This window comes from Equus przewalskii, chromosome 23 (genome assembly GCF_037783145.1).
Source record: "Equus przewalskii isolate Varuska chromosome 23, EquPr2, whole genome shotgun sequence".
In the NCBI taxonomy this organism is placed as follows: Eukaryota; Metazoa; Chordata; class Mammalia; order Perissodactyla; family Equidae; genus Equus; species Equus przewalskii.
In genome coordinates this window covers 26,329,039-26,473,217 of record NC_091853.1, presented here as the reverse complement: position 1 = coordinate 26,473,217, position 144,179 = coordinate 26,329,039, and the positions used below count along the sequence as shown (strand labels likewise).

General features: G+C 45.9%; 1 protein-coding gene and 4 long non-coding RNA genes across 9 annotated transcripts; 2 read left to right on the top strand and 3 right to left on the bottom strand.

Moving 5' to 3' along the window:
* The first annotated feature begins 24,774 nt into the window (after positions 1-24,774).
* Positions 24,775-28,940, top strand: LOC139078919 (uncharacterized). The gene is made up of 4 exons (XR_011532112.1): positions 24,775-24,946; positions 25,171-25,373; positions 27,302-27,614; positions 27,882-28,940. It is a non-coding gene; the product is annotated as an uncharacterized lncRNA (long non-coding RNA).
* Positions 28,941-57,450: 28,510 nt separating this feature from the next.
* Positions 57,451-63,930, bottom strand: LOC139078913 (uncharacterized). Of its 2 annotated transcripts, XR_011532102.1 has the most exons (3): positions 63,739-63,930; positions 62,486-62,735; positions 57,451-57,744 (listed from the first exon to the last, which is right to left on the bottom strand). It is a non-coding gene; the product is annotated as an uncharacterized lncRNA (long non-coding RNA). The 2 variants fall into 2 exon arrangements; XR_011532101.1 differs by lacking the exon at positions 63,739-63,930 and having other exon boundaries at positions 62,486-62,799.
* A 5,573-nt stretch (positions 63,931-69,503) lies between these two features.
* On the bottom strand, positions 69,504-93,824 carry CD34 (CD34 molecule). Of its 3 annotated transcripts, none has more exons than XM_008540705.2 (8): positions 92,140-93,824; positions 82,153-82,323; positions 81,255-81,508; positions 80,135-80,215; positions 72,560-72,710; positions 72,258-72,310; positions 71,754-71,918; positions 69,504-71,195 (listed from the first exon to the last, which is right to left on the bottom strand). In XM_008540705.2, the coding sequence occupies exons 1-8, from the start codon at positions 92,216-92,218 to the stop codon at positions 71,181-71,183; spliced, it is 969 nt and encodes a 322-aa protein (XP_008538927.1). In that variant the 5' UTR covers positions 92,219-93,824; the 3' UTR covers positions 69,504-71,180. The 3 variants fall into 3 exon arrangements, with proteins under 3 accessions (XP_008538927.1, XP_008538926.1, XP_070447270.1); XM_008540704.2 differs by having other exon boundaries at positions 69,504-71,050; XM_070591169.1 differs by lacking the exon at positions 71,754-71,918 and having other exon boundaries at positions 69,504-71,050.
* LOC139078914 (uncharacterized) lies at positions 90,688-94,873 on the top strand. The gene is made up of 2 exons (XR_011532103.1): positions 90,688-91,938; positions 93,097-94,873. It is a non-coding gene; the product is annotated as an uncharacterized lncRNA (long non-coding RNA).
* A 40,162-nt stretch (positions 94,874-135,035) lies between these two features.
* On the bottom strand, positions 135,036-139,284 carry LOC139078869 (uncharacterized). Of its 2 annotated transcripts, none has more exons than XR_011532023.1 (3): positions 139,138-139,284; positions 137,269-137,426; positions 135,036-136,245 (listed from the first exon to the last, which is right to left on the bottom strand). It is a non-coding gene; the product is annotated as an uncharacterized lncRNA (long non-coding RNA). The 2 variants fall into 2 exon arrangements; XR_011532022.1 differs by having other exon boundaries at positions 138,021-139,267.
* Between the last annotated feature and the right edge of the window lie 4,895 nt (positions 139,285-144,179).

The window sequence follows — 144,179 nt, the reverse complement described above, 5'->3', positions numbered from 1 at the left end:
TCAGCAAAGACTTAACCCGAGTGTTCCCCTGTGCTTCGTGGACAGGAGAGGGGCACGGTGACCAGGCTGAGGTAGAGACGCCAGCTGGCACCTGGTGAGGGTAGGAGACGGAAGGCCAAGAGCAGCCACGGCTAATGGAAAAAACCCTAGTCTGCTGGTGACCCAAGACTTGACGTCTACCGCCACCTTGATCGCTGACTCACCGCACGTTCCTGTAAGCTTTGGGGACCTTGGATGATTCTCCTAGCTGTTAGGAAAAGAGAGGGGTTAGCATCCATACCAATTCTAACTCTTTGGAGGCTCGATCAATATGGCTTCCCCAGATGGCTGAGGTCCTTCAGTCTCTTAAATTCCCTCGTTGACTAACACTGGATTCCCTCTTCTTACGTATGGGTATCCTGCTTTTCCATATATGTCTACTTGATATATTCTTTTTCCTTTTTTTAAAACTTTATTGAGGTCATGATAGTTTATAACATTGTGAAATTTCAGTTGGATATTATTATTTTTCAGTCACCATATAAATGTGCCCCTTCACCCCTTGTGCCCCCGCATCCAATCCCCTTTCCCTCTGGTAACCACTAAACTGTTCCTTTGTGAGTTTATCTTCCACACATGAGTGAAATCACATGGTATTTGCCTTTCTCTGTCTGGCTTATTTCGCTTAACGTAATACCCTCAAGGTCCATCCATGTTGTTGCTAATGGGACCATTTTGTCTTTTATTATGGCTGAGTTCTACCTGATATATTTTTTAATTCTTTTTTTAAAAAAATTACTAATGGCCTCTCCCCACACTAGAAGGTATATCCCATGAGGAAGGAAACTTGGTTTTGTTGAGTTCTGCATCCCCAGCATCTAGTACAGTCCCTGGCATATAGCAGAGGCTGAATACATATTTGCAGAAGGAATGCACTGGCCATGCTCAGCCCTGCCTGTCCACGGATAACCAAAGGGTATCTGCCGCTGCCCTGCCTCCCCAAAAAGGCATGTAGCATAGCCATCCCTGGCGACTGCAAAGTTCCCCTGGGTATCCGGCCTTTCATTCTGGTTCACATCAGTTCTCCTGGCTGCCTATCCTCTGAGGGTCTTAGCTCCCAAAAGTGTCTGACTTCAGCCCAAGAGGATGAAGAAAAAGTACAGGCTTTGGAATCAGAAGTGCCTGGGTTTACATCTCAACAATGGCACTTCCCAAGTGTGTGACCTTGGTGACATCACTTAATAACCACAGTTTCTTTAACTGTAAAAGGGGAGTTATACCTACTTCATATGGTTGTTCTGAGGATGAAATCAGCCAAGGAGGACCCTTAACAAAGGTCAGTTTCTGACTCCATGCTGAGACCAAGAACTCTGATGCCCGTCTCATACCTTCATGCCTCATTACATTCCCTGATCTGGGCTCCATGCATACACATATCCATTCAGGGCTGCAGCAGGCAGCCCTGGTTGAACACTGGACACATCCTCCCACCCCCTCCTGGCCTTGAGCCTGTGGTCAGACGATGCACAACCATCTCTCCACGTGGTTCTTTCCATCCTCGTCCCCCCATTCCTCCCCTGCCCAGGGTCGACACTATTGCATCAGGCTCTGCATAGGCCTTGGGGCCTGCAGGTGTTCACTGGCTTTATCAGCCCTTGAACAGCTCCTGTAGAAGGAGCCAGCAAGAAACCAAACCCAGTCTATGCTTTCTTCACAGTCACTCCAAGTCCCAGTAAAGGAAAGCAAAATGAAGGCCTCCCACAGACAGCTGGCTAGTGGAAAAGGACAGTATCTCTCACATATCTCAGAGGGAGGCAACATGCCCAAAAAAGTGACCAGCACGAGGTACAGATCCTCTCTAAAGCTGCGGCTGCAGCCTTGGGGGCACTTGTGCCAGGGGACAGAGCCAAGATATGCATTAAACAATTCACAGCCCTGACCAGACCAGGATTCACTGGAACAGAGAAGGTGCTGACCAATCAGGTCGCCTGGCAGGGCCCCTCCCCCTCACCTCCTGGCCAAGCCACACCACCACCACAGCTCCAGCGCCACCAGCTCTGTTAACCTCTGCTGGACCCCAGATGGAAAGGCCCCAACGTGGCCTCCTGGTTCCCAGACCGTAGGGACTCAAAGGTCAAGAAAGAAGTGCCAGATATGCCTGGTCCCCCTCTCAGGGGATGCCAATGGTTCTGCTAGTCTGACTTGTGACACACAGTGCCCCACGTCACAGCAGCAGAAGCCAGGTTGCTGAGCAGGGAGGAAAGAACTAGATGAGGGACAAAAATAGGAAAATCATCAGGGAAGTACCAACCCCAATTCTGGAAACACCAGAGGACACAGGGACAATTGGGTCCCAGGGAGCAAAACCAACTTCCCCTTTGCTGCCCACTCTAATTATCCCAATCTAGCCAAGGACAGGGTAGTCACCCACTGCCAGGCCCAGGGACGTACCACACATGGGAGCAGAGGCTCCCGAGCATGGCCAGCAGCTCCATCTGGCCCCAGCCCTACAGCCAGGGCTGGACAGACTCTAGCCAACACATCTTGAGGGACTTGGCCCGCTCCTCTTCATCTCTCCAGCTGCACCAAAGCTGATCTCTTCACTTTATTCGTGTTCCAGGTCCAACACCCGCAGCCATCCCCCACTGATCGCTGCTAGAGGGGCTGAGAATTGTCAAATTCCTTGAAGGAAGAGACACGGGACTCTTCCAGACAGCCCTGGACTCCTCACTCAGCGAGGATCCCTGGTCGCTCGCAGCCAACTCAGAGACTCGTCTCCAATGGGAAGAAGAGAAGATGAAACACCGAGAGGCAGAATTTGCCAGTCTTCCCTGGACAGCGGTGGGAGAAGGCTGGGGCCGAGGACACAACACCCACATCCCTGAGACACGAGCAGAGAAGTGGGACCCCACAGGAGCCCCTGATAGGAGCCAAGGTACCCAGCACCATTCCTTTTATCTTTAGACTCCAGACAAATCTGCTGTCAGCTAATTCCAACCAGCCCTCCTTGTCCAGAACATGGCAGAAATCTACTTGATAGGAGAGAGATTTCCTGGTGACGAGGTGAGCGCCCACAGTCCACTTTCTGAACTGACTCTATAATGCGAGAGACCTGCCCAATTCTGCAGGTCACTATTACTGTGACCAGCACCAGGTGCGGCAGAGAAAAAAAACACCTCTGTGTCAACTGCCTAGAGATACTTTGTAATGGCTTACTGGTCCAGCGATTTTTTTTTTTTTTTTAAGGCAAAGGCAATCAGGGCCTAGAAGAAGTGATTCACTCAAAAAAAAAAAAAAAACCCAAAGTGGGGAAAGAACCCCAAAGTCCACTGCCCAGCCTACAGTCTAAACTCCAGACCAGAGCCCTAGACTAAGGCCCAGCAAGGCTAAAAGTATCTAGAGTCAGAGAGAATATCCACTGGGACAACATGGGGCAGAGAATGCCTGAGCCCAAGGCAGGTGCCTGGCACCTCTGAGGGGTTAAACTCAGAATCTCGCACCAAATGCTGGGGGCCAAGGAGAGTTCCCAGTCAGTCACTGTGGGAGGCCCAAGTGCTCTCCAACTGCCACGCCCAGCAATGCTCCCCAGCTTTCTCCCAGACATCCTAGCAGCCCGATCACTTCGGCTCGCTGCCCTTCCCCCAGGCATTTGCTGGTTACTAACCCCATTCACAGAAAAGCCAGGAGTAGGAGAATGGAAAGAAGAGAGCAATTGTTTGGAAGATTCTGAATGGAGAAGTTTCAGGATTGCCCACTGAGTAAGGAAAATGGTCTCTGTGGGAAGGGAAGGGGGTTGGGGTAAGGTCAGAAGGAGGTAGCCCACATCTGACTTACCTGGGAGGCAGAGAAGGGGTTAAATCCTATTTTCCTTGCTGCATCTGGTTTCCAATAACCAGCCTGGTGATGATTCATGACAAGACCAGGATCATGTCCTATCAAGCAGCATTTGCAGTCACAAAACCACATAAACTGGTGGCTCAACGGCACCTATGAGAGGGAGGAGGCAAATATCCAGCCCCCTCTACCCTATACCACCAGCGTAACACGCTCATTCACCACCCAACTCCTCCTGAGGACGGCTGACCCTTTTCTGCCTGATCTAAGCCAGATTTCCAGAAACTCCCAACGGGAGTGAGGGCGGAGAACAGATAGCTCCCGGATGCCTGTAGCTGAGTTTGCCCTCATATATCCTTAAAAAATCAAAGGAAGGAGAAGGAAGAGGTGGAGGAAGGCAGGGAAGACAACAGGTCCAGAAGAAGGAAGAGAGAGGTCAATAGACATCCTTGGGCGAAGCAAGGCAGACAGGAAACCAAGAAGACATACGGGGCTGGTCTTCACCGTAGGCCACACCGTGACTTCAGCCACACTGTGTGCCCCAGCCTCTCCTCCTCCAAACCCAAAATCCATCGAGAACCCTCAGCCCCTCCTGGCCCTCATCCCACATCAGTACCCTCATCCACATGACTTTTGAATCTATTGCCATCTGAAATAAGAGAAAGGAAAGCAAGCTTGGCAAGGCTGAACCAGACACAGACGCACACACACGCACCCCTTCCCAGAATGAAAGGCCCCTCAGAGACGGCTCACACTCTCGAGGTTCCGGCTCTCTGATAGAAGTGCTCCTCTCCCACTGGGGAGGGCGGACACGGCCGATAAGAATTGCTTAGCACAATGCTATATATAGTCTAGGTTCCTACCGGCCTAGAGATTTGGAGCTAGAACTTGGCAGAGAACCATGCTAGATGCTGGCAAGAACCAGCCTCCCCCAGGCAGCCAACTGTGAGCCTCACCTCCCTGCTGGGGCAGTGAGGGCAAGCAGGGTCCTCCCCCTCGGCCCATTAACACCCTGCTCTGAGGGACACTGGCTTTTGGCTCCGTTTTAGGAAAAATCAACTGCTCCTGAATGTGAGGGGGACGTGTGGGGACTGAACGCTGAGTTCTAGCCTCTCTGCAGCCCTCCAGCAGCACTAGAAAATCGATCTTGTCCTCTCTTATGGAGGACCAAGGGCGGGGGTGGCAGGAAAAAAAATGGAGAAGACACAGCAGCTGTCTGGGTTCGATAAACATCTATCCACTTCCAGTGTTTGAAGGAATAAAAGAACGCAAACGAATACTTACTGCAGAGAACCAGGCTGCCAGGCGTCCCCTTTTTTTTGCTCCAAATAAATGCAAACGGGCCCTTCTATCCGACAGTATGACGCTGTCTTCTGCATACCACCATCCTCAGCTGAGCCTGAGTCTCCAGGAGGCTGTCACCTACTCATGGAGCTGAAGTCCTCTGAGTTCTCTGTAGGGAAGAAGTGAAGGGAAGACAGGTGGGCTCAGCTCACAGGGCCAACCAAGCAATGAATTGTGTAGGCCCCAATCAAGGTCGCATCTGGGGTTAATATGTAGCCCTGGGACCATGGCCCTCAGCTGCTGCTCACCATCCAATGACACAAGCAAGACAACACTGGGCCCATCGTCCTGGAGAAAGGCCAGTACCAGTGGGCACAGGGGTCTCATCAAGGAGGGCCTGTCCATCACCTCTTTCAGAAAACAAACCTGAAGGACAACAGAGCTCTCTGCAGTACAGAACCTGGGCTCTCTCTATGCACAGCTTCTGGACAAAGAAATATGAGATGCAAAGGCTTCAACACCCACATATATATAATTTTTTTAGGTCAAGTTGCTCTCTACTCAGGCTCAAAAAGACATGATGCAAAGGGCTGGGGGTGCCTTTGCACTCTGGGTGGGGACAGCTGGCTTCCATCCCTTGCCCTGTCTAACTCTCTGCTGTGACCTGGGCCAGGTCTCCCTGCTCCCTTAGGCTCCCAAGACCCCAAAGCCAATCCTTCCAGTGATCCCAAATGAGTCACCGCGGGAGGTCCTTGGGGAGAGGATAGGGTGCTCAGTGACAAACGTCAGTGCTAGCATCATCTATGGGAAAGCATGAGACTGAAAAATGGTACATGGAGAAAGGAGGCCAGGAGCTTCCAGGCCAGGCTGTCCCTCATTTCCCACGACAAGTTGTTTGCTTCTCTGCCCCCAAACACTGGCCAAGGGAGAGAGAGGAGAGAAAGAGAAGCCGTACACTAGGGATGAGGGTTTGGCCATGATGCAGTGGCAATGGAGGCCCATCTTCTCTCTTGCTCCCAAGAAGGCATGGCGGGCTGGGCGGGGCCAGACGGGCGGGGCAGAGGGGGATGTCACGCGCACGTAGCGCAATGCTGCAGATTCAAGAAAAGTCTAGAACCCTGAGCCGCCATGATGACACACACACGCAAAACGGTCAAGAACTCAAGGCCCACTATTTCACCTAAGAGGGAAGGAAAGAAGAGCAGGATAGACAATAAGCTTTGATTTGGGACAATGAGGAAAGGCTGTCCAAGAGCTGGCCTTCAGTTTAAGGCCAGTGACGTGAATCTACCATCTTCACATGATGCCAGCAGAGGAAACCTAAAACGCCGTATCCCCATGACGGGCACTTGCTCCTGGGGTCCTGGAGGACCCGTGTTCACTAAGAACCACCAGGTCCACCCCTATCCCAAGAAGGGACTCACCCTCTATGCAAGGCAACAAGCCACAGCGAGAAATCCCAAAGGGCTTTCTGGCCCTGGGAAGATGTCTCTCCTTTGGGACCAGTGATAGGAGCTCAAGAAGTGACCCTATTTGCCAAGCTCATCTAACAACACAAACAGCTGCATTTTCCCTTCAGATTCTAAAATTCAAGAGTCCACCGAGCCATGTTGAGTTACCTGGTGTCGCCCCCACCCTGATGTCCAGCAGTGGCCTTCTTCTCTGCCAAGCTCTTCCTGAAAACGACCCCAGCCTAAGGGTCAGCTCCGAGCCCCGACAAGCTGTTTTTGCTGCTTTCATGTTGACAGAACGTCCTGGCCACTCGGCTGAGCGCTCCATCTCCCGGCTCCCGACACACTGAGTCATCATCCAAAGAGGAAAAAAACAACAAAGCAGCCGTCACCAGGGTCCCCACTGCCGTCGGCTGACGACTCACGGGCTGTCGTCACTCTCTGCTCTGCAGCCCCGGAATTGGTGATGAGGGGCTTCAGGGTGCCTGACTTCCCTCCCACGGGATGCAATAGCGTCAGGAAGCAGACAGCCACTGCTGAGGTTCGGAAGGAAGGGAAACTAACCTGGCATCGAAAGGCTCCCAGGAAGGCTCACCGGTTAACCCTCACTCTGCCACCACCAGTTCTCACGGCTCTGTTCCCACGGCGTTTTCCTGATGCAGAAGTTAAAGTGGTGTTTACTCCAGGTGGGGAAAGGCATCACCTAGCAGGCTTCAGGTACGTACTGCCCCGTTACCTCCTGCCCTGCCCCTGCATGTGGGATCACTGAAAGCAAGCAAGCTCCCTTCTCCCTCATTTCTTCTCGAGCCACCTGCTGTGTTTCTTTCTTAAGTTCTTGATAAACAACTGGGCAGGGGGAAGGGAGCTGCATCACTTTCTAATGGGGATCTATTTGCTTGGCAACATATTAGGCATTTCTGCGTAGTACATTACAATGGCTCCATCTCACTGACTAAGGACACTAACACTTAGAAAAATCAAATGACCTGTCAAATAAGACCACCCAGCTAAGATGAGACAGGATCAAGATGCAAACCTAGGTCTGTCCAAAAGCAGTGTCTCTGCTCCCTGCCTTCCACAGTCTCCACTGACTTGGGGATAGAGAGCTTATTCTTCTCTGAAGAAGCTACAACCCACCCCACCCTCCGACTCCTCTTCTACGAGGAAGGTGACCAGGATAACTAAAGTCTGTTAACCCATCAATTTCAGCCACCAAAAAAACCCATCATCTTGAGTGAACCTGGCTGTAAAGGAAGCGGAGAAAGGTCCCGAGGTAGCAGTGAGGGTGGCATGGAACAGCTCAATGACCCAGACCTTGAGCTCAAGAAGATCGGCCACTCAAACTCCCACACGGCATCAGGCACTTACAAAATTCCTTAAATAGACACGTTTTGGGGATCTACCTCGTAAGAGGCATTTTGCAGACACTGAGGACTGAGAATGGAAAAATGCAAAGGCTTTGAGAGCCCAGGGTTCTAATCACGATTGGAACACTCACCAGCCACGGGACTCTCCTCGCAGGGCGTGGTAAGGAATAAGTGAAATAACCGTCATGAGAGAGCCTGCGTGGTACCTGCAAACAGGAGGCAGCAACTAGGTATGTGTTTCCCTTCTTCCTGCCCTAGCCTCTCAAAGCTCACAATCTAATAGGCGACATGAGACTCACACACAAAGAACCGTAACACAACTCAAGTAGCATTAAAAGAGGGAGGAAGCGTATGGGAGTCTGGCCGAAGGTGGCAGGGGTGGTTACGAGGACTGCTTCTTGTGAAGGTAATCAGGAGAGGTGCCCGGAGGACGGTGGGACTGCCGCAGGTGGGTGCGGAGGAGAGGAGGCAAAGAAAAATATCTCCAGTTAAAACAGAGAGAAAGGAAAAGGAAGAAAAAGTGAGTCTCCTGGTTTTGTTTCCACCTAGGGAAACTTAAGAGAGGTAAGACTGTAGAGGAGAGCTAAGGCTAGTTACAGACAGCCTTCGGCATCATGCTAAAGGGAAGGGATTTTCTTCTGGAAACGACAAGAAACCATTTTAAATCCCTGAGCCAGAAAGACAAGATGGCCGCTGCACGCAGAAGGGCCTGGAGAGGAGAGGGATGGGCAGCAGGGAGCGTCACTGGAGGACTACAGCTGGAACCATGGCACTGGCAGGGGGCATGAGGAGAAAGACAAGAAAAACGGTAAAAAGGCAGGGCCATCCAGACAAATCCTCGAAGCTGCCGTCGACCCCACCCCCGTCCCCGTGGGGAGACTGCCGGAGACACAGCCTACTTGGGGAACACAAACCACAGGTCTGACACATCTGAGAGGAGCTGCCATGTCTCTGCCTCCACTCTCCCCTCAAAACTCAGCTTTCCCCCAAACTGCTCTAAGCCTCAGGCTGATGAGGGCATGGGAGACCCAGGCCTTCGGGCAGCAACGTCCACGCTCTGGCAAAGCTGGGGCCCCAGGCAGTGGAACCCCCACCCAGGGCTGTGTCCGAGGGTGGGACTGGGCGGTCCTGCCCCTGGGGCCACCTCTACTGCGGCAGCCACCAGTGCGCCCGCCTCTGCTGCGCTTTTTGCCCCCCCTCCCCTCCTCCGTCATAGCCCCCACCCCCCGCCCACTCTGCGGAACTGGCACAGCAGGACCAGAAAAACCAACGCCACCATGTCGGAGACCAGCAGAAATGCCTCCAAAATGGCAGCCTTATGAGGAAAGGTGTCCAACAATACTATCAACCCACCCAGGGAAAGGGAAGCTAGTGAGACAAGGGGAGTGAACTGTCAATCACCTCCCAACTGGGTTCCCCCCACCCTTCCTTACTCTCACAACTGTCATATCTTTCCCTTCGTTAACTTCCTCTCAAATCAAAAAGCAAAAGAGGAAAAGAAGGGCATGACCTCATCCCCCCCACCGAGAGGTCCTGGGGGCCATGGGTGACACAGGGCATTCGGAAGGACATTCTACGTTCTGTACCCCAAAATGGGGGACAGCAGTCCACTTCTGTCTTCAAACCCAACTGGACAAGAGCTAGCCGTCCAAGGGAGTGAGGTCTTTCATTGCTCCCCCATCAGACCCTCCTCAGCTTTGTGGGCCCTGGGGAGCCAGGAGGTAGGGTTATGAGGAAGGGCCGAGAAAGCACAGACGTGCCCTCCGTTATGTAATAAGAAGGGCGGTGCTGTCCTAGGCCGAAGACCCAGGGCGCACTGCGCTCCCAGATGCGCAGTCATGGGTGGGGGCCACTGCGCAATGGTGCAGGGCTAGGAAACCCCCTCCCCACAGACGTGAGAACGGCAACAGGACCAGATGGAGAGCCAGGACCCTGATTTTTCCAAGTCCCCCTCCCCCTACCAGAGGCGAACAGCCTGCTGCCCTAGTTCTGCTCTCACTATGCTCACTCCACAGAATGACAAACCTTGCCTCCTAACCTGGGACCTCCAAATCTCTCATGGCCCTGTGGCCTCCCAGAAATCCCACCAAATACGCAGTTTCTGAGCAACATCCTGGGGTCAGTCCCCATCCTCACCTTTCCAAGCACCAGGGAGCAGCAGCTTCCAGAAGGCAGGTCCTTTCCATACTGGGCTCAGCTTTGGACAGCCCCGGACGTCAATGCAAATCTCTTGTCCCCGGGGAGTAGCCCAGAGTCAGCAGGAAGCCCAGGGTGGTGGCAATATCAGCAGCAGCAGCTCTGCCCTACCTTGCCCATGCGTTTCCAGGGGAGCCAAGAATTATTTTGCCGCAACACTGAGGTGTGGCTGATTGGAAAATTCCCTTTTCCGACACAAACTAAAGAACAAATATTCTCTTCCAGTTTGGTCAACCCTCTGCGCACCCATCTCCCCAACCCTTGCCCCTCCAAACAAAAGTTTGGGAAACCCTCAGCTCCTCTTCCTTATAGTGCATGAGATAAAAAAGGCTTCGACTGGTCAGTCAAAAGCAGGTACAGACACAGGAACATACGCACACCCCTAAACAGATTTTAGAAAGCTGCTGGGCTTCTCCCCCCCTCCCCTTTAAGCAAGTGAAATGCAAATTCAGATTTGATACCCTGCCCTCAGCCAATCAAAAAAAGGTTTTCACCTGCCATTGGCCCACCCACCAATCAGAGGAGGTGTCTGGAGTGAGAGCCCTCCCCTGGCCAATGGAAGGCCAGCTCAGTCACTTAGTTAATGATGCAGCAGTACAAGGAAGGCCATCACATGTGAACTGGAAGGGTGCCAACATGGAGACACAGAGAGCGCAAGGTAAACAACTTTCCAACGCCAAAAGGATGACATTTAATCTCTAAATGCTAGCTTCCCTTCTCAGCTCATCCTTAACCCCTCTCAGCTGGCCCTATAGACCCCGGGAGCCTCACTACCTGTCCCCCAAGAGCTCCTAACAAGATCCAACAGTGACTGCGTCACCATTCCCCACTTTTCCCAACTACGCAGTGACAAACCTACCAGCTTTACCCCACTTCTCCCAGCCCACGCCCCATCCTGCCCACCTGCTCCCCACCAGCCCCAGATTCCCAGGGCCCAACACTTCAATAAGGCACCCCTTGGAAAACTGTCCTCCTTGCCTTCCTCTCAGCACTTCTCCTTCTCACTCTCTTCCACCTAAGAACTGCATGGACAGACAGACAGACGCTGACACCCAAACAACCTGGAAAAGCAGTCTGCCTGTCTGTCCAACAGAAGAAAATGGGGGTAAAGGCTGGGAGGTCAGGTGGGACGACGGGGACAGCTTGCTCCTCTCTCCTCTACCCTGGTCAGGCTTGAGCAGCTGACACTAAGGAAAAAGAAATTAAAGTGGAAAAAAACCCTCCCTCAGAGAAAAAATAGCAAAAAGCGAGAAAGAAGGTGAGAAAGACAGAGCACCCACATACGCAGAGACATCACCCCCGATCCCAGCAAATACGTACGTGGGTGAAGAAGGGGGTTACGCCATCAAGTCCCGAAGCCCGTCGGACCACCCATCGTAGCCTGCGCAGACCCAAATCTCGGTCCGGCTGTAAGGTGCCGCAGTCCCGAATGTTCCAGAAATTGGTCCCGTTAAACCTTCCACCATCGCCCCGCAACCTCTTGCTCCAACCCCTGCCCCCCACCACCACCCCACCTCCTCCCCGCGGGAACCGCCCGTGCCACCTTGCGTGTCATCTCCTTAGACTAGGCTACCCAGAGGCCTCCGGCCCCCCGACAGATTCTGAACGCTTGGCAAGTGAGCTGGCAGAACCTGGTGCCCGGTGTTGCTATGACTTGTTTCTTGATTTCTCTCTCTCTCTCTGCTGCAGCACGGCTGTTGCTAGCAGACCTATCCACGGAGCGCTCTCTCTCTCTCTCCTCTCTCTCTCTCTCTGAGCTCTGTGACGCAGATCTAAATTCTCCAGTCTGCTCCTTGTGTTGCAAGAGCAGAACTGCAGCTTTTCCCCTGGAGAGCCGGAGGGCAGTGCCAAGGCTGGTCAAACAAGGCAAAAAAAAGTTGGGCCTACACTCCGCTTCTCTGGCCACACTTTTCAGCCCATTTTTTACCCTCCACCTCACTGCTCTGGGGCATAGAGGGCCTGGTCCCTGCAGGCTCATGCCTGCCCTGAGGGCTTCCCAGCCACAAGACTAGCTTAACTCTTTGAGTGACAGCGCCCAGAACCCAGACAGGACTGTCCCACGCTCAGTGTTGCGTCATCTTTTCTTGAGCCACATGAGCTTCTCCCAGACATGAGAAAAAAAATGGTCCTCACCCTGAGACCACCGTCCTATTAACTCTTTCTGCCACAGTTACGTCCAGAATTACAGCCGTGGCTGATTTTTGTTGCTTTTTGCTTTTTGGGCCACAAACCAGGACTTTTCTCCCCGGAATTTCCTAAGGACTAAAAGCATAATTAAAACATTGTCTGCTTACCCCATGAGTGAGAGCCTTCTATCGGGGAGGAATTGGAGAAACCAAACTGAACCGCAGCATGAAGAATCTAGAGTAAACCAGGCTGGATCTCCATCCTTTCCGGACTCAGAATTTTAGGGTCTAGGTGGATACGTCCAATCACTTCTCAAAAGGCGCTTAGGCCACTCAGTCCCAGAGATTCAGGTTGCTGAGTCATTTGTTCCCAAGAAGATCCTCTGACAACATGAAAAGCAGCAAAACAGAGCGGCAGCCAAGCCTGGACCTGCAGTGGCCAACAACTGGGTTCTTTTCTCTGGGGTGGGCAGCCAAGTGAGATGAGCACCCACCGGGCCACCCCCACTGCCCCTGCAAGGGTGATGCACGGGCATTCACACACCTGGAAACTCTCACAGGGAGGGGGGTTTCCCACCAATGCTCTGGAGACTGACTTGGGGTGTTTTTGGATACTGACAGGTCTCCAGTGCAGTAATGCACACAACTCCCAACCTTTCCCTGCACCCAGACCCAGAAATGTTTCCAGAACAGCTCAGATGCTAACTCACTGGACCCTGTATACCTAGATAGATCCAAGGAGTCTTAGAGGCCCACTCCGCTCCATCCAAAGAATGCAGACTCACAAAGGTTTCTCACAACCAGTTGCACCATATGAGCCTAGACCTGACCGGAAGTGAGAGATATACTCAGGTCCTGGAGCGGCTGACTCATAAAGCCTATCACACTAACAACCTTGCAACTTCCAGGGAGATGGCTTGAGAATGAGAGGCCAGGCAGCCACCTTATCCCATACCCCGCTTCCCAAGCAGCCTTCTTCAAGGAACTACTCTGGGCCAAGGTTCTACCCAGGAGAAAGAAGACCACTTGGAAGACAACCATGGCACTCCATGGTTTTAAAAGAAGCCCAGATCATCTGTGCCAGCCTCCCAGCAGGGGGGAAAGTGCTTCAAATTCACACCTTCTGGGCTCCAGGGCAGAGCATGCCAATAAAGAAGTCACCTACTGGTCTGATGACCAAAGGAATGTGGCCTTGATGGCACTAAAGCAAGTCCCCGGAATGGTCCTCTGCCTACTTAAATACCATTTGCCGTAGTTTCCTTTTCCATGGAAGAAAAACATGACTAAGTTCATGTCAGGACATTCCTGATTTATCCAAGAGCCCAGGATCAAATAAACAAAGGGCTTTGAGCTCTGCCAGGGAGCCTCCTGCTTCAGGAGGGAGAATTAGAGGGAAGTAGGGCTCAGCACAGAGCTGGCCCATCACCCTGTGAACCTGGTAAATGACGTGGCTGCTCACTGCCATGGCGATGGAGATGTCACGGGTGGGTGGAAGTGAGAGAGAAGAGGCAAATAAGTCATGAGAGACGGAGCAAGAAGTTAGGGTCAGAGGCGGGCCATCCACAGCCACAGGATTTACAGAGAGAGGCTGACTCCGGTTTACCACAGCACAACTTAAGCTTGAGTCCGTGCAAAGAAAGGTCCCCATCGCAGGGGGTCAGTGGCGACCAACTCTGACTTGCAGAGCATTACAACAGCACTATGTTTGGAAAGGTTTTGTTTCGTTTCACTTTATCTACGTCTTTTCTTTTTCTTCCCACGACCCCATTCCTCTTCTTACAATTTTACTAGGATTGCAACAGTCATTTTAGGTGCCTCTGCCCAATTCTAGGTCTTCCTTCTATTAACCTGATTCTGCGTAGTGCCAAGAACAGAAAAACCCGAATGGGATGACCAGGAAGCAGAAATGAATTCAGTTCCAAAAACATGGGAGGATGTTTACTCAGCAAGGACGCTGGAGCCTACAAGGAAGCAGTTTTACAGGGTGCAGCATGCGGTGCTTGATTTCAGAGGGTAAAGATAACTTCTGAGTGAGGAGAAGGTGCTGGCTCCTTCTGTCCGCCCCGTGAGGCCTGCGGACCCTGAGCCAGGGCAACAGTGAAAAGGCAGGGCTTCAACTCAAACCCAGCACTATCACCAGCTCTCTTCGGCTTCTCTTCAGCGACAGGCCTCGGAAACTATACACACTCTCCACACATCGAGAGCTCTCCGCGGCCTCTGACTGATCTGGGTCAAAACTCCGAAATGCCAAAGACGAAGGATTTTTTTTTTTTCTTTAAAGGGAATGAGCTGAACTTTCACCCTGCCTTGTCCAGGGTCTGGAATGCAAGCACTGTGTAATTGCCACCAACTCCTGTTTGGCGGGCCTCAGCCAGGAGGGCAGGCTTATTTACTGCAGGCCCCTCTGTCCTCCCTTATTAGGGCCCGCTGGATCTTTACTCAGGAAAGACACCGTTTCTCTCAGGCCAGGGGAGCTGTGCAGGGGAATGGTCCCAAACTCCACACAAGTACCTAAGGCTACAGCAGCTGTTCTAGATAAATCCGGCAGTGATCCGGTCTCAGGCGGAACTGACAGACCCAGGTCCACAGCGAGATGGTGTTTCAGTTTACTGCCTGGGAGCGGGCAGACGACGGGCACTCCGTGACCCCATGAGGGAAATCATTCATTAAGTCCCACTAGGTGCTAAGCCAACATCCAGCACAGGACAAGTAGAAGACACAGGCCATCACCTCCAGACATACACACTCTACTTGAGGACCCTACAAGCATTCCCAGATTTGCATTTTTGATATTTCAAAACTCTGCTCTTTAAAAGCTGAAATTTACTTCCCCATTGAAATAATATTAAACATACTACTGGTTGGGTTCCCAGGCTAGCCCACAATGCCTATTTTACCCACTTCGGGAAGTCACAAACTCAAATGCCTCGGAGGGCCAGGCGGGCAGGTAATGAAGTGAAGCGGGCTGGGGAGGGACCGTGCCAAGTGGAAGGAACGTGCCACTCCTCGTGGACAGCCCCTCCCCAGACCTGCCTGCTTGGGGCCATCTAGGAACGGAGACCCCAGGAGCCCAGATCGTCCAGATTTTCAGAAGAAGGCGAAAATCCTGATTAATTATGTTAAACCCTTGATTTTTAAACATTGCCACAAACTTTAAAAAGTCAAAACATACCTGCAGAGCTTCCAGTTTGTTTCCTCAGTAGTAATGTGTCCAAAATACAATACGTTTACATTAAAAAATGGGAGGAAGCTCTGCCAGAGTGAGGATTTAAATAAAATAAATCAAGACTGTAACTGAAGAGAAAAGCTTTACCCTGATAGATGTTGCTATTGGAGGAAAACATGGGCACAGAGGAAAATAAGGGAAACCTAAACTTTCGGACCAATGGTTGTCAACCAGCTCTCTATTGAGGGCTGTGGGTGGAAGGGTGCATGAGAATTATTTTTAAATATACATGATATTCGTGACCCATCCTGACCCACAAGGACAAAAGAATCATTCCAATATACTGGCCCTCTCTCCCAGTTGAGAGTTGCTGCTTCTAGACATCCTCAAGGGGTCTGATCAAGGCTTTGTTGATAAGATTGGAAGAGATTATAATAATCCAGCTGCCCATCCAAGGCATAGGGCCCTCCATAAACAACACTATGACCAATACACTGTCCAGTCTCTACATGACTCAGTAACTCCCATCCCACCTTTGGAAGACTCAGACAAGTGGAACATAACTGAGATGAAATCTCTCTTTGTAACTAACTACTAGTCTTCGGATGTGGGCTCTGCCTCTGGAGCCCACAGAATAAGCTACACCCCCAAAGGCTTTCAGGTATTTTAGGATAACTTTTACCACCACCAGCTTTTAGGCTAAACGAGAAGGTACAAAAAGGGAAACGAAAAAGGAGGCGGGGGGGGAGGGGTGGGGAGAAAAGAAGCCGGAGAGAAATATTCTTAAAATAGCTGATCAAAAGTTAACAAGCCAAAGGAAAAGAGGAAGAGACATATGTATTATGTATTCATGAGGAAGGAGGCACTTGTGGCAGAATAAACAGCTGATGTGAAGTAGGACATACGAAAGGAAGGGCCCACAGTCCACACACAAAAGAAAATGCCAAGAGCCACAGGCTAGACAGTTCCCAAGGCTAGCCACCAGGTTGTGCCAATGATCCAGGACAAACTGGGTAAAACCTGGAACTGGGAGAAGAAAACTGTATACAACTCACAATTCTAAGTACGAGACATTCTTTTGCCCATGATGGGGGAAGCGGTTCTTTTTCTTATGGATTTGTCAGATTCTTTAAATATCCTGGTTACAAATCCATTTGCCAGGTATAGGTCCTGCATATATCTTCTCCACCCTGTTTGCCTTTTCTCTCTTTTATTGCTGTCTTTTGATGATCAAAAGTTCCTCATTTTAATGTCATCCAACTTATCAATCTTTTCCTTTATAGTCAGTGCTTTCAATGTCTCCTTTAAAAAATGTATGGCTACCTCAAGGTTATGAAAATATTCTACATTATCTTGTAGATGAAGTTTTATTTTGTATTAACTTTCACATTTAGATTGATGATCTCTCCGGAATTTATTTTTTGCGTATGACAAGAGGTAGTGGTCAAGATTCGTTACTCTTCTTGTGGATATCCAACTGACCCAGCACTGCTCACTAAAAGGACCATCCGTTCCCAACCGCTCAGCAGTGCCCCCTCTGTCATAAATCAGGTGTCTGGATACACATGGGTCTGGTACTGGGCTCTCTGCTCCATTCCTTTGGTCAGAAATAAGATAGACAAATAGGTCTACTCTTGTAGTATGGAGCACTAATCTTAAATCACGTGATTTTAACGTGAGGATATGTCTACAAGTAAAGTTTAAGAAAATATAAATAAAAGAACCAATTTTGCAAAGTTCTCAGGCATAGTCTGAGAAGAGGGCCCCAGCCTGGGCCTCTCAGAAAGAATAGGATGAGAAGGAAGAGACAAAGGAGAAGCACCCCAAGGTAAGTATGGGGGTAGCAAGAAGAAAGGGACAGAGGTAAAAATGAGTCATGCTCTTTGTAGACAATGGCACAGCGATCAAGAGAAAAGACTTACACTGATTAGAGATAATAAGCATCCAAATACTGACTATATGCTATTTAGCTGTGTGACCTTGGGCAAATTAACTCAGCCTTTGTGAGCCTCAGTTTCCTAACCTGCAAAATGGGGAAATCTTCCTCATCGAGCTGTGCAGATTAAATGGATTATTGATGTGTATCACTTAGTACGGAGTCTAGCAATGTCAGTCTTCGATGTTGGGTGCTGTCCTCATTGTTAGTGATACTGCTGGAGCAATCTTGCCATTCAACAGACATTTAGTGAGGACATACCCCTAAACAAAGATAGTACATACGGTCGTTAAAAACTCAGACTAAAATGAGACAGGTTTGACTCTAAACTCTACTACAGCCTCTTTACTAGTTATATAGACGAACAACTTATTTGACTTCTCCAAGTTTCTAGTTTCAGCTTCACTATATTTCCTAGGGATTTTCTTGGTGAGCCTGTTAGGAGATACAGAAGCAGTGAGCACAATGCCCAAAACAAAGAAAATGCTCAACTGATGCCAGCTATCACTATGATGATGACGATGTTGACGGATAATGATAATTTTGTGCTTGGTACCATAGCAGGCACTAGAAGAAAAGGCCTACTAAGACCCCAAAAGACCTACAGTAGCTGGCATTCTTGGTCCTCCATCCAAGTACTTAACAGGCACTACCACACCTAGCTTCAATTGACAAGACTAAGTAGACAGGATCAAGTATGCTCAGGTGGTAAGTCGAAGACAGGAGGGGCTTGGAGAAAAATGGTTATAGATGCCAAGTAAAAGCCAAATTGCTGGGATAGTTAAATACTTGCTAAGGAAATTTCTAATCTCAGGTCAGGGAACTTTAACAAGAATCTATACATTTTTTAATAATCAGAACAAGTCTGAAAATGTGCTGGGTTGGGGGGCGCTGTTAGAAATGGTACTCGTAGATTAGAAGTCTGATGATATTCATGGTTAGAAGGTTCCTGAAGAAACAGTGCTGTTAATAGCTTCGTTCAACAATAATGATCATGATGTGGTCAGTCTTACAGCCTTAAAGACTGCATCTTGTCAGTTGCCTGGAGCAACCACCCCAGAACCACTGAGGAGTTTTTCCCATCAAATTCCCGCCCCAAGGTACCAGAGCACTTCTGCCTAGGCTGCTGAGCTGAAGCAAAACAAGGCCCAGCAGTGACAACAAACACTCCAAGGACACAATGCAGTGCCACGTGCCAAGTGAAAAATCCAAGAGACGAGGGCTGGGGACAGCCTGTGCTGGAGGGTAGGTCCTGGCAGAGGTGAGATGCAGATGCAGACACGGAATGCCGCCACAGACGGAGAGCTGGAGCCAAGCAGCAGACAGTAAGTGGCCTGGCAGACGCTGGCCCTGAGAACACGGGACTCCCGTGACTGCAGGGTGAAGGAAGACGAGCGAAGGCCAAGTCAAGTCCTGAATTCACTGCACAAACGGACGTGAGCCCCAGCACCAACAGAGACTCCCAAGTGGAATACACCCAAGGGCAGCACAGTGACGAGGCATGTTTGTCTAGGGGGAAGGTCAGGCCTAGGATGGCCGATACTGTGACCAGCATGCCCTGTTTCTAAGTAGATGCTTTCTTCTGGGCAGACTGAGTCAGTCTGCCTCTTAGGCCAAAAATCCAGGCTCTGAAGTATCCTGCCCAAGCTGGCTCCCATCATTTCCTGAGAAAATGAAAATGTCTATCTTGTCCTAGGACACTGATCGCTATATCTAAGCTCCTGCCCCAGAGGGCTCATGGCTCAGCCTAGAGCAAATGGGACTGGCAATGGGACCAGCACCTGCTATCTGACGAGGGGCTGGGGCTGAGTGAACATGGTCACCCTACGAGCCAAAGCCCATGGACCAGGGGCTTCTAGTGCTGCCCAAAATGCAGGGGGACAAAGTCTTTCTGGGACTGAGGGAGTAACCCAACGCGCCTCTTGGCTGGCTGCTCTTGAAATCCTGGCCCTGTCACCGGATGGAAATAATTTCCAGAGAGATGTAGTGTGGCTGGGCCACGTGAGTCAGACTGAAGAGAGCTCTACCCCATCCCTGCATGGTGGACCTGTGGTCTGTGCTATAGGCCAGACATGCCAGCAGGGAAGGAGGGGTCTTGGCTAGATACCCTCAGGCACAGGCTGGGACCTTTAGATGTTACTGCTGCTCTTGGGGTTCTTTGTCTTCATCAAGGAGGGAAGTTCTGGGCAAGAGGAGATGTCTCTAGGGTACACAGAACCTGGGCAACTGATGACTCATGGGGCTGTACTGACCTCTGTGTGACCACACAGTCTTAGTACCATGTGACTCAAAAATGGAGTTTCTTTCCTGCCCCAGAACAAACTAGTGCTTCGCTTGGCTGAGTCAGATCTAGACAGCAGAAGTCACAAACACAAGTAGGACGGGGGTTCCCCAAACAACCCTGACTTGAGCTTTAATTTCCATACTGCCTTCTCCCCCATGAAGGGGCATGCCCATGCCTATACCCACAGTCTAAGACGGAAGAGGAAAGACACCAGGGCTGCTATGCATGCCAGGGCTCAAGTCTGGGCTTTCAGCAAAGTGCCAGCCTTGTCAGGAGCTGGAGCAGGCACATGGCCTCCGGGCCCAGGCTCTCATCTGCCAAGTGGGAGAGAGGCTGAGGCAGTCTAAAACAAAATATTTAACGTCATATATTTCAGAGATATTTGGGATGCATCTTATGCTGTTTTCATAATATGAAACCTTAACAAAAGTAAGGATCCACAAAATCTTTGACCATGTGAATACATCCTGTGCATACAGAGAGCTGGGGAGTGGGCAGGGGTTGTTGACTAGAATCCTGGGGGTGAGAGGCAGCTCTGTGATTGTTTCATTTACAGAGGGAGGGTGTTGGAACAACACTCTTCTAGAGGGTTCAGCTCTCCGAAGCCCTCTGGACTGGCAGGCAGCCATTATTTTCAGGTTAGGATCTGGCACATGCTGCTGAGGTCAATGTTCTTTCCCCAAAAGAGGAACAGCAATAACAGCTCTGCCTTAAAAAACAAAAGATTACACTGAGAAGTTTCCCCCAATGCTGTGTAACGTGGGGTGAGAGAACCCCCACCCCGACCCTCCAACACCGTCCCTCTGAAAACTTCAAAACCTTCAGGGGCCAGGGTGAGCACTGAGAAAGCAGGAAAGTCCTCCAACAGGAATGGGCCATTTATTTATTACAAAATAATGTGCTTGGGGCCTACCGTGTGTCAGGCACAGTTCCTGGCAGAACTCAACCCTCGGCCAGCAGAGGCTGGTAAACTGGGGAAGTACAACACCAGGAGGACAGCTAGCTCCTTAATCCCACCCTGGCCCCCCAAAATAAGGTAGATCGAGACCTTCCACCCCTCCAAGTCATGGCACCTAGACCATGGCACCTGTGCCCTTCTAGAGTGGCAGAGCTAGGAAGGCGTGGGAGAAGGGGGATATCTTCAGGACACTTGTGTGCTAACGGCACAGTCAAGAAGCTTCTGGGAAGGCTGATGTGAAAAAAGCACCACTGGTGCTTCTGAGAGCCCCAAGTCACCAGAGGGTTGGAGGACGCAGGACAGGAGGAGCTCAGATAAGCCTGGGACTCCCCAGGCACTTCCCCCGAGAGGCCAGCTCCCAACAGCCAACGGAACACCAGTGCACGCAGAGCCTCTCCCACTGACCTCGCGGTCTGGCAAACGCACCTACAGTGAAGTCACCGTAAGAGCAGTAAGTACCATTCCTGCCCCAAACTGAGTGGAGCTGCCCAACCCCATCCAACTGGCCTGGGATGACCCATCAGATGGAGCCTTTAGAATCCTTGTGTTGTAAGAAACCCAAGAGGTCATCCGGCCTCATCTTTGGTCAATACAAGATCAGCCTTGGGTTTGAGGCCAAGGCGTGAGACCTTTGGGTGGGTTCTATAAAGTAGGGCCAATAAGCTATTCATACCCCCTCCCAGTGGTGTTGTGAGGACTAAGTGAGGCCATACAAGGAAAGCACTTGGTAACACTGCCTGGTACACAGGTGTTCACTAAGTGGTACCCATCACTACTGTTTTCATTATTAGCATCCCTGCGTGGTGGCCATTCAGCTTACCTCTAAACACTATGGGCCCCACTGAAGGAGCTCACTACCTCCCAGAGTCACCCATCTTCCTTCCCTCACGTCCTTCCCAGTTCAAATAGTGGAAAAATAATTCAGTTCCATGCATCAACATCTGCCTCCTTGTCCCTGTTACCCGCTGGCCCCAGGGCTGGCCTCTGGAGCAACACGGAGTAAGCCTGACACCCACCCTACATGACAGTCCTTTAAATACACAAAACCGTGCCCAGCAAACCCCCTTTGCTGAAATCTTTCCCTCTCTGGGGTAAATATTCCTGTGTTCTTAACCATTCTCCACACCAGCCAGCAGTCTTCCTCTGCACTTGCTCTCGTCTGACATTTTCCTTCCGAATTGGGATCAGGAACCGGAACAACCCTCTGAAAGTGGCCCGAGCAGGCCAGGGGTCAGCAGACTCTGACCGCCAGCAGAACCTATTGGAATTCTCACTCCCTCTCTTGCTTAGTCCACCCACAGGGCTGCCTCTTCATTCTCACCCTCACCCTCCACACACCGTGTTTCTACCTTGCCAGGGTGTCTTCTTCAAGACTCTCTCTGTGGGGATCTTAAGAATATATCAATAAACCTGTGCTGAATTATTCCTATCTGAAAAACATTAAGCCAGACGCTTTCTTATCTTCATTAATCTGCTCCACGTCCCTTAGCTGGGAATCAAACCCTGTTCGCTGATCCCAGCACGCACCTGCTCCTTTCCTGAGTGCTCACTGGATGGGTCCTTTCCACCCGGCCACGCTCCTGCAAGGAGAAGATGCTCTAACACTGCTGATGCTGGACTAGAACCTGAGACCCATGGTCTCTACTAGACAAAGCAACATATTCTACCTTTATTCTCCATTCTTTCCTAGGCAGATAGGTGGCAATCCTGCAGGCCACACGTTCGCCACAATGATTGTTTCCCTTCTCCGAATGCCAACAACACATGTAACCCCACGTTACAATTTAGAGCCTGATAATATGCTGTCATGTCTCGTCTCATGTGCTCATCTCGTGCCTCCAACTAGAGTCTGAACTTTTCAAATAGAGGGCCCAGGAAAGCTTAGGATTCTCTTTCATTCTTCCCAAAGCTAAACTCCCAGCAGCACTCAATCAATACTTGTTGACTGGCTGATCAGGCTAGATTAGGCCTGTGAACATGACCACCCCCAAGGCCCCGACCAATACACCAGAAAAGGGCTCACTTGATCCCAGTGCTTTCCCTGCATACACTGGTCCTCTGGGTTTCGGCTACTCTCTCCTTCCTTTGATCCACACTTGTAAACATGAATTTACTCATCTTACTCCAGCTTCTGGAAAGGGTCCCCAAGCATCAAAGGGACATCCAACCTCACAAACACCAGCAATGACCTCACCCTCGGAATGGAGGACACTAAGTGGGGCTTGTTAGGGGCTGAAAACAGTGCAAGGTCATCTCTGAACTTTGGGGATCAGTTATGAGGTTTCCATTTCTATGTGGCCCCGTGTGAGGCTGAGAATGGAGACAGAAATCAGCTGTCTTCATCTCATAGGTAGGAAGGCACTGTCAAACCCACCCTCTCCCAGGGAATCAAAGACCAGAGACTTTAATAGCTCCCCACGGTGACTAACTGTGGATTTTGGCTAAGGAAAAAGCAGAATGCCATCCTCACCAGATACGGCAGCAGATGAAGAGAAAGGAGCAAAGGAGCGCCATCACGGGCCTCAGGAGGTAGGCGGGAAGATGGAGCTTCGCCCACCTTCAGGCGTCCCCTGGGGTGGGCTGAAATACTTGCTGTTATTATGAACAGGCAGCAACGGAGGAAAAGTGGGGGCAAAGCTCTCTACCTTGTTGCCTCGCTCCAGGCATTTCACAGATACCGATACGCTCCAGATAGAAGCTCAGGGTCCTCTGAGACATGAAAAGTGTTGACTACACAGAGGAGGCCGAAAGACCTTGGGAGGCTGTTCTTGGTACCAGCTCTAGTTAATTAACGAGCTCTTACCAAGAATCTCTGATTCTTCTAAATACTTCCAACACCTAAGACAATGCCAGGCACACGATGTTTGTTGATGCTGCTACTGAATCCAGGACAAGAGGAGAAGGAGAATCAAAATTAAATATAAGATATGGTTCATAACCAAAGGAGTTCCTAAAATAGCTTCCAGAGCTAACATGATTTGGGAACAGTTATAAAACAGCCTAACTGCAAGGAAGCTTCTCGTGGACCTGGACTGCGTCTCACAGCCCTTTATGCCATCACAGATGGCACATCCATTTCCAGTACTCGTCTGCTGGCTGAATGGACAATGAACCCAGAAAGGGAAACACAGTACAACTTCTTTGGGGCCTACTTCTAAACATTCTAAATATCCATGTTTACCTCTCATCTTCAGAATCGTGAAACGCCCAGACACTACTGATTGACCACTTCTTACCATCGGGCTATACTCAGAATTATTATAGATCACCTTTCTGCAAGAAATTGATAAATGCATCCCAGCAAGCCACTCCCAACATTTGATTAAATATTCCCACCCACCTCCCACAACTCTTGGCTCCCCAGTCTCCTTTTTTCCTCTCACATACAGAACCAAGTAACAAGTTAAGAAATTGCAGGAACTCTTTTGTGTGTGTATGAGGAAGACTGGACCTGAGCTAACATATGTTGCCAATCTTCTTTTACTTTTTTTGCTTGAGCAATATTGTCCCTGAGCTAACATCTGTGCCAATCTTCCTCCATTTTGTATGTAGAACGCTGCCACAGCATGGCTTGATGAGCAGTGTGTAGGCCCACACCCAGGATCCAAACTTACGAACCCCAGGCTGCCAAAGCAGAGCGTGAGAACTTAACCACTATGCCACCAGGCCAGCCTCTAAAAAATCACAGGAAGTCTTTGTGAGTAAACTTTGCTCCTTGGCCAGGATGACGAAGCCAAGTTACCCCATGGAATGCATTCCTCTTCCTGCTTTGTAACCTGCTCAGAACCAAGCAGGCAAAGGCTACTTCCCCCTCTTCTGCAGCCCTGACCCCCACTAATCCCCAGATGAGAAACAGCAGCAGAGCCTCCATTTAGCTTAGAGCCCTTAACATGGGTCTGGCTTCGGACCAAGGCTGCCCTGTGGCCTCAGCCCTCAGTCCCACCAGATGAGGATGTTCCCCCCATCCCCCTTTTCTGAGACAGCCTTCAAATAAGGCCAAGCCCCCAAACTAGGATGCCCTTGCCTTTTAACTGCCCAAACAGCGTCCCCCTCATCACCAACATGGACCTCAACATCCATCAACACTTGCCACACATCAGGCCTGGTCCTCAGCCCTCTGCATGCCTCGCAGCTCACAATGGCACTATGAAGCCAGAACTACTATTACCTCCACTTCACAGGTTAGGAACTGAGGAGCTTGTTCAAGGACACACAGCCAGTAAGCAGACTCCCAAGCCCAGTCTCTTAACCACTATGCCAGCCATGCTAGCAACATCCCTCTCTCTTAGGAGACTTCCTCCCAACTCCGGTCCTTCACTAATGAACTACTTCCTATTTTCACACTTGACCACCTCTGGTATAAAGGTGAGACTAACCATATTTCCTTTTAAACAAAAGAAAGCCAAACACGCACGTGCCTTTTTTGTAAATAAGTATTTTTAAAATAAGCTTTTACTACTGACTCATTTAAATGAGGTGTAATGTATGTATAACTCCCTCTAGTTTACAAAGTAGTTTTATGACAAATTATCTTATTTCATCCTCCCTCGAAGCCTTGTGAAGGATACACAATTATTTCCCTTTTACAGACAAGCAAATGAGAAAAGTAAGGGTGAGTTGGCCAAGATCGCCCAGCCAGCAAGCGGCAGAGGAATAAACTGACCCCAGGACTTCCAAATGCTACGGCCTGTGCTCTGGGGTGTCTGCAGCAGGAGTGGCAGCTGAGCATCGGGACTGACAGTGGGGACCTGGGAGTCACCAACACTCACCTTTACTGGCTGTGTGACCCAGGGTGAGTTAATTATCCTCATCTCGTCTCAGTTTCTTCATCCATAAAACAGTGCTAATAACAACTGTGACACACGGTTACCGTGAGGATTAAAGGAGAGAAGGTATATGCAAAGCACTCAGCTCACTGGCCAACACACAGTCAACACTCACGAAATGGCAGTTGTTTTTATTACACTCCACTGCCCAGGCAGGGACATCTGTGTCTTCTGAACTCTCTACTTGCCTGTATAGTGGCCACGAGATACAAAACTCTGTATGCAGCAGGTGCTTAACACAGGTTGGGGAAGAGCAACTTCCTTCTATCCAGCTACCCCACCTCCCAAACAGCCGTGGCCGAGATTCACAGCCACAGGCGACGAGAATAAGCCCAGTGCCAGAGGCAGGGTGGGACTGCTACACCGGGTCACAATGGCCAGGGGGGCTGGGACCAGGTGGCATCTGTGAACCTGCCCTTGATGAACACGTTCCGGGCCCAAGGAGGCCACGGCCACAGGCCACCCACAAGATGGCCGCCAGCGGGGCGTGGGCAGCCCGGCACACTCGGGCCTCCCCGGTGGCGGCCGCGTTTCCTCCACTTTCTGCCTCACACCTCCCTCCCCTGGGGCTCCAGATCTTTGCTCCCAGGGCTGGGGAACATGTCTGTCCTTGGTGAGAAGAGCAAATAAAAGCGCATGGCCTACTTCCAGCAACCTCGCTGTTTCTCACTTGAAGATTAAAATAATAAACACACAGACATAGAGGCTGGAGAGTGAGGGGGAAACGAAGCAGCATCGGAGCCGCGGCACGAGGCCTCACGCAGCCCAGGGCTGCGGTAACCTGGCAACCTGCGAAAGGTGTGTCGGAGTGAGCAGGACGCAAATAGACAAGGACCAGGGCTGGGAACAGTCAGGGCTGGACGCAGGAAGGTCACGCCGGGCTGGCCTGGTTCCTCCGGGTGCTGGGAAGGCAGGGGGAAGGGCAGATAGCACGCCGCCTGCCCACACAGCTCGTGACTCCCAGCCGTGTGTCCCCAACACCTCCTAACTGGTCACCCTGCTGGCTCCAGGCTCTCTCTTCTCCAGTCCAGTCTAGATTCCTCTACCAGTGTCTTCCCTGAAATCTTGGACCATCATGTCCCTCTCCTGCTCTGAAAACTTCCATGGTTCCCAAATGCCTCACCTAGGCATTTCCCTGGCATTCAAGGCCCCCTGGCATCTGGTCCCCGTCTACCCTTCCAAGCTCAGTTTTCACATTCTCCCACACTGCACCCTCTGATCCTGACTTACTGCCCCTTCTCAATGCCTCCCACCTATATGTCTCCACATATGATGACTCGTCCCCTCAGTGGCCCAAACCTGGTTACTGCTCCATGGACACATATTTGGTGAATGTCTACCATGTGCCAGACACTGGGCTAGGCATGGAGACTACAGGAATATGCTAAGACACAGCCTACCCACAGTGAGCCTGTAGCCATTGGGCCAACCAAACAAGCCCACCAACGCTATACAAATACGGCAAGTAAACTAGGATTAATAGACACAGAGCACTTACCATGAGCCAGACACTATTTTAAGCACTTTACAGGCTCATTTAACCTTTTCAATAATGCTGGGAGGTAAGTGCAATTGCGACCAGTCCCAATCTATAGAAGAGAGAAGGGAAGCATAGCAAAGGTCAAGTAAAACTTACTCAAAATCACGTTAAGTGAGAGACAGACTTCCATGGACACTGGGCATCCCAGGCAGAGAGGCTGGTGTGGACTCTGAGGCCCAGGAGGGCTGTCGGGGCTGACCACAGTCATGGACAGAGCCAAATGCGAGGATGGTCACAGCACCATCTCTCCACTTCCCAAAGAGACACCCTGGAAGTGAGTACTTTGCACAAGGAAAAGAGATGGGTAGAGAGGGCAGATAAAACATCACCCAAGGCTGCCCTCCCTCATTCTAGGAAGAAGGCAGGAAGGGGACCTGTGTACAAGCAACAGCCAACTGTCACAGCCTGAGACGATGGGAAATGCAAGTCCACAGCAAATCCACTCAGCACCTACATTTACTCGAGGCCACCTGGTGGGGGAACTTAACCCCAGATCTCTTGGGAGCTCAGTGACTCCAGCATCCTGCCTCTGCCACGAGCTGGGAGGAAGATCTCTGCGGTGTGTTGAATGCTCTTTTCTTTCTGTTCCTGTGTGGCTGTGAGCCTCTGCATGGCCAGGAGACTCCACCTGCCCCTGCCAGCCAGGCTGCCTCTGCACCTGTGCCAGGTAAGACTTCACCACCATACGGCAGGGCTGGAGGGGGTAAGTTGATGCAAGTCTGAGGCACAGGGGGGCAAAGGGCCCTCACACTGGAGCATCTCCACCTGGTGCAGTTCCTCCTGCCCACCGGGTCTGTGTGTGTGGGGAGGAGGGTGTGTGGCCTCAGGGTCAGGCACAGCAATATGGCTGAGGAGGGAGGTGAGAGACTTGCTGCCCCTTCCATCCAGCCCAGGTGGCCTTTCCCCGTCGTCCTCTTCTCTTCTCTCACAGCAGAAATCCTACCCAGGGAGTCCCTGTGCCCCATGCAGGCCACAGGGGAGCCTCCATCGTGCGGCAGCCCCACTCAGGTTGCAGCTCAGCCTCTGACCAAGCATAAGGGACTTTCCTCCTCCTCTTCTCCTGGCCATTCTGGGGGGCTCTTCCTGAAACTGGCTGGAATGTAAGCTCCATAAGGACAGAGATTTCTGTCTGCTTTGTAAACTGCTGAATCCTCTGGGCCCAGAATGGTGCTTGGAATATAGTAGGTACTCAATAAATATTTGTGGAAGGCTTGCATTGTCATGCCCACCTGACAGATAAGAAAAGTTATCCAAGGTTATATAGCTAGTATACGGTAGAACCAAGATTCACATCCAGGACTTTCCAGGTACAATCTCATATCATGCAATCATTTGAGTAGTATTTTCTGAGTACCTGACATGGGCACGACGCTCGGGAGGACAAAGATGATCCTCACAATTAAAACTTTATTTGGGGCCTATAAAGTGCTGGGGAGTACAAAGACATGGCCTTTCTTTAAAAGCTGTTTGTGTATACACATACATATATATACATATATACGTAGATGCAAGTATACATACATATATGTAAATACATATACAAATATGTTGTTTCTATACAAACGTAAATATTGTGTGCATGCAAATATCTCATACACACAAATTCTTTCAAGCTACCACTAGGCAGTATGGGGGAGCCCAATGATTAAAATAGTTAATAAATGCAATAGGAACCTGGAAGGGTCAGGACTCACTGGAGGCAAAGGGGCTCCAGGAAGGAGGCAGAAGTTGAAGGGGGCTCTGAGGAATCCAAAACTTGCGATAAAAACAGCAGGAGCAAAGGCAACTGAAGGGGCAGGAATGACGTGTGGAAGAGCACGGAAGCAGAGCCCTGCAGGCTCAGAGAACAATTTGTAGAGAAGTCTGACTGGCCGAAGGTTTCTTCCCTTGTTCATTTTTTGAAAATTTACACCTCTGCTTTTAATTGTTTCATATTTTACACACCTGTCGGTAATGTTTCATTTGAATAAAATGTTCCACTGCAATAAAAAAATCTATTTTTGAAAACCACTGCTCAAATTCATTCTCGTTATCCTAAAGATGGGAAACTGAATTGCCTGTGGTCCCAGAGCTCGTGGCAAAACTGAGGACAACCCCAGGGCTCTGGGCTGCCTACCAGTTGTGTCTCATGTGATACAATCGGGGCAGCAGAGAAGGTGGGCTGCTGCAGAGACTGAGCGCCAGTGGGCTGGGCCTCAGTGTCCTGACCTGTACAACACGGATCTCAGTGTCCCTCTCGGCAGTATCTACCTACGACTGGTACATAACCTGGGAAATTCGGGCCTCCGCAGCAGAGATCCTGCTGGAGAAGCTGCAGAGCTTTTTCTGCTGGAAGTCATAAGTTGTTTATTGGGTTTTTTCCTGCTTGGCTTATTTTGACATGAGGAAGAGGCTAATCCTTCTGGCAAACTTGGGTAATACAACAGGGCAGCAGTTTCTTCCCTGGAGCGGCGGGGGCAGCTGGCTCCAACAGGGAGAAACTGGATCTAGGAGTCTGACTGCTCAGCAGCTGGCCTCTCTGCTCTGGCCTCTGGAGGCTCCTACACATCCCACTGGGGCCCCCGTCCCTGAAGAGCACAGGCTCTGCAGGCAGACTGGTTCAATTTCTGCCTCCACCTGTTATTAGCAGAGTGATCTCAGGAAAGATACTATACTTCTCTGTGACTCAGTTTCCTTATCTGTCAAACATAACCATGATTTCAGAGTTATTCTAAGGTTTTAAGGAGTTAATACATAAGAAACACATAGATCAACACCTAGAACACAGTAAATCCTCAATAAATGTAGCTATCATAATTATTTTACTGTTTGGACATAAGCCTCCCTGAAACCCAGTCTCTTAGGTGCTGGGCCAGACCAGGCTGGATGCTAAGGAAACCTGCTGTGGAGCTGGAGTAAACAGCGGTGCCAGAGACAATACAGGCAGAGCCCACAGAGATGCAAAGCCTCCTTTAGGGTCCTGGCTTCCCTTTCAGCATTTCACAGCTGGAGGCAGGCCTGTGATGCTTCATGCTCCCCAGCTCTGCCAGGAAAATCTTGGTACTCAGAAGCAGGTAAGGACTCTGCCCTCACCCACCTCATGCTCTCTGCCTTGGTTCCTGCACTGGGGGCGGCACCTGACTAGTTCCTCATACAGAGGACTCCTGTTCCACACGCTTGGATCCTTCATTTACATCCTATGGGAATGCTCTAGGCATTTTCCTTAAGATAAATAGCTTTCAGGCATCCTGGATTTGGGAGAATTAGCTGGGTATTATCTTTAAAAGCCGTTTCTGAATATTTCCTTGAGATCTGGGGCCAACCTTGTAGGTTTACCTAAGATTTACGAAACTGCTTTCTCAGAAGGGGGTATGTCCGAGAGTGTAAACTTATGCCTGGGTGGAGCATCAGCAGCTCAGTGTTTGTGTGCAAGCTGCCGAGAGTGAGACAGGGGCAGACGTGGCATCCACTTTCTCAGTCTTCAGCCCAACATCTCCCTGGCTTCTGTGGAAAGGAAGGTCTTTAAGACTCAGAGAAGTCTAGGAACAGTCCAGGCTCAAGTCTTACTTTTTAGATCTCTATCTTTTTGTCTCTATACCCCAGCATTTGGCGATAGGCATGGCTCTCAGCGGAGCTCAGGGAATACCAGTTACACTGAATGGAGGCTCTGATTCTCTACCACACAACTCAGAAACAGCCACACTCATTCAAGCCAGGTGTGTCCAGCACATGCAACCAAGTCTTCCAACTACCAGCATCCATGATAGATTTACTGATAGGGCAACAGGGTTGTCCTGAGGATTCTTCGGTGTCCGGTAATTATGACTCCTGAGTTACGTTAGATATGTTGTTTAGATGTAGATTACTCAAGCTTCCCAATCGCCATCTCTTAATCAACTTTTTGTTGTTAGTGCCATCAAGTCAATTCCAACTCCTAGCAACCCTGTGTACAGCAGAGCGAAACCCTGCCCAGTCTTTTTGTGCCATCTTCTCACCTTCCAGCGCTATATTAGACAATGCTACGCTGCTATTCAAAGGGTCTTCCTGGCCAATTGTTTTGGAAGCGGGTGGCCAGGTCCTTCTTACCAGTCTGTCTTACTCTAGAAGTTCCACTGACCTGTCCACGATGGGCGACCCTGCTGGTATGTGAAATGTTGGTGGCATAGCTTTCATCATCACAACAACACGAGGCCATCACAGTATGACAACTAACAGATGGTGATGTGGTTCCCTGACAGGGAAACAAACCCGGGCCGTGGGAGTGAGAGTGCCAAATCTTAACCACTAGAGCACCAGGGCTGGCTAACCAACTTTAAAAAAGAGGAAATAAGAGAAGTGTCAACCATATTTCCTACTTTCTCCCACATATCCTTTGCCCCACCAATCTGGTCTCTTTATTGTCCCCATGCACATCCCCGTTCTTTCTACCAAACTCTTTTTCTCACTACTTCCTCTACTTAAAGGGCCCTTCTCTCTCCTCTATACAGAATAGAGCCCAACTCTATTTCAAGGCCACACTCAAGTTCAAGACTTCCATGAAGCCTTAGAATGATCTGTGCTTCACGAATTTTTCTCTGCTGCTACTTTACCTCTTGCTAGTCCTGGGGCCTCACCTAGTGGCTAGCATTTAACAGCTCTGGCTGTTTCAGCTGTGTTTCCCCTGATCTCATGCTCTGGCCTGTATCTCCACCACCATGCTGTAGACATTTCTTTGTGAGGTCAACAATGACGTCAGACAGAGTCGAGTTCTGGCTCCACCACTGTTGCCAATTCCAGTGTTCCTTCCTTAGACCTCATCTTTCTTGACTTGGATGTTGCTCAGTACTCCCTTCTTAAATCTCTTGTCCTGTTTTTAAAGTACACGGCACTACCCTGAGACCACCTTTCCTGCATCTTTCATGACTGCTCCCACCTGTACTGAGCCCAAGTCCCTATGCCCTGGGAGTTCCTTCACACCACTGGCTTCCTCCCTCACCTCATCTTTAGTCCTGAGTCATCTTGGAACACCTGCTACACAGCCCAGTTGGGTATCCTACTGTCACCTCATGTTCAACAACACTAAAATTCGTTCAACAATTACTTATTGAGCACCTACTAAGGCCAGGATCTGTTCCAGTCATTGGTAAGGAAATCATATAAAAGTTCTTGCCCTAAGTGTCCATCAACGGATTAATGGATAAATAAAATGTGATATATCAATATAATGGAATATTATTCAGCCTTTAAAAAGAAGGAAATTCTGACAAATGCTACAACACGGATAAACCTGAAGACACTATGTTAAGTGAAATAAACCAGTCACAAGAAGGCAAATACTGTATGATTCCACTTTCACGAGGTGACTAGTGATATTCATAAACACAAAAAGAAGAATGGCAGGTTCCAGGGGCTGGGGGGAGGGGAATGGGGAGTTATTGTTTAATGAGTACAGAGTTTCAGTTTTGCAAGATGAAAAGAGTTCTGGAGGTGGATAGTGATGACGGTTGCACAATATGAATATAGTTAATACCACTGAACTGTACACTTAAAAATGGTTAAGAAGGTAAATTTTATGTTACATGTATTGCCATAATAAAAAAAGGTCCTTGCTCTCTTTACACTAATAAATAAGACTCTGTCCTCACGGAACTTTTAGAGTCAAGACTATGACTGTCATCCAAGCAGCTTCCCTCCTGAATTCCTATCACTGGCACTGCCATCCTCTAGGCTTGTGCTGTAGTCACTTGACTCCTCCTTCTCCCCATATCCAAGTGCTCTCCATCATTCCTCTTTAAGGCTTTCACCTTAGTTCTCCCTCCTTCCCAGATTCACAATTCCCACCACCTCTTAATTTTTGATAGAAAACATGAAGAAGTGGGAAAAAAAACTTTGCAGCGCCTGGTTCCAATGCTGGCTCTACCACTGCCTCTGAATAACCTCACACTTAAGCTTTAATTTCCTCACCCGTTAAATGAAGAGTCTGACAGGGCATTCATGAAGGCTCCTCCTGGCTCCAGCACAGGGTTAGTCTCTGGTTCACCCTACCCAGCCCAGCCTGAGGTCTGGTGTATTCCTCACAGGCACTCAGCAGCCTGAGAAGAAAGGCCTCATTCAAAAGGGGAACCCGGCCCAAGGGACGGCTCCCTCCAAGCGCTTCTTGGCTCTCGTTCCTACCAGCCTGAACTTTTACTGCTTGCAACCTTGTGACTTTGGATTACCTGACCTTGGATCCTGCCAGCCCTGTACTGCTGCTGGGACCTCTCCTGACCTGACTGCCTGTAACTGGGACAGCCTCGCCTGTTGATACTGGACCCTGTTCTGCTACCACAAACTGGGCTGCCCTGTGGCTGTACAACTGGGATGCTGTTAGCCGGACTCTGGATTCTCCCTGGGCCATCACTATGGCCCCTACTGATGTATCTGCCTTGGCCCTGGTCCCTGCAGCATCCTCTGAGTTCACTCCTTCTGCTAAGCAGGGTTTACAATCTGTCTGTGATTGAGTCCTTCACTCCACAAATATCCACTACGATGTCTCCATGACAGGCACTGCTCTAGGCAAGAGATACATCAGGATAGAAAGTAATTGCTTCTCCTGTCAACATATCCCATTGCCAGGACAAACTTCCCTCAACTCAATGAAGACTTTAGCCAACTCACCAGTGTCAAAGTCTTTCACTCAGCAGGCATTTACTCAACACTTACTATGTGCTAGGCAGTATTCCAGGTCTAATGAACTAGTCTAATGAAACTTCAATTTCAGGAACGCAACTCTCTATATAGCACAACGGTTATAGAGCATAAACTCTGCAGCCAGAATTCGGTTGTGTGATCTTCAGTAATTCCAAAACCTCTCTGAGCCTCAGTTTCCTCACTTGAAAATGGGGGTAATGATAGTAACTGATGAGTATGTCTGAGGAATAAATGAGATAGTCCATGTAACATGCTTAGAACGGTATATGGCACACGGGAGGCACTTGGATATTAACAATTTTTATTTTTATGTGACCCCAAAGGTGCCAGCACCTATATATGCCAAAAACTTTCAAAGTCCCTGTCCCACCCTACACAACCAATACCACAATGGTGTCTTTGTAGGTGAGTATGGACAAAAGGGAGCCCCAATTTCAACATGACTAACAAAGAATAAAAAATCCCAGTACCAAGTACTATATATAATCCTAATGCTTCCACATGGGTCAACCTTGGGGATATCAATAAAGATATGAATACCAAAAGCCATTGGACAGAGTAAATATTTGCAATACACGTATTCAACAACATATGAAGAGCTTCCTAGAAACCAATAAGAAAAAGACAGGTAACTCAAGAGAAATATGAGCAAAAGACCTGAACAGACACTTCCGAAAAGAGCATACCCAAATGATCAATCTCAGGAAAAGGCAAATTCAGACCACAGTACTATACTACTTCCTATCCACCAGAATGAATACAATGACAAAGGAAGATAATACCAAACACTCATCATGTGGACATGGAGCAACCAGAACTTTCCTACTGTGCCAGTGGGAGTATAATTGGTACAACTGCTTTGGTGCTATCTCCTAAAACTATGATCCACCAGTTCTGCATCTAGGTATCTACCCAACAGAAAAAAAACTTATATATATAACAAATTATATATAATATATATAAAAATGTGCAAATAAATACATATACATATATATGCATGTTTATGTATATGTATGTATATTCATTCACCAAAAGACATATTCAAACATATTCATAGTAGCACTGTTTGTAATAGCCAAAGTCTGTACACAGTTCAAATGTCCACCAATCATATAATGGATAAAAATTGTGGTCTATTAATAAAATGGAATACTACACAGCCATGAGAATGGGACATTACGACGGCACACAACATGAAGAATGTCACAAACAAGATGATGAGTGAAAGAAGCCAGACACAAAAGAGAACATAGTATGTCATTCCATTTATATAAAGGTGACAAGCAGGCAAAACCAATCTGTAATTTTAGCAGTCAAAATAGCGGTTAGCCTGGAAGGGTGGTTAGTAGCTGGAAAGAACACAAGGTGTTTTCCGGGGGGGTTGGTAACATTCTGTTTGTTTGCTTGACGTGGGTGCTCGTTACAGGCTGTGTACACTTTGTGCTAAACACTTAGGATTTGTTCACTTTTCAGTATGCGTGTCATGCGTCAATTAAAAATTTACTTAAAAATACAGCTAATGAAAAAGATTTTTAAAAAACACTAGGAAAAATGGAGTTTTATCCAAATGGATTGCTGCCTCAACACCAAGAGATTTCGGTGCCATCTATCTTCGATTACAAAATTTAAAAGATACATATACATTTCTGATTTCCTATTGCCTTTTAATAAATGGCAGAGACATTACTCTACAAAACTTCAAAACCATATAAAATAAACATGTTCTTAAAACTCCCAATTAATTTTTCAAGCTTTACGTTCTAGGAGACTGAGTTTGAAAATGTATTTGGGTTTTATAGATGGATGTTGAAATATGGAGTAATTTTTATGAGAAACAAGATTTTTTTAATGAGACAGAAGTGGTGGGGGTCAGGGGTGAAGGGAGTGAAAACCAAAAAAGACTGGGGAGACGACACAGCTCCAAATCAGTAAACCGGGGCTTAAATTTCCAGTGGCTGCCAGAGCCACTCTGGGCCTGGAAGCAAAGACTCAAAGACAAGCTCAGGATTTGGAAGCAAGATGGTAGCTAAATTCTAAGGAGGCTCAGGGACAGAGGCAAAAGAACACAGAAGGCTGGTAGATGACCATGAGCTACCAAAAGGTTACGAGAGGGGTGATCTGCACTTCCTGACCTAGTGCAGGAAATAGTGGCTGGGTGTGGGCAGCCTTGGGTACATAAGGAAGTGACTTCAGCCCATCGTGGAATAAGAGGATGTGACCCTGGGTGTGCTCAGTCCTGCGGCTGGGATGAGCAAGCCAGGCTTGCCCGGAGGTTCTTTCTCTGTTGGGCGTGACTTTCTAAATATACACACACTCATCTATTCATTCCATTCAAATGTTTACCATCACTGAACAGGACTTCGAAGGCTTTTGGTTGACTGCCCTAGTTGCCAGCTAAGGTAGCAGTAATCTAGAACCTGGTTCCTGAGCCCACCATCATCATCTTAGACCTTTACATGAGAATAAGGAAAGCAGTCAACCTGAGCTCCAAAACATCAGGAGCTGCCATATAATCCATTCCCTGGTGATTTCAATCAACAAAGGGAGACCGAAAACTCAAAATAAAAAAATGTTTAAAAAGGTAACCCCAACATCATTTATATTTACTCCCCTAAGAAGAATTACCTTCCTAACAGTTTGGCTTGGGCCCATCCCATCCCAAAATATTTGGTCTCACTTCAACTCATGGAAATTGAGTGACTGTGTTGGGGGCAGGAGAACAACACTGACAAGTGACCCGGGGAAGAGGACATCAAACCTAGGAGAGCATCTGCACATCTCCCAGGTGGCCTGGACTTACCTTGGCTTCTGCCCTGCCAGTCTCCTCTGCCACCTCTCCCACCACACCTCTTCTTTTCCCACATCATAAAGTTCTGCTCACATCTTCACTCTCTGACATCATGACTAAGGAATCCAGGTAGTGAGGTCACATGGGAAGATCCTTGAAGCTTGTCCTGAAATATAAAAAGCCAGCGTGTTCTAGAATCCACAAACAGCTACCCTCCCTCCACCATGTGGAGTAACCTAAGGTCCTCATTTTGGGAGACTTCTCATTTCCCTGTTCTGGCCTCAAAGCAGCCTTGCCAACCGGAGGAGAGAGGTTGGGAGATGAGAGATGCACTGGGCTGCTGCAGTATCTGACAAAAGGTTGGATGTTTTACCCGGGAAGCAACAACATGTTCTCCAGGACAATGAGTGTTTCTTGCATTTAAGAGAACTTAGCATGTGGAACTCAGTTCTGCAGGGCAGAGCAAACACCTGAGCAACAGGCAGAGGGAAGGAAAACAGCTCCAGGCTAGACTCCTGTCATTCCCACATGGTGTTTGCTTGGAATGGCTTCCCTATTGCCCTTACAGTTCATCTCGAAGGCATCAGCCTCTAAAGATGCCAACATCACGGCTTATTTAGGTGTGCCAGCGACATAGCTGCACCAAGTCACCTATACGACCGACCTGGAATACATGTGTTCTTACATGGTGGCATTCTTGGGAAACTGTACCATACGAGGTTTAGGCAGCTCCCTGGAAACCCTGAACACAATTATTCTAAGACACTCTAAACGCTGAGGAGAGGGGGAAACAGGGACAAAGGAGAAGGCCATGGCTAGACAGCTCCTGGTCTCAAGTCATTTCCAACAAAAGCAGGGATCTGGACAAAAGGACCTCTCAGGGCCATCTCTACAAGACCATCCCCCTTTACCCGGGTTTCTCAACCTCAGCACTACTGGTATTTGGACTGGATAACTCTGCCGTGGAGAGGGCTGCCCCGTGCACTGTACGATGTTTAGCACTATCCCTGGCCTCTATCCACTAGATGCCAATTACGCCCCGCCTGCTCCTCCACTGTGACAACCAAAAGTGTCTCCAGACATTGCCAAATGCCCCCTGGGGGCAAAAGCGCCCCCGGTTGAGAACCACTGCCTTAAACTAACAAGTCATGTCACATAGACAAGCCCCCAGCCCTGACTAAAATGTAATCGTGCACTTTGGAAAGGGCTGAGAAGACGTAGCCTGGTCATTATCTCCTAGGGCATTACAGCAACAGAGACCCTCCCCGGGCAAGCCGCCCCCTCAGATCAGAGAAGTGGGAGAAGGAGGCCCAGGAAGGAAAGATGTTCTGTCACCAGCAGACCTCCACTCTCCAATCCCACAAAACCAACCTCCTCCCAGACATCATCCACATGAGGGCAGAAGACTGAGCCGACCAAAGAAATCTCTTACTATCTATGAGTCTCACAGTCCACCCACAGCCGCCCTACATCATAATTCACTTCCGGTGTTGCGGATCCAAACACCATGCACTTGACTAAGTTTCTGGGAGGAGGGAACATACATGATAGTCCCTGAAAACCTTGTTCAACTCACCACCCAGCTTTTCCCTTTCCTCCATTCAACAACCTTGACCAAAAGGTGTCCTAGGGTGCCAGACGCCCTAGGAAAAATCTACCAAAGCTTATATTTTGCTCTCCAAGGCTTTGGGAATCAAGGCTGCCAACCCCGGCCAAGAGGCAAGGAAGAATTTGCAGGCCAAGGTGAAGGTGAAGCGAGACTGCAGACACGTGAGGGAGGGATGGATGGAAGGAAGACCAAATCCCGAGGGGTGTTGTGGGTGGAGTCAAGTGTCGCAGGGGCAGAGCCCGGGAGATCCTGCGGGACAGGCTGACGAGCTTCCGGGCTTTAGAAACGGAAAGATCCTGTGTAATCACAGACTTGCCCAAGCAGAGAGGACGCTGGCCGCGTTGCTGACTGTAAATCTAGTCCACTTGGGGCTGGGTTTGGCTCACTACAGGCCGGCCCCCTACCAGCTAAGTTTTGCTAAATTTAGTGCTGTTCCCAGCCACCCAAACGACTCTGCTCTTCGTGTCCATTTCAGGTTCACCCGGGGACAGGCAGAGCGGAGCGGGACTTGTCGAGAAGAGATCTGCCCTCGTGTGACCCTCTACTTTCCCCGCTGAAGTCAGGGGCCCAGGGGAGCAGAAGACGTGAGAAACCAGTCAGAGGTCTCCGGGGCTCTGAAAGCAGTCTCTGCCCCAAGGTGGCACACGGCAGAAAAAGGGGGCATGATTCCAGAACACCCCTCTCTCTGCCAACTTCAGCCCATCCACGTTTCACTCTTGGGGTCCTGCTCCCAGACAAGAGGCTGGAGTTCCACCCTGTGGAATGGTGGGTAATACGAAGACAAACCCTCAGGACAGGCCCAGGGGAAGGCCCCTCTGCCTTGGAGATAAAAATGTATTCAATCAAATACTCACGGGTCATAAAACTCAGAGGTTAAGACAGTGGTTTCTAAACCTGGCTGCACACTGAAATCACCTGGGAAGCTTCAAAAACTACTGATGCCTGAGTCCCACCCCCAGGAGCTGTGATGTAACTGGTCAGGGGTGTAATGTAACTGGCCTGGGCTTTGGAAATTCCAAAAGAACCCCTGGTGATTGCAATGTTCAGACAAGTTCCGGGAATCAGTGGGTTAAGCCTCCCGCGTTCAGGCTGCCCCAGGTGGACTCCTGACCCCACCACTTTCTTGCTCTGTGACCGTGGGCCAGTTATTTAACCTTTCTATGCCTCAGTTCCATCAACTGTAAAATGCACAGAATAAGACATTAACACCTCTGTCAGAGCTTGGCTGTGAAGACTACACGAGATAATCCACGCAAACCAGAGAAGAGTGGTTTGCAGGAAGTGCTCAATAAAATTTAGGACTCTATCACTGTTGTTATAATGATAAAGAGGAAGAGAAAAGAGAGGGAACACAAGAGCTGCCTATGTCGTCCAAGAAGTAAGAGTCTGTAGGATTGAAACTGGGACTATCTCAAGAAGTGGGAGGGAGAAGAGGCTTCACAGTGACCCGCACTGAGGAGGAGGACCACCCACTGTCCCTGCCTCCCCATCCTTCTAAATCCCACCACCCAGGGCTCTCTCCCTTCTCAGGTCCAACAGTACTTCCTCCGTGCCTATTACTTTGAAACTTTATAATGTATTACCCTGAAGAGTATCCGCCTGTGGGATGAATGAACACTTTCATAGGTACTAGTCTGGTCTCCTTAAAAAGACAATGAGCAATTTGGGGGAGGCCCCAATTCTCAAGCTTCTGTGTATCCCCTATATCACCCAGCACCATACTGGACACAGCTCTTGGTTAATAAATATTTGAGGAATGAAAACACATGTTGAGCCAGCAGAGCTAACCACACATCAGCAAGGAGCCAGGCTCAGTGCCCAGGAGAAGTAGGGCCAGCACCCAAGACCCATGGAATTCTGGGCTCCCCACTCCCATCACGGCAAGGACAGACCACCACCACCCCATTCCATCCTAAGAGACTTCAGCCACCCACTCCTGGCACCTGTGTATGTAAGTGCCAACAGCACAAGGAATGTTGGGCAAACAACTCTGCTTCCCCAGGACCTCTCTATTCCCTTGCCTCGATGAGTGAGTCCACATGTCTGGTCGCTCCTGCCACCAAGCCACCAATCTTCACGCTCCCCCTAAACCCAACAACAGCCAGGCAAAGCCCAGCTCTGCCCACATGGGAGTCCAGAGCAGCTGGCCACCCAACAGGCTATAAGCCTCTTACAGATTAAAGGTCCTAATTTAAACCTCTATTTGAGGTACTACAAGTGGGTCAACGCTCTGCAGGCCGGTCAGCGCAGTTGGTGGAAGGAGAAGCAACCAGAATCCGAAAAAGACTCCTCTCCTTTGGGGGAAAGATGGAGCCAGAGAATCATGGATCTAAGTGGAATCAACGAGGGGGAAGCTGGCTCGTTCCAAAGTACCAGGAACTTCCCCCAGATCATGTGAACTCCAACATCCCTATCCAGTGAACCCGAGAAACAGAGAATGACAGGGCAAAATAATAAGAAGGAATGGCCTTCCTCTCCCTGCCCTGACCTTGGTATGGAAATAGCTAATGAAGTCAGGAAATGAGAGGCGGCAAGAGGCTAGACGGCTGGATACGCTGCACTCCAGGGCATCTCACCTGGTGACACGGGGGAGGAGGGCGACCTCTGCTCCCAGCCCCTGGTGAGGTTTCCCCGGCCTCTACCGCAGCTCTCTGCAGCAGGAAACTCTGGGCACAGGAGTGGGTGAGCAGCTGCAGACAAACTCAGATCACGCTGTGAGAGCCTGATTCTGCTGCTCTTTAAAAAAACACACCCTCCCACTACATCTGTCTCCATAGAGATGGCCTCTGGGGAAGTGGCTAGAACCCACTGTCTACTCAAAGAGGAAAGAAATCTTTCCAGGACCATGTTCCTCAAACTTTTTGGACCCTGACCCCCAGTAAGAAGGCAAGTTTACAAGGTGACCAGGCACAGACATACGCATGCACTATCATCTTTACTGCGTACAAATCATCTCTACTACGTACTATGCAATCTAACATTTTCTATTACATTCCTTTTCTTTTTCAATGTTGGTCTCAACCCACTAAATTGATTCCACCACCCATTAAGGTGTCTGGACTTGCAGTCTGAAAACCACTCTGGGGAGAATAGGAGGGTCTCTCCTCCTCGAAAGAACTCTTAAAACTCCCTCCCACACGAACCACCCCACAAAGCAAAATCCCACTAAGTTCATGAGTGGGGAACTTCAGCACAGGGAGGAGCCTGCACCTCAAGCACCAAGTCCTTTCTCTGCAACACGCGTCAACAGTGACTGCTCCCTAGAGTCCCCGGTCGGTCCCCTGCTTTGCGTGCAGTGCAGGAGCTCCGAGCTCTCCCCTTCCACCTCCAACGGTGCCTGCTTAGTGCAGGGCTGAATTTCAATCAGGGCTGGTCCCCGGGGTAAAGCTCTGCCTCGCCACCCCTCAACCTCATCTCTCCACTGAACCAACGTACCTAGGACACACAAAGGCAGAAACAGCAACACTGTGCTGCCCACATTGTTTTTCTTTAAATCTCCAAACAGCCTATTGATATATCAGATACACTACAAACTGCCAGAGAGCAGGAAGTTTGTTTTTGGTTTTTGGTTTTTAAGCTGAAGGTACTCAGATACTCTTTAGAGGAATTTTCATGACAACAGGAACAAAAACAATCCAATTTTAAACTAGCCTCAGCCAGTCTTTCTGCTTTTCCAAGCAGCCTGTGAAATCTCACTGCCTCCTCCTCCAGGCAGCCCTCCCTAATGGATCAGGACAGCTAAGGAGATCTCTGAACTCTACACCATGGTGACACAAAACTCTAATGACTCCTTTCCACAATCACTGTTCCCAGAAGGGCAACACACTGCCTCTCTATATCTGTAATTACTGCTTGGTTGGGTATCTGAGTTGGAAACCACGTCACAGAAAAAAAGTTAGCATAAGCATTCCCTATTCTGAATTAGTAAGTTTAAAAGGTTCGGGGGTTTTTTTTTTTTCTATTTTTTCCCAGGTAAAATTTTTTGTCCCCTGCTAAATGAGACAAGCACTGGACCTCTCCACTCATGTCAGCTCACAGAGACCAACCTCCCTCCACCCCCTACCATTCTCCAATGCTTCCCCACGCTCATCAGGGACACTATGGTGCCTGCCACTTATCGATGCCCGTAAAACTCAGAATGCCTGCATAGAACACACTTGTCTAAGTCAATTCCCCAAGACTCTAGGGAAAAAAGTGTCTTATCCCTGTTTTAAGAGCTCAGTAAGCACTGATGGCTCCCCCGGCCTACAGCAGGGGATAATTTGGGATCTGTGAGTCCTCTGATGGTATATGTCAAATCACGTGCTCGTGATTTTTTTTTTCGCCTAGAGAGAGAGACTATACTTTCCATGCAATTCCTAATGAGAACTGGCATGAAAAGAAGAACCACCAAAATCAAATTCTTAGAAAGTTGGTCAAGGCCCTCCCAGGACTACCCCTGACAGTGCCATCCACAGCCCCTCTTCTATGGCATACACCCCCACTCAGGGTACGCCACCACCTTCTCCCAGCAAGTCATTTCCTCCTTCATCCCCGGGTCTTTGCGCTGCACTTTTGGGTGAAGCCCCACTCACCCTTCAACATCCAACTATCAAAAAATACTTGAGTATTGAGCACTGATAGGGATGAAGCACTGTGCTAGACTCTGAGGACTCAACCATGAATAAGATGGATGGAATCTTCTTCCTCGTGGTTCAAGAGACATCCTCAAATTCCCGACTGCCCCTTCTGGCTAATATAACACTCTCTTACACTCCATGGGCATCTCTTTTATGCTTTGCCTTGTGTCTTAGCGTGGGTATTTGACGCTAACCATTAGCTCCCTGAGGACAGAGACCATGTCTCATTCATGTGGTCATATTCCTTCCTCCCCATCCCCACCCCACTCCATCCAGAAAGAGAAAGGGACACAGAGCCTTTCGCATAGGGCTGTACAATGTGCATCAATGAGCAGATGCTGATGGGTTAGCTAGTGCTCTAAGCAGTGAAGACAGGCCCAGCGGGGACCAGCCTTGCTCATGGATGCCGGGTCCAAGGGATGTGGGAGATGGTCTCCACTGCAGCACAAAGCAAACAAGACCTCTGTTCCCCGGCCACAGCCTGCAGTCTCACCCCAAGTGCTCATCTTTTAAATTGCGCTTCTGGTCACAGCAGTTGGAAAAACAACTCCGAGTACATGTATCTAGCTGACAAAGCCCCACCAGACTATCAAGGCGGAGGAGAAGCAGCCTTGCACATGAGCGCTTTCAGCATGTAGGTGAGCTGATGGAAGACATGCAGCAATGCTTCACAGACATACTACCTCTCTCTTTAAGAAGACAGCTGGCTACTCTAGCTACCTCAGCCATCTCTTCCAGAAACCTCCGCCCACTCACTTGAGAGCAGCATCTGAGCACAACCATCTACCTCCTAAATCACAACATGTCGGTGCCTCAAGTAGCTGCCATCTTTGCTACCTGTCAGATCCAGAATGAGACATCAAGACTCATCAAGCATCAAGAATGCAATGCTGTTCTCCCTAAGGTCACGGATGCTTTCAATACTGTCCAAGAAACGGCTCGAGCAGCCACCAGAGAAATCTGGCCGCCAGACTTTGTTGTCCAGGAAACATAATTTTATGGTACTGGGGTCAGAGAATGGATCTATTCCCCAACACTATTCAGTCAACAAATACTGGTGAACCTCGGCACTGGTGGGTACTATGAGCAACAGAAAAGAAAATACCCAATCCTCAAGTGGGTTAAAGGTTAGTTAGGGAGGCAAAGTTAACAGGGAACCAATGAGAGCAATCAACTCTGATGTGGTATGGACAAGATCCATTAGGATAAAGAAGAAAATATTAGAATGTCTATTTACATTTAATACCTATTTAAAAATAAGAAGCTAAACTTTACTATTATTTAATATATGAACTGACACTGGTGTACTCCTTACGTTTAGGTGTTGGGTGGTCACCATCATTTAAGGTACAAGAAGTATCCCAAATACTTGTGAGTAGGAGATCCCAAATAAAGAAGGATGGACAGTGGCACCTCCAGCTGTCTGTGTACTTTCGTACAGTTTACATATGCCCAGTTAACCAAATTTAAGGATACTATCCTTAATATGATAAACAGTCCTTTGTAATGAGAGGGTGAGACCTGCCAATCATTTGACCTCCGTGTCACTGACTATCTTGTGGCAGAGTACCTGAGCTGCTCAACTTACAGAGAATTACACTTGGTTTTTAAACCAGAAAACAAGGTTCTGAAATTTGTTGATCTCTTCTGTAATGAGTGCCTGTCAGTAGGATGTGACTTAATGAACATTTTTTAAACAAATAAATATTTAATCTGTCCCTTTAAGGTAAAGATGACATATTAAAAAAAGGGGAAGAAAGCCTTTAGTTTTTGAAAGAGACTTATGTCACAGAAAGAGCATTTTAAAACCAGGCATTTGGAAATCATTTCCACCATTATGTGATGATGTTACCAAATTCGATGTAAGGACATCATCTCTAAAATCTTCTATTTATGCACACATTTAAAACAGAATACTGAACTTGTTTTAAAATCTCTCAATGAAATGAATGAAATGCAGTGTTTCAAGGGCCTTGAATCCATTTTTATTATAAATTGAACCCATAATAACACCTTTATAAAAACGTCTTTTTCAAAATACTGTGACTTGACCAGACCTTCAAACTGCTATATTGCAAAACAGGACACTAAGATATTCTGAAATAAAGTATATTCAACTGTACATTTCATACCAAAAAGGAATTCTTCTTAATAATTCATTCCATTTAATTCTTCAGAGACATTGACCTATCTCTTATATGTGCCAAGCACTGTTCCATGCTCAGGAAACAAAAGTGACAAAAATCCCTGCTCTCAAGGAGTTCACACTTCACTAGAGAGAAGGACAATACAGACTACATCACAGAAATACATGTTATGTTAAATGCTAATGGTGCCATGGAGAAAAAACACTGTGGGGAAGGGATGCAGGAAACGCTAGCAAAGGTGTGGGATGGGGTGGGACACTGAGAAGGTAATATCCGAGCACAGACCCAAAGGAAGTAAGAGTCCAATATGGGGCTATTTGGGGGAAAGCATTCCAAATGGAGGGAACAGGCGGTGCAAAGCCCTAAAACAGGAAATGCCTAGTTTATTTGAGGAACAGCAAGGAGGCCAGAGCGGCTGGAGCAAAATGAAAGACGGGAAGAGGAGTAGGAGATAAGAACACAGAAGTAAAGTTGAGACAGATCACATAGACCTAAATTTCCAATATGGTAGCCACCAGCCACATGAGGCTACTGAACACACGAAACGTAGCCAGTCCAAACTGAGACGTGCTATGAGTGTGACTCAGCAAAAAAAAAAAAAAAAAGAAAAGAAAAGAAAAAAATGTACTATATATCAGAAATGAAAATATGTTTTACATACTGGGTTAAATAAAATATATTATTAAAATTAACTTCACCTGTTTCATTTTCCTTTTTTAATTCAGCTACCAGAAAATGTTAAACTACAGATGTGGCCCCCATGTGTAACTCCCACTATGTTTCTACTGGATAGTGTTTATATGCCAAGGGTCTTATGGACCATCCTAAGGACCAGGGCTTTCAGTGAGAAAAGTAGCCACTGCCGGGTTTTGAGTATGGCAGGGCATGATGTGACTTATGGCTCACAGGATCCTTCTGGTAACTGTGAGGTCTACAGCTTGTAAGGGGCAAAGGAGAAGCAGGTGAGAGAGGACAGTGTCTTGGACTAGGATGTTGGCAGTGGAAGTAGTTCTGACTGGTCACATTCTAGATATATTTTGCAGGTAGAGTCAACAAGATTTGCTGACAGACTGGATTAAAACACATAAGAGAAAGAGAGAAGTCAAGCATGACCACAGTTACTTTGAAGGAGCAACTGGAAGGATGGCATTCCCAAAACAGAGATGGGAGACTGCAGGAAGAACATATTTGCCTGGGAAAATCAGGAGTTCAGTAGGCAGATGGATACACAGGTCTGTAGTTCAAGAGAGAGGCTGGGCTTGAGACAAATAATTGAGGGTCATCAGCATATAAAGTTTTTCAAGGTCTCATTATTGAAAATTTCAAACAAAAATAAAACTAGAGAGAATAGTAATAATAACCCCCTAGGTACTCAATACCCAGTTTCAACCATTATCAACTCATGGCCAATCTTGTTTATCTCCCAGGATTACTTCGAAGCAAATTCTAGACATTCATATAGATGGTATTTAAAGCCATAAGTCAGGAAAGGATCACAAAGAAAAAGAGAGAAAATGGAGAGAAGGTACCCTGGGGCTTTCTAATGTTTAGAAGTTCAGGAAATAAGATGCTGAGAAGGAAAAGCCAAAGAGACAGCTAGACAACCAGAAATACATGTCCTAGAAGCCAAGTGAAGAAAGAGATTCAAGGAAAAGGGTTTGAGCAGCTATGCCAAATACCGCTGAAGCTACTAGGATGAACACTAAGAAGTGACCACTAGATTAAGTAACATGGAGGTCACGACCGGCCTTGCCAAGAGCACTTTCACCTGGAGTGCTGGGGACAAGCCTCACTGGAAGAATTCAAGAGAAAAAGTGACGAGAGCAAGGACTGAAAACTCTCTGAGGGGCAGAGAGACGGGGCAGCAGCTGGGAGAGGTGGGGCCAAAGGTTTTTTTTTTTTTTAAGATAAGAACAGTAGCAGCATATGGAAACAATCCATAGAGGGGGAAACCAGTGATGTGAGGAGAAGGCAGTGCTGGGGCAATGTCCTGGATATGTAAGAGGGGTTGAAACTTAGTGCAAAGAGAGGGGGTGCCCTCAGACAGGACCACAAACAGTTCATGCTGGAAGAAGGCAGAGCATACACGGTATCAAAAATGCTTTTCATTTTTTCATTTTGTGTTTTATAATGTAGATAATGCATCAGTACAGCAGAGCTGGATATAAATTATAAATACACACACAAGGGGATTTGCTGAGAAGTTTTAACCAATATGGGTACATCATCAAAACACTTAAAGGCCACTTAATTAGACGAAAACAAAACGTATCAAATTCTAAACTACGTGACAGGAGATGTATATCATGGCATATTTAATGTATTCTGTATTAAGTATACAATAACAGATCTATGAAAAAAGAAAGAATACTAGTCTTTGTACCTAAGAATGTATTTATTTTTATTAACTAAGAGTTTTTAAAAGGCTCAGACGCTATAATCCAGGAACTGCAATATAGTTGCATTTGAACTGCAAAGGGAAAAAACACAGAAATCATGGACCATTCTCAAAATCAGTGTGTCACAGGGTCCAAACAAAAGTCTAATTTTATTTACACAGAGAAATGCAAATCACCTAAAAGTCTTATTAGCAAGAGGTCTGAATAGTACCATCGGATTCTGCTACCGAGGCATGTCTACGCAATCCCACACTTCTCAGCAAAGAAGAGCAAATGGAGAAAGTGGGCCTAATTAGGTAGGCAGCCTAATCAGAATAGGCAAAAGCCCCAAGCCAACCTGAAGTCCACAGTTACAGAAACATCCAACCTGCTCAAAGAAGATATCAGCACCACTGGGCATTCACTGAGCCCTGTATCAGTTCAGAGCACTTCTGGACATTCTCATTCAGCCCCTCTACCATCCGCCAGGTAAGCTCGCTCTCCATCTTAACTTGCTTAGCTATAAAGACCCAAGCCCAAGGCTGGCTTGACTAAATGGGCACAGGGTAAGTCAGTCGGTACCACTGCTAGAATCCCAGTTGCATGGCTATGAAACAGAGGATAACCACAGAAGCTACCCCAGGCTTCTTTAAGAGTTGTAGGGGTAGCTCTTATCAACCGCACAAAATGTCAGCATGACAACATGGATACCAAGCCCTAGAACATGCAGATCTGTCAGCACAGAGTTCTAGGGGCACCTCTTATCAACCACATAAAATGACAGCCTGACAACATGGATACCAAGTCCTAGAACATGCAGATCTGTCAGCACAGAGGGGATGGTCATGGCACCCAACTCCGCTGGGGTGACCACTGGGGGAAAGAGATAACAAGCAAACTCAGAACAGCTCTCGTGGTCAGACTGTAAGCTCCAGGAGACCAGGGTCCTGCCTGCCTTTTCACAGCTCTATGCCTGGAGCCCAGTACAGCGCCTGGCACAGAGTGAGTTGTCAAGAGAGATTTGTTGAAAGAAGGAATAAAGGACTAGTTGCATTAAACCACAAAGACAAGAGGAAAATGAAGAATGCTCACAGAATGGGTCAACAAAACTCAGGAAAGCTGTTGATGGCAGCCTATTGGAGGGAGCAGGAGAGCTAAGTAAATCTAAAAGGCAGACTTGCAAAACATAACTTCTTTTAAGAATGAGCATAACCTTTACGAACAGAGCCTTTAAGACTAATCATCTACTAAATGAAACATGTGAATCTTGTTTGGAGGCTGATTCAAACAAAACCAACTATTAAAAAAACTGAGACAAGCAGGGAAATTTAAATCCTAATTGGATGACTGATGATATTTAGGAATGACTGTGCTTTTGCAAGGGGTGACAGTACTGCTGGGGCTGTGTTTTGAAAAGGCAGTATCTTTGAGAGATTACGGATGGAGTATTTATGGATGAAATATGATGTCTGGTATTTGCTGTAAAATAATTCAAGAAGAGAGTAAAGAATAGGGTGTGTGGGGGTATAAATGAAATGAGAGGGGCCATGCGTTGATTACATGTTGAAACTGGGTGACAGGAATCCTGAAGTTTCTTATACTAATTCTCTCTCCCTTCACATATGTATATGTGAAAACTTCCATAGTGAGAATTTTTAGAAGAGTAACCATAATCTCAAGCCACAGTTAATTTCCTTGCATATGGCCCACTGCAAGGCATTCTGAGTCCTACCTGGACACGGTCGTTTCTGAGGAGACCTGCAGAACGGAGCCGAGAGTCCTGTCTTTTCCTCGTCACTGCCATCATCTTCATCTGGGCCTCACCTGCTTCAGCTCTGCTTTCACACTGGGCTTGGAGATGCCCCTACGTTTCCTCCACACTGGTTTCTGCTCTCCCCCCCATCTTACCTTCCCCAGCCCTCTGCTTTATCCAACCATGTGGGCTGCTGCTAAACCACCTCTTTGTACCAGGTCATTGTCCTCCCTTCTCATGGTCCTAATGCCAGTCTTCTCTCATTCCCACAGGGCATGAACCCTTCTAGATCCTTTTATTCTTAACAGCAATCACATCACCAGTAGGTCCAGGTACGTCCATCTTTCCCCAAATTTGCCGCACTTGCTGCCACGAGCTCCTCTCTTCCTCCAGCTACTTATTCAGATCCCTCCTGTACATTTCCAGAACAGATCACATAAGGATGGGTCAGCCAGTTAAAGATCTGTGTGCCTACCACAATACCCAAGCATAATACCCCACATAGGGGTGACAGCAATGAACAAGACAGATGCAGATATGCTCTCTTGAAGCTTATGATCTAGTGCAGATCATATTAAAATTGGTTCAGGGGCCGAACCAGTGGTATAGTGGTTAAGTTCACCCACTCTGCTTTGGCGACTCAGGGTTCATGGGTTTGGATCCCGGGCACAGACCTACACAGCACTCATCAAGCCATGCTGTGGGAGCAACCCACATACAAAAAATAGAGGAAAACTGGCACAGATGTTAGTTCAGGGGAAATCTTCCTCAAGCAAAAAAAGGAAGATTGGCAACAGATGTTAGCTCAGGGCCAATCTCCCTCACAAAAAATAAAAAATAAATAAATAAGTAAATAAAAGTGGTTCAACTGCCCACATACCTCCTTGATCAGACTGTGAACCCTTTATTTTCCTCTGTATCCCCTGAACTTCACACAGTGCCCCACACATAACAGATCCTTAATAAATATCTGGTAAATGAATGTTTCTCCACATCATGACACTAGTCTCAACATTAGTTTAAGCCCATGTGGTATGGGGTCACCCTAAGCTCTACAAATGAAAGGTATCTAGAGAGGATTTTTAATGAGGACCTTTTTTTCTTTTTTTGATAAGAACAGAGACTAACCTCTGGGGGAAGTGTGTGTGTGTAGGGGGGGTGAAGTAAGACTCCTAGAGCCAGGCTTACCATTACCAGCTAAAAGCAGCTCTGGGTGTGCTTAGCTTCTGTCTTCTTTGCTATTCTGGGTTGTCTGCTCCCTCCTCCCACTGCCAGCCTCCTCCCTTCCAGCTGCAATGGGAATAAACCTCAGCCACTCTCCCCTCCCCCCCGCCCCGGTTCCCCCACTGCTCCGAGGGACGCGGTTTCCTCTTGCCACCCAAGTGTCTCACTTCCTATCTCAGCCCTGAGCAGAAGTGACCCAACTGAGGTGCTGTGGCTGTTTTGCAAAAGCAAGAACTTTAAATGAGTTCTGTTCTTAGGCAGGAGTTTCCCCAAGGCTCTGGTTTGAAGATCAAGTCAAAAAAGGTGGAAACTAGGACACTAGGGGACTCTGCAAGGGTTGGGTACAAGAATACTGAGTACTGATTCTGGTCCCAAGCCAACATAGACACACCCCCCAAAAAACACCAAGCCACAGGGCCTTGTTCTGACAGAGTGGATGAGTGCCAGGTTCAGGCAGACAAACCAGGCTGGGCTGCAGGCTCTCCCTGCAGATGCATCTCCAGGGCCTTGGCACTAAAGGGGATAGTGAGGCTGGAAGTGACAAAGCACAGATATCAAGGGAAATATGCTGCAAGATTTGGTAGAGCCAATGAGCCTATCCTTCTCCTTACGAGACGCTGGGTTTGGGTTGATCCATTCTCCTCTGCATGGGCCTGGGAAATCAGAATGGAAGGGAGGGTAGCTTGTCAAACCAAGGCCACAATCCACCCGTGCTGAGAAATTCAAGCCTCCAGACTCAAAGAAGGCCGGGGAGTGACAGGGACAATGACAACACACTCCAGGGAAAGAACTGGAAATGAAAGGGGTTTCCCAGATACAGGACTACCATCTTTGGGTTAATTTCAATAATCTACTATCTCAATTGCTACATCATCCTCTCATGGGATCACAAAGGAAGGCCTAATGCAGAATCTTCAAGAACCCTAGAAATCTGAAGCGGCCATAGTAAGCACCCCAAGCGGAGACCCAAGCACTTTTCCGGTGGTCTAGGACACGGCTTGGCAAGCTTTTTCTTAAAAGGCAAGATTTCAGGCTTGTGAGTCATACGGTCTCTGTTGCAACTAGCACTCAACTACACCAACATACCATGAAAGCAGCCATAGACGATACATAAACAACGGGCATGTCTATGTTCCAATAAAACTTTATTTACAAAAGCAGGCATCCGGCCCACAGGCTGTAGCTTGTCAACTCCTGGTCACTGGGAAAACCTACTCTTCCAGCATTTGCACGCTGCCAAGAGAATCAGGGGCTACCCTCCACACAGAGGGCTCCCACCCACTCTGGAGACAGGGGCCTCCTTGGGGAGCAGGCTTCCACCCTGTTACTCCCTCAGATGAGGCACCAAAGAAATTGAATAAACTGCTTATTTGAAAAGCATGGCCTGTACCAGAAACCTGGGTAAATATAGGAAAAGCTTTGGACATCAATTCTGATGGCTTCTAGAGCTGGAAGAGACTAGACCCCTTAGACTAGGCACTAAGGCCTGGAAAAGGAGTGACTTGCCCAAGATCATGCAGCTGGCAAAGGCCTCCAGACTCTCCATCCAGTGCTCTTATTCCTCTAGAGTGATGAGTGGAAAGGAACTGGAACAAACAGCCTTGCTGGTGGAGGCTAAGTATCTACGGCATATCTCTATAGCACACCCGGGGCCTCTCAGTAACTTATAAGCGAATGGTACAGCAAGTCAAGAAGAGAGCTTAGAGAGGTAAGTGTATATACCTATCTTTCCAGGACATATCCTCCTGGACATAGTTACCAGGGAGAAGAAAACTTAAACAGAAACCTGAACTTCAAAAAGGGGTGTGGTTTGGTAGAAGATGTGGGTGTTCATTAGGAGAAACTGGTCCAGCAGTCTGGGCGGGCCCTGGGATAATAAACAAGCAGAAGACACACAGCCTCACCCAATTCTAGGCTGATGCCCCAGGCCCTGGGATCTCTCTCTACACACCTTCAAGACTTCATAATACAATTTCCTTCAAATCTCTTCCCAGAATTGACTTCCTTTGCAAACATTATTTGCCTGACCACAAACACTCCTATCTGGACACCCTGCCATCGTCTTGAAAGCAATGTCTACAAGAAAATCAAACATGACACCCCAAAACAACTTTGAATCCTGATTTTTCTATTTCTGTCCATCACTAAGGCTCGAAATTTCAGCACCTTCTCTTCCCCTTGTCCTGTCCCCAAGCCAAAGTGGCTCTCGGAACTACCTCTTCCTCTGTGTTCCCACAGGCTCCACCCTAATCTATCACCTCCAGCCTGGAATACTGCCAATCTTCTGCCTGGGGCCCCAGATTCCAGGCTTGTAACAAAGCCAGGCAGGTCTTCCCCCATATACGCATCCTCCTCCTATCCACCACAATCTCTCTAAGGTCAAGGCCCAGTCTTACTTATCTCTGTCTTCCCAGCTCCCAGAACCTTACCTAACATGGGAGGCAGCCAATAAATGCTGAATGAATGAATCAGGAACCGTGACCACACAAGAAACCTCAGGGCCATCCTATTTCCCACTACCGCCAGCCCAGACTGCCAGGCTCTGCAGGCCCTCCATCATCTCACCCACCCCTTCCACCCCCAGCTCCTACCATCCCAGAAACAAGCTCCATCCAGCTGACCAACGCCTGACCCTCTTCGTGTGCCAGTCATTCCTGCATCCACATCTCTGCCCACGCTCTGCTCACCCTGCCTTGCAATGACGTCCGTGCCCTTCCCCCTCCAACCACTCCAACTCCTACGCAACTACCAATTGCCTAGCTCTGGGGGACATATGGGATGCAGGAAGCTGGGAGATGATAAAAAAAAATTGGGGAAGAGGGGGGCCTGACGGGGATATGCTGGGGTCCCTGATCCCTGGAGCCATCACCCTCCCAATGGATCGCAGGCGATCAGAGAAGGAAGAGGTGGGAGGAGGAGCCAGATTTTTCCACCGAACGAAAGGCATGATTTTCATCACTGCTTCTGTTGCCCTGGTAACCAGGGACAGCCCAGTGGAGAGTACAGTAAAAGAACACCATGTTTATCTTTGCTGTCTGATCCACTTCCCTGTACACCCTTCCCTGACCAGCCCCTAGCCCCTTAGGCCTGCTCCAAATTTCTTACAAAGGCACCATCATCCTTCTAGTCATTCTTGCTCAAAACCTCAAAGGCAGAGCTCATTTCTCCCTCTCTTTATCCAACCCTACGTACATGTAGTCTCCCAGTGCAAAATTCTGGGGGTCATCTCACCCATCTGCCACACCAGGGGGCCTCAAGAACAAAGAGCTGGCTTCAAAGCAAAGAATGGCATCCACTCCACCAGGCAGTCCATGGCTAAGGGGGACTAGAGGAACAAGAAGGTGAGGAAGGCTGCCCAGCCAACCCCTTTCCTAGCCCTAGACAGCTGACAGGAGTGGGCCCCTGTTCTCCCATTCTCCCTCCTATGCCCAAGAGCAGGAGCCAGGGTGAGCACAGGGGAGTAGGTCCACCCACAACCTTCCACAGATCCTGCCTCCCACACGGACACAGTGTCTGCGTGCCCTGAGAGCGGAGACACAGGGCTCGCCCTAGGAGATTATATAAGTGTTATATAACATGGTGGCACCAATAAGCACATAGACACAGTTGTCAAGTGGCAGGGACAGGCCAGGGGTGGAACCAAACCCATGCGGCTGGAGGTACAGCCCTCTCACGACTAAAGCCAAAGCAACCCGAGGCCCTGGCTGCCCCAGCCCTGTCTATACCTGCTCTTTCCACCCCAGAGGACGCAGAGAGAGACTTGCCTGGCTCTGCATTCTTCTTCCCACGCTGGGCAGCAGGGAGGGGCCGCAGCACCATCACCACCCTGGCCCATGGCAGCCTCTGTCCATGCAGCCTAAGGTGGCCAGGCTGCCCTTCCCACAGGGGAACAGCAAGGGAGCCATGTGTGGGGGAAGGAGTGTGAGCCAGTAGCCCCCTCCTCTCTGTCCTTGCACCAGAATGTGTGTGTTTGGTGAACAAGTGCTGCAGCAGCTCCAGGATTGGCTGGGCCAGCCATCCCTCTGCTCTGTCATTTGCCGTTCCTCTAAAAAACAAAACAAACCGAAAGGGAAAGGAAAAAAAAAAATTAAGCACATTTGGCAAATGTCGAATCCCAAATTTTGGTCTATGGCTGCAAACAAAGCTGGAAGGAGAGCATCCTAAGGACATCACCTTATTTCCCTACAGCCCCCACCTCCCACCATATTCTGGCCAACCCAACACCTATGAACTTGGGCTGTAGGCCTGGAGCCTCCCCCTTACCTCCCGACGCCCGCTCCGACCCCCACCCCCGACCCCTGCCACCATCTCTGGAGCAGCCTCTGTTGCTGGAGCTTCTTCAATCGCGGGCATTCCCACCCCCACCGCCCCCAGCCTCTGCAGAGTGCTCAGAGTATGCGGCTCCCGGATATGCACGCGGGAGCCAAGCGGCCAGCGTGGGGCAGCTCAGGGCAGTTCTGGGCCATGTCTTCATCAAACTCCTCCACCCTCCCCACCTCATCCACTTTATTAATTTGGGGAGGACGGGGGGCTGGGGGTACCAAACAGAGACAGAGCCCAGTGGCATCTCGGGCAGCGCCCGCGCTCCCCCGAGCAATGCCTCTGGCCTTCCCGCCTCCTCCTCCACACGCACCTCCGCGCCCCTTGAATTAGGGGGGAGAAAGAAATACGCGTTAACATCACGAGCCTTCGCGCACCATTCCTCGCCCCCTCAACCACCTGTCTCTGCGCTCTCCCTCCCCCACAGCCTTCCTCAACTCCGGGCGCCCCCTCTGCAGCAAAGGGGCACCACGCCCACTGCGGAGCGCAGAAATGGAAGGTGGGGAGTGGGCAGGGACTTCCGGGCCGGGCCGAGGGGGCTACTCAGCCACCTCCACCGCCCAGCCGGCCCCGGCCCCCGAGCCCGGGGACCGCCCGGTCCGCTCCCGGCCCTGATCCGCTCCCACCCACGCGGCCAGGGCAGCTGCCCCGGGAGGCCGCGCCGCAGCGGGGGTTGGGGCGCGACCGGGCCCCGGGCATCGCCCCCAGGGGGCCCACCCCTGCCCCGGGCTCTCGGAGCCCGCCTGCAGGCCTGGCCCGCGCTGCCCCCTCCCCCCCGGCCAGAGCCCTAGTCTTACCTCCCGCGGCCGCCTCCCTCCCGGGGGACTGCGCAACCTGCCTCGCCGCCCCCCGAGCGCCCCGCGGGAGGCGCGAGATGCGCAGCCGCTGCGGACGCCGGCTCCGCCGCGGCCGCTTCCCGGGCGTGTGAGCTCAGCCCGCCCGCGCGCCCGCGCTTCCCACGCTCGGCGCCCGGCGCCGCGCCACCCAGCGGCCGCGCCTGGCACTGCACGCTGGCGTCCGGGAAAATTGCCGCAGCCCTGACGATTGACTTGAAAATTCTCAGAATTTGACTGTCGGTTTGCAGCGGGGGACCAGACTGGTCTTTCTGATCGTCTTCAGCCTTAGGGCAGAATGGCTCCCACTCACCTATCTCTGAAAGAGATTCCAGAGTCTTTGCATGATTCCCTGATTCTCCCCCCTTCCCCCCGTTCCTCTGACCTTGCCTCTCGTATTTGTCTCAGGGCAATGGAGACTGTGGTGAGGTTGGTGACTACTCTTATAAAATGAGGGTGGGGGATCAGGGGTGGGTAAAAGGCAGGAAGCTCCTGAGGCTAGCATTCCAAGTCCTCCTTGGGCCTGTCTAGAGATACGGTGTGCTCCCGGTCACTTCCCGACTGAGATTGTTTAAAAAAGAAAAACACAGATGCCCCAGCCCACCTGTAAATTCTAATTCGGGAGATTTAGAGCACTGATTTCTAAGCTTTTCCCCGATGTAGACCCTTTTGAGAATTGGAGAAGAGCTATGGGCCCTCTCTCCAGAAAACTGCACCTGCATACATAAACACAATTTTGCATAGTTAGGGAAGTCTCAAACTTCTCACAGCTCCATGGACCCCAGCTTAAGAACTCACTCTTTGCAGATACCCTAAGACAGCAGGAGACTGAGCAGATGATTACCTGAATTCGCCGCCATCTTTGTTCACGCTGTTTCATTCTTCAGGAACATCTCCATACCCCAACCCACATTTCTGCCTGTAGAAATTCCACCTCTCCTTTAAGAGCAGCTCGAATGCCTCTTCCTCCCTGATTTTCCTATTTAGACGTGCCATCTATGACCTTGGTTTCCTGGGAGCATGTTCTTTATGCCATTTATGGCTATTAAAACTCTACTTGTGGACCTGTAGTTATATTTTGTGGTTGGTTGTCTTATCACTCCTTCTAGATTATGAACTCTTTTAAGATAAATTTCCCCCTCTGCAACTACTAAGGTGCCTTACATGGTATGCCCTCGACAAATAGCTCTTAAATCATCAAAGGGAAGTTGAGTTGAGGGAACAGAAGGCCCACAGGAGGCCCAGGGAGATGAATGCCTTTGCTCCAGGTGCTCCACTACCAACATATATCCACCACATGCACAGCTCAGCACCTGGAAAACAGAACTCTCAAGCTGACAGGGTCTTTCCATTCATTTCTCCTCCTCTGGGCAAGACTGTCATAATTTAGAAGCCCGTGGACTAAAGTAGGATACAAGTTCATGCAGGATACACCTGCCAGAAGGCAGATATTCCATCCCCAGTGTCCCCTTGTTCCATAAGGGACACTACCACCCACCAGTTGCATGTGCCAGAAACAAGCTGCCTTCCTCGATTCGTCCCTCTCATTCCCCCAACCCATGCACATTCCCCATCAATCACCACGTCCTGATTTTACTTCCTAAATCTATTTCTAAGATTGCCCTTCTCTGCATCCCCATGGTCCCATCCCGAACTCAGACTACCATTATCTCATGCCTGACTTCCTGCATCTGTCTCCATTCTAACTGGCCTACCTGCCTCTAGCCTCACCAAGCTCAGATCCTGTCTCTGCATCCAAGCCAGAAGCATCTCCCAACAATATCGATCACTTCCCTGCTTAAAATCTTTAGGTAGCTCCACATTTACTAAGGATGAGGTCCAAACGCCTTCAGCTGGCTCACTTGGCCTCCAAGTTCTAGCTCTCAGCTAACCCTCCAGCCTCCTGCCTTGCCATATTCCTTCTTACCCTTTATGCTTCATTCATACTAAACACCAAGCTCTTTCCCACCTTAGGTGAGAACACCCTTCCCCGATTTTTATGAGGCTGTGCCCTACTCACTCTTCAGGCTTCCCTACTGTCTTCTCCTACGCGACCCTGTCCTTCCCCTCTGTAACATCCATCACACAGTGTTGTTCCTCAATGATATGATGTTGGCTTGCCCTACCACACCAGGAGCTCTGCGGTAGTATCCTCAATGCCTAGCACAATAACCTGGTGCCTTGTAGGAATGCAACAAATATTTATTGAGAGAATGAGAGCTTTGAACATGACACATGCCCCAGATGAGCGAATTTGGGGCAGATGTGGTGGGCCTGCATAATCTGGAAGTCAGATATGGTGGGGCCAGTCCTTCTGCTTTTGAATAATAGCACCATTCGCTGTTTTCAGGTGAATTTCAATCTTTCTGAGTCTTCAATTTCTTCGACTGAAAAATGGCGACAATACTACTCAAGGTTGCTCTGAAGGTTGCCAGAGATGTATGTGGAAGCAGTCTGTGATTTTGAAGTTCTCTCTCTCTATAATAATAGTATTGTATTACTTCACTAGAACCTCACAATAGCATTTTGAGGTAGGCAGCTGACATTTCCCATTTTGCATATGAGGCAACTGAAGGTGGACAATGAAAAACAATTTGCCTAAGGTCACCTAGCTAGTTGCCAGGGAACAGAGGCCTGTCACTGGGTCCCAAGCCCAGGCTCTCTCCACGCAACGCCAATGCCCCTCCCTCCCATCCCCAACATAGGAAGCAATGTTGGGATACATACATGTTAACATCCTGAGGATCATACAGCTCAAAAATGTCACCACTTACCATTTCTGAAGGAGGTTTTTTTTTGGGGGGTGGGGTGATGTGTTGTTGGTAGAAAGGGAACTATATAGCAACAGGTATCAGGGCAGGAAGGAGTGGGGTCAGGAGGAATTGACCTTGAGGCTGACCCTATACTCCCCATCTCTCCCTCTTCTCCCACCCTACAGGGGTTACCTCGATCGACAGCCCCTCTTTCTGATATAGTTGGACCCCTGCAGGCTCGGAGGTTCCCAGAAGCTGGAGATTTTCCATTGCCTCCATATTTCCAAGTCTGTCTTTCAGCAAATATTTCCTGAGCTCTTGCTAAGTGCTTTGTTACTGCCTCTGGAAGCCTGGCCAAATGACTTAACCTCTCTGAGCCACAGTTTCCCCATTCTGCAAAATGGGATTGATGATAGTCACATGGCTATTGTGAGGATTAAACGAGATAACCTAACAGCTGCTGGTGGGCTGTTGCTAGTGGCGACACCTGCCTCCAACACCCCACCCTGTCTGCTATTTTTCATTTAAATGCATGGGAACGTCTGTTTGGTAACTGGGGGAGGATGGAGGGGAGCAGAGGGGCTGGAAAACAGGAAAAGAATATGAAGGCAACAGTCCTCCCTCTTGTGCCCCTCCCAGGGACGTGGAGAGAGCTGTGGAGCTCCGAGCCTGTCTGAACTGTTCAGGAAGGACTTGTGAGTTTCTGGGCCCTTTGAGTTGGCATGACACACAGCCACAGTGATGAGAGGCTTTTCCAAGATCTTGGTGGGCGGGAGGCATGGACCACTGAGAGCCAGAACAGGAGGAGAAGAACAGAGCAACCATCTTTTGGTGATCACAGCTACAAGGGCTCATATGAGGTTTCTTTTTGAGAATTCCCAGAATAAAAGGGCACTCTAAGAATGTTGATGAAATCATCAATAGGATGTTACGAGCATAAAGAATGGAGTTGGTGCCTGGTACGTAGTAGGAACTCAATATGCGTTAGTTCCCTAAGATGTACACACTTCAGCATCAGCTCGTAGAGTCCCCATGCTCCTGAGCCTTCTGACAATGCTGCCTTTGCACTAAGCATGTTTGTTTCTCACTGTGTCCAGTGCCCCAGGGAACACCCAGTGGAACTGCCCTTCACAGATCCCTGTGTGTGGTTATGGTGGTTTTTCTCTTTAAAGATTAAATCGTTCTTTCCCTTTCTGCTCAACAAAGACAACAGCACTTTGGTTTTTGATAAACGTTCCTTTCCTACTAGCAGGTGGATTTGCCCGGGGCACTAAGAACTGTGCTTTTAAAACACACACATGCCCAGCTGTTTGAATCTGCTACTTCGGTCTTTCTTCTCTTATCTCCTGCCCCGCGGCTGCGTTTTCTCTGCCTTGGCAGGTTGATAACATGTGGAAGGAGAGAACAGTCCTTCTAATTAATAGACTAATTAGTGGTACAAGCCTTTAATTGCTGATTATAGGAAAGTCATTCCCCACCCCACCCCAAGTGATTGATTTAAATTTATTGCTGTTGTGCTGCATTATGGCAAAATAGTCAGCTTCTAATGATCTATTGGTTGGTTCCATGGGCCTTTTCCTTCCCTTCCTTCTCCTCCTTCCTCTTGCTAATGGTAGGCACTGACAGAATGGGAGAACTCAAACCAGCTGATGAGCAGCTCAGACCAGATCTAAGTGTTGGGATCCTGGTGCCACCCCCATCTTGACAGCTCAGAGCTACAAAGAGAGTAAGAGGTCGGGAAAAAATAAGGCAAGAAACTCCTACCCATATGTGTAGGTTTACCTCCCTGTGACCCTTCCCTCGTGATCCCTCCCCCTTTGAGGCCATATCTCACACGCATGTCAGCTGTGTTCAAAAACAGCGTAGTATGGAGCTTAAAAGCGTGCACTGAAATCTGACTGCCTGGATTCAAACCTTGGCTCTCCCACTGGCTAGGTATGTGGTCTGGGCAGATTACTTAACCTCACTGTGCCTTCAGTCTCCTCATTGGTAAAATGGGAATATAATTGTTCCGGCCTAGGATTGTTGTGAAGATTAAAGGAAACAAGCCAGGGAAAGCACTTAGCTCGGTACCGAGCACAGTACACAGACTATGCTCTCAGTAACGTCAGCTGTGATAGTGATTGCTGTCTGAAGTTATGTAACGTACCTGATACATGGAAGGAATTTGACAAATGTTTGTAGAATGAACGAATGACTGTATCATAACTTTCAAGTAGATTATGAGCCCTTGAAATTCAAAAGGGTGAAGAAGAGAGGAAATTGCACACTAAATCATAACAAGAAGCTGCCTTTAGTTGAGTGCTTATCACAGGCTGGGCTCTGAGCTAATTGCTTTATGTACCTTCTCTCATTTAAGCCTTATGCAACCTGATTTTTACCCACCTTCTTGGATCATATTTTCCTTAAATAGCCCAAGTCCCCATACCAAATTTTGTGGGATGTCTGTATTCTCTCCAAGACTTCCAAGGACTCTTGAGAGAGAGGCTGACATTTTCATGATCATTTTTTCCTATGAATTCCTGCTCCAGCTGAATTCAAGCTCTTTCACCTACTTTCTGACAACATCATCCTTTTGTCCCATCACTGTCAGTCATTGCATGCTGAGCCCCTTCCATCCTTCCTTCTATGCCTAAAGCCCCCAGAACGTAGGGCCATTTTGTGTGGAAGACTTTTCCTGAAGGTCTGAGGCAATATAGGGTAGTTATAGCCCCAAGTAGAGCAAGCAATCACTGGAAATCACCGTACTAAAGCTCCCCACCCTCCCTCACCCCAGTGCCCTTGCCCCTGGCTGTTCTGCTGCTCAGAGCCCTGCCTGCGGCCATTTTCCCCTCTCAAGATCCTTCTCCATCTCTCTACCATTCCCCACCTCTCCCTGAAAACATCAGAGCCCTATTACTTTATTACACAAAGAAATTCAGCTCTTTTGGACAAATGTCTGCACTCTGGGCTGTTCTCAATCTGGAGTCAGAGAAGGAGCTAAGGAAGTGGATGACTGTGAGGGTGCTCAGCTGCTTTTCTTAGCCACAAAAGTTTACCAAAGTGTTTTCCTCAACAAACGAGCCAAGTACCTCTGAGATGAATCCTGCCCTACCCTCAAATGAGGAAAAATGGCAGTTGTATTTTTACATAAATTTTTTCTTCCTGTTACACTTGTGCTGATGCCATGAGGCAGATATTACTATGCCCATTTTTTCCAGATGAGGAGCCTGAGTATTGAAAAAGGTTAAAAGAAATAGCCTGCTCAAAGTCACACAGCTCATGTCAGAGCTGGACTCCAAGTGCAAGCCTGTCTGATTCCAAACCCACGGAGATTGACCATGACACCATGTGGTCACTTAATGCAGCTCAAGCAGGTCTGAGGTAGCTTCCACTCACAGGGCAAACCTTGATGATGAAATCTTCCTGTGGGGGAGGCGGTGTGGGTCATAGGAAGGTGAATTGATTGACTGAAGGCCAAAGACATTAAAACAGAGATAGAGCTAGAAATAGCTACATATCTATAGCTTCATGTATGAGACCCAAAGGAGTTGTTGCTATTAATCACCGCTGAGTGATTGCTCTGATTGCTTCATCTGTTGATGCTGCAGTTGCTGAATTTTGCTGTGCTTTATTCAACCTTGGGTAGGAGCCCCTTCTCTAGAAAGGTAAGGCCGATTTTCTTTTGCTAGTAGAGTGTAAAACATCACGTTGGTAGCCCATCCATGTCTAAGAAGGCTGGCCAGGTAGCTGGGGCTCTTACAAAGAGCTCAGTAAATAGCTATGGAAGGAATGAAAGGGTGGCTCTTCACTCCCTTTAATTTTTTATTTCTCTCCCCAAAGACTCACATAAAGCACGGGGTGGGTGACTTAGGCAGAACCAGACAAAGGAGCTGCCCATCCCAGCTGGGCAGCTGCCTAGGGCACCAAAATTATAAGGGATGCAGGAACGTCTGGAAATGGAATGAAATTACCAAAAGGGAATTTATCAGGACTCTTCTCAGAAGTTTTCAATAGACCGTTGGTGATGGGAGGGGGCCGATTTTACCACATAGTAGCAGTGTGACCTTGGCTTTCTCATCTCTAAAATGGGGGTTATGATACTTATCGCAAGGTATTCCCCCCACAATTAAGTGTGATAATGTAAAAATTATAGCTTTTATTATTACTAACTCTTCAGTCTACTATAATCGGGTTTCTGCCCTCCCATACTCTACTGATTGCTTTCACCAAGGTCAGCAACCACCCCTTTGTTGAAAATTTCATTCCTCTACCACTTGATAGCACTTGATACTGTATACCATATCTTCCTCCATGAAATATTCTCTTCCTGGTTTTCTCAAGACGCCAGTCTCAAAGATTTCATAGCTCCTTGACTACCCTTCTAAGTCTACTTTGCGGCATCTGTATTAGTTATCTGTTGCTGCATGACAGTTACCCCAAAACTTAGCAGCTTAAAACAGTGTTGATTATCACACATATCTCACCGTCAGGAATTTGGGCTCAGTTTAGCTGGGTGGAATAGTTTAGCTGGGCTGTTCTGGCTCAGGATCTCTTGTGAGATTGCAGTCTTATTTATTTCTTTACTTATTTAGTCTTTCATCCATCCATTCATTCATTCATTCATTCATGAAGATCTTCTTTCAAGCTCCCTCACATGGCTGTTGACAGAGTTTCGGTTCTTTAGCACATGGACCTTTCCATAGGGCTGCTCATGACATGACAAATGGCTTCTCCCTGAGCGAGTGATACAAGAAGAATGAGCATGTGTAGTCAAGATGAAAGCAACAGTGTCTTTTATAATTTAATCTCAGGAGTGACATACCATCACTTCTGCCCTCGTCACTCAGACCCATGCTGGTACAGTGTTGGGGAGAATTACGTAAGGGTACAAATACAAGGAGGCAGTACTGAGGGCCATCTTGCAGGCCGTCTACCATAGCATCCTTCTTTGCTGATCCTTAAAAGTCAGCATTTCCCAGGGTTCCCTCTTCATACCTCATTTCTTCTCATTCTCTACACATACCTTTGATATAATAGGGCTCTCCAGAACCTTCAGTTACTATCTAGATTCTAAAGACACCCAAGTCTGCATCCCTAGCAGGCTTCCCTCTTGGAAACTTCAGTTTGTACACTGCCTGCTGTATCCCAAAGGCATCTCAAAGTCCACATATTTCCCACTGAACTCATCGTCGTACCCACAATCTGGTTTCCATCTCAAGAATAACAACACTGTCTACTCTGTTGTCAAGCAAGAAACCAGGAAATCATTCTTGGCTGCCCTTTCCCCTTTCTCTCATATCCAATCAGTGTGTTGAGGTTCTTTGTTTTTTCATTATTTTCCCCATCTTTTTATTTTGAACATTTTCAAACCTGTGGAAAGGTTGAAAGAAGAGTAAAATGATCCCCGATTTACTACATTGCTTCATCTAGATTCACCACTGCTAATATTTTGTGTCATGTCCGCTTTCTCTCCCCTCCTCTGCTCTCCGTATACATATATTTTTTTCATAATAATATTATGATGCTTTTTGCTTTTTTATTATCTTTCTCTCACAGAAGTACAGCGGATGTATGTGTGTAAAGTTTCTATGTGAATCTGCTGGATTTCAAAGTAAGTTGTGGATATTATGACACTTCAACCCTAAAGATTTCTGCATGCATCTCCTACAAATATGGACATTCTCCTGTATGACCACAATGCCGTTATTATGCCTAAGAACCAAAGCCAGTTGATTACATCTCCCCAGTATGTCTCCAATTTAGCCGCTTTTCTTCAGGCCACAAGTTTCCTGTATCTTCAAGAGTGCAATCATCTCCTAACGGTTCCTCCTTCAATCCACGCTCCACGCTGCTGCAAAGAGAACTTTCGACAGTGGAGATCTGATTATGTCACTTCCCTACTTCAGACTTTCCAATGGTTTTGCATTACCTTCAAAATAAAGAATAAACTTCACACGGCAGACAGAGCCTTCATCATCCAGATTCATCTAGAGCAGCATTGCCCAGTAGAAATACATGAGCTATATATGTAGCTCTAAATTTATAATAGCCACATTTAAAAAAATTTTTTTAAATTACAGGTGAAGTTAGTTTAAAAAATACATTTTATTTAACCCAATATATTAAAAATATCATAGCAACACAAACCCAGTATAAAAATTATTAATGAGGTGTCTTATATTCCTTTTTTCTAAGTTCTCAAAATCTGGTGTGTATTTAACACATACAGCACATCTTAATTCAGATGCTAAATTTTCAAAGGTTAAAGTGAAATGTGTTCCCACCAAAGCAATAATGTTATATCTCCCCCCCCAAAAATAAGAAGTTTATACTGCTCCAGTTTTAAAATTTGAATTAATTAAAATTAAATAAAATTAAGAGTTCTGTTCCTCATTCACATTAGCCACATCTTAAGTGCTCAGTAGCTGCATGTGGCAAGAGCAATTCTAGCACAGCAGTTCTCAAAGTGTGACCCGGGGTATCCCCAAAACATTTCCAGGGGTCTCTAAGGTCAAAACTATCTTCAAAATAATCTTAAAATGTTATTTACCTTTTTCATTTTCATTCTCTCATAAGTCAGTGGAATGTTCTAGAGCCTACATGGCATGCACTATGACAACAGATGGAACACAGAAACATGTAAGAGAATCAGCAGTCTCCCATTAAGCCAGATATTGAACAGATTTGCCAAAATGTAAAACAAAGCCACTCTTCTCCCTAATTGCTTCCGTTTTGGAAAATATCATTATTTTTCATTAAACTATGTGCTACGTATGTTCTCACATAATGAGATCATTATTGTTTCAAAATGAATTAATAGATAATTTTAAATGTTCTCAGTCGATTTCTGATACAGTAGTGATGGATAGATATAACTCTCAAAATCAAAAGCTCTTTGAAGTTCTCAATAGCTTTTAATGGTGTAAGAGGGCTTCAAAAACAATTGGTCTCAGACCTGCAAAACTTTCCACACTCGTGGTCGGTGATTCCTCTCCTCTCTCATATTTTTTGCATGAACTTCCAGTTCCAGACAAGATGAAGCAGATGCACTTCTCCCTATTCTGGCTAAGTACTTCTAAAAGCCCTGGACATTACATAAAAAACAAACATAAAAAGACTCTGAAAGGTAAAGAGAAGAAGGCTAGGGACCCGAAGACTCAAGGAATGACATGTCATAGGGTGGTATCAGCAGATACTTAGTGCGGAGCCCGCATTTTCACTCCTGCCCCCCTCCCAAGATGTCAACAGCCAAAAGGGGAGCCTGGAATTCTACCCCCACCTGGTGGTAATGAGAAGACATCCCATCAGGGCAGTATCAAAGGGAGACTGCTAAAGCAGAAGATTTAAATAAGATCCAGAGTCTCATAACATAATACCCAAAATGTCCAGGATACAATTCAAAATCACTTGTAATACCAAGAACCAGGAAAATCTCAACTTGAATGAGAAAAGATAATCAACAGATGCCAACAGTGAGATGACAGAGATTTTGGAATTATCTGATAAGGATTTTAAAACAACTGTCATAAAAATGCTTCAATGAGCAATTATAACATGCTTGAAATAAAAGAACAAATAGAAAGCCTCGGCACAGAAATAGAAGATATAAAGAAGAATTGTATCCTTTGCTTGGGCCTTAAAAGAACCACTCACACTTTTGGAACAACCACACTCACTTTGCTCCTAGGCCAAGGCTCCTTTCTTTCCCTGGAACACCAGTCTCTATCCTCTTCTCCTTTTTAAATCCTGCTTGTTCCTCAGGGTCAACCCACATCACCTCTTCTGGGAAGCCTTCCTTGGCTTCCATGCCCCTCCTACTCAAAGCTTCCTACACCATAACACTCATACTCAGTGCTAATTGTTCTGTCATCCATTCCTCCCACGTCCACCAGTGTAAAGACTTGACATAAGGGACTGTGTCTTATCCCAGGTGCCTGGCATAGTACCTGGATTATAATAAGCACTCAAAAAATATTTGCTGAATAAATGAATAAATCAATGAATAAATGGAAACTTCAGAGGCTCTCTCTTTTCTATTAAATAAAATTAAACTCTGTGGTCTGGCACTAAATGCCCTGCACAAACTGTGACATACATCTTTTTGGTGCTTGGCCTCCCTTCATATATCCTACCCTGCCATATCAGAAAACACATTGTTTTTTGCAAGTACCGCTTTCCAGAAAGGTACTTTCCCATCTTTACATAGCATATATGCTCTTCTATCAGCCTCAGGTGTCCTCACCCATTTTTGCCATTAAAATCTTATCCATTCTTGCAGCCCCACTCAGATGCCAGCCCTCCATGACCCAGCCCCTAATCCCCCAAGCTGGAAGGAGTCTTGCCTTCCTGGACACACGGCACTTCAGTTAGTCTTTTCTTGTGTTTTTTCTCACTTTCTGCCTTGCATTTGTTTTTGTTTGTTTTAAGGCACTTGTAGTATTCTCTCCAAGATTTAAAAATCTGGAGCTTCACATAAACCCATATCTTACGCATCTTTGCCTCTGCCACTGAGCCTCTTGCATGGACTCTTATTAATCTCTGAGTTCCAGTTTCTCTTTCTGAGACAATAGTACCTACTTTATAGGGTTTCCGTAAATATTAAATAAAATATGCTATTTAAATTTTGGTATAACGTCTCAACTTTGATACGGTAAGTACTCATATAAATGTTAGCTACTATTACTGTTATTATGCTCATTATTTGAAGGAATAAACAGATAGAGCAAGGCCTGTGAGGTCTACCTTCGAAACATCCTTTGAATTCTGTTTCATCTCATCACTTCCACCATCATCACCCTGCTCCCAGCCAGGACCATTCCTCTTGCCACTATCACCATAACCTGCCTGGTCTCCTTCCTTTTACTCTCTCACCTCTTCACCTCTATTCTCTACTCAGCAGCCAGCACGATCCTTTTAAAACATAAATCAGATCATATTACTTCCCTGCTCAAAACCCTCCAATGTTTCCTGATCTGCTCATAAAACCCAAACTCCCTACTGAGGCCTAAAGGACCTGATGGGATCTGGTCTGCCGTCCCTCTCCCCTCACTCACTCTGATGTGGCTTCACGGCCTTCTTGCCCTCCTTCACCTATAGCCTTGTGCACTTGCCAAGGTCTGCATCACAGAACTCTGCATTTGCTGTTTCCCCTGCATGGCATGATCTCTCCCTCCCTTCCTTCAAGTCAAGCTATGCTCTCAACTCTTACCTCCTCGAGAGTAACCACCTTATGTAAAATACCAACCATTCCTCTGAATCTATTTTATATTTTTCATAGCTCTGAATATGACCCGAAAATATATGCATATATTTACTTCGGTAAGTGTATTTGTTTATTGTCTTTCTCTTCCACTAGTATTGTAAGCTCCATGAGGATTCATTCTCTGCTCCACCCTCGGCCTCTAGAACAGTGTCTGCTACATAGTAGGTTTTCCGTAAGACTTGTCAAATGACTGAATGGTGGCTGTGAACTCCTTGGATTTTGTTGCACAAAATTGCTTACCTGCTACTGGGTTTGTGTGAAGAGGAAGTGTGGGATTGAGCTAGCTGGAGGGGGTGGAAGAAGGATGACCTATTCATCCAGACTTAGTGGACACTCCTATTAATCCATTCAGATGAAAATCTGGCAGAAGACACTTCCAGGTATGTTTTCCACAATGAACCATGTAATACCCCAGAGTTAATTCTCTAGTGCTGACTGCAGGCCCAGCAGAGGGAGCAGAGCCTCACAGAATCTTCAGCCTCTCCTTTGTCCCAAGGTCCTGGGATCTGCTCCTCTGGCCAGGCCTGGAATAGTACATGTTAATGAAATGCTCCAGAGGTGAAGCTCCAGACCTATCCTGACACTGCTCTCACCAGCTTCAGGACATCCAACCGGAGGAACCCCGAGGCCCCAGCAGAAGAGTGGGTGATCCAATGAAGGGGAGAGCTTTAGATTCAGGACACCTGAATTCCAGGTGATTTGGGCAAGCCACATCCCCTCTCTGGGCCTTAGTTTGTCTTTTTTCTTTAACTATACCATAAAGGAATTGAGTTGGATGTATCTTTCAAGTCCTCTCCAGCAGTGACTTTCCACAGTTATACAAGCTTCCTGTATGAGATCATTTGGAGTAGGTGGTTTAAGGGTGGGACAGCAACGGAGAGAAACCCAACATGGAGGCAACTGAACTGAAGCTGAGTGGTAGGGACCCAGCATGGCCAGCAGGTGGAGCCATTGCTGCACTAGGATGCTCAAGCCAAAGGTGGGAAAGTGATTTTCTAGAAAGCAATCAGTCCTCAGGGCAAGCTGTCCAGCCATCAGAGAACTAGATGCCACCCATCCCACTCCCCAAAACACACACACACACACACACACACACACACTCCTTCCTCCCAAAGCCTACACACTCCAACAACTTAGGGTAAATTCTATTATACATTGCTGGTCCTGAGGCTGGAAACGTTTCAAAGACCCAATTGCTTTTTCTCCTCCTCCCATGTTTCTCAGAGTTTGTACCCTGCATCTACCCCTTCTCCCTGCCACTCCTAACAGGCCAGATCCTCATCTGGTCACTCTCATGGCTGTGTGAAGATGGAGGCCAACCTGACTTCTCTTTCTGGATTACCATTTTTTTTCCCTTTCTCCAACCCCCAAAATCAGTCATGGCCTTCTAGGGGAAGCTTTAGCTCTCGTTCCTTCACCTCCCCTGAGTCCTGGGGGGAAGCCCTGGTTAGAGCAGTTGGGGAGAAGCAGGGGGAGAGAGTGGGAGTGCTAAAGGGAAGGTCTGGCTTTGGCCAGATAAGCATGGAAGGAGCCTGTGTTTGGCCCCAGCTGCCTCTGCCCCTGTTGACACACTTGGGAGTTTCCTGAAGCTACTCAGTAATGTCGGTGACACTCCCTCCCCCACTTCCTATGGCCTGTTTGGGGGGTGGGGTGTCTGGGAGCTGCAGGGGGGTGTGAACTTAGAGCCGTTTTTGTAGTTAGGCTGTTGTCTTAATGCTGAGGGTGGAAACCAGCCCCTCCTGCAGTTGGCAGCCAGATCTCCAGAGTAGAAGTTCCCCATGTTGTCCTTCACTCTTCTGCTCCCAGCTAGGGGTGGGGGTGGTGAGGGGTGTGATAACAGAGGGTGCAGAGGACATGGCCCCTTCCTTTGGTTTTGCATATTTTGCATACAGTGACCAAATGTGCCACTTCTCAGAAAGGCATTCACGAAGGGCACAGCTCCTAAGACCTCAGCACATTACCCTCCATCCTGAAGGCCCCTGCTGCATTCTGGTCTGCCTTTCTCCCTATACCTAGGAACATCCAGCTTCCCGTGAGTCTCCCCGTCCCCCCAAGAAGGGGAGTAGTTGGCAGATTTAGCCAAAGGGCAGCATCCTGTTTGGTAGCTGTGTCCCTGAGATGGTCCCACATCTCCCTGGCTAGCCCCTCCCCACCACATCACTACACAGTCCAGCCACGTCTGATGTGGAGACCCCTCTGGCATTCAGACACACCCAGCTGGGACAGAGCCACAGAACAGATGTGTTTTGGTATCACTTTAATTACAGTATTTACACACACCATTTTTTATTAAGAAAAAAATCCACCCAATCTTCCTATCTCTGGAAAGCTCTCTTTCCAACCGTCATTGAAATCAGGATCCTTGCTCACCCCTCTGGAAAAAAAACAAAAATAAAAACAAGGACCTAGGTCACTCACAGAGGAGGTGGCTTGTGGTGAGGGTCCTCTGGAGAGTCCTGACCAGATGGGGGTACAGAGCAGTGAAGGGGGGCAGGGTGGGGGAGGATAAGACAGAAGGCACTCTGCTGGGGGACTGAGGCCACAGCTCAACCCAGGAGTCAGGGGAGGGAGGTGGAAGCCATTGAGATCTGAGGATAAGGCCCAGTCTGGCCAGGTCTTAACGTCAGAGCAAGGGGATTCCTCAGAAGCAGACAGGTCAAGAGGCTTAGCTCAAAGATCTGGTCCCACAGTCCTGTCCACTCTGACCCACATGGAGAAACAAGAGCCCAAGCAGAGGACTTATGCAGCCCCAGAGAGACCAGGACTGACTGAGCTGTTTGCTCTCACCCGTCGGCCCCCACATGTGGGGACAGGTGTGTCCACGCATCCCCACCCTGTCTCCTGCACACACAGACACAGGACATTGTTCTGAAACTTGGAGCCCAGTTCCAGAAACAGCCAGAAAACTGTGCAGGCCTCTGTACACAGATGGGGGGGTGGGGGCGGGGACTGGAGACGATGATATGAGGCGTTCCAGGAACTCAGAGGGCAGGAGGGAAGCTGGTAACGGAATCCACAGTGACTTGGAGGAGGGGTAAGGGAGGACGTTTAAGACAACAAGTTCTTCTGGCTATATCATTACAAGGGAGCATGTATAAAAGGTTGCTTTGGCTTCCCTTGAGTAGAAAAAGAAAATACAAGGAAGAGGCAGTAAAAAGGCAAAGCCTCCTGGGAGGAAATTGTAGCCCAGAAAAGCCCATGCTTTCCCCTGGGAGTTCCTGCAGAGAGGCAGAGGAGGAGGGAGAGGAAGGGGCCCATGCGCGAATGCTGCGAGATCAGCAACCCCCCCACCGCCACCGCCGCCCCGGAGCTTCTCTGCATCTTGCCTTTTCCCTATCACTCCTCTACTCAAAGACGACCCGGAGTCTGGGTTCAGGAAGCTGAGTGTGTAAAGGGCAGGGGTGATCTGCCTCTTCCCGAGGTGAAGAGAACCCCTCAGCCTGGTGCAGTGCAGGGCCCCAGGAATGGCCTCGGAGGGTGTGTGCAGTGGGAAAGGGTAGAAGGTAAGAGATGGCACCTCCGGGATGGAGGCAGCACGTGGTCAGATGCAAGGAGGGGCCGCTTCCCTGGACATTGCCCAGCCTTGCCCCACCCAGCCGAGTCACAATTCTGTATCAGCCACCACGGGTTGTCTCGCTGAATGGCCGTTTCTGGATGTGGCCTGGCCGGTCCCGTTCTCCTGAGCCCCTCGGTTCACATTGGCCTTTCCCTGAGCCTCAGGGGAGGCCCCAGGGCCTGAGCTATAGCCCTGGCCTCCACCGTTCTCCGTGTAACAAGGCTCTTCCCCCTAGACAGTGCATAAATAAAGGAGCATTATCTGGTAAGCAGGGGAGTGAGACACTAGTGGGGGAAGGAAAGGAGGAGGGAGATAGGGCGTTGCAGCTGCATGTGCAGACTCCTTTCTTCCTGAAGAGTGGTCAGGGCTCCAGCTCCTAGAGGAGAAAGGACAGAGGAGAGGAACCACACCATGCCATTGCAGCTCCATAGCCAGCTCCCACAAGAAACCAGGCAGACCCCAGGGTGAAACTAGTCCCTAGAGGGGGTAACAGGCCAGAGGCCAAGAGTTAAACCCCAGCCTTGTCCTTTCTTATCAAGATCACTTCAAGACCAGATTTTCCTTCCACATGTCCTCTTCTTGTGAGGAAGTTGGCACTGTGAGTGTTTAATATGCTTGCAAATAAGTGGCTGATTTAGCAGCCTGTTCTGGTTGTACCCAGCTGAACTATCCCAGGGAAAATAATAAATAGATGACATGAACCATCTGCTACCACAGTGAGCAGGTGGTCTGGCCCTAGTTAGTGCCCTTTGCCCAACCTGCTATATATTGTTTTGACTCTTGCATGGGTACAATATGTGCATGCACACATATCACTGTGTAAGAGCACAGAAGTGCCTTTTCTGGTATTTTTCCTCCCCCTCCATAACATTCATGGACCTCCCAGAGGACCACTGTCTTCCTCATTTCCTTTGCCCTGGACCCCAGAACTGACCAGCCTTTCTCCTGTGGGGCTCCAACTACGGCGATTCATCAGGAAATAGCAAATGAGGCCCAAGACAGCCAGCAGGATCCCCGAGGTGACCAGTGCAATCAGGGTCTTGCGGGAATAGTGCTGGTGGCTCTCAATATGTTGTTCAGTGAAGTTCTGGATCCCCATCTTGAAGAGAAGATGCAGAAAAGACAGCCTGCTACTTGTGGAACGTGGGTTCTAAAAGAGAAGCCCAGCCCACACTAGACCCCTATGTGGGACCCAATAGTGAATAAACACAAGAAGACATTCACCTCAGGGATTTTCTAAACAGGATTGAAAACTGATATCTCTCAATTAAGCCATACCATAAAATTTTGGTTCAAGCACAGAAAGGTGAAGACTGTCAAAGGATGGATAGGTAGGAAGCGCAGGTCTGGAGAATATAATTACTTTCTCCCCTACTCTAATTATAATACTCTCTTGACCCAGTATTCCCTCTGAGACTCACCATCTCAGACAACTTACCCTGCTCAGGTCAGACTTGTGCTTTTCCAAAAGCTGGAGCTTGCTGGGAATTTCTAGAATTAGAAACAGGGGTTGCTGAATCTAGAAGCTGGACCAACTCATCCTGCTCTACCCTCCTACACTATTCCAGAAGATGCTCTGATGACCAGGGTGGTCCATCTCGGGAGAGCCTCTCCCAAAGTCAGCCCTGCCCTTCTCTCCAGCATCTGCACTCTCTGAGCTGAGATGCCTGATTTCTACCCAGGCTCCTCTCACCTCGGCCCCACTCCCTCCCTAGCCTCCGAGACAGACGTGCCCCTCACCTGTTTTGTTGGCCAAGAACAGCAGCAGGCAGCGAGGCGTAACCTCAGACTGGGCAAGGAGCAAGGAGCACACCCTAGTCCCATTCTCAGCCTGTTCTTTCTCACAGAGGATTCGAATCAGTGCCTCTTCATGGTCCTTTTTAAAGTCCTCCTGGGAAGAGAGAGATGAAATTACTAGGATTTCCTGAACTGCATCTAGAGTCTCAGGCAATAATTCTGATTCAAGTCACACTATTACCCTCTAAACCAAAGAGATCCTCTTTTTCCCTAAAATTCCAACTGGAAAAAAAAATACTGAGAACTATATATGTGCAAAAACACAATAAGAAAAAACTCAAAAATTTCCCAGTACCCAAACATATATCTACCAGTGTCTTAGGTTGCACTGTAAGATGTCAGAGAACAAATTTAAGAAACATCATCTTATTTAAGGATTGTCTATGTACACACATACTATTCAAATTAAATTCAAAAGAAATTGCCAATAACAGAAAATAGTAATATTGCAATAATAAGGAAGAGGAAAATTCTTTGTTTCAAGGTTACAATGGCCTCTTGGAGGAAAAGCCCAGAGAAGCAAGGAGAGGAGACCAAATCTATGACTATATACACAACGGGATCCTCAGTCCCTTCCCTCTTACTTTCAGAGGGGTCCCACAGAGAGCATACCTCAAACTGAAATGGTGTTTCTGTCTAGTTTTCCATACCCCTTCTCCATTAAAACCATGAAACTCAGTTTTACATGAGGCTCATAGATCTTTCCCCAGGATGGTGACTGGCCCATAGGAATCCGGAACTCAGACTCAGAAGATAAATTCTGATAATTCTTCAACAAGATGAGTTCCACGAAAGGGATGAATTGGAAGCGCTGGCTGTGCCCTTCCAACATCCTGTTCTTGTACCCCCCAGAATTTGTTCCAGCAGCCTCCGATCAGAGAGGCCTCCCCTGCACAGGAAAGGAAGTGAAACCAAGACTCTCTCCTCTGTCCGGATGGCAGATGGTGGAGGAGGAAATGCCTGAACAGCTCTGACAACCTTCTTGTTAGGAGAAAACTGCTGGGGCGTGTGAGGGCCATCAGAACTGAGCCTCTGTGGAGGAGAAAGCTTCCTGTTTGTGGGGCAGGACTGCTCCTCATGGCAAGGCCAGAGGGCCCTCCCAGCTTGGAAAGCAGCCTGGGTATTTTCCTACTGCTTTAAGGCAGGAAAACCCAGGCTCCTTTGCTCCTGCACAAGGCAAGGTCAAGACTGGCCTCAGGCCCCAGCTTTCTTCTATCAGTTGGAATTTGAAGGAGCTCAGTGAAACTCACTGGGCTTGGGTGAGGCCGGGAGAGCAGGGCTAGCTAACCTCCAGGTCACAGAGAGATGAGTCCAACAGCAGCCTCAGAAGGCCACCAAGAGTCAAGGTCACAGTGAAATGAATTCTCAGGCCACTGCTGTTTCACCTCTCAGGAAAAGGATCAATTTTGTAGGTCTCCCAGTAAGTCCTTGGATAGAGACTTTGCTTCTGGAAAAATCTGGCACTTTAAAACAGCATTTGCTGTAGGTAATCTGGGCACCACATTGGAGCTGATCAGCAGTCTCCTTCCTCTCTTGGCCCACTCCTCTTCAGACAGCCTTACATGGCTTCCTCCCGGGCACCACACCCTCCCTAGCACCGTGCCTTCTGGATGAGGAGGAGGGCAGTCCCTGCCTGGATGGCTCCGGGCTTCCGAAGTATCTCTGGTTGAAATATATCTCCTTTCTGAGAGAGGGGGAGAGACAGGGCTTCTGCGTAACTAAATGAGCCAAACAAAACGGCACCCTCCTCAACCTGCTGATCCTAAGAAGCTGCACTTCAACCAGATTCAGCTGTTCTGACATTTATCAAGCCCTGACTATAAGACACTGCGTGAAAACCTCTCTGCATATGTCATGGGTGTGTGTGTGTGGTGGGGCGGGGGGATGTGAGGTAGCTATGAATTCTACATGGTCAAAGCTCTCAGTTTGGATGCATGGCAATTAAAATAAATGACACTTCCTATGTCTTAGGCACTGTTCTAACTGCTTTCCACCTATTGACTCACTTAGGCCTCACACAGCCCTATGAGCTAGGTATTATTATCCTTCCTATTTTATAGATGAAGAAACTGAGGCACAGAGACAAAGAGGTCACAGAGTTAGTTACATTGTAAGTATCAAAGAAAGGTACAATTAAAGTGCTTTAGACATTCAAAGGAGTGAGTGCACATCCAGTTTGGGGTTTTCAGAAACATCCCAAAATAGGCCTAGAAGAATGGGTAGAACGTGTGCAGGAGAAGCTCGTGGGGAAAGGCCTTTGGACCAGAGGTACCACCCTGAGGGAGCCCAGGCATGTGAGAGCACATGACTTTCACAACCCTGGTTGCAAAGACAATGAAGAACACCACCTTCTCCTTTGGATTCCCTATCCTTCAACACTCAACTCAAATCTAACCTCCTCAATGAAGCCAGTCTTATCTGCCATCAGATTGGGCAGCGACCTTTGCTCTGCTATTTACTAGATTCTTTGCATGTTGTGCAACTAGTCTGAATGTCAGGTTCCTCAGCTGATGACTGAGTTACTGCGGTGATTAAAGAGGTGTTGTATGAGGAGTGCCCAGCAAGGTGTTTGGAACCTCATGGGCACTGGATAAATGGCAGCTATTACTATTACTGTTAATAATTGAAATGCCTTATAAACTATATCATCTAGAATCCACTTTTTGATGTTTCACCATATTCTGCCTTGCTGTTATTGTCATTTCTCTCTGACTAGACCGTAAGACTCCTTAGTGTGAGAAGCAGGTGTAATTTACATAATTTTAAACCCAGACTACGCTAAGCATAGTACCAAAGAAACAAAAGAACTCCTTGAACTGTTGTTCTACTTAACATCCCAACTGGTTTGTCCTCCACACAGGGTCCCTCCACCCCTTGCTTAGTTTCTTGGACTAAATTCAAGGGAATAACAGCAGCCAACCTCCCACTCTGGAATCTAACAGTATCGGTGAATTGTGTTTCGGCCTGGAGAGGAGCAGGTGGATCCTGAACAAAGCACAATGCTTCTCCGGATGCTTGAAATAAACATCCTCCCCCAAGAGAGGCTGTGGGCAGACATCATGGGAGAGTGGGCAGGAGGAAGCCACAGCCTGGCCATTTTGCTCATGAGAATCAGAATTGCGAGCCCCTAACTACGTGTGCTCACACATATTACTTTACAAAAATAATAACCACAATAATAAAACCAACTAACCTTTCTAGAATAGCATCTTCAAACTTTGCAAAGACTCTTTGCACATTAAAGAAGCATGTAAGCATTGGAGCGTTGAGGGGAACAGGTATTTTTCTAAATGAACTTTAAGATATTTCCCATGCTGAGATTCTAGGACCAATCACCTCTCTCTCTCAATAATTTTATTTACTTTTTGGGTGTGAGTTTGACAGTGCAGGTAAAACCCCTAATTTCATAGAAAGACTAGAGTAGTTAAAGAACTTGCTACAAGTCACACAACAAGTGGGCAGCTGACCAAGGACAAGAAGTTAGGCTGACTCTAGATCTCAGGATCTTTCCAGGAGACATATTGTCCTCATCAGTCCTCCATCTGTAAGCTATTTTTTTCTGCATGGAAACTGACCTTTAGTGTTTGCGCAGAGGGCAAGGAAGCCGTGGGCTGGGGGTATGATCAGGAGGCGGGAGGCAGTCTGTCTCAAACGAAGTCAGTGTGACAGAATAACGGTGATGGGAGCTAGCTGAGTAAACACAACCTCTGCATATAAACACATGTGGCTCTAAAGAAAGGTAGTTCTAAAAGAAAAATTGGCGGGCAAAGGACTTGAACAGAAATTTCTCCAAAAAAGATACACAAATGGCCAATAAACACACGAAAAGATGTTCAACATCACTAATAATTAGTAAATACCAATTAAAACCATGAGAAACCACCTCATGCCCATTAGGATGGCTACTATCAAAAAACCCAGAAAAAAACAAGTATTGGTAAGGATGTCGAGAAATTGGAGCCCTTGTGCAGTGTTGGTGGGAATACAAAATGGGGCAGCCACTATGGAAAACAGTATGGTGCTTCCTCAAAAATTTAAAAATAGAATTACCATATGATCCAGCAATTCCACTTGTGGGTACATACCGAAAAGAAATGAAATCAGAGTGTTGAAGAGAGACTTGTATACCCACATTCATAACAGCATTATTCACAACAACCAAGAGGTAGAAGCAACCCAAGAGACCATCCATGGAAGAATGGAAAAACAAAACGGGTTATATACATACAATGGAAGATTATTTGGCCTTGAAAAGGCAGGAAATTATGACACACTCTACAACCTGGATGGACCTTGAATGCTTTATGCTAAGCGATATAAGCCGGACACAAAAGGATAAATACTGTATGATTCCACTTATATGAGATACCTAGAGTAGTCAAATTCATAGAGACAGAAAGCAGAATTGTGGTTGCCAAGGGCTGGGAGGACGGAGGAATGGGCAATTGTTTAGTGGATGTAGAGTTTCAGTTTTAGAAGATGAAAAGTGTTCTGGAGATTTGTTGCCCAATAATATGAATGCACTTAACACTACCAAATTGTACACTTAAAAATGGTTAAGGTGATAAATTTTCTGTTACGTGTATTTTACTGCCATTTAAAAAATTTTTATTTTTGGTGGATTCCCCTGGACAGATGGGTATAGCATAAGAGAGTAAAGTGATCTCACATTTTGGAAATTATTTGGGAAACCATAATCAAAAAAAGTAAATTAACCTGACACTGCAGCAGAGAGAAGAAAAGTCAAACTTGGAGTGATTGGTTCTGCTAATGAGGGTTCAGAGATGTCGTAACAGGTGCTTGAGAAGAGTGTGGGATCACCTTCCCTCCTCCTTGCTGATACAGAGAATTTCTGCCTAGAGGTCAAGGATGGAAAGCAAAAGGAGAGGGGTTGGGATATAAATGTCTACAGAATGCACGTACAGAAGGGAGGCCAAAATAATCCACATAGCGAGAGCTAACATGTTGGATGCTCAGTAGGTAGCAGTGCAGAACAAGTGTCTGGAGAGCTAACAGTGCATGCGAATATCTGTTATGGGAATATACTAGATGCAGGAGTATGCTAAGTAACATAAGTACTCAAGGATGTGATGTTAGGGGAATCTAAATCCTTCATGCTTCTCATTAGGCTGTGAGTAGGGCCTGAGTTTCCCACGGTTAGAACCAGTACCTTAAGGCCCTCTGATACCAAAAGTACAAATGCAATTTAAGGAAAATTAGCAGGCTCTACACTCCTCCCAGCCTTTGGAACAGCTTGATTATCAGACAAGCATGCAATAAGACTCAAGGAAAAGGAATCTGGGACACATTCAGAAGCTGTGGCTAAAAATTCTGGAATGAGGATTGCTGACTGAGGAAAAATTACCTTGGGGAGGCACTGCTGCTTGGGGGCTGGGGAAGAGAAGCCCTCAGGAAGAAAAGGGGATCAACAGGGGTAGAAAGACTAGGGAAACAAGAGCACTACCTAGGTGTTACCATAGAGTGGATTCATGGCGGGCAGTACAGAGCCTTCTTAGGATATTGGAGGGGCTGCTCTCTTTCCACATTGCTACTCACAGATACTCCCCAAATCTCGGGGGGGGGGGGCAGGCCTTCTCAGCTGGGGCACAAAACAGATAAGAGAGAGAAAGTGACCACAGCACAGTAAGAGGAGTTATTTCTGGAGTAGCAGCAAGTTTCTGGCACTTGTCTTGTATGATGACCCTAGTTAGATGTGAACTTTGAAGAGCAATGGGCAGACAGAACGCTCTCCAGTTATTTCTAAATTGTTGGTACAAAGAATTAGCATTCTGGCACAGACCTGTGTGATGATAGGAAAATGAGTGCTCAATCAAGACGATAGGAAAAAAAAAAAGGAGATGGTCCTTTTCCCTAGCTATAATCAGCAAAGGGCTTGGTAATTTTTTTTTTAATGAATAGAATTGGAAATCTAGAAAATCCAGCACTAGAAACACACCGAGTGTTACTAGTATACTGTATATTCATGTTTAAGTTAACTGTTTTGCAAATTGCATTTAGTTATTCCATTGTGTAAACTTATGTGTTCACAATTCCTGTTGTTTTTACAAATGCTGAGTTAAATAATTCTCTTAGGTATAATTTTAAAAGATCTGTAAGTCAGAGCGACCCAACTATAATCACAGGTAAGATATCGGTAGTCAGAATGGACAAAATAAGTAACTCAATCCCCTCTACAGACCAGTCTTTACCCAGGCCCTTCCCAATCTACATATGTCACACATCACATTCATAGTTCCCTTAAATAGATTCGCAACTTGTAGGAAAATGTTTTTTTCTATAAGTAAATATCGCTCTTCCTGTCATCCCATCCTTCATCCGGAGCCTTGTTGCTGTGAGGAAATTGGATTTACTGAAACAAAGCAAGGAGGTCTGCTATCATCATTAAAAATTAACACTCTGCTGTACAGTCTTACCAATGCAATAAGACATGACACTGAAACAAGAGGCATAATTACTAAAAAGGAGAAAAACAATACATGGTGGTAGATAACATGCTAGCTTACCTTAAAAACAAAAAAAATGAATCAACTAAAAAACTCCTGGAATTAATAAGCAAGTTAAAGAAAATGGCTAAACCCAAGATAAACATTCAAAACTCAATTAACTTTCTAATAGACCAGAAATAATCAGTTGGAATATATAATGGAAAATCTGTACTATAAATAATCTTAGGAAATCCAAAAAACCTACAGGAAAAAAATTTTTAAACTAAAAAACAAGATGCTGAAGAAAAGACCAGAAAAATTGGAGGGATTTCAGAGTAGTTTTAATTAAAATTTTAATGGCTTTTTTTTTTTTTTGATCTTGACAAGATGTTTCTAAAGTTTTTCTAAAAGAATAAATGAAAATGCTTTCCATTTTTACATTGCAGTGAGCAAAGACCTGCCTGGTTGGACACTAAAAGTACTGTAACGTAGAAGTATAATAATTTTTAAAAATTTAAAACAAGCAAAAAAAGACAAACTGAACGAGTACAATATCTCTGAAGAATATGACTTTGGATATATAAAAACTTAATATAAGCTAAAGGAAGCATTCCAGTCAACAAATGAGGGGGTCATTCAATGAATACTGTTAGGAAAAAAGGGTATATTGAATATACAGAATTACAGCAATAGAAATTCTATATAGATTAAAGAGTTACATGTAAATAATAATAAATGAATTGGTATTTTAGGTGGCTAGTTTATATTTCTCAAAGAACTTTCTTAACAGCAGCAAACTTAAATCTGACCATATGCATTAAATGTACTGTAGAGAAGGGAAAAAGTAAAAACTAAATTTAAATAAAATTGTCTTTGCCTTGTGTGTCCACCAGATGGGGCCTCTTACTCCATAAACCGAAAGCTCAGTATTGGAAGTAGCCAGACTATGCCAAGCTCCCCTCACCGCCACCAAAGTCCGGTCCAGTCCAAGACGGCTTAAGGATGTTCAGAAGGGATTGTGGGAGGAGAGGGAGGGGAAGGAATTGGGGGGCGGGGTAGGCGTTTCACTTACACAGCTGGAGGTCTCATTCCGCAGCAGGCAGATACCTTGAGTCAATTTCACGTCTTTGACGGTTAAACATTTGATTTCTCCCTGTATTAAAACAAAAACAAAGTAAATAAGCCAGTGTCTTTGCTCCTCATTTCTCCTCCGCCTCTTTTTCAGTTTGATTTCTGTAAGCTACTCTTCTAAGAGGTTTTAGAGAAAAGAAAATTTAAAATTTGTTAGGGGACTAGAAGTTTATAATAATCACGCTCTGTTCCTCCATCTCATCCTCTATCCCTCTCAGATACTTGAAACTTTTGTTACTAGCCTGGACCTATAGGCAAGTAGCTATTTGCAATCTTGGTAAACGTTGGCTTGGATGATGCAGAAGTGGAAAAGAGGAGGATCTTTACCCATTTGGGCTGTTTTCCCTCCAGTGAATTATAAACTTGCAGTAAGGCTATACAGGCAAATAGATAATGAGATGGCCAGGCAGATGCCGGTGACATTCATTTTCCTCCTGGCCCCTAGGATATTCCAGATCCTATTCTGGCTCTTATAAAAACAGAAACCAGGCAGCTCCCCCCGCCCCCACCATGCCTGCCCCCAGCTTCCATGCCTTCTTCGTGTTTGTTGAAAGCTCTTGACAGCCACAGGCCCCAAGGCTGAGAAGTGCAGGTTGACCTCACCTCCCTGGTCTACTCAGTTCCTCACTGCCTCTCTATGCCTGGCACAACTGCCAAACCCTCTCACATAGAGGAAATGGTATTTATCTTAAATATTTTGGGAAAAGTAGCCCCATTAAGTGGAGGATGGTTTCCAAATATGCCCAAAGAAGAATGACTCTAATCAAAGCCCAGACCAAGAGGTGCTAGAAAGAACCACAGAGGATTGGATGGATCTCCAAGGATCTCTTTTACTATCCACTCCCTAGAAATGCAATACCCATGGCACAGATCAGCCTTGCCACCTGACTCCTCCTCCCCTTTCTATCCCTTCCAGCAATATTAAACTACATATTTTCCATGCTAATTCCACCATGATCCAAATCTCATTGGTTGGGATGAAGAGAGGTTGAGGGGAAGACAGAGCTTGAATACATATGAAATGAGGGGGCAATCTGCCATTTTTGGCCCAATTCACCCACCTTGATTTTGGTTTGGGTAGGAGAAAATGATGTAGAGGGTTTAGTGGAGTATGTCACGGGGCTGGTGCTATTGTCTAGGGGATCTGAAACATTTCCAGGTGACATGCTGGTCTTTGACGTCATCACTGAAGTTGAAAAGGTGAATGGAGTGGAAGACACTGTGATGGTTAAAGAGCTCTGTGACTGGATCGAAGAGGTCATGGTTTCAGGGACTGAAGTGATCGCAGAGGTAGATGTGAAGTTGACTGTTGACTCTGGAATAGACCAAAACACAAGTGTGCATGTGTGCACGTTTGCATAAACACACATACACACACACATCTCAGTTCACTGTCTTGAATGAAGACCTTATAAATAATGACACAGGCATGGACTTCAAGCCAGAAAAGGGAATTTGGGGTAGTAAGAGTTACTTCATGTCCTAACCCTTATCAAACTCACTTCAAGCCAGCTGTTGGAACCATTGCTATAATCTAGAATGTATTAGAGGTGCCCTCAAGATTTCAAGACTGAGCTGGATGCTGGTCTGCACTAGAGAAGTCGAAGAACCTCAATTAGAACCCATGCGCAACCTCCTTCACTTAGAATAGATCAGAGATCTCTAGAGAGTCCTCATATGATCCTTATTTTATTACTAAGCTGAACTCAGCATGAGAGCAGAGGACAAGGAGTATTACTGATCAGGATCAGCTGCCATGGCGTTTGGCCTGAGGAAGCTGTCACTATAGGGGGAATTATCTAGAACTTACTTCAGGGTACCCTAAGCATGATGCCATTAATACAAGGGGCTCGTATGTTTCCATCTTTGGGGGAAGTGAGGGGTAGTAGTCTGCAAACATCCTAATGCTCTCCCCAAGCACCAGCAACATCCTTCTGGGGCCTGAGACAAACACTCTACCTGAGATGGCTGCTGTGGTCCCATTGCTGTCCTGAGAGGAAGGGTGGACACTTGTACTTCCAAGAGTACTTGTTGTTATGGTTTCCTGGGTGGATGCATTCGTATGAACAACTGAAATAGCAGGTGACCTTGTGGCAACAGCAGTCGAGTTTTCCTCTGTGAATCCAGAGGCTATAGGGAAACAAGGAGGGAAAGTCAGAACCTAAATTGTCCTGGAGTCTCATGACATCACCTGATTCAATTTCTTGACTTCAGGCAGAATCCATCTGGAACAATCCCTTGCTGCCCCTGGCAATGTAGCAGCAAAAAGAACATCCTTGTGTGCAGACGACTAATTTCCCACTACTAGATTTTTCCTAGGGAAATAGAGAAGGAAAAGCTTGTATGCACCAAGTATCTGGTATAGTATTATTTATAGGAGGGATAACTTGGAGCAACTAAATGAACTACAGTAGGATAAATGTCATATGCACTTAACGCACCATAATCATTACAAATAAAAAACTATGAAAACTATAGCAACATGAGAATATGAGACAATGTTCATAATATGTTAAGTAAAACATTAAAATATAAAACTACACCTGAATAAATATTGCAAAGATCTAAAATGTGAGGGAGGATCAGCCTCTATTTCCTTTTTAATGTACCCTTTCTCTCTTTTTGTCACTCTCCATCCAATATATTCACTCTTGGAATCATTGCTAGATTCACGCCATCTCTATGTAGTCTCCTTAAAAATCTTGTATCCTTCCCAGAGTTCCCCATTCTCAAACTCCCCTCATTCTTTCCCTCATGGCCTTCAAATCAATTCTCCCTTCCTCTGGCTGAGGAACTGTAGCAAACAACCCCAAGATTTCTTTTAGGAAGCTCTGACCTAGGAATCCAACTGGTGGACTAAAGAACATGAGGCCTGGTTTCTCGCCAAATGTAGCAGGAAGATAGAGAGCTTAGTTCTGGCTCTGCCACAACTCTGTAATTTAATGTGTGTGTGTGTGTGTGTCAGTTTACTAATCTCTAAAGTGAAGGTCTTTCCTATTTACCTTACATGGATTGTTGGGAGAATCAAGGAGATGAGAAATGCTAAATTGCTATAGTATAATGTTACTGGATCTCTGAAGATCTTCCTGAGGGTCCTCGCCCTTCCATGTTTCCTGGGATTCCCAGCAGTGCCATCCTTAGACCCAGGGAGGAGAAGCTTCCTGTCTGGACCCTGCGCTTCAGAGCCCACACTGTGTTCCTTCTCCTGCCCTGCCCTTCCCCAAACCTTGAGGAGTCCATGGGGCCAAAAGGGATATACCTTCTCTTCTAGATCATACTTTGGAGACCAGAAGTCCTAGAACTTGCACAAATGACTCTTTCCTCACTTGAGGACCCGCATGGGCCTTTTCTCCCAGTCCATCCTTATGAGGGTGAATGACAACACCAGGGTGTGCACCTCTAAGCCCTAACAGTGGTCAAAGGGTGGCTGTTTGTAGGGAGAAGGGTTAGAACTTAAGCATGGCGGGGGCGGTGGGCTGTCCCTTACATGCATGCAAGATTCCCTACAGTGTGGGCCAGTTCATGGGTAAGACAGGACGGGTGGGCTGGGACCAAGGGCTGTCTCTTCTTGCTTAGCCACATTGTGGCACTGAATTCCAAGACTATCAGAATCTCAAATTCACACCTGGCTTTCTAGGTGGCCATGAAGGTATGATCTTCAAGGTAAGAGGATAGAAGATATTTTATTTATCAGTTAGTTGGCCTCATTTATAACTCTGAAGTATTTAGACATATAGTATGTGGATGTCTATCATGCTCCTGGCTTGGGTCCTATAAATGTTAGACCCAGGCCACCCTAAAGCTTATCTATAAATTGTCCTGATTGAAATATAGCTCTGTATTTTTCAAAGATTTCCAGGTAAACAGCAATGTAGAATGACACCTCTTCTTTCATTCAGCATCAAGAGGGAAGTTAGGCTTTAGTTTCAAGGCAATTAACCTGGGCCAGGAATGTCTCCCTTGAAGGTAGTGACAAGTCTCACTCTCCCACATCTGTCTCCCTCCCTAACCTCTGCAAGTAGACTGATGTTAATGGTGAGCACAACAATCATATCTTAATATTATGTGGCAAATGAGCAGGAGGAAAAAGTGATATTACTATCTCCCTTTGAGAGATGAGAACTTGAATTACCAAGGTTTTGGCCAAGAGGGAAGGCCATAGTTCATGTGAGGGCAAGAAGCAATGAGGTCACTGAGGTTGAGCAGACTCTTGTGTAAAAGTAGCAAAAGTGGGGCTGGCCCGGTGGCGTAGTGGTTAAGTTCGCACATTCCGCTTCAGCAGCACGGGGTTCACTGCTGCCGATCCTGGGGGCGGACATGGCATCACTTGGCAAGCCATGCTGTGACAGGCGTCCCACGTATAAAGCAGAGGAAGACGGGCATGGATGTTAGCTCAGGGCCAGTCTTCCTCAACAAAGGAGAGGAGGATTGGCGGCAGATGTTAGCTCAGGGCTAATCATTCTCAAAAAAAAAAAAAAAGTAGCGAAAGGGTTAGGGGGTCTAAACTGCTAAGGATCAGGATGCAATCTCCACACCTCTGCAGAGAAAAGGATGCACTCCTGTCTGGCTTAGGTGGGGGGTGCATTTATCAAAATAAAATAGATGGGGAAGCATATCTAGTCTTTTTGTGTGCTTAAATAGGCCCCTCTGAGCAATCTGGCCCTAAGGTATGAGTTCATTGTAGGGGGCAGGTGGCAGGAACATTTCGATACTGACATGAAGGATCAATCCTCTCAAGGTACCGTTCCAAAGTGCCACTGGAACTCCCCCTTGGCATCGCTCTTCCTGCCCATCCTTTCCTGTTCTTCCCCCAATAAACCAACTTCTGGGAATCCCATCTGGCTTAACCTAGCCTAGCCCTTTTCTCTCCGCAAAGGAAACTGGGCCTGGCTGAGGTGATGTCATGCTTTTGAACCCCCTCCCCAAGAGCCTCCTTCACCCAGACAAACAGTTTTGAACTTTTCCAGATGTGAAGAGAGACCTGCTGCTAGTTCTGAGAAAAGAGGTGCCTGTGCCAGATGAATGAAGCAACCCTGGACCCAGGCCAGCTACCGACCCACTGAGACTGGGCTCCTGGCTGCAGCAGCCCCCTCCCACCCACCACTGGGCCAAGCACTGAGGAACAGGTAGCAGGGTCCATCTGCAAATGAGGATGGGACCCCAACCTCAGATTCACATCCCTGAACCTAGGGTGGGCAGGGAAGCCTCTGAGACCCTGGAGAAACAGGACAAAGAGGGAGGGCAGAAAGGCAAGGCTGAGCAATGGGGTATGATGAGCCACCATAGAGCAAGGGACACCTCGGGAGGACCCTGGGTGCCAATCCTAACCTAGGTGCTGCAGTGCAGGGACCATCAGTGAGGGAGTCTCAGTGTCACAGGCTCTAGGGCTCCCTTTATGGGGCTCCCATGAAGAGACTGGGTCTTGGAGGAAGGACATTTGTAAGAATCAAGACTGACCACATGTCTCTTTTTATCCTGTCTTCCCACACACATAGCCATGGCATTAAACCATCAAATGCTGACCTTTCTTTATCGGAGCTTCTGATCCCCAACTCTGTATGGGAGTAATAGCAGCTTACCAGTCAGATTCTGAGACAATAAATGAAGCCTCCACTGCATTCCACTCTAGACTGAAGGAATAGTCCTTACACCCAACCCAGCAGAGGATTATAGTGCAATTTAAAACAGACTGAAAGGCTGTCTTCTGTTGTTTACTTCTCATTCCATCTTTATTAACTGTCTCCCTAATTACCCTATTTGACCCTAGGTCTCTATTTAATCTCAACTCAAGAACTGGGAACAAGGGGAGGAGACAAGGTGTTAGGAAATTAGCGAAATGAAGATTCTGAGAAGCCAAATAGATGTCACAGAATTCATGTAGTAAAAGTCATGCATTTAACTTACAGGAACTTATTCAGAGGCAATTATTCTTGTTTTATACACAATTCTAACAAGCTTGGTTATCTGATATCCTAGCTAAAGCTAAAAATTAGAAAGAGACTATTAGAAGCAAAAAATAAGGAGAAACAACAGCTAAAAATGAAGAAACAAATAAATGAGAAAGAGACATAAGTATCAAAACCCACACTAGTCTGGAATCATTTATGGTAGGAGTAAATAAATATATACATCTTAATAAGCGTTAACAATGTCACTTAGTTGCACCATAACCAAATTATTTTCATGATACAGCTGAATCCATGAAGGTTAAGTCCTCTTTTTTGGTACACTAAGGAAGCAGAGGCCTATATAACACATTCAAAAAAGATTTCTACCTACAATTAGTAAGTTGAAGATTCTGTTAGTCTTTAAAGGGAGGTTACAAATTCTCAGAGATCCAGAAAGCTCTGCTACCTAAATAACTAAATTCTCGTACTTTAGGAGACTGTGTTTTCCTGTACTTGGTATTGTTTTTCACAGACCCTCTTAGTTTCAGGTTTTTGCTGGTGCTCTTTCCTGATCTCCTAGCCGGCCAGCCCCATTCTGCCCAACCTTTCAAATTCTAGCACCTGGCCCAAGAGGAGTTTCTTGGAGGAGTTCCTGCATGTTTCAGCCCATCGAGATACAGTACTAGGAGGAAGGGACACGCTGGCCTCTGCTGGAGCTCACAGCCTGCATTGATGAGAAGACAGCAGAGCCTCAAAACCAAGAGCTTGGGCTCTGCCATCAGACCATGCTCGAAGGTTTCTCTATCATGTTCTAGCTGTGTGGCCTGGGGACACTTTGTCAACTCTCTAAACCTCATCTGTAAAATGGGGATAAAAATGGTCCCTAACTCCTAGTTGTTTGGAGGAAGAAAGGACATAAGAAATTTAAAGCAGTTAGCCTGTCTGGTAAATGCTCAAGAAACAGTGGTTATCTTTAGTATAGGCCCCCTTCCTTCTGCTTCTCGGAGACCTTAAGATACGTATTTCCATCACTTATCTGGCACAAAATCACACACACTGTTTCCTGAGTACAGCTCTTGTCACCTCAGTTACATTATAAATGCCTTGAATGCCAGAGCCATCTCTCATACTCATTTGTTTTACTCAGAATGCTTAGCATAATTGCCTGAGGTCAGAGTAAGCACCAACGTGTCAGGCGGGTTCACACCAACCACCTCCAGGTGGATGGTCTCATTCAATGCTATATTTTAAAAGGGAATTTATTACATTAGGAGTGTCTATGGGAGGAAAATCAGAATTAGGAGAGTTCTAGAAACCAAGTCGTATGGTTGAGGACCTAGTATTATTTCATCTAGATTAAGGGTTGTCAACTACAGCTGGTGAACCAAATCCCACCCATGGGCTGTTTGTTGTATGGCCACTGAGCTAAGAATGGCTTTTACATGTTTAAACTGTTGTAAAATAAAACACAGTAGAATATGTATCAGAGACCACATATGGCCTCCAGAGCCTAAAATATTTACTATCTGGCCCTTTACAGTAAAAGCTTGCTGACCTCTGACGCAGAAAAGAACTTGGGGGAGGGAAAATAAATGACTTTCTTCAAGATTCATTTCACTTATTTATGCATTCTTATTTTTCACAAGCACTAGTGATGTGCAAAGTATGGTGCTCAGCGCTGTGCGGACTACAAGAGAAGAGAAGATTCCTTAGGTTTTAGTGTCATCTGAATTTCAATAAATCCCTGTCCTCCAGGAGTTTATAATCTAGCGGGGCTGACTAGAAAGGTCATTAAGAATTGTTCAGGAAGAATGATCAGATTAACTCTGTGACAGCTCAAAGAATAGAATTAGAATTAATGATGAGAAGTTACAGGAAGGCTAATTTCACAGCATTACAAACAAAGTTTAGAATAATGGAGTTTTTTTTTTTAATGGAATGAACTATTCTGCGAGATAGTGAACCACCCAACTTTCCTGGGAGCATTCAGGAAGCATCCTTGTTATGGGTCGCCGTGAGTGTGGGCCCTGCTGGACTAGAACAAAGAACTAGGCTGATGCTTTCCCACGCTTCAGAGGCTCAGCTGAGGTGTGAGCACAAACCAGGTGTCTGTGGCCTGAGAGTTCCCCGCGTACTGACACTTCCCTTTCATACTCAAACAGCACCACTTATGGCGAACCCCAGTATCCTGATCTTTCTCTGGGGGCCTGCGTTTCTCCCAGTCACCTCTTCCTTCCATTTTCCTAATTGCCACTGACTCCTGTTTCGCAGCTCTGTGCCTCCCTGTCCTCAGGCTGCAGCAGTTCTCATTTTGCACTACTTCACCCTGGGCTAGCCAGGCCCCCGTTCCTTTATCCCCACCAGAGCACCACTAACATAAGGCTAGCCTGTGTTTACTGCAGGTTTGAGAACATGGAATGAGATTACAGCACGTCCCAGAAAAGACATCAGCATAACCTTGAATTCTAGACATTACTGTGCTAAACATCATGCCGTACCACAAGGAATGTCTCCTAGCCACGTCTTGTCCACCCTCCACTCACCACTGTTCCTCTATTGCTCCAGATACCTTCCCTCCTCTCTCCAGACTCTTTCTAGGCTCTGGAGTCCTTTAGCCTTTTGTTTCTTGGGCCCATCAAATATAAAGTTTCACTTTGTTTTATCATGCTCGGGAATTCACCCTCCTCTCTGCCTCTGCACAGCTGAGGCTTGTCCAGGGGTCTAGGCTTTCTCACCCAAAGACTCATCAAGGCCTTTTTGTAAACAATGGAACAAGCTACCTAAAGATGCCCCTCCCCTAGAAGGTACCAGTTGTGGGTTCCCAGGTTGGTTTTTTCCCCCTTGAATCAGGAAGGAACAGACTTCCCAATCAAGCTAAAAGGCCTTTTCCTTTAGTCCAAAGGGAAGTGATTCATTCCCTGGTGGGCTCCGGAGTGTAGGTCCTGGCAAGTACACCTGATAGACATCCTCATCCGTTTGTATCTCCTTCTCCCAAGAAGCAAGCATCCTCCTCCTGAGCAAAGTCAGCAGCCCTTGGGACTAAAAATCACAGATAATATGTTTTTACTTCTTAGCTGAGAAGGGAAGAGATTGTTCTCAATAGAGAAGTCAAAGCCCAGAAAAATAGGGAAATTCTGCTCTGGCAACTCTGAACACTTTCTTTTGGAGGGCGGTGTTTTAGTTTGTTTTCCATACCTTCACATTTTCTCCACACTCGGGGCTATTTAATTAGATCAAGCAAATGCAAGGAGAAGGGGAGGCCGGGCACCCTGAGGGTGGAGCTGGGTAACCAATGCAGCCCTGAAACTAAGCCCAGGCACTCCAGCCCAGGGTCTAAAGGAAATCGGGCAGTGAGACCTTAAGAAGTGGAATCGGTTCCTCCTTTTTGTTTTTGTAAGACTCTGCGCCTGGGTTTATCTGCTGCAGTTTGGCACTTCTTGCCCTCAGCTTTTGGAGACAAAGACTCAGAAGGAAGGAGGACAAGTGAATGAGGAGGCCCAGGAGGTGGAGCCAAAGGGATAAGAAAAAGACGCCCAGGCGTGTTTGTGTTTTATCAGTCAAACAGGAATGCTGCTGAAGGCTTGCATTTGCAAAGGTTGTGCCAGCTGGGTAGGCCTTACAAGGGGGAGCACTGGGGACCACTGAATTAGTCAGAGGTCCCCAAGGCTGCTCCTCCTCGGTCGCCATGTGGCAGAGATTCAAAGGGTGGAGTCCTCTGTCCTCTGGAAAATATCTGATAAAATTCTTTTCCCTTTTCTATTTTATTTTCCCCTCTTATATGGAGCCCCAGACAGGATATGGGTGTGGGGTCAGCAGGCACGAAGGACCCAAAGGAAGAAGAGGAATGTGAAGAGGCGGGACTAGGGGGCGTTGCCATGGAGAGCGCAAGGACAGGCAAGGGAGAGCTTGGAAGAAACAGATACCCTGGGCCTGACAAATGGGGTTCCCTAATGACCTCGAAGGCTTCTCTTCCCAGCTGGTGGTGTGGCAGTGCTCCCTGATGACCTCTTAGCCCCCACCCTGACTCTGGTCACCACCCAAAGCCACTCCATCTCCAACAAAGAGAGTCAACTTCTGGTTGGCTGCTGTGCCCACCCCCGTGACAACTTCTCACAGGGACAGAAAAAGGACCTTCCCAGAACAAAGCTCTTTGTCGGGGTAAGTGATGAGAGAACCATGGAATCCCCCTCTGCCCTAAATTTTCACAGTAACAATAGCACAGAATTTCTGCAAAGTCCCTTTGTTAGCATTTCAAGATACGGTCACTCATTTCATTTATCCCACAGTGTATTGCAGGACAGAAAATGACTCCTAATATTAAAAACCAAAACAAAAAACAAAAACCCTAGAAACCTCTCAGGGAAGGCATAAAGCTACAAATTGGCCCAAGTAGTCTGGCAAGATTGAGAATAGGGACCCATGCTCCACCCCTCACCCCCAAAGCTGAGACACTGACATTCTCAGCCTATCAGCCCAAGGTTTTGCAGAGGTTAAGTTGCTTCCCTCACCCCCAGTACTGCAGCCAAGGCGAGACTGAGACTGGCCAGCTAAGGAAATAAGAAAAGGGTGGGCCTCACTGGGCCCAGGACCAGGTCATCACCAAGTTGTGTAGCCAAAGGAGAGTGGAGCATCTGATGGAAATCTGAGCCGCTGGGCAACTCACCCCTGTTATGAGGGTGAAATCTAGCACCCAGGGGAGTTTTCTAGACTAGGGCTTCAACACCTCAGCAACAGCTTTTTCCCTGCCTCCAAGGGCATGTCTGGGGTCGCCAAACAGGTCAATCCAGAGCCTAACTTAGAGCTTCCTCCAGCTGGGGGTCCCTCTCCAACTGGGTGGCCCCAAAGTGGGATAGCAGAGGAGACTGAGAGCAAAGAGGCCAAGCTGGCTGACTCAGGTCACTTTGTGGGGCCATGGTGGGTGGCCTTTAGGACGTAGTAAGAGCAAGGATTTGGGAGCCCTAGAGCTGGAAGCAGAATTTTGAGCAAAAGGGAGAACAACTTACAATGTCTGAAACCTTCTAACTGCAATGAAATGAGATGGAGAATGTTATACCCAAATGAAAGCAATTAAGAATAAATATTTATTGAATGCCTTTTTTTTTTTTTTTTTTTACCAAAGTGAGAGCAAGAGCTTAAGAAGTAAGGGCATGTGCAGATGAGTGGAGGAGAGTCCACTAGTCTGCTGACCTGTCTACTAGTTTTAGAACTTGGACAGGGGTAGGGGAAGAAAACTCCCAAATGTAACAAGTTTGAGTTTGTGCGAGGGTGAGGGGCTGTGGTGGGGAATGGGAGGCAGGGCGCAGAGCGAACTGCATCTACCACCACTTTCTCTCCAGTGGAATGAGTGTGGATGTCGGAAGAGGGAGATGTAACTTAGCTTTCCCATCTTAAATGAAATAACTTTTTCACGGACTGTTCTTCAGTCTAAACTCCCCTGGTCACCTGACTCAGCCGGCCTCCTGGGCATTGGACCTGGGGCCCTGTCCCAGGTTGGCTTCACTCTCATTTCTTAAATGTCCAGTTCTGGCTCCCCCTGTCTTGGTGGTCGGTGGGCGCCTGTGCTCTTTTCCCAGCAACCCTTCAGGCCACAGCTTTCTGAATCAACCATCAGCCGCAAAACTTTCCTGCTTCTCTCCTCTCCTCTCTCCTGGTTCAAACTCCAACTTTGCGCTCCGCACCTTTGGCAACGCGAAGAGACACTGGCATCTTCAAAGCACTTTATTTTAGAAACAACTCGAGCGAGTCGCCCTGTCCGACTCTGGGAAGCCGAAGTCGCGCTGCCTGGCTGACACCACGGCTGGCTCCCTCTCACAGCGTGGTCGCCTTCCCGTTCCGTCCCACCCCCACCGATTCCCAGGTGAGGCGCTGGTCCCAGTTGGGCTCGGTTCAAACGGCCCTCGTCCCACCAAAGCCAGGAGCAGTCGTGGGCGTGGGGGCGTGGGTTGGGGCAGGGGTCCCTTCCCTCCGCGTAATTCTGCTCTGCGCGCTCCGTCTCGGGGAGAGCGTCGACCCTCCCCGCTGCCGGTGGGGCGGGCCGCGACGCGCGGCCGATACTCACGCAGCAAACTCAGCAAGCAGAGCGCGGTCCAGCCCCGCGGCATCCCGCGCCCCACGCGCGCGCCCCTGCGGACCAGCATCCTTCTCGAGCTGCTCCCGAAGAGATGCACAAGCCCAAGACTCTGCTCCGCCCGAGCGGGACGCGCTGCTCCCGCCCCTCCGCCCGGGAGCAGGGTGGGCGATTCTTGCTTTTTCCCCACCCCTCCCTCTCTAGTCCTGGCAAGGCCGGCCCCTCTTCTTGGCTGCGACTAACGTGAGCTTCCCCGTTTAGTCCCAAAGGCGGAGGACGTTCGGAGGGAGGCTGGGGTTGCCGCCGTCGAGGCCAAAAAAGGTGGAGGTTTGTGCGGTCCCAGACATCTTGTTCAACTTTATAATTGAGGCCCCATCTTACTTCTTCGAGTTCAACTTCCACTTAACTTTTAACCTCTTTGTGTCAGCCTTGCTGGTCGCCAAGGCAGGGGCAAGATTCCTCTGATTTTTTTTTTCCCTGTCCTTTCCTTTTTGTTTTTCTTGATTTTTAAGTTTGAAACAGAAATCTACCGTGAGGACCTGAGTTTACAAGTGTGAGCATTTTGCTACTCAGGTGAAACTTACCACGTGTCCAATCGGATGCATTTAATTCGAGTCATACAGAGACTGTGCTGCATGTTAATGAAGCATAAAGAGTGAGCAGGACACATAAATGGCTGCAATTATTCATTTCACCCGTCCTAAGCATCCTTGTCGATTTTTCTTTTCACCTTTTTTCTGGCAAGATCTGTCAATTTGTGTTAATTTGGAGGGGTTTTTCCTGTGACCATCCCCATTTTCCCACATAGTTTGATCCTAGTTGTCACCATCATCATAAGACAAAGGACTCCCCCAGCTCCTGGGATGCCTTCTCACCAGCCATGCTCTCTCCAGCCCTGAATCTGAGATTCTCAGGGCTTCATCTTGCACCGCCCCCCCCCCCCACCAGAAAAAGGGCTTCGCCTGACTCCACCCTGGACTACCTGATGGATCCTGGAACTCCTAGTCCTCACCGGTTGTTCTGGATGTTGGTAAACTGACTGCAGAGATTCTGAGCTGGGCAGTCAGCCTGCTCACAGACTGAATTGGGGAGGTAGAGACTGGAGGAGAGAGGAGCCAGGAGGAGACGATGACGGCACCAGGGAGGCGATAAGATAAGGTGCAATCTGGGAGAACATGCACTGAGATCTTCGGTGGAATCACAGGATGGCGAATACCCAGGCCCAGCTCTTCCATGACGTCTGTGCCACGTAGCTCAGAGAGGGAGAGGAAGGTCAGACCAGCACCCTCTGATCCTTTCTGATTTACTTCTCTGCAGACCCTCTAGCATTATGAATATAGGTGTATCTTTATGGCCCTTCTCTGACCTACTGTAAGTTTGGTTTGCACAGGAGAAGGGTGTGCAGGTCTAAAAACAAACCCCCAAACTCCCTCTTCTGATCTTGTTGTCTAACTTTCCTTTAAATAGGAAACAAAGCCTTTCATCACATAATAAAACCAAAGGCTTAAGATGCAAATTTGATAAAACACACTGTATGGTATGAATCTGTTCCAAAGTGCAAATGGTGATTGATCTGACCACACTGTGATCTCAAGGGCCTGCAGCTGAGGACAGAAAGGGCTACAAAATACATATTTAAATCAGGCTTTTGTCTTTGGGACTCCCAATTAACAAAGGAGATAGCTCCTCCCACCTCCACCCCAACTCTCTCAGCTCCAGGAGCTGGGTCTGCTTCACACCCGGTGAGAGGCTGTGAACAAAATGTGGGGTTGCAATCCTTGCTAGATACGAGAACCAATTTGACCCACTTGGCTCTTCCTTCCCAATAATTTCTTCCGGTTACTTCAAATGCCATTTGTCTCCCTTAGCTGGACCATGGAAACAAGAAAGAATTTGTCTCTAGCACCTGAACTTCTTAACTAGCTTTGGGGCCGGAGGGGAGAGGGAATAATTCTATGGAGCAGAGCTTCTCAAAGCATGGTCTACATGGAATCATGGGTGCTTTCTACTTTTAATAGGCATTCTCTGTGACTCTTATACACACTAAAGTTTAAGAAACCCCAGTTTGGAGAGAAGACATGCTAGGTACAAAGTGGATGTCAGACTGCAGGGAGGGAAGATAGGACTAGGGGGCATGGGAGGCTGACAAATTGCTTCCTCTGAGAAACCAGAGCTGTTTCTTCTCTGGCCTGCAAGGCTGTAGATGGTACCAGAACTATGATACTAGATGATAACCAGCTGCTCTCCCTATGTTCCAGGGTCACTGAGACTCACTCCAAGCGCACACAAGCTTGCCCCATCCACCTACAAACTCAGGTTCTGGCCACTGAACACACGTACACCCTGGGACCTCAGCTCTGTGTTTCTTCACAGCCCGTATAGAGTTGAGTTATCAAGTCTCTTCAAAGCTCTAGCTTTCCTTCACTGCTCTTCAGCATCCCTGCTCCCCTACTGCATCACATAAGCTGTTGCTAGAAGAGGATGTTCACTATACTGTACATAGTGGAGCGTGCAACAGAAATAGAGGGAGAGGCTCTGTCAGGCCCTTTTTAGACTTCTAGGTCATGACCACCCTTACCATTGAACATCCCCCTACTCCAGCCCCAAAACACACACATGTCATACCACTCAATTTAAAACAGTCCCTCGTGCCACGTTAAATATAACTTCTTTGATGTAAAAAAAAAAAAAAAAGGAAATGGTTTTAAAATTTTTTGCTTTAAAACATATTCTTCATTTTGTTCTTATAATTCAAACCTTATTACATTTCTATAAAACTGTTGAATTGCAGTTTACATGACTGTTTACCTTTTATAACTATTTAATAATAAATAATAAAACTTTTGTCCATTTTGATTTTCCAATTTCATATTTTGGAACTGAGGCTTTTTCTCCCATGGTGCACACTTGTTTTGGGTCTTTGAAGACTCTCAAGGTTTGGGTCCCAGTTTGGAAGGAAGGGATCCTTGGTGGTGGAGGTGTTCAGATGCTAGAGAGAGACGACGAGAACCTAAAGTTAGAAGTGAGTCTCTTCTTTCCTCTTCCTGCCTTCCAATCTTGGCAGAATCTAACCAGAAATCAGCTGACAAGGGAGCCTGGGAAATGTGGCCTGTAGATTCCCGGCCCCAGTGCCCCACAGTGTCCTGTGGGAAATTAGCTCCATGCAGTGGTAGCCTTCAAGTACACTATAGGCAGGCTACAGGGGCCACAGATGAAGAAGGCTCAGACCAAATTCTGATGAACAAATCTCAGAGGTTATTGAATCTATTTCAAACATTCAGCCAGAACCAAGAGGAAAGAGCTGGGGTAGGTTAACCCACTTGGGACAGGGTGCAAGCAGGGTGAAAGGACCACACTCTCTGAATATTGTGTTATACTCTGATAGTGTAGTTATGGGGACCAGAACTGAGGTTAAGTAAAGGATCAGTAGATGGAAGATGCTTGGAATCAATGTATACTGGCTCTGTTCAGAGATGCAAGGGCAAGCAGGCCTGGCCACAGGTTTACTCACACTACTCGTTAATGTTCTGGGCAGCCGTCCCTTTTGTCAGCATTTCTGGGGAAGAGTCAACAGAGGCCAGGATGGGGTCGCTAATAGGTAGACAACTCAGGGATGACCTGGCTGTCAGCCCCAAGGTGGCATCCTCTATACCTACTGACTGATGACTTTACCTTTTTGTCTGTAAGCAACACTCTTGTTTGTTCCATTCTTTTTATAATATATTCCATTCATTCTATTTTTACATGTCTTACAGATTACAAACTTGCTACCTATTTTTAGCATATCTGAGTTCTGCCTATGTCTCCCAAGCTACTTGCTTACTTACTTAATGCGTCTGATGATTATCACCCATCCTGTTTTCTTTTCTTGTCCTCTGTAGCTGAACTGAATATTCTCACATAATAGAGCAAAAGACACATTATACCTAGCATTAAAGAGAAGGGTACAGAAGCATGGGGTCGGGACTGAGAGAGGCAGGGTAAATCACTGGTATTAATCTGGTTTCACATATTTTTCACACAGATGACCACTTTCCTAGCTCTGTTTGCTGAGTAGTCTCTCCTTTCCCTACTGATCTCAAATACCGTTTCTGTCATAGGCCAATATTTCGTGTATGTTGGGCCTGTTTCAGAGCTCTCTGTCCGTTGGTCACCATGTGTATCCCAGGGCCTTATTTACTTCAGCTTCAAATAAGTCCTGATATGGGCGGGCCAAGTAAAGACTCTAACTTTCTTCAGAAAAGTGGCCTGACTATTCTTAGCTCTTCTGTCTTCAGTATATACTAGAATCTTCTTATCAGCTTCCTCCCCAAAATAGCCTTTTGGATTTTGATCAAAATTTCTCTGTAGATTAATTTGGAGAGAATTAAATCTTTCATTCAGTGAACTTGGCATAGCTCTCCATTATTTGGGTCTTCTTGAAAGTTTATGGTTTTCCCTGTAGTGGTTTTAATTCACCTTGTATTAGATTTATTCCTAGGTAATTGGTGTCCTCTAATACTATGGTAAACGGTATCTTCTTTTTAATTATTTTTGTTGCTGGTGTATGATAATACAGGTTATTGTTTTATATTAATTTTCTATGAGCTACTTTGTTAAATTGTCTTATTATTTCTAAGTGTTTGTAGATTCTTTTGGATTTTCTATGTAAATGATCATGTCAACTACACAATAGTGATAATTTTGTTTTTTCTTTCCAATCCTTCTCCCTTTGAATTGTTTTTTTTAAGTTAATGTACTGGCAAGAACATCCACTACAAGGATGAAAGATGTGGAGAGCGTTGCCTCATTCTGGATTTTAAAGGGTAATGTTATAATATTTCCCCATTTAGGACCACATTTGCTTAATTTTTTTATATGTGCTTTTTATCATGCTAAAGAAATTCTGTTTTATTCCTAATTTACTAAAAGATTTCTTTCTTTAATAATGAACTTATAATGAGTTTTAAAATGTCGTATCTATACCTATTGAAATGATATATGGTTTTTGTCTTTTAATATGGCAGTGTAGTGAATTACGTTTATGATTTTTCTAACATTAAACCAACTTTGCATTAAACTCGACTTTGTCATTTTTTTATCATTTTTATACACTGTAGAATTTAATTTGCTAATACAATCTTCTATTTGTCATTTTTGCTTCTATATTCATAGATGAAATGAGCCTGTATTTTTTCCTTCATCATTATGTCACTGTCTGATTTTAGTATTGGGGTTATGAAGTCCTTATAAAATGAGTTGGAGAGTGTTTCCTTTTTTTCTGTTCTCAACAAGAGTTTTTATAAGATTGGGATGATCACTTCCTTAAAGATTTGTTAGGACTTGCCTGTGAATCATTTGGGTTTAGTATTTAGTGTGGGACTATTTTAAAATACTGTTTTCCACTTCTGTAATTGTTAAGAGTTCACAGTTTAAAAAAAATTTCCTCTTGTGTATTTCGTTATTTTCCTAGGAAATTATGTACTTATCAAAGTTTTCAAATTGTTGTTAACATTCCTTTAATCTCATTAATCTGTGTTTTATCTGGAGTATGTCCCTTTTTTCGTCCATATCATTACTTGTTTGTGAATAATTTGTCTTAATTTGTTACAAATATTTGTTACGAAAGTTTTCAAATTTCTTATAGATATATATGTATATATACATATATTAAAATAGACATGTATAGACATCAGGTGGGTTGGAGATTATTCATGTGTTGGGATGACATCCCTTTCTTGCGCTTGAGTGGGTGGGGCTGTTCCTTAGAAAGGAGTGAACTTGGGCTGATAACCAGAGCAGACGCCAGAGATAATCTGTTGGCATCTTTCATAGGCCCCTGGAGATATCATTAAAAGAAAAATGTAACAATTTTCAGAAAACAGGCGTAAAATGCAATGCCTCATTTACCTCCTCCCTTGCAAGCATTGGCCTAGGGCTCCCATCCCAGTTTTGCCTCCGAAGGGACAAGCTTCTGAGTAAGAGAGAAGGATGTGGCGTTTCAGCTAGACGTACACATAATCCACAGCTTTTCTGTGCATTGCTACAGCTATTAAGAGCTAGTGCTATGACATGTAAGTGGGAAAAAAGCATGTCACAGTTGATGCTATTTTGTTGTGGGAGGGGGAAAAGGCGGACGCGTGAAGTGATAATATGCATCAGATACATACATGATTATTATCTCTGGGTGGTGGTGTTATGGGTAAATTTCATTTTCTTCACTTTTTTTAATAAACATCTTTTTGTTTTCGGTGAGGGAGATTGCCCCTGAGCTAACATCTGTTGCCAATCTTCTTCTTTTTTTTTTCTTCTCCCCAAAGCCCCAGTACCTAGTTGTATATTCTAAGTTGTAGGTCATTCTGGTTCTTCCATGTGGGAATGCTGCCATAGCATGGCTTGATGAGGGGTGTGTAGATCTGTGCCTAGGATCCGAACTGGTGAACTCCAGACTGCCAAAGTGGAGCGGGCAAACGTCACCACTCGGCCGCGGGGCCGGCTCCTCTTCTTTACTTCTACATGCAGCATCTACATTTGTTCTTTATAATAACTGTGTGTCACTTTTACAAACAGAAATAATAAATAGAGCTATTTTCATTTTGAAAAGGAATAAGGTGCAGTGATTATTAATTATTATAGTTCTTTTCTTTGGATTTGTCAGGACTTGGGTTGTCTATAGGAGCAGCTATATGATTGCTAAAAATAGCTTGGCTAAATATGTCAGTGATGAGGGCAACTTGGGTAAAGAACCTTTAAGCCCTGGGAAGTGGCTCTCTGAGAATAGGTCAGAAATTCATTGTTTGTGAACATGAGTGTGTCTGTACTTTGGACACTGTCTCTGCTCATTTCCCTTGTGTCTTTACTAGGCTTTCCATAAATCTTCCTGATGGCACAGGCGTATCTCAGCATTGCTTATGAGTGCTACCAGACAGCATATATATTTCCATTAAAGCCAGACTATCAAAGGGGGCCAGGTTACCCTGGGGGAGAGGGGTGTAACTGACTCAAGAAAATTCCAAGATGAAGGATTTATTCAGAGAAACAAAAGTGGAACTACTTGGCAAACTGTCCTTCCTCACTTGGAAATTCTTGGTCTGGTGCTGTCTAAAGGTAGGTGTTAGGGAAGTGATTTCCCTCACTAGAGGGTCCAGGAATCCACCTTACGGAGCTAGATCATCTTGCACCCAATCCGACATCTAGTTCATGGGCCAACAGGCTGTAAAATCCAGGGGCCTATCAGTCTTTGTCTCTGGAAACCCAAAGGGAGTGCTTTAATGACATACATTTTATGGAAGCCAAAGCAAAGAGAGTAGCTATTTTTAACTTGGGGTAGGAAAACGTGGCTGGAAAGGAAACATCTGTCCCAAGCTATTGACTCTTGCACTTTATATATACAGAGGTATTTTCTGTCATGAAACCATCAAAAATAAAGGAAGGTGGTTGATCCAGGCCTGGTTCTGGAAGGAAAAGGAAAAGCATTCCTCACTTCTCACTTCTACTTCTCATCTTCTGAGTTAGGCCTACAGCCTGGAAGAGACCACCTCGGAGGCAGAGGGTGGGAGAATGGCTCAAGGACAGCCCAAGACGTATGAAGTTTTTGGACCCCTCCTCGTTTAGCATCTTCATCCAAGATGGCCCCGCCCTTTGTGGTTCTAATTTTGCAGACTCTCCACTTGGGGGTCGCCAGAGATCTCATGCTGGAAGAATAAGACCCTTGAGTGCTAGAACGCTTTCCTTGGCCGTTTTGGCTGCTGGTCTCTGAGCAGAGAAGTCCTTCTTTCTTTTAGGGACAGCAAGAAATTCCCTTTCCTACAAGACATGCTGGTCTCCTACGTGTCTGGCTGGAAAAAAAAGGGGGCAAGTGTGAGCCTGCAAAGTTTCAGAGACATCTTTTTGCCTTAGAAGAAGCATTCTCCATACTCTCCAACCATACAGAGTGAGGCTGAATTTCCCTCAGAGGCTCAAGATGGATTAACTGATGGAGGCGGCAGGGTTGCAGCAGATTGTGCTCAGGCTGTGCACTGCACAGATCCAGGAGCACCATTCACACAGCCTTTGGGGATGTAAATAGATCTCTCTGGAGTGGCTACAGGTGGAGAAGAGGAGGAGGAGCAAGACAGAATGTGTAGTTGGTTGAGGGGCTCCCAGTCTTTGTCTTGGAAAACTCACTGGAATAGTTCTGTGTTCTTTTTTCCTCTTATTTCTCTCCCTCCCTTTCTCTCTCTGCATATTTCTTAACTCCTTCCTGCTTTCAGCCAAAGATTGGGCCAGAAGAGAAACAATTTTTGTTTTCCAGATTGAGTAGAGAGTTGCCAGGAGAAATGACAAGGAAAGAAGAATAAAAGAGCCTGCATGCATCCACTCATTCCTTCTCCTGGTGCGGTTCCGGCAGAGCAGCGTCAGAGCTGCAGGGTTTGGAGGGTGTGAAACAAAGTTGCCAAATTGCATGAGTCTCTAAAAAGATCCATATGTCTGGGCTGCACCAAACTTCTGAGCTCAGGGAGGGGGCCGATAACATCATCTGTTGGATGGGAGTACAGATCTCTTTCTTTGGGGAGGAGTAGATGTCAGCTGGAGTAGATGCTATTAGATTCATGATGATTCAGGATGGGAGCTCGGGGTGCAAGTGTTTGGGGTGTAGAGGAAGAGAGAGGGGCAGGGAGTAGAGTAACTGGGAAAGATGAGGCTGCTAAGCTAGAGTCTGTGAAACATTTAGTAGGGGAGGAGTTTGGAAATCCCAGAACACTGAATTCTTTTGAAAATTTTCCCCATGCCAGGAGAGTTTTGGGGGAGCCACCGTGCAGATGGATGCCACGCCATTTGCCTACTTCGTGGGAAGTCTAGACTCCTTATTCCCATAACTCACCCTCCGGAGCCAAGGAAGAGTTGCTCTCTTCCCCCTCACTTCTTTAACCTTCAAACTACAGCTTCTTTTGGGGTAGAGGGTAGCAGATGGTACACAGCTGTGGGACACATCTGCTCTTGCAAGGATCAGAGGAAGGCACAAAGGCCAGTTGAAATCCCAGTGGGTACCCTGGAGGCATGTCTCCAAAGATTTGGGGTGGTGCCCCTAACATTCTACCCAGATCCCATCTTGGACAGACTTCATGTTTTTCCTTAGTCCTCCACGCCTCCTCTCCACTCCAGCTTCAATTGGATTAGTTGGAGATGATTTTGTGAGAGTGGCCAGGCAGCTGCTTCCCAGATGTGTGTTTTCTCCAGAGATGGCCACATCCAAACCAGGGAGCTTTAGAAGGATTGACTGGGGACAGTAGGGACAGGGCCTGGGAGATTCCTCTGATGATGTATTGACCTAGGGAAGCAGAGCAAGCACGGTGATCATCTGAAGACCCCAGAGTAAAGCCAGAGGTGTAGAACTGGAGAGGGAGTAGGAAGCTCCTGGAATGTTCTCAGCTCTTCTCTCCAAAAACCAGTGTCCAAACAAATGACTTTACTACATTTGCCAGAGAACCTGACTCATTTCGTGTGTGTGTGTGTTTGCTTGACAAGTAGAACATAGCTTTCTCCAGGGAGGTTGACTCCACCCCTCCCCTGCATCTCCACTGCTCTGTGCCTGCATTTTTCACCTGGCATCAGTGGCCTCTAATCTGGTCTCCCTATGACCATTCTTGAGGTTCTCCTTTTCATTCTTCTCACAGCAGGCAGAGATAATGTATTTCAAGTTACAACTGGGCCACTCCATTCCCCTGCTGAAAACCCTTCGATGACTTCCCTTTCTATCACAATAAAATCCAAACTCCTCGCCATGGCCCACACGACCTGAAGGGGCTGGACTCCAGCTGGCCTCTCGACCTTCTCTCTTAGACTCGCCTCCCTGCCCAGTCTCTCCACCATGCTGGCTGTTTGAGGTTCCCAAGACTTGCCCAGGTCTTTTACAACCTCAGGTCTTTCCTCAAGCTGGCCCTTTGCCTGACTCCTCTTCTCCCCTGCTCACTTTCTGTAAACTGGCTCCTCCTGGTCTGGTCTTCCCCCAGTCCCTTCTGTTCTGTCTCACAGCACCCGCCTTGGAAAAACTCATTCATGGCGCAGATCACACTTTACAGCCATACATTCATTTGTTTGTTACCTTGTCGTTTTCCTTTGGCTGTAAGTAACTTGAGGACAGAAGCTGTGTCTTTTGTGCCCGGGCACAGTGCAGGCCAATAATAGACACTCTGAATATTTACTGAATGAAGCCATGAACTGTGTCTTTATTTTCTTTTGAGGATTCACCATTCTGTTGGTTCCTTTTATTTTTTTATTTTTCACTCATCAGTAAAAGAAAATGTTTTAATGTTAGGGATTGACATAGGATTATCATATACTATTGTAGCAATTTCACAGAAACAAGGAGATTTTTACAACCTTAGGGTAAGAAGAGCATAAACTCAGAAGAAAGCAATTTCCACAAAAGCACAATTGGAGAGCTCCTAATTCTCTTCATTTTACTGAGGACTTGTGAAAAGGTGGCCAGAGGTAGCCCGTGTCCTCTCACTGGCTCTTGGAAACCTTAGCCCCGTCTTACAGCTCCTGTAATCTATGAGCCCACCCTGCACTGGTTAGAGTTCTGAGTCAGACCCTAACCATCCTGGTGGACCTAGACAGATCCCCTGCCCTCTCTGGGGTTCCGTCCTTGTGTCTATAGAATGATAGGCTTCTAGGAAGAAGCTGAGACGGTTGCTAAGGTGACTCCCAGCTCTAACTGCACCTACAAACTGATATGTAAGAGGAAGGCAGAGCCCTGCTTACTGCCGAGGGGACCGAGGGGGTAGCCCATGGTCTGAGCCATAAGCTGCTGCTGGGTCAGGGGAGTGTGGTGGTCATTTCCTCGTGTGAGGAGCAGCCAAGGGAGAGAGGGGAAGCAGCCAGAGTGGGTGGCCAATTCCCGTCTCTGACCCTTGGGGCAGTGCCTGCAGCTTCTGCCAGGCTCCCACATCTTGGCTAAGAATAACTCAGCTCCTTCCTGCTGGCCTGCAGTCCTCCAGAGCCCAGAGGAAAGAGAGCTGGACTGTCTAACCTCTGGCTGGGCTGGCCCTTCCGGCGATTCTCTCCTCCGCTCTGGGGATCAAAGGGCCACCAGGGATGGCAGTTCTGGTTTCTGGCGCTACCGCTAATAATAGCGCTGCGGTGTGTGGGGAAGGGTGGCATTCAGGCCCCCGCTGAAATGTAGTGGGAAGCTGGAGGCCTGGAAACTGAAAACTAACGATTCTGGGTGCCAAGGGTTGGGAGGATGTGTGCTTGGGGGAAGAGAAGGTTACCAGGGCTCTTCAAAGTAAGCTAAGGTTACAGCTGAGAGTGTCAGAGTAAGGCCTTGAGGGAAAAGAAGCTCCTGGTTCTGATGGGGTAGGAGCAAGGTGGGGCGTGAGCACCCGCGTGGTTACCTGCCCCGCGCCACAGCTGCCTGAAGCAGTGGACCTTAAGAAACAAGAGATGATGGATGATTTAGCAGTGCAGAAGGTAGATCCTTGCAGGCGACTGGCCCCATTCTGGCTCCTGAGGTGGCTTTAGGACTATCACTAGGCCCCAGTGACTAGGGTGACCATATAATTATCGTCCAAATGGATGTTTTTGACAGTGAAAGAGGACATCGTTAATAACGATGCCAGGGCAGCAGGCGTAAACGGAGATTGTCTCGGGAAAATCAGGACGTCTGGTTGTTCTAAACATTTAGTATTGCTGGGTGTCCAGGTTTCTCTCTCCCTAGATTTCTCAAAAAGAAGAGATGAGGGGCTGGCCCCGTGGCTGAGTGGTTCAGTTCCCGCATTTGGCTTCGGTGGCCCAGGGATTCACTGGTTGGGATCCTGGGCACGCACCTAGCACCGCTCATCAGGCCATGCTGAGGCAGTGCCCCACGTAACACAACCAGAAGGACCTACAACTAGAATATACAACTATGTACTGGGGGGCTCTGGGGAGAAGAAGAAGAAGAAAAAAGATTGGCAATGGATGCTAGCTCAGGGCCAATCTTCAAAAAAAGGAAAAACAAAGCACCTTGTTGCTTCTGTTTGAAAGAAAAAAAGAAGAGATAAGATGTGATAGATAAAAACGAGCTTTAGAAATTGAGGCACTACAGAAATCTGGGGATTATGATTAAGCTGCCCTGCGTTTCACAGGTCCTGTCCATAAATCGAATGGAGGTTAATTATAGCCACAGAAGCGTTGTGCTCCAGGGCTGGGAAAGAAAGGAGAACTTTCTCAGGAAGTTCCTTTGCTTGTCTGGGGTGTGGGGGCTGCCTGGATGGAGAGATAAGCTGCGCTGACAAGCCAAGAGCAGCAGCTTCGTTTCATTGGTTTTCTGCAGCTGGAATCCTGGGCTTGTTGCAAACCCCAGAGAGAACCCCTGTACCTTCTTTTATTGCAAAATAACATCAGCTCCCAGTTAACTGTCCACAATCTATACAGCTTGCTTGAACAAAGAGGTCCATTGTTGATTCATGAATGAGCATGTAAGGAACAGATAGTATGTTACGGTGCCAGCTTCTGTGTTAATTTCTGGAGATGTGAAAACAAATGGGGCAACGGTCCCACCTCTTCAGCAACTCTCAGTCTAGCAGGGGAAACAGACTAAACAATTTGCGGAGTGATGGAGCAATGCTGCTTTGGCGGAGAAACCTGTTCCGGGGCCTCATTTTCCAGAATCATTGAAGGCTTTCACAACCTCCCTTTAAACAGAAGACAGTTGTCCATACAGCAAAACCCTTGCTAAAATGATGATGAAATTTACTGAGAGGCATTTTGGACTATTTGTTAGGAGTGTAGGTTTTGGAATCAGTCAGACCTGGATTTGGATCCTGGCTCTGTGAACTCACAAATTGTGCATTCTTCAGCAAATTTCTTAAGGCAGATAGTCATAGTGCCTACTTCGTAAAGCAGTATGTCTAAAATTTAATGTGCACACGAATCACCTGGGCATCTTGTTAAAATGCAGATTCTGATTCAAGACGTCTGGGCTGGGGCCCAAAATTCTGCATTTTTAAAATCTCCCAGATGATGTTCATGCTGCTGGTCTGAGGACCACACTTTGAGTAACAAGGGGACAGCATGTTAAAAGATCAAATTAGTGCTGATCACCCTGCTGACACATGGTGAGTCAAGTGCTCAATAAATGTACCCTGTTGCTATTTAAACAAAATATTAAAACTATCATTTAATTATCTCCCCATATATTACTATCATAATGTAAGAGAAAACTTTTAAGTCAGAGAAACACTCCCTGTTACATCTCTTGGGTACCACACGAGGCCATTCCTTTTCAAAGTCCATGACAATGGGAAAATTCCAGAACAGAGGAATGGAAAAGTTAGAACATGTTTCTAATACCACCCAAAAATCCTCCTGATGTGATGTGTGATGGGACGTCTTGTTGAAATGTCACGTCTCTCCCGCAGAGTATGTCTAACTAAAGATCCCATGAAGGCATCGCTCTCAGACCCAATGCTAACAGTAAAGAGAGAAACAAGGGTGCAGCTATCAAAAACATGATGAAAGTCTAGATATTTTTATAAACTTTGGTGGTTTTAAGATATGGTCCCAAATTTGTCGATACCCCTACAATTGAGAAGCAGGCTGTATCTCCCTTCCCCTTAAATCTGAGCTAGGTTGTGACTGCCTTGACTAACAGAGTATGACAGAAGTGCTGCTGTGTGACTTCAGAGACTAGATCAGAAGAGGCCTTGCAGCTTCCTCCTGTTTTTCTTGGAATGCTTACTCTCCTGACGTGCCCCGTCTCTTGGAACCCAGCTGCCACATGGAGAGGCCCCACTAGGCACTTGGTTGACAGCCTCAGCCGAGCCCAGCCTTTTAGTCATCCCAGATCAGGCACCAGGCATCAAGTGAAGGGGCCTCCAGCCATTACAGTTTTCCAGCTGAGGTCCCAGACGTGGGGGAGCAGACAAGCCCTTCCTGCTGGGCCCTGATGCACAGAATTCATGAAACGCTTGTTGTTTTATGCCAATACGTTCCGGGCAATTTGTTACTCAGCAATAAATAATTCAAACATAAGCAACATTTTTAATTTAGAATAAGAAAATATGGATATGGTACCTCAAAAATTAAAATTTATCTTGAACCCTTATTTACAGATAGTCAATATCATTTGTTATAAAGTTAATAATCCATTAGGCTCTAAAAAGTAAACAGCAAATCTCTAGCAAATTAAATTTAAATTAAATTTAAATTTAACAAACTAAAATTAAATTTAAATGATTAAATATTATATCTTTAGAAGAAGAAGAGTAAATGGTGAAAAAAAAAATCAGGCTTTGGAATCACAGACCCAGGTTTGAATTCCAACTTTAAAACTTACCAGTTGTGTGAAAGGCAAGTAGGTTTACTTTTCTATATCTCAGTTTTCTAATCTATTAAATGAGATAATAATATCTACTGAATAGGGGCCATCGAGGCATTGAATAAAAATAATTATGCCACATAAATAATAGTTATTGTTATTATTTCTGAAAAGATCTCTGGAGAAAAATGTGCACCGAGAATTACAAGTGCATATAAAATGGCTGTGGTGGGGAAGATGGGAAAGTTTCTGAAGAAGGTATCCACTAAGTTCATCTTCTAAATGAGTGAGAAGAGGGGCCAGGCGGGTGGCACAGTGGTTAAGTTCGCACGTTCCGTTTCTTGGAGGCCTGGGATTCCCCAGTTCGGATCCCGGGTGTGGACACGGACGGTACCACTTGGCAAAAGCCATGCTGTGGCAGGCGTCCCGTGTATAAAGGTAGAGGGAGATGGGCATGGATGTTAGCTCAGGGCCAGTCTTCCTCAGCAAAAAAGGAAAGATTGGCAGTCGTTAGCTCAGGGCTAATCTTCCTCAAAAAAAAAAAAAAAAAAAGAGTGAGAATAACTAGGTTAGATATTCTCAGACTGTAGAATTTCAAAAATTTCCAAAAAATTTTGGGGACAGATCTAAGGGGGAAATTTTGATCAAAATCCAAAAGGCTATTTTGGGGAGGAAGCTGATAAGAAGATTCTAGTATATACTGAAGACAGAAGAGCTAAGAATAGTCAGGCCACTTTTCTGAAGAAAGTTAGAGTCTTTACTTGGCCCGCCCATATCAGGACTTATTTGAAGCTGAAGTAAATAAGGCCCTGGGATACACATGGTGACCAACGGACAGAGAGCTCTGAAACAGGCCCAACATACACGAAATATTGGCCTATGACAGAAACGGTATTTGAGATCAGTAGGGAAAGGAGAGACTACTCAGCAAACAGAGCTAGGAAAGTGGTCATCTGTGTGAAAAATATGTGAAACCAGATTAATACCAGTGATTTACCCTGCCTCTCTCAGTCCCGACCCCAATAATAGCCAAGACAATCTTGAAGAGAAACAAAGCTGGTGATCTTATCTTATTCTATATCAAGATTAATTATAAAAATATAGTAATTAAGATAGTGTAGTTTTGGAACAAGGATAGACAAACTGATGACCAGGACAGAATAGAAAGTTCAGAAATACACCCACCTGCATTTGGTCACCTGATTTATGACAAAGGTGACAACTCAGAGATTGTGGAGACTACAGAAGACGAATAGTAGAGGAGTGTGAGGAGAACAAGGAAGGAAGAGTACCATAGAACCAAGGGACTGAAGAGCTTCAGGGAGGCGGGCAAGACCAACAGCATCAAATATAGCAGATGTCTATTAAACAGAAAAGTTACTTTGAATTTGACTTTCAAGTGGTCGTTGAGACCTAAGTGTGAGCTCTTCCGGCAGAGTAGACAGGAACCAGATTGTAGTGGTTTACAGAATAAGGGGAAGTGATGGGTTAGAGGTGGAAAGTAGGGGCTGCTCCCCCGAGAACTCTGGGCGAGGGGGGAGGCAAGGAATTCACAGCAGGTATAAGCAGCAGGAGTTCCTTACTTATTTATTAGACATAGTAGAGACTTGCGTGTGTTTATAAGCTGGGGAGATGGTGAAAGTTGAGAGGAAACAGTAGAACATACATGCCGTTGAAGATATATTATATTGCTAGCCCAGAGGAAATTCAGTGTATTCCAGAGGAGAAAGGAAGATTAAGAGTCAAGAAAAACACGTGGATAAACTGTATTTTATGAGTCTTCAAATGTCTCCAGAAACTATTATATTAACATTTCAGTTTAAAATAGCTCAACTCTTGGACATCCTCAGTTCCATTGCAAAGGGCTTTCAGCTGCTTAAAAAATATATTTTGAAACATTTCAGGCATAAAAAAAGATTATAAAGTGTAATGTAAGAAACTTGTGAGCCTTCTACTCACCTTAGGAAACACAACACTATCGATACAGCTGAAGACCCCTTTGTACCCCCTTTCTGATCACAATTCCTCCCCTCCCTGCTCCCTCCAAAGGAAATCGTCATCCTGGGCTTGCTGTTTACTATTGTTGAGAATTTCTTCATACTTACAATGCACCTGTACTGAGTTCTAAGTAATATATATTGTTTTACACACTTGTATGTTTTAAATAAATGGCATCACACCACATGTATTCTGTAATTTGATTTTATCCCTCAATATTTTTGTGAGATTTGTGTTGATATATGTGGCTCCAGGTTATTAACTTTTAGTGATGCAGGGCATTCCATTATATGGATGTATCATAATTTATTTCTCCTCTCTGCTATTGATGAATATTTTTGGTATTTTCCAAATACAAACACTGACATAATAAACATTCTTGTACATGTTAACTTGTACACATGTGCAAGAAATTATTTATGGTACGTACATACCTAGGGGTAAGATTACTGGATTATTGGGAAACGAATACGCTCAATTTTAGTAAATATTGACAAAATTTTTTCTACTGTGGTTGTTCTTATTAGTCAGTTCTGGGAAGCTCTCAGCTATTATCTCTTCAAATGTGTCCTCTGCCTCAAATGGTCAGTTCTTTCTTTCTGGAGCTTTGATTAGATACTTATCAGAACTTCTCAATCTATCCTCTATATCTCTTAATTTCTCTTTCATATTTTCTACCTCTCTGAGCATCTGAGCTGCATTTTAGATAATTTCTTCATTTGTATTTTACCATTCAACTAATTTCGCTAATTTTCTCTTTAGTTGCATCTTATTTTAAATCCTATAGATATGGATTTATATATTAAAATTAAAATTATATATATAAAATTATATAGATTTGTACATTTGAAAATTTCAATCTTTTATTTTTATGTTGTAAAATACAGAACTATTGGATTGCTTCCAGAGATCTTTATTTTTCAGGATATTAAATATTTATTACTTATATGTTGTAGTATCTTCTCCCAGTCTGTGACTTGTCTTTTTTTTTTAATAGTTTCTTTTGTTGTATAGAAGTTTTAATTTTAATGTAGTTGAACATATCTATCTTTTCCTTTATGATTTGTGCCTTTTATACCTTATATAAGAAATTCTTCCTTCCATTATAGCCTTAAAGAAATCTTTCTATGACCTTGTCCAAAAGTCTTGTTTTACTTTTCAAATTGAGTCTTTAATCCAATTGGAATTGATATTGGCATTGGAGTGATATTGGGATCCAGTATTGTTATTTTGCATGAGGTTGACTGATCCAGAATTAATCAATTAATAGTCTTATCTTTTCCTCACCAATTTTAAATGCCATTTCAATCTCAGATATATTTTCCATGTATGTATAAGTGTATTTCTGTGCTCTCAATCAATCCCATTCGCTTATATTTCTATCCTTGTGCCACTACCTTAATTACCTAATTACTGCCTCAATTACTATAGCTTCAAAATAAATTTTGATATAGAGATGGTAGGGCTAATCCTCTTCAGCTCATTCTTTTTCTTAAAAAACATCTTGACTATTATTGAACTTTCATTCTTCCATATGAATTTTAGAATCAGCTTATCCAGAAAAACCCTTTGGGGTTTTTTATTATATATATTTTTTTATATAAACAATCATATCAACTGTGAATATGACAGTTTTAGCTCTTTCTTTAAATTTCTTATAATATTTAATTATTTTTCTTTCCTTGCTATGCAGGCCAGAACAGGAAGTACAATGTTCAACAGAAGCAGTGATACTGGACATCTTGGTTCTGTTTCTGATTTTAAAGGAAATACTTCTGACATTTCACGAGTAAGAATCATTTTCTTTACGTTTAGATCAATGGTTCTCAACCTTGAGTGTGTTTCAGAATTGCCTGGAGCAATTATAGTAATCACAGATTGCTGGGCCCCATCCCCAGCGTTTCTGATTCCGGCGGCCTGGGGTGGCATCTGAGCATCTGCATTTCTAACAAGTTCCCAGGTGATACTGATGCTGCTGTCCAGGGACGGCATTGAGAATCACTGGTTTAGACATAATTTTTGTCGGAGATTGCTATTTTCGACCCTGTCATTTTTTCCCCCTCTTTCTCCTTAGTAACAGAACTCTGATTTTTAGTTGTGAACATTGCAGCCCAGCCAAAAGACTACAATTCCCAGAGTTCCTTAAAGCTAGGCGTGGCCATGTGACTAAGTTTGGGCCAACGAGTGTAAAGCCAAGCGTTGTGTGAGATGTCTGGGAAGACTCTTTAAAAGAGAGGTGTTCAGGTTATATATTGCTGTGAAGCAACCCACACAAATGTAGTGGGTTAATGCAAACATTTTATTTTGTTCACAATTTTGGGGTCAGGAATTCAGGAAGAGTGTGGCTGGGTGGTTTTCCTAGCTAGAGCTGGAGAGTTCACTTTCAAAATGGCGGCTTCACTCGTATGTCTGGTATCTCTGTGCTCCTTGGTCTCTCTTCACATGGCGTCTCTTCCTCCAGGGCGTTTCTACATGGCTTGGGACTATCATAGCATAGTGGTCTCAGAAAAGAGGCAGGAAGCAGCAGTCGCCAGTTCTGTTAATGGATATGCCTGGAACTGGCAGTGTTATTTCTGCCATATTCTCTAGGTCAAAGCAGTACTAGGACCCTTCTGTTTTCAAGAGGGTGGAGAAATAACTTCACTCTTTGGTGTTGGAGGGATGGGTAAGGGGGGTGGGTGGAAAGGTCATATTGCAAAAGAGCATCTGCGATTGCTGTGGCCATCTTAGGAATATACAAAATGCGACAGGAGGGATGCAAAGCAGATGTAATGGCAGAACCATGGTGGTCACATTGGACCATGAAGTTGAAGCCAAGCACTGTGATGGCAAAGCAGAAAGAAGCCTAGGTCCCTTGTGACCCCATAGAGCTGCCATACCGTCAGTAGTGTGTGTCTCTGAATGTCATCTACATAAGAGAGAAATTATCTTCTCTCTTGATATTTTGGCAGGTTTGTGTTATGTGCAGATGATTCTAATCCTAATTAATACAATGCTCTTTTTTAGATTGAGAACATTCACATCTTTTTTTATCATGCACCTGTATTGACTTTTATTAAATTATGTATGGCATCTATTGAGGTGATCATATTGGTTTTTTTTCTTTAATTGTTTAATATAGAAAATGATGTTAATAGATTTTTTCTGTGTGTATGTGTGTGTGAGTGTGTTTTAATACATTGCTGGCTTTGGTTTGCTAGTATTTTGTCTTGAATTTTATACTTCTATTTATTAATAGGTTGATATGTATTTTTATTTCTCTTGCTATCTTAATGTACTTTTGCTTTAAAGTTATATTAGCTTGGTAAAGTTGAGTTGGTTAGTATTTCCTCTTTGTCTGTTATCTGGAAGTGTTGGTATAAAATTGGAATTATTTGTTCCTTGACTGTTTTACAGAACTAACTGCTAGAAAGTCTGAGTCTTGGGTGAGAGTGAGTATGTGTGTGGGTCAATTTTTAACTACTCATTCAATTTTTTTCATAGTTATAGTAATATTCAGATTTTCTACTTCTTCCTGAGTCAGTTTTGGTGTGTAATATTTTCCCTTTCTTCTAAATTTTTTAATTTAAAGGTATACAATTGTTCATACTATTCTCTTAATATTTAAAAATATCTCCTATATCTATAGTTATGAATGATTTTTAAATCCTAATATTATTTTCCTTCTTTCTTTTTAAAAAAATCAATCTAGTCAAAGATATCAGTTTTAAGATTTTCAAAACGTCAACTTTTGGCTTTGTTCTTTGTGTGCATTCTGTTGTTCTTTCTGTAATTTTTTAAAGACATTTACCTTATTAATTTCCATTCTTCTTATTTTCTGACATAAACACTTAAGTCTGTAAAATTCCCACTAATATCACCTTTGTTCTTCACACATATTTTGATAGTACTATTTTATTATCCTTCAGGTTTATGTATTTTCCAATTTCTACCTTGATTGATTAATTGATCAATTGATTGATTGATGTATTCTTTTTTTTTTGCTGAGGAAGATTCTCCCTGAGTTAACATCAGTGTCAATTTTCCTCTATTTGTATGTGGGTCATCACCACAGCATGGCTGCCACTGAGTGGTGTAGGTATGCACCCAGGAACTGAACCCAGGCTACTGAAGTGGAGCATGCCAAACTTAACCACTAGGCCATGGAACTGGCCCTCTTGATTTATTTTTTGATCCACGGGTTTTCTAGAAGTATGTTTTAAAATTTTCAAACCTATTGGGTTCGTTATGTTATTTTAAAAAAACATAATTCCATTTTGGTCAGAAAAGACAGTTCTATGATGTGACAGCTTTCCCACTTACAGAGACTTGCTTAATGGCCTAATAACACACGTTTCATTTTCATAAGAGTTCCATGTGTGCTTGAGCACAATGTGTACTTGCCAATTGTTGCTTTCAGAGTTCCATATACAGCCACTGGAATAAGTATGTTAATTATGTCATTCAGATCTTCTATTTCCAGCTAATTTTTTGCCTGCTTGATCTATCATATTTGGAGGGAATTATATTAAAGTCTTCCACTGACTAGGTGGATTTTGCTATTTTCTTTTTGTAGTTCTATCAATTTTTGCTTTATATGTTTGAAACTGTATTAGTAGATATGGAAAAATAATTGTTATATTTTCACAGTGAATGAAAACTTATCAATATTTAATGATATTTTCAATCTTTAGTAATGCCTTTGTGCTAAAGAGTATTTTGTTTCACATTAATATAGTTACATGACCTTTCTTTCTATTAGTATTTGCCTGAAATATCATTTTTCATCCTCTTACTTTTGACATTTCTGTGTGCTTACATTTAAGGTGGATCTTTTGTAAACAGTATAAAGCTGAATTTTCTAAAATCCATTTTAATAATCTCTGTCCTTTAATTAATAAGTTTTCAGTCCATTTGCATTTACTGTGATTACTTATCCATTTGGATTTGTTTCTACCATCTAATTTCACATTTTCTTTTGGTCCTACGTTGTGTATTCTTTTTCCTTTTTTAAAAATTCTTTTAGATAGGTCATTTTTCATGACTCATAATTTTTTTCTTATACTAATTTGGAAGTTTTACATTCTATTTCAATTATTTTAGAGGTTAACCTTAAACTTTTAACAAGTATATTAATTTTGACAAAGTCTACATACAAGGATTTCCCCTTTTGTCTTACATGTTATTATAGTCCACTAATTTAATTCTATCTTCGTACATTTATCCATTCACTCAGCAAATTTTTATTGAGTGCTTAATATGTGACAACAGTGTGCTAGTAGTGTGGGATACATCAGTAAGCAAAATCTTCCAAAATAAGAATTCTTATCTCACACCTTTATGAAGACAGGCCTGTAGTTAAGAGTTCTAGGGGACCTTTATTTTGGTCCCTCCTACCTCCACCCCTACAAGACCCAAAGTCCAGGCAAAAATAATAAAATTCCACTTATGATTTACCTTTGTATATAAGCTGATAGAAATAGAAGTCGAAATAGATCAGTTATACTGAACACACATACACAAATTTATAAATATACGTATATAATATATGTATATACAAACACACACAGATATTATCAAAATACGTCTCAACATAGTTTAAAGATTCGTGTTATTTCATAGGGCTTATTGACAGAAAAGAAAAAAGAACAAAAAGAACAAAAAAGGCATACCTTTTCTCTTATTTCCCCTCTCCAGATCAGCCACTTTCCTCTCTTTTAGCTAATTCTTTTGGTATTTACCTCCATACTTCTAAGTGACATGTTTACGTTACTACCTCCAGATTTTTCATTTAAGTCATCACACATAAATTCCCGAGGTTGGCAGGTGACGCGGTTATCTTTCCCGTCAACTCCTCCATCATTCCATTCACTCTCAGTGTCCCCACAAGGTGAACTCCAGGAAAGACAGTAAGTGGCTCATTTTGCATAGTTATATCCTAGTGTTGGCCTATATGATCTATATTCTGCGCTAGCTATTTTGTAACTATACAAACTCTATTTATAGGTGAACCAAATAACTTTTAAATTATTTTCCTTTCCTATCTTTTTATCTTCCCTGGAAATAGCCATAGTCTTAAGTTTTATTTACTTAGGTTCCTGTGCATTCATCACGGATTCAGTCTTAAACTCTCCAAGACATTCGGATACACCAGTCATTCTATCAATTTCATCTTTTTAAAGAAATATCTTAGAGCCTTCGAACCTGCTCCAGTCTGGACAAGCTGCCCTCTATGCCTGAAGCACAGTTCTCACCCTGGGCTCCCCCTTTACCCTCATCCCAGGGATTTTCTTTGTTTCTCTCCTGTGTTGGATTCCCTGTTTCCTGTACTCAGTCTTCCTCTTTCTTAGCTTACTCCCTCACTTGCGACAAGTACATCCTTCACTGGCTTTCTGAGGATCAATGTTCGAGAGGCAAACTTTTTCGCACCTTATATGTTTGAAATTGTCTTTATTCCACTCTCACACTTAGTACAGCTAAGAATAGAATTCTTGATTATAAACTAATTGCTTTTATAATTTTGAAAGCATTGCTCCATTGCCTTTTAGGGCCTACTGTTGCTCTTAGGAGGTCCAAAGCTATTCTAATTCCTGATCTTTGGATGTGATATGTTTGCCTCTCTCTGGAAACCTGTAGGATATTTCCTTTGTACCTCCGTATTCGGAGAAGCCGTTATGTGCCTTGGTGTGGGTTATGCTCATCTGTAACTGCTGGGCACTCAATAAGTTCTTTCTCTCTGGAAACACGTATCTGCCCATTTAGGGAAAATATCTTGAGTTATTTTGTTGTTTGGATGTTGGACTTTCTGAACTCGTCCTCTGGCTTGATCTTTTCAATAATGTTATCCAGCTTGTGTTTCTATTCCATTCTGGGTGATTTTTGACTCTTTTATTGCATTTTTAATTTCTACTAGAATATTTTTTATTTCCAGAGTGCTTGTTAATTTGTTTTCTAAATGTTAAGTTGTTTCTTTTCTGTATTTTTTTGGCATTCTGTTTTTGTTTTATGTCCTTGATATCTTCCCTTATCTCTCTGAGGATATTGGTAGTTATTCTTCCTTTTTTAAAAAAAATTTTCTTCTTCCTGTACAGTCTCCATTTCGTCAATGTTGCTTTCTTTCTTTCTGTTTATTTGCTTTTTTGTTTGGGTCTACGTCTTTCCTGATAGAGGCTTTCTTTGACATCTGATGACTCTCGGTATATATGAGTCGGGCACTAGCAAGCTGAACGGAAGCTCCCAGAGAGAGGGTTTGGCTTGTCAACTGTGGTCTCCACTCTTGGGTGTTCTGGCTGGGATATATCTTTGGGGAGCCCCTGGCATCAGTACGTCTAGATCTTTCCTCTTGTGCTTTCCAGAGGCCCCAGAAGGTTTTCCACTCTCCAGCCTAGAGTGTTTAGTCCTGGTTGCCCGTAACCTGGGAACTAGTGGGAGAAGTGGCCTGGGAATCCTGGCATTCAATTTGTGCCTCTGTTTTCAGAATGAAGCACCTGTCCTAAGCAAGGGCTGTCTGACCGTCTAAAGACTCTTTGTTGTATATCCTTCAGACACGAAGTCTCCAGTCATCTCGCTGTGATTTAGAAGGGGCGGTCACCCATGGATGGGACAAGGGGAGGCAGGGTGAAAATTTGAGGATTAACTGCTTCCACCAAACTGACCTTCAAGCAATCATTTCATTTTTAACCTCAACTTTGCCCCTTGCATTCTCAGGCCAATTCTGAGCTTTTGGGGGAGATTTTGCAGTAAAAATTCTGTTGTTTCTCATCTTTTCCAACTGCACGTTTAGGATTCAGTCTTCTAAGGATCTTCTGAGTCAGTTATCAGTCTTCCGTATGTTTTCAAGCTTCCAATATTTTACCCTTACAAATTCTCTCCTTTACTCTTTGTTCTTGTGGTTTGTTCATTAACAAGTCTCTCTGCTCTGATTTTAGTGGGGCTTCAGAAAGGGCGGCAGTAAATGATGTGTTCATCCTCCACATATATCTGGGAGTACAGTACATTTTTTCTGATCCTCCTTCACCAAGTGAATAGCCTTTATGGTTTCACCAATAGTGTCTCCAGAGGTTTTGGTTCCAGGTCCCACGTGGAATGGGCCTTATTTCTTCTCTTCCGTATGGTCCTTTAACCCAAACCTCTGCTTGACCAGAGGTTGGGAGGCACACAGGTTTATGACTCTGTTTTCTTGTTCCTTTATGGATTTCTCTTACTTTCTTGTGAGCTAAGCTTTGCATTTAAAGAGATGTCAATTATATTTTAGTTTGTTTACAGCAGGACCCATTTCAGGATATCCAGTCCACCCTATGATTAAAGATGGAAGTCTCCTTTGGATTCTTAGTCTCTCAAGACTGGCGATGGTTGCTTAAGCAGATAATGTCATATTCATTCTTTCCTTTAACAAACTTTAGCCTGTGCTTGAAGCTACATGGGAATATGTCTCTGTTGTACTTGTGCCCAAGAGGAGTAGAGAACTGAACAGAACAAAGCGGTTCTGAGCTGTGTCCGTAACTGAGCACAAGAGGGTCTGCCAACCTGGGAGGTTTGGAAGAACCACAAAGGAACATACAAAAGAGGGCAAGCTGACAGAGCAATGCTGACTGTTGAAGGAGGCTGGGTAACGTGGGGAGAACTTGATCACGGGAAGGAGACACTTCCATCTGACACAAAAAGAAATGAGAACCAGAAGCTATTAAGATTCAATAGTGTGTTTCACCAGAGAGAGCTTAGTGCTGACTCCTGGACAGGGAGGGTTAGGGATGACTAGAGAGAAAGAAAACAGCTAGGAACATGGACTGACTATGGCTCCACCCTTAATTTTTTTTTCTTTTTTGGGGCAAGAAGAGTTTACAAGATCTCAAAAATTTCAGTTGTTTTTTTGGTTTTAATTTTGATTTGGGATTCCAGCTTTATTTCAACATCACACGGCTGCTTTGAAGTTCTTGTTAGGAAACATTATCTAGAGTCATATGTTTACCAAATATCTGTAAGTAACATAAAAATATGAAGTTCTTTGTAGTTTAAAGGCCTTTCTAGATATGGAAACTCTAAAACAGATTTGTTCATAACACCACCTAATTCTGCTTTCACTCTGTGACCTCAGGCATCCTGTGTTGTATAAGTCCAATTTATTCCTGAAAATATTTTGGATATTAAAATTTCAAACAGCTTGAGGCATACTTCATTATTTTAAGTGAGAAAAATGAAAAAAGCATTTCTTAAAACCCCAACCAATCTCCCCATACATCACTAAAACCCTCTTAGAAATCCATACAATAATCCTCGGAGGGTTTCTGAGAGGTACAAAGGATTTAAAACACCAATTAATTGCATTGAATGAACTCATTAGTGAGCACAGACAAGAACTCTGTACAACCATGTTGTCCAGTATCCAACACAAATTATGTTGTCCTTTCTACCTGCTTGTGTTTTTTATTCATTTTCCTCTCTCAAAGTGCTTTGTCACTCTCAACTCTCTTTTGAGTGATTGAGTTTTTCTAGGCCTCTTTGGTACTTTTCCACAGGCTTCTACACTTTCTTAGAAGGCATTTTCACTTAACAATGTGAGGAAGATAACGGCAATAACACACACGTTTAAACAATGCAATCAACAGTGCAAGCAAGAGAGAAGCCATCTCGCAGAGGAAATAGCTAAGACAGACAGCAGGGTGCCCTCCATCCTCTTGCCCAGACTTGCGTTCAAATGAAGAATCTTCACTGGCCCCGGCATGCAGATACTTTATAGCAGGATTTCAATTAGTGTAATGCATGTGGGGTAAAAATGGTTCCAAGTCATTACAGGGAATATTTGGAGAGAGAGAATTCAGGTAGTAAATTCAATATCTATATTGTGGTGTCCTGTGTATCCCTGTCTTCTCTCTAAAAAAAAAAAAAAAAAAAAAAAACTGGAAAAACATTTGTATCATTAGCAAAAATAAATACAAAAACACACAAAATAAAACCAACTATATTTAATTTCTTGTGGTTTGCATTCCATCTTCTGATTAGACAACAAATCTCTGTGTGGAAATGACCTCATTTTACAATTCAATCCAATAAATGATGCTGGCCGCCTACGTGGTGGCAGGCACTGCGCCAGGCAGAGAGCTGCTTATGACACAGACCGAGCACCTCAGCTGGGTTTGTAAGCTTGCTCCAGAAAGTGTTTGTTTCTTCCCAGTTTCCATGTCTGGATTCCATGTATCTGCCACCAGGTAAATGGGTTATATCTCCATAGCACCCCACCTCCTCAAACAAACAAAACCTTTCCATAACCAACACCAGCAAGCCAAGGTACCAGACGATCCAATTGTTGATACTGATATTCCTTCAAAATGTGATTATTAAAGTAAGAGCATGAATTATTAGATCATGATTAGTTCCTAACCATTGTGTGTGATTCTTGTATGTTTTAGAGAAAAAAATAGAAAGAAATGAAAATACATGAGGGCAAATTAAATCTTTCTCCTGTTAGACTTCTACTTTTAGCCCCAATCACTTCTTCCTTAACTCTGCTTTTCTTATTTTGTAAAAACAACCTTTTACTTTCTTAGATGAAGTTTCCCGTGTCAAAATATCCTAGCCCTTCCAAAGGTTCCAGTAGCTCAGAGTTTCTCCATTTCTCTGCCTCAGGGCTTCTGATGGTTCTGGGGTCAAAAGCCTGTAGTTATTTACTTAGACTTACTAGAGAAAGGGCATTCTATTTCACTCTTTGGTTCTCTGAGTAGACTCTGATGTATTTTAACCAGCCAGCTAGACGTCCAGAGGAAATCTGGCTTTAAGCTTCCAGAAGTGACCTTCCTCTTTCTTTTCTTTCTGTGGTTAGAAGAGGAAAGAGCAGGAAGACAATGGCAAGCACTGACAAACACTTACATACCCAACAGGGCAAAAAGTTCTCTGTCACTCACCCAGGCTGACTTCCTCCCCTCCTTGCTCTTCAAAGCACCTAAGTGCAGAATTTATTGAGGAGGCAGTTTGCACAGACTACCTCCCCCTGCATCCCCACCCTGGGCCAGCATTGTCTGATAGAAATATATTGTAAGTCACTTAAGTCATTTAAAACTCTGTTGCAGCCACATTAAGAAAATAAATAGGTATATTAATTTTAATAATATACTTTATATAATATAATGCACTCAAAATATTATCTTTCAACATAAACCAATACAAAAAATATTAATGAGATATTTTAGGTTCTTTTCTTCTTACTATTACACTTAACAGCACACCAAATTCGGATGCTCAGTTTTTATGGGGGAATAGTTGAAGTGTATGATTTTATATAAATTACAGTTGCAAAAGTGTATTTACATACCTAAGGTGCTCCCAACATACCTAAAAGGTTTCACATAACTAAAAAATCATTCTCCTTTAATCTCTGCTTCCTCATTGACAAAACTGACTCATCTTTTTAAAAATAATTGCTTAAACTTTAAAGCAAAAGATGTTAGTTTCCAATCTACATCTGTCTAAGTAAATTTATTAACTCTTGTGTGAACTCAGTATTATTTACATTTAACTTAATGTGGTATTGGCAGATTGAAAAGCTTTATCAGTCTTTATCAATCTTCACATTAGCATTTTCTTGTAGTTTTTGCAGCCACTTTACATAATGCTATCAATTACAATTAAAATTTTCCGCATATTGACTCATGTAAGAATACTGTAAAAATCATTATTGCTGAATATATTATGAAAAGGTTCAGTTTCAACTTAAAATCTTGTATCTGTCTAACTAGGTCCCTGATAAGCTTTTCCTTTCCTTGGAGCTTCAAATTTAGCTCATTCATATGAAGTGTGATATTGTTGTGAAAATGTAAACCACACTGCCATTTTTTGGTCTTTGACTATTGGATATTTGGAAAATATTCTTTTATTTTCAAGAAAATCTTGGATTGGAGTTAACAGTACAGTAAATCTTTGTAAAACCCTTCCATAATTTAACCAAAGAGCATTGGCAAAGTAGTCATGAGGCCATTAAATTCACTGTCTTCTATTGCTTTCAACAGTTTTATTCATTTGTGATGATTCACTGCATTTGCGTGTGTACTCTGAAAGATTTTAACAACTGTATCCAGGACAAATTTCATGGAGTCTGCTTCAGAAAACTGAGTATAAATATTTGTAAGATGTATCATACAGTGAAACAAAAATATAAAGGAAACATAGCTTCCTTTTAAAAACTTCCAGTTTTTAATCTGGGTTTTCAACCTAACATAGCTGGAAAACTGTTTGTTGTGTTAGAAACTAATTTTTTAAATATCTAGCCAAAATTCTTTTCTGACAGATATAAAATATTGAAAAATACCTCTGCCACAATTTTGATATTTTAAGCCATGAATGGGCAATATTTCTCCGTAAATTAAGAAGTCTTTGGAGTCAAAACATAAAGCACTAATTGGGCAGCGTCTTTTATATCTTGTGACTCATTTAAAGCCAAAAAGCCCCCAAAAAACAAAAAAAAGAGCCTTGCCATTTTTCAGATTTTGAATCAATTGATCTTTGACATTGTGAAAAAAATATCTTGTATTTTATAAGTGATTGTTTGGTCACTTAATTGAAGTTCTTATTTTTTGTGAAATATCTTTCTTTTAGTATTTTCCTCATAATTTTCTAACAAAATTTCTATAGCTGAGATAATAGTTTCTTTTACCATCTCTCCATTTATAAACACATGTGTCTGTGTTTGTATGTGAGAATCAAAGCAATTTTATATCTGGCCAAAGTGACAAACTCAGATCCTATTAAAAGTCTTGACATTTTTTGACAACATGGGTGGACCTAGAGGACGTTATGTTGAGTGAAATAAGTCAGTCATATAAGGGCAACTGCTGCATGACTCCACTTATATGATGTATCTAAACGAGTCAAACTTACAGAAGCAGAAAGTAGAATGTCTGTTGCTAGAGGGTGGGGGGGAGAGGGGAAAATGGGGAGTTGTTCAATGGGTATAAAGTTACAGTTATACCAGATGAATAAGTTCTAAAGATCCACTGCACCATATAGTGCTTATAGTTAACCATATTGTATGGTGCACTTAGAAAATTGTTAAGGGAGCTGGCCCGGTGGCAGAGTGGTTAAGTTGGTGCGCTCAGCTTCAGAAGCCCAGGGTTTGCAGGTTCGGATCCTGGGTGCAGACCTGGCACTTCTCGTCAAGCCATGCTGAGGCGGCACCCTGCATAAAATAGAGGAAGATTGGCACAGACGTTAGCTCAGGGCCAATCTTCCTCACAAACACACACAAAATTGTTAAGAGGGTAGGTCTCATGTTAAGTGTTTTTAACACACACACGCCCACACACACACATAGAGCAAAGGGATACAAGGAAACTTTTGGAGGTGATATATATGTTTACTACCTTGACTGTAGTGTTAGTATCACAGGTGTATGCATATGTCTAAACTCATCAAAGTGTACACATTATGTGCGGCTTCTAAAGTTTCAATTGTACTTCAATAAAGCTTTGAAAAAGAAAATAGATTGTCTGCAAAGGGGAAAAAGCCTTTTTTTTTAAGATATTTAATTCTGATTTGAGGTAACTAATTTCATCAATTCTTCTTTGAGCATTGAGAGGAAATTTATCAAATTCACAATGCATTTGCTGAAAATGTCTCTTAATATTGTACACTTTATCTTTAAAAACTTTTTATACAACAAGCAGCTTCCTGATTTTGCTCCACTTCAGCAAATTGCAATTGCCATTCATGTGAAATTTACAACGTCTTTTCCAATCTCCGTCTTTTAGTGTTCCCATCACTGTACTAGCTTTTGCGCCTGTACACAATTCTGTATCAATAGTATGCCTTCATTTTGAATTTAAAAATTTGTCCAGCGGCCAGCGCTGGGGCGCAGTGGTTAAGTTCCCACGTTCCGCTTTTCGGCGGCCCAGGGTTCGCCGGTTCGGGTCCCGGGTGCAGACACGGCACTGCTTGGCAAAAGCCATGCTGTGGTAGGCGTCCCACGTATAAAGTAGAGGATGGGCATGGATGTTAGCTCGGGGCCAGGCTTCCTCAGCAAAAAGAGGAGGATTGGCAGTAGTTAGCTCAGGGCTAATCTTCCTCAATAAGAAAAAATAAAAATTTGTCCATATTCATTTTTTTAAACTATAAAAATAATTTAATTGTGTTGTAATTAAAACAATAATTTTAATTACCAATTATGATTTATATAGCTATCATTGTAACTCTATAAAATATTCAAATAAACACATTATAATGTTATATTGGTGTATAGAAAAAAATCATTTGAACTGAATCAATATTTGGCCATCAACTAGATCAGTTTACACGTAATACTAGAAATAGTGTACATGCTTGACAAGTATACCATAATACAATACAGTGAGAAATGGCTAAGGTGAAGTGTAGTCCTAACTGAATGATCAAGTTGTGTTATTGGAAAAATATTTTACATTACTTTGGTTTTTAAATGTAAATTATTACAATTCAGTAAAATAAAAAATGCAGTACCACAGTAGCACTAGCCACATTTCAAGTGCTCAGTGGCCACATGTGGCTCCAGGTTACTGTTTTGAATAGTGCAGCCTCAGATTAGGTAGTAAGTAGACCCGGTAGACACCTAGCTGAATCTAAAAACCTCCATAAAGGGATTTTTGATTCCCTCTCCTTAAGTGAATATTTAAAAACACATTCACAGATATTTTAAAAATATGATTATGCTACAATTCATTGTGACTCTTCTAAATAAGGACATAATGAAATAAAAATATAAATTAAGAATAAAAAAATCTCAACTTTCAGAAATCTAGCTTTCACATGTTCCACATTTTTCTTAATTACATATTATATTAAATAGGATATTCCATGTAAACTATTTAACACAATTTCTGGAGCATAATAAGTGACACCCTTGGTTTTTTTTTCCCTGAGTCATCTGATTGCTGATGATTTTGAGCCCAAGGAGTTTGGTGCTGTTGTCCATTTGCTGCTGCTGCTGGGGGTGGGGGCAGGGCCAAGGGTGATGGTTGGATGCTGTGGCTGGGCTTCTAAGGGAGCAGCTGTCCTCACACCATCCCCTTCCCCAACTGGTGACCCCATCCCTGACAGCCAGGATGTGGACCTTGCTCACCACATGAACTCGTCATCTCAAGCTAGTATCTTGCTAGGCTCCCTCCTCTCTGACCACCTGTACAGGGATGGCTGGCTGTGAGTGGAGGACCTGATTCAAAGATGGGCTTGTGGGACACAGCAGACCAAGCTTTCATTCAGCTATTGTTTTGGAAGCAAGGAAAGACATCTCCCTTCCCCCACCCTGGTCCTTGTGTATCCTGAATGTCCTGCAGAGGGGTCAAGGATGGGGCTGCCTGGCTTTACTGTGCTGGTCCTATGGGTTACCAAGCCTTGAGCCCCCCTCCCACAGTCACAGCTGCTTCTGCCCTGGCCAGTTGTGCCTGTTAAAGGTTTTCATAAGTCCTAGATTACTGGAGTCTGAGTGAGGCAATGTCTCCGGGAAGCAAAATTAAGGACTTTCCAATCTTTAGCATTTTAGGGACATATCCCATCTGGCCTTAAAACATGTAAGCTTCTGAATATTGGACTTTCAAACATTGTCAGGAATGTTGTTATCATAAATTAGAAAAGAGGAGTTGTAAGAGGAAAAGCTAGTATTTATCGAGAGCTTGCCATATCCTAAGTATTTCATTAATCTTCCAAGCAACATTAGTTGGAACTGTTTTTACCTGCAAATTTGAGATGACGAACTTGGGGCAATGAGATGATAAATAACTGGCACAAGAACATAAAGCTGGTAACAGGTGAAGCTAGGATTCAAACCTAGAGAGTCTGACTCCAGAATTTGACATCTTTGCACACACACACACATATATATAATATGTTTCTATATAAAAATATATATGATACATATGACATATATATGATGTGTCTATATCTATGATATATATCTATATATATGATATGTATCTATATAAAACATCCCTAATGTTTTGTTTTTTTTTTTACTTATCACTTCTATTTAATCCTTTTGGAACAGAATCTTAAATATCTATATGTGATTTACTCACATTTCCTTATAATACCTACCCAGTATTTTTGCTGGTATTGCTATTGTTGAATTGGATGAACTATTTAATTTTTTTCATTTAAGGTTGAATATTGTACTGCCTTTTATTTCAGAAAGGACTCTAAGATTAAAAAATAGTGCAAAACAAGATAACTAACAGTAAAGTCCTGCAGAGTACACTTGAGGGAGGCAGAGAAAGCAGACAATTAGGCTTTTACATTGATCTGATTGGCACACACAGGCAATAAGCTGGTTATAAGCTTTCTGGCAGCAAAAGCAAAAGCTAAAGACATTAGATGGCATAGTTTTCGTTTCCTTACAGTAAGAAGAATAAAATTCAGCTGCAGACAACTCAAGTAGGAATGAACGTATGAGCCTTGAAATGAAGGGAATTAGGCAGCAACGTGGAAGATATCTAACCTTGGTTTTATGAGACACAGAAGAGTCATTCAGGTAGCTGGTTGTCATATTGTTTTTAAATAAGAGCAGATGCCCTTACCTATTAACCTTTACTTGTTAAAGCATCTCCATAGGCTGAAAAAATGTGATGCTGTGCTTCCTGCAGGGCTAACATAAGATGATTAGAACTCAGAGAATCCCTGATGGGGGATTTATATGCTCTGACTCTCCCCAATACCAGATGCCTAAACAATATCTGGGCACATGCCAACTACCTATAAATAAGGACCACATCCTCTAAACAACATAGATTTTTCTTAACTGTTTATTAAAATGAGAGCTATAACTTTAGACATAAGATGGGAAAGAAAGAAATGTGCCATCCTATGTTGCAATATTCAGAGCTGGACAGGCTCTCAGACAGGCTGCCTGATACTATTATTTACATTCTTCAGATGAGGAAACTGAGGCTCAGAGAAATCAAAGATCAGATATAAGCATCTTTGACTGTGGAAACTCTGCTCTCAGAGTGCAATTCTGATCCAAGAGACTTAAGAACCCTAGTCCATACTACTTGGGAAAACAAGACTTTAGCTTGACAAGTGATTAGGCTGGACGTTATCATTTGTCTACGCCTTCTCAAAACAAACTTCTCTATTATTCTGTACTTTTTTCTGAAGAAGACGTCTATTGGGTGCGACAAATACATAAGAGTGTGAAAAAGCAACGTAAATAGCAGGATGATTCAATTTAACCAGTTGGAGAAGATTGTATAAAATTGCTCTTTTAAATTTTGATGCATGCTTACTTGTTTCTGTGATTTCAATGTGGTGTAATTAATATTGATTAATGTTCCTTCTGGCTGAAGCTAAACTGCGAATTCAATTGCTGCTCAAGACCTTTCCCAGTCAAAGACAATAAAACAATGCCATTGGTTCGAAGGAGAAAGGCTAGACTTCCTGTTTCCTATGGCAGAGAGATATGCACCTAATTTTCCTAGTATTATAAAGAGTGAAAAAGGAGCAGTCTAGGTCATTGCCCCATTTGACGCCATTTAAAACTGGTACTGTATCTGCCATGAGAATCTAACTATTTTAATAGTGCTGTTTTTTTAGAGGTGCTAGAGAAGCAGAGGTTAGCCTGAAGTTTGTGGTATGTACTAAAGGATGTTGAGTTGCCCAGGTGTCCTTGATGATTTCACCGTGTGGAGGAAAACTTATTCTTTAATAGAGCTTTGTTCTTCTATAAAGCATTTTTTATAGTCATAATAGGACTGGGAAAGTGGGAGTAGAAGGAAGGTCGAATTGGTAGACTGAGGGACTGTAGAGATTTAAGAGGCTATGAGTCAAAGATAACAAGGATTTTAAGTTTTAGTAGCTCAGAAGATGGTGCCACCATCAGCAGAAGTAGGAAAGTTAAGAACCAGGTAGCTTTGGATGGTAAAGGGACAGGGATCACACATAGAAATCTATTGGAAGTTGGATGGTCAGGGCCAGTGAAGGTTCTAAAAAACTAATAGTCAATCCACCTCCCTTGTTTGGGACCTGCGCTGTCACTTACTCGTTCCCATTAATACTGATACAATGTCAAGGGTCCATAACAGTCTGGTAAAGGTCTGAAAGAGGCAAAAGACATATAGGACCTGACGTTGCCGTCTTACAACCCGATGCATTTTATAGAACCAATGTCAGGTCATCCATCTATTCTTCCATTCACTCAAGTTCATTCATGTATTCAACTAGCAAGTGTTTCTAAGAGCCCAGCACTGTATGCACTGTGTTTGGTACTAGGGATGAAAAGGTTAATAGCACGGGAAGCTTATAGTCTTACTGGAGAGGCAATAAGAAAAAAGGCAATAACATCAGAATGAGTATGCAATGGCAGGAGTAGAGGAAAGAGCATTATGTGAGCTCACAGGAGAAGCATCTAATTCAACCTTGGTGAGTCAGAGAAACTCGCCTGGAAGAGATGATGTCCAAGTGTAGACCAGAAGGATGGGGAGGAGAGTCAGGTGAGGTGGTGAGGTGGGGAGCAATTGGGCAGAGCTGTAAGCAGATCAACATGGTTGGAACATAAGGGTGAGGTGAGGTATGGTGAGAGTTGAGAAAGAGGAATTAAATGGGCTAGACTGTGAGGCACCTTGTAAGCCTTATTCAAGAGTTTCCACTGGATTCTAAGAGTAGTGAGGTGCTATTATCGAAGGGTTAGAACAAGCTCTCTGCCTAAAGTGGGAAGGAAAGAGCAGGCTTGAAGCAGAGCTTCAAGGAGGACTTTGTTGTCTTCCGATCGTCGTGGGGATGAGAGCCAAGGGCAGCGAGCCCTTCAGTTCCCACCTCAATGGGGAGCATCTTGGGAAATCAGAATCGAGGGCGTCAAGAGCTTCTGCCCCAGCACCACTGGGCACTCCCCTCTCTGACTCTCTCTACCTTCCGCCACCACTTTAGTGGTGCTTCTCAAGGAATAATAAGAACTTCTATTTCTTAAACACCTTCTTCAGACAAGGCACTATGTAAGCACGTCACAGTTTCCTCATTAACAACCCTATGAGGTAAGGATTATTTTTATCTCCATTATACAGATGAGGAAACTGAAGTTCAAAAAATTTGAGTACTTTGCCCCAGATGGCACAGGTGGTAAGTGACAGAAGGAGGATTCGAACCCAGGCAAAGTGACTCTAGAGCCCACGTTCATGACTATAAGGAATATGAAAATGCAGGTGGCATTCACTTCTCTCATTTGGATGTTACTATATCACAGGAGAAGATTCTAAAAGATAGAACCATACTGTTTTGTGGGAACAATATTTATATAACATAAAATATGCCACTTTACCTTTTTTTTTAAAGATTTTATTTTATTTTTCCCTTTTTCTCCCCAAAGCCCCCTGGCATATAGTTGTATATTCTTCGTTGTGGGTTCTTCTAGTTGTAGCATGTGGGATGCTGCCTCAGCGTGGCTTGATGAGCAGAGCCATGTCCGTGCCCAGGATTCGAACCAACGAAACACTGGGCCGCCTGCAGCAGAGTGCGCGAACTTGACCACTCGGCCACGGGGCCCACCCCGCCACTTTACCACTTTTAAGTGTACAGTTCAGTGGCATCAATTACATTTCATACTGTTGTGCAACCATTACCACGATCTTTTTCCAAAACATTTCCATCATCCCAGTAGAAACTCAGTACTCTTTAAGCAATAACTCGTCCTTCTCCTTTCCCCCAGCCAAAGGTAATCTCTACTTTCTGTCGCCATGAAATTTTCTGTTCTATATATTTTAAATAAATGGAATCATAGAATATTTGTGCTTTTTGTGCCTGGCTTATTTCACCTAACACAAGATCTTTGTTTCATCCATGTTGTAACATGTATCAGAACTTCATTCCTTTTTGTGGCTGAATAATATTCTATTGTATATACACAACACATTTTATCCACTCATTTGCTGATGGACACTTGAGTTGTTTCCATCTTTTGGCTACTGTAAATAATGCTGTAATGAATGTTGGTGTACAAGTATCTGTTTAAGTTCCCACTTCCAATTTCTTTCGAGTAAATACCTGGGAGTGGAACTGCTGGGTTGCATGATGATTCTGTATTTAGCTATTTGAACTCCCAAACTATTTTCCACAGTGACTGCACTATTTTATATTCCCACCAACAGTGTACAATGGTAGTATCCTTAAGACTTTTAAGGTGGACAGCATCCCCAAGTGTATTTAGTTAGCTCCCTTCCTTTACAGCTGGGGAGACATTAGTAGTTTAAAAATTAGTTACCATTTTTGAGCACTGACTAGGTGCCAGCCAGTTTATATATATCATTCCATCTAGCCCTCTCCAAACCCCTATAAACTGTTTATTATCTTAGTTTTACAGATAAGAAACTAATGCTCAGATAGGCTAAATAATATGCTCAGCATCTCACAAATGATACATGGTAGAGCTGAGCTTTGAACTCAAGATCCTAAACATGGATCTTCTCTGTGGCGTGGGGTTACCTGGATTTACTTCCTGGAAATGGTTCTCAGCTTTGTCCATCTGTCAACTGAGTATAAAATTTTGTGTGCCTGTGAAAGCTTTTAATTACTTCTTTAAATTTATCAGGCATTTACGGTTTTTGTGTGGTTTTTTCATAGGCGGCTTCATTGTCAATGAACAATGGAAGAGGCAGGAAACAAAACACTCTGTTGTTATTGTTGGGTAAATATAGCTTTTCCTTTTCCAAATCTTCTCCAAAGTGTTTCTCTGGAAGACTACTGTAATCTGACCCTCAGTAAACATTCTGCTGATTGGATGCTGTGAGTCCCTGGGAGAACTCATCTGATTTCACATCTGTCTTTTTGTCCTTCTTGGGCGTGCTTATCACCCATCTCTTGTCTGATTTTCCTTCTTACAGATTGAATTTCCACGTGCTGCTGCACAGTGCTGGTAGCCTTTCTTTCCAGCAATCTCTTTCCTGTGTTAGATGTTTCGCACACCATTGTTAAGCACAGGCGTGTTCTGGCTTTAGCCAATGATAACATTTCCTCCAAGAAATTTCCTTCTGCTTCTCCTCTGCTTTACAGGTCTTTGATTTCATTCATTTGTTCTGTTTAATATCCTCATTACATAATGTATTGCAGCGTAGCTTCCTTTTTTCTTTAGCTCTCTAAGCAACTTGGTTGGCCATTTTTGGGGTCATATTCCTTTTTTTCTACCTAGGATTTTAAACCCTATTCTTGGTGATACTGAGAATTAGGCTAGTGTGTTTCTCAGTCTGCTGTTTTTACTTGCGTAATGAAAGCACGCTCAAGAGGAGAAATAGCCCTTGTAGCTATGCCCCAACGCCTTTTCCAAGGGGCTCTCCTTATTAATTTTCTCCTCTCTGTTAGGTTTCTAGATTTTCCAGCTGGGACTCTCTCTGTCGCTGGCACATCTGGCTGCCCCAGGCAGGCTGCTGGTTGTTCTGGCTTCATAAAAATAGTAGCTCACATTTGTATACAGTTTTATGTTTCATAAAGCACATTGGAATACATTATGTGACTTAACGGCAATAAGTAAGCACTATAACCCCTATTATATAGATGAGAAACTAAGATGTAAGAAGGTTAAGAAACTTTCCCCAAGCCACACAAACTAAGGGGCAGAAGCAGGATGCAGACTTTACATTTTTCTCATATTTTTAAAATATTTTATCAGTCCTTAGGTATAGTCAAATTCTTTGTGGTTCCTAGTAATCGGATTGTGAATTTTCAAAAAAAAAAAAAAATCATAAAGAAGCTAATGGAAAACAAAAAAGAAAGAAAGATGGGAAGAACCAAAGTATAAATCAGATGAAGATGGACACGGTTCTAAGTCCTAAGTCTGAACCACACATCTCTTCACTGGTCTGTATTAGTTTTCTATCGCTTCATAAGAAATCATCACACATTTAGCAGCTTACAGCATCCACTTACTATCTCACAATTCAGGTCGTGAATCTGGTGAGTGGCTAGGTTTGCGTTCAGGGTATTACAAGGCCAAAATCAAGGTGGTGACCAGGCTGGGCTTTTATCTGGAGGTTCTTGTGAAGAATCTAGAGGCCACCCAAATTTTATAACAAGTGGCCCCCTCCATCTTCTAGCCGGCAATGTTGCCTCGAATCCTTTTCCTGCTTCATATCCCCGTCTTCCTCTCTGGCACCAGCTGGAGGAAGCTCTTTGCTTTGAAAAGCCTCATCTGATTAGGTTGGGCCCATCTGGATAATCTTCCTATCTTAAGGCCAACTGTGCCGTTTAACACAACCTAATGACGGCAGTAAAATCCATCCTCTTCACAGTTCTGAGGATGATGCAGGATGCGTACACCAAGGGGATAAAAAATCTTAGAATCCTGCTTTCTGGAAAAAATATTGTTTTCCAAGCACACAGGCCCTGTTCCTCCCCACCATCTTAAATAACACCACAGTCTGGGTGGTACTCCTGTTGTGAGGCCTTTGGGGATCCCTAAAACGTCTCCAACACTAATTGTTGATTTCTTTTCCTAGTGTGGCCTCAGGCAGCTAGACCTGACTTCTGAGTGCCCTCAGATGTTTAATAGCGCTTCCCAGACTCTAGTCCCAAGAATTCCTAAATACCTTTTACCACCTCCCTGTGGTTCCCAAATCCTGAAAATCCCATTTTCATTCCTGACCCATCTCTTTGTGCCCTGGGTGGCTTGCGTCAGCATCATTCACTGACTGATAACAGTGCCTCCGAGCTTCTTACCCCAGGGTCACAGCCAGTATCAGGTCTGAGTCCTATTCCACTCCTCATGTAGCATAAAATGATGAGTTACACCTGGGCTCAGCTCTGGAAGCTACTCTGGCTTCCTCTCCATTTCCTAGTGAGATTAACATTCATGATAAGTGTCTTCTTGCCAATATCCCACCACCCACTTGGCACCTTTCAGCCATTTCTCATTTCTGATCTGATGACCAGATTGAATTTCAAGCTCACTTGTTGAGCTGGGTGACAACACCACAGGACCCAGTCAATACCACGGTCTGGAGCTTCAGACTACCATTCTTTCAGAATAATCCGATAGCCCACTTGCCCCAGGGAAGGGGTCTTTTAGAATGACAGCTCTTAAATGTTATAATATTATGTGCTCAGCATTTTCTCAGGTGCCTTACTGTATATAAGGATTACAGCAATCCTACAAGGCAAGTACTATTAGACACATTTTACCAGTGAAGACAGTGAGGCTCGGGAAGTTCAAACAATTTGCCTAAGGGAACAGAACGAATAAGTGACAGAAACACCTCAGGTTGCACCTCCTCCACTGCTGTGATTCCCTGTTCTTAAGGAAAGAATAACACACGTGTGATCAGAATGCCACGACACAGTGGAAGCCGTGTCGCTTTCTCACACTTCGGCTCCTCTTGCTTGTATCACACTTGTTTTCTCAAGCTTTCATTTAGGAAACATTCTGCTGCGGTCGGTGCCGTCACGGCTGCTTCCAGTTCCGTCAGGGTGGCTGCTGCTCGCACACCCCAGCACAATGCTCTGCCGTGAAGGGCTTCACAGTGACTGAAACAACAAAACAACTCTTTAAACAGCAGCCATTAAGGTGCCATATGGAAAAATCATGTGTGCTGTGAGCATTTTGGACAGCAGCCAGCCGTGAGTCTGCTTCCTGTGTGGACACATGGGTGGGTGCTCCTGGGTGGTGATATTTTCTGAGCAGTAAGACTGGGTGTTTGGGGCGGATCTAGGCACCCAGGCACACACGCTGGCCGAGTACCCCTTACTCTCGGGTGTGTGACAGATCTACAGCAGAGAGGGAGTGCGATGGGAGTGGGTTCCTTTGCTCTGATCCTGGGTGGCTCAGCACCCATGGGTGGCCATGAAGGCCATGCTGGCAAGTCAGTCTCGGTACCTGGCAAGAGCATTGTTTCCTTCTAAGGGAGTGTGCCCAGCCCACGACCTCTCCTCAGTCTGAGTGAGGCTGGCCATGTTCTGTATCCACCCTCCTTAGCATGGCTGATTAGACAAGGACAGCCAATCCATAGACTGACCAGCCACCCATGAGGTGGCCTGGCCTGAGGAGCTCTTCCCTATCAGAAGCTGTGGGAGTTAACTAGGCCAATCAGGTTCTCATTCCTGAAAACTTGAACTGGAAGTTACAGAGAGTACCAGCTAGTTGGTAGAAAGAGAAAACAGCAGACACAGAAAAGGAGCAGACAGGAAGAGAGAAACAAAGCCACAGTAGTGGTGGAACTGGGAACTCCCGAGACAGATGTGGGAGACAAGACAATCCAACTCTTGGAATTGTTGGATTCCAAATGGCCTCCTTTTGACTCCCCCTGATGCCCAAGTGGACTTTTGTTTCTGCTTGCGTATTCCAGTGAGAGTCTAGTCTCATTACAGTCATGTGCTGCATAATGACGTTTGCGTCAACGATGGACTACGCATGTGATGGTGGTCCCATAAAACTAGTGTCATAAAGCCTAGGTGTGTAGGCTGTACCATCTGGGTTGGTGTAAGTATACTCTATGATGTTCACACAGTAACAAAATTGCCTAATGACATGTCTCTCAGAACGTATTCGTGTTATTGAATGATGTACGACTGTCACTGACTGATAGTTTAGGCTGCAACAGAAAACCCAACTTAAAGTGGTCCAAATAAGAAAACTAATTCATCTCACTTAACAAGAAAATCCCAAGTGTTTCCCCTTACCTACCACTCCAGGTTAATTAATTTACTGGCTCAACAATGTCATGAAGATTCCAAGTGTTTCCTGACTTTCTCCCCTGTCACCCTCAACCCTTGTCCTTCTAGCCCAATTTCTTTCATTGTCTAGAAAGACTGTAGCAGTTCCAGCCAATGACATCCAGAGACAAAAAAAGAAAAAAAAGAAAAAAAAAAGGAATGTGTTTTTCTTGTGCTCCTTTTAAAGAGGGAAGAAAATTCTCCATCGACTCCCCAGCAAGCTTCCCTCGTGTCTCGTTGGTCAGAACCACACCTGATGCCCATTCCTAAATCAATCATGGCGCCAGCAGCGGGGAAGGCAGCCTCCCTGAGGCACAGGCTGGCTCTATATTTTAACCCAGGGAGCGTGAGCTTTCTGTTGGCCAGGGAGAAGGAAACAGCAGTGTCTGCTCCACTTATTATCTCATACCTAACAATAAAGCTCCATTTCACGAGATGACCTGATTGCATCTGTTTGTTTCAACTCAAAGAGTCAGCTAATATCCAGATCATCCTTAGCAAGTTGAAGGACTGGTCCACCGCAGGGACGCTTAGAGAGTGTTTGAGAGTTGAATGGCTGTGTAAATATATTATATGGGTCCCTAAAAGTCTCCATTACTTTCCAATATTTTATGGGCCCCCAAGGGTTTACACACACACACACACACACAGAGTTAACAGAGACTCCGAAGAAAGTACCTATCACACTGCTGCTAACCACTGGATTTCCCAGTTCATTTCTTGCTTTCTTGGGCCTCCTACGCAGCCAGCATTTAGGATGCAAGGGCTGCCTCCAGCCTATACAGAGACTTTTCTAGAACAGCTGTTCTTAAAACTTTGGTGTGCCTCGCAGAATCAGCTGGGGGCCTCCTTAAAACAAAAATTCTTGGGCTGCACCTCCAGAGTGTCTGATTCATTAGGTCTGGGGTGGAGCAGATATTGAGCATTGTCTACAAGTTCCCAGGTGATGTTCGCGTTGCTAGTCTGGGGACAAGACTGAGAATGACTGCTCTAGGGCAAGGCGGGCTGTTCTTCCTCCCAACTGCAAGGGAAGCATCTAAGGAGGTAACTCACGTAATTTCTCCTGCAATAAGGAGAAGCTGCTTCCTTGTCACTTGCTATCCCCACCTCTCTAGGTAGTGGTGACTGGATGGCCTAATTTCCAGAGAAATAGAGGCCACTCCTCTACGGGAATGTTGGAAGGTGGAAACTTGGCTTCTGGCCCAGAGAGAAAAGAGAAGGGCCGTAACCTTTGGTTGGCAGAGCTTAGCTAGGCAAAGGGGCACCGAATCTCAGCCTTTCCCACCCCTGTGCTTTCTCATCTGTAAAATGAATAGGTAGGCCCCGTCTGCTTCACGCAGCGGGGCTATACCGATAAAGAGGAAAGACGGGTTAGAATGGACCGGTAAAATGCGAAGCTTTTTGTGAGTTACTGTCTTAATCACAATAAGGGGAATAAGTAAGGGCTGTGTAAAGGCCCCTTTGGGGGCTCAGTAAGGTCAGTGTCTGGGTTCCCTGTGCTTGTCATCCTCCCAAAGCAGGTGCTCGCTCTCCGGAGGTTCTGCGCCCCTCCTCCCTGCGCACCCCGACCCTCAGCGCCCTTCTCCAGGGCCGCCTGCGCCGGGAGCGTGCGTGTGCGCGTGTGGGTTTCTGCTCAGGGATCCCAGTCCCGCGCCCGGGCGGTGGACCCCCGAGGCGATGAATCGGGGGAGACAGCCCGTGTTTCCCGCCCTCTGGTGCCGGCGCCGCGGGGGCAGGGCCCCGGGACGCGGAGCTTTCGCAGCCGCTCGAGGACGCGGCGCGGGGCCCTGGGCAGCGTCGCCGAGGGAGGCCCGCCCGCCCCTCCAGCGCGTCTTCGCGGAGCCCCGGGGCTGCGCCGGCTCGTCCAAACATTATTCAGCACCGCGCGTCAGCCTTGGCTCCGGCCCCTGGCGCGAGCCGTCCGGGTTTTGGCCGCCTTGGCCCCGTCTGAACCCTACGGGCCGTGGGCCAGGGCGGGCCGCGAGCCGCCGCGCCAGGCCCCTCTCCCGACGCCGCCCGGCCGCCCGGGGCGTCGTCGCGGGGCCTCCCGGGCCCGCACCAGCCTCCTCCCGCCCGGCCCTCGCCAATCGTCCACGCTTGCAAAGCGAGGGCTTTGCTTCGGGGTTCGCAGACGTGTGTGCGCCCAGGGCATGCTGTGCGCCTGTTCCTCGGAGCCGCCTTGGCTGGAAGCGCCCGCGCGCGAGTGGAGGTCCGCGGGAACTGTGCCCAGCGCCGCCCAGGAGTCTGCTCTGACCGCCGGCTCAGCGCCCCTCTGCGCCCGGGCGCGAGTCCGGGGCAGCGCAGGAGGGAGGAGACGCACGCGGCCGCCCTGCCGTCTCCCCGCTCTGAGGTTTCGAGTTCGGGAGCGCCCCTCGGGGCTCCGGCCGGGCGGGGTTCCAGATGTGTGCAGCTGTGCAGCGCGCGGCTTCCAGCGGCATCTGGGTGGGGGCAGCTCGCAGGAGCAGCCTGTGCTCTGCTCTCTCTCTGGGTGAGCCGGGTGGGGAAGCTTTGCCTTGGAGGGCCCAGGCCTGGCCGCAGAAGGTTCTGGGGAGTGAAGGGCCTTTGGGGGAGAAACTGAAGACTTGGGTTGAGGACGGGGTCTTGGTTCCACCATTTACCAGGGGCCCGACTTGAGAAATCCACTCTGCCTCTCTGTTTTCTTGATTATAAATAATACAGCTATCATTTGAGTGCTTCTTATTTTCCACATATTATTTTTATCTTCCCAACGATTTGCAGGGTAGGTGTTTTCCACATTCTGCAGATGAAGTGGGATCTCATCCAGGCCAAGTGACTTGCCAAGGTTACACCCCGGCTAAGTGGGGACCTATGACTTGAAACTGTCTCTAACTCCAGAGACTGTGCTGTCTCTGTACGTGAGAAATGTTAACGGGATGTGAAGAATTTTTTAAAATGTAAAATAGTGATGGAGACCCTCCTCTTCTGACCTGTCCTCAGGCCAGGTCCTGAAGTCCAGGCGGGAACATGATCACTCCTCCTCCCTACTTCCACAGCACAGCTTTCCTAGGACAGTTGGAGAAGAGATTGGGGCTCAGACTGAGGACCCCCGACAGTAAGCCTTGCTGACCTCCAGCACCCGGAGCCCGAGGCTGACTTCCTTTTCCCCAACTACATCTCTCAATGTCCTTGAGAAGTGGGATGGGTTTCTCTTCTGTTGTGGAGTTTTTTCTCCATCACCAGTTGGGCAAAAGGATTTTCTCCTGTGTTCAGAGGGAAGAAGACACCCAAAGTGGTTCACAAAGTAACTCTGGACCCCCCAGAGCCCAGACTCGGGACCCTTCGGAGGCCAGCGGTGCCTCAACTTCCTCATCTGTGGTCTAGCACTCACTTTGCAGATAAAATGGATGGAATCTTGGGGAGGGAAGGGCCTGAGTGTCAGGGAAATTTGGGTGCTAGAGTTTGGTCAAATGAAGAATATTACTAATAATATTCCTGTTCTTGCCTGACCCCACGAGAGTTGTGGTAAGACTCAAAATGGATTATGGCCACACCAGGGCTCTGGGAAGTGTGAAATGCCTCACAAAAGCAAGGTGGTATTATTTATCCAGGGCCCTGGAAACAAAAGGAATATAAAGATGTGTGCCATCTTGGTATCTTTCAGACCAGCAGGGGAAATAAAAATGCTATACAAACAGTTTAAATATAAGACTGTGTGTGCAAGAGCTACACCACACATATCCTGTGGTGCCGACTTACACCCTTTTTGGAATAACAAAGAATATATATATATGTCAGGATAGCCTCTAATATTCCTCCTCCTACTGCAGGAGCTCCTTCTCCTCACAATAGCCACAGCCCAATTGTCTCATTTCTCCAGTTAACCCCCTTCTTTCCATTCAAGTGGGTCTATGGCAGAAACTGGTTTTCCTTTGTTGGGGGGGGGGGTTTAGTTTCCCATTGCCGCTGTAACAAATTATCACAAATTTAGTGGCTTAAAGTAACACAAACTTATCATCTTACAGTTCTGGAGGCCAAAAACCCAAAATGTGTCTCCCTGGGCCGAAATCAAGGTGTCAGCAGGATTATGTCCCTTATGGAGGCTCTAAGGGAGAATCCGTTTCCTGGCCTTTTTCTGCCTTTTAGAGGCCACCTGCATTCCTTGGCTCATGGCCCCTTCCTTCATCTTTAAAGCCACCAGCGTTCAGCTGAACCCTTCTCAGATTGCATCACTTCAAGCTCTGCTTCTATTGACATGTCTCCTTTTCTGACTCTGAGCCTCTTACCTCCCACTTAGAAGGATCTTTGTGATGACACCAGGCCCACGTGGATAATCCAGGATAATCTCCTTGTTTTAAGATCCTTAACATAATCCCATCTGTAAAGTTCCTCTTGCCAAGTAAGGTAACATATTCACAGGTTCCAGGGACTAAGACCTGGACATCTTTGGGGGTGGGGGGGTGGGGGGGACATTTAAAGAAAAAATAATTTAGAGCCTCAAACAAAAAAATTTTAAAAAAGAGAAATACAAAATATTCAACTCTCTTCTTCAATTGAGTAACAGCAACTTTTTCTATAAATGTGACAAATTCTGAAATTCAGTTCCTTACTGTATCCGTTAAACATCAGATCCCTGCTGTCAGGGAAGAAGAAACAATGGAGACCATCAAACACAGATCCCACATAAAAGGGAGGGAGAAAAGCTCAGTAGGTTGCAAGTTGTATTATGTGCTTCCCTGGGAACGCAGGCTATAGCCCACTGAAATGATTAACTGTTAACAATTGTTCACAGCTCTTCAGCTGCTCTGCTCGACAATCCTTTGGCACTGTTGACTTCAAAATATTCTTAAAGCATTAATAGAAACCTTGGCTCTTTCTCTTTTCCACAAGAAATACCTAAGTAAAAAATAAAAATGGTGCTGTTCTGATTGAGTGGGCACGTGGAGCCCCTGAAACACTGCTGTTCAGTTCTAGGAAAGTGGTTTGAAATCTGTTTTGTGACGTTAGTGCTCTGAGTGAAATAACAAGAATAACTTACGTTAGAAATTACCATTCGGAGTACAGTCACAGGGAGAACGCCATGTTGGAAATGGTACAGAAACAAGGAACGTAATATTCTTCCAAGAATTGCCTTTCATGGTCAGACTTGGTTTTCCTACCTCTGCCATATAGCATAGGCTCTTCTGTACCATAAATCTGCTTATTTTAGTTACAAGAGTAACAGGGCCAGTGGGCAATATGGTGAAAAGTACACAGGCCCAGTAATTGGAGCCTAGATGGGCTTGCTCTGACCCGTTCACTCACTCACCACGTATTCAGAGTCCCTATCCTGAGCCCAGGACTGGTTTAGATGCCAGGGACATATTAACCAGGACCTAGTGTGGCCTTTCATAGTCTGAGGGGAAAAGGGGGCTAGAGGAGTGTTCTCTGTGGACCACCAGGAACGCCTTGTTGGATAGGGTTCTGTGTGAGGGGCACGGGGAAGGCCTGGAGAGCTTTCTAGAGCAAATGGTATGTACGCCAAGACCTAAAGATGAACAGAAGTTAGCCAGCCAGCAGAAGCTGGGGCTGGCTCAAGCGGGGATCATGGAGCCGGATGTGCAAGACCAAGAGCCTGCAGGAGAGCGGGAGTAGAGAGGAGCTGTGTCGGAGAGTAAGCGGGGGCAGATGATGCTGGAGGGCCCTGAGGCCATTTTAAGAAGCTCTGACTTTCTCCCAAAAGCTAGGGAAGCCATTGCAGGGTCCTAAGTGGGGACTGACATGGTCTGATCTGCTCCTCACTAGCAAACGCCGTGACCTTGGACCATGCACTTCCCCTATTTTCTCATGGGTGCCTAGCTGATCCCTGAAGTCCTTTCCTGCTCTGGCCTTTAAACTCCAAGCAGAGGAAGCGCACGCGGCCGCAGCCCGTTCTGGGGCGCTCTGCAAACTGCACGTTCCCAGGGGCCCTTCCCCGCGCCCCGGGGCCTCCTGGTCAACGCGACTTCTGAATAAGAGATCTTGCGACCTTGCTCCAAGTGGACCAGATGGACGAAGGGTGGTCCCGCGGAGGGGCGTGGGGAGGTCAGCACGTGAGCGCGGCCGCCGCGTTGCCCCCGGTTGGGGGGGGGGGATTTGAAATTAGGCCTAAACCCCTGGTCACAGCCGCAACTCACTGCCTCTTATCGCATCTCTGGGGCCTCAAAGGAAGGCTGCCCGGCCCGGACGGCTGAAATCCGCCCATTGTTCCCTCCCGGGACCGCAGAACTGCTGCTCAAATCGGCAGACCATCAGCAGCCTCCGCCGCCCGCGCCGCCGGAAGCACAGGCGGGGCGCCGGGCCCGGGCGGCCTTGGATGTGCGCAGGCGCAGGCCAAGCCTGTTGGGGGAAGACAGGGGCGGTCGGAGGTTCTGCGGCCCGCGGCTGCCCTCTCGTGGCACTTGGGCGCTACGGCATGGGCGCTTCCACCCAACCCCGGGAGCCCAGCCAAGCGCTGTGTTTTTCCAGGTCCGCGCAGGGCCAGGGGAACCCTGCGTGTTTGTTTGATGGGAATGGATTACTGGAAAGCTAGACGGAAGGTACCCTGTAAACCGGCAGGTACTGTATTGTTTGGGAAGCAACAGCCTGTAAAGTAAATGCCAGGTGACAGCACTGCTGGGAACCGCCACCCCCTCCTCCTGGCCTTGGCTTCTCCCTGACCTTGAGCGAGGCGCTGAAGGCAAACAGCTCTGCTGCTGGGGAGGAGGGGGAGGAAGCGGCAGGGGAGGCAAGACTTGGAAATCAGAGCTAGCGCGCCCAGCCCACAAATTCCACCCCCGGGTCTCTAAACAGATGAATACCACCCCTTTGCCCACCCTACAAAGACATAATATATATGGATTAGCGACACTTCCAGGGAGAAGAGCTTTCTGCAAGGCGTGGGTGAGGGCGGAGGGGTCGCGGGAGACCCACCGGGTGGTAACAGTGCCTGAAGGTTTAGCTGAGGAGAGTGAATCCGCACTGTGGAATGACAATTATGTGCGCTAGTCCGTTTAGGGAAGCACACCACATACAGTTCTCTTTCAGTTCTCTTTGCCAGCTGGATGTGCTGAGCCCTCCCCTAATTCCTGATTCTGAGTCCTTGATCTTCTTGGGGTCCACCCTGTTCCTATCTCAAGCAGTCACTGTGGAATGTATTTCCTCTGCTCTGAGATTTAAAGATGAGTCATGAAGGTCGTCACTCGCCTCTGCCCCTGCTCAACCCCACCTGTATTTCTAGGGCTGTCTGCTGGGGAATGGCTTCTTTAGGGCTTCTCCTTTTTTTCGTCCTCTCCCAGCTCCCAACTCCATCCCATTGATGGATATCATCCAGTGCCACCAGAGGGGCTGTGAGTGCCTGGATTTTTGGTGGGAGGACAACAACTTCAGGAACAGGAACCAACAAAGGTCTCCCACTTTTGCAGAAGTCATGCATTGCGTTAGAGGCTATTTCCTTTCTCTAGGCTCTGAACATTTGCCCAGGCTGCAGATGCTGGGAGTTTGCTCTATGACCCCACCACACTTGTTCTGCTTAGGGTATCAAAGCTCTTTGTGACCGAGGTTACCGTAAAGATTTCCTGTGGAGGGAGACACCAGGGACAGAGCATGCATCTGGAAGTCTCACAGCGTGGACTCTGTGTGGTGACACTGCAGTTCCATGTTCTTCAAGAAATGTCTAGACTGGATGACCTCATTGGAGATCTTCTGGCACAAAGCCCTTTTCACACAGCAAACTGAGACCCAGAGAGGGGAAGTGACTGGCCCAGGTCACTCAGCAAGTTGGTGGCCGAGCTGGAATTAGATCTCAGGTCTCCTGACATCCGGTTCTGTCATTAATTACACACAGTTGTTGAGGACCTACTATATGCCAGGCACTCTGCTGGGCACTGGGATACAGCTGTGAACAAAATGAAGAGCCTGCATACAGCTTAGATGCTCTGGTGTTTATGTGGGGAGATGGTGGGTAAGCAAATAAACAAATGTATCCCATAATGCCATGTAGTTAGGATCACTAGGAAGCTCTGTGCTCCTCGTCCTCTGTCTTTGGAAGGAAGGGGTTAGAGGCTTGGGAGATGCTCCCTTACGTGTTCACTCATTAAGTAAATATCAGTGAGGCCCCACTGTGTGTTGGGTGCTGTGGCGACACACACGCATAAGAGCAGGATCTGCTTTCAAAAGCGTGCCGCTCAGTGGGCAGATGGGGCATGCCTCTTAGCATCGTCTTTACATGTACGGCTATTGTTTTTATGCTCCTTGTTGTTCTCTCCTGGTCTCTTCCCAAGAGGAGGCTTGTAGAAAACTCTGATCCTGAAGTGGTGTAAATCCCTTCCCCAAAAGGCTTCTGGAATCCAATCGCTGCTACTGACTTATTGATGGACATCATCCAGTGACCTGGGGAGGCGGTGGGCAGCCCAGCCACAGCCTGTGATAAGGAGAGACAACCCAGCATCCGCCCTGCAGTGAATAATAGAACAAAAAGCTGCCGGCGCCTGCAGGATCAAAGCGCAGGGGTGGTGGTGTCTCTGGGTTAAATACATCAGCAGAGGGGGCTGGAGCAGGTGGTGGACGCAGCTGGGAGGGAAGTCTGGGGTGTGGAGGAACCTTCAGCGGGAGAAAGGATTTCTGTGCCTTACAAGAAGGTCTCCTGTGGCTCTCTTCTGTACCTTCCCTGGAGACCGAGGACTCTTCCCTCCACCCTCCCTCTCCACCACCCCCACCCCCACAGCCTAAAGAGATGGAACGGCTGAGGCAGGAGGCAAGGGGGAAAAGCGTGCTGTACTAGGAGGCAGGAGACACTGGACCCCTGAGCTTAGGCGTCGCTGAATTATTTCCTAGGACACAGTCCCCTGTTCTGTAAAACGAGGAGGTTGAAATATGGTCTAGAACTTTCTTCCTGCTTTCATAAACTGTATTTTTCCGAAAAGAGGCAAAGAAGATCTATTACTTAGGGTCCCTGTCCAGTTACTTCTAGGCCAGGCAGAGAGATCGCCATAGCTGTCCTGGGCTCCTCCTCAAACTCAGTGTGTAAGCCCCCATTTCTCCAGGGGGCGGGAGGGACCCATAGGGGGGCATGTGGAGGGACTGTATTATTTATTCCCTCATTCCACATGCTCCCACTTGCCATTGGAGAAACCAGAAGCTGCCTTAGAGTAATTTTTTTTGGATGAATGATTCCTGGGATTTTTACCTTAAAAGAATTTTTAAGACGTTAATGTTAGTATTGGTGTCTTTAAATATATACGCAGTTCTAGAGTGGAAGACCCGGGTGGTATGTGATGTTCTGGGGATCTTTGCAGATGTTTATCTCAGTCAAGAAGATGCCCAGGGTTCTTAACACACTTTGAGAACCACACCCTGACCGTTCCTTGTGAACGTGTGTGTGTGTGTGTGTGTGCACGTGCAGGTGAGTGTCCATGCATGTGTGTGTGTGTATGTCTGTGTGTGTGTGCCTGTGCCCTGAGTCAGCCTGAGTCCTGGGCCTTTTGTCTTTCCTCCTGAATAAGCCAAAGGAGGAGGTCAGTGTATAATTAGAGGAAGAAATGTGTCAGTCAGGAAATAACCCATTTTACTAGTGGAAAGTTATTGAAAGCCCATCCTTTTGTGTGTGAGCACCGGGGCCTGTAGGCAGATGAGGAATCTCAGAACAGAGTGGGAAGATAAACCAGACCAATATTAAAGGCAAAAACTCCCATGTTTGATATAAACCCAAGATTCACGCATGGAACCCAATGCAGGTCCACCCAGACAGAGCACGTAGGGTGCACACACATGCACAGCTCCACACGGGCACTGCACAGACAGACCTGTGGGATGGCACCCCTGCACACGCATGTACACTGAACATCCTCACAGATACATTCAGTATAGGGGAGGGACCCAGGGTTATGGGTTGAACTGTGTCCCCCAAAATATGCTCAAGTCCTAACCCCTGGTACCAGTGAATATGACCTTATTTGGAAGTTGGGTCTCTGCAGTGTAAACAGGTTTAGATGCGGTCATACTGGAGTGGAATGGGCCCTGATCCAATGTGATTGGTGTCCTTACATAAAGAGGAAAATTTGGATGTAGACAGAGGGAGGATGGAGTCAGAGACTGGAGTGATGCTGCCACAAGCCAAGGAAGGCCTTGGGCTCCCAGAAGCTGGAAGAAGCGAGAAGAGATCCTTCTCTAGGGATGGACGCTGGAGGGACCATGGTCCTGCAGTGCCTTGATTTGCACTTCTAGCTCCAGAACTGTGAGACAATAAATCTCTGTTGTTTTAAGCCCCTCAGTCTGTGGTGCTGTGTCCCGGAAGATGAAGACAACAGATTCGTAGACTATGTGGTGCATGTCTACACCCAGGATGCATAGGACCTTTGGCACAGGCAGCAAGAGATACTCAGGTCATATAGACTTCCCCTGCTCCTCTGCTCCCTTCCGCCAGCCTCAGCCTTCTTTCTTCTTGACCTCATTCCCCACAGTGGCCTGAGATCACCCCCACCATCACCACAGCAGCCAACATTTATTGAGCACTTTCCTCTCTGCTGAGCACTAGTCTAAACGCTTAAGGTTAGTTAACCGAATCTTCACAACAACTCTAGGTGTTGTCCCCATTCACGGATGAGGAAACTGAGGCACAGAGAAGTTGAATAACTTGCCCAAGTAAGTGGGGGCAGAGAACTGGGAATTTGGTGTAGATCCTGCTTGTGTCTGCCACACCAGGGAAACGACTCTTTTCTCGGGATTCTGTTAAGGACTGTGTTCCAAGTAATACCTGGGGTGTCAGTCGCCTGCTTTATGGGTCCTGAGCTGTGATGTCCACAGCTAGACCTCTGACACAAAGGTCTCCTCTCCACCTCCACCTCAGTCTGTCAGACCTGCAATGAGCTGTTTGAAGCAGTAGGAGCAGGGGGGGGACAACATGGGCTCAGAGCATCCATCCCCCTCCTCCTTGACTTCTTGTTTTGATTGAGGAATATTTTCGTACCATAAGATGCGCACATTTTGAAGTGTACAGTTGGATGAGATTTAGGAATATAACCACCACTCCGATTACAAAAGACCATTTCTGTCACCACAGAAAGTTCCCTTGTGCCCCTTCAAAGTCGATTGCCATCTCCACCCCAGGCGACACTTGATCCCATTTCTACCACTGTAGATTAACTTTGCGTGTTCTCTAACTTCACATACGTGGAAATACATAATACGTGCTTTTTTACGT

Excerpts from the sequence above, each read along its gene's own strand:
- CD34 (XM_008540704.2), bottom strand. The coding sequence starts at position 92,218 with ATGCTGGTCCGCAGGGGCGCGCGCGTGGGGCGCGGGATGCCGCGGGGC. Across the intron at positions 72,711-80,134 it reads GGAATGAGACCTCCAGCTGT|GAGGACTTTAAAAAGGACCA; the intron begins GTAAGTGAAACG and ends CTCTCTTCCCAG. Across the intron at positions 72,311-72,559 it reads GTTCTTGGCCAACAAAACAG|AAATTCCCAGCAAGCTCCAG; the intron begins GTGAGGGGCACG and ends TTCTAATTCTAG.